Here is a 144179-nt window from a genome sequence, read left to right on the forward strand (position 1 = left end):
CAATGCAGGGTGCAATGCTCTGCACAGCCGATTTTGAGAAAAAAATAAATAATGCAACGCAGCTAACAGCAGCCTGCACAGTACTCCACACGGTTAAATGTGGCCCTAGGACTGTTGGGGTTCTTGAAGCCTACACTCACTCCTAACACTCTCCCTGCCTAACCACCACTTCTGTCCCTAATGCAGGGTGCAATGCTCTGCACAGCCGATTTTGAGAAAAAAAAAAATATATCCACTGCTAACAGCAGCCTGCACACAGGTAGATGTGGCCCTAAGAAGGACCGTTGGGGTTCTTGAAGCCTACACTCACTACAAACACTCTCCCTACAGCAACTCCAATACAACTGGACTTTCCCTCAGCTAACTCACAAGGCATCTGAGGCGAGCCGCGGGAGGGGCCGATTTTTATACTCAGGTGACACCTGATCTCCCCAGCCACTCACAGCAGGGGGGTGGTATAGGGCTTGAACGTCACAGGGGGAAGTTGTAATGCCTTCCCTGTCTTTCAATTCGCCAGAAAAGCGCGCTAACGTCTCAGAGATGAAAGTGAAAGTAACCCGAACACCGCGTGGTACTCGTTACGAGTAACGAGCATCCCGAACACGCTAATATTCGCCCGAGCATCAAGCTCGGACGAGTACGTTCGCTCATCTCTATTTTTTACACTTCTTTTATATATTTTATGTCCCTGTAGGGGACTTGAACCATAATAGCTATGATAATGCATTACAGGCCTTCTATACTGCAATGCCTTATCACTTACAATAGCAATCATAGGCAATGGCAAGCTGGGACATCAGTATCTGGCATCCTGTTGCCATGGCAGCCCATCAGCCCTCTGCTATGTAATCACAGAGGTTGAGTGCTCCCTCCGTGAACCACATACATGCAGCGATCTACATAGATCTAGGCATGTAGAGGGTTAACAGCAGATATCAATGTTCTCATCAATCTCCGGTGTTACAGTGGGAGGCCAGCTATCAGTAACAGCCGGATAACGCTGCAGGATGGCGCGGGATCAGAAGCTGATCCAATGCCATTCACATGATGCAAGTTTACGTCCTGGTGTGTTAAGCACCACGCTGCCATGATGTAAACTTACAACATATAGTATTGAGGGGTTAAACACTATGTCCCTGATATATCAAGGCTTATTGGAACATATTTTAGGTCTCACAACATGACTAGATTTTCATTAGGAAGGCTTGTGGTTAACCCTGTGCGAAGTTGCATTTTTTTCCTTCTTTTTCAACAATTCTTTAGTTGATTTACTTGTTTGCTTTGGGTCATCGTATCGTTGCGCCAATCAATGTCTCTTCAGCCTGAGGTCATGGAAGGCAGCCATAACATTCTTCTGTAAAATGTTTTAATATGTCTTAAGGCCCATTTACACAGGACGAATGTTGGGCAAACGATGCCCGACACTTGTACCTGTGTCTCTGCGCTCCCATGCTCCTGCACAGGAACTAGCAGAGCTGGCTCGCACACGGAGTGGCCAGCAGGGGGGCGGGGCAGTGCAGGAGATTTCTCTCCTCTCACTCCCCTGCACCCCTCCATTGAGATACACAGCGGCCGTTCGCTATGGAACGGGCGCTGTTTAAACTGAACGATGAGCTGATCCTCTATCTTTTATGCTGCATAAAAGATGAGTGATGAAGCTCATTGCTCATCGTGCAGTTTAAACAGCAGCCGTTCCATAGCAAACGGACGCTGTATATCTCAATGGAGAGGGGTGGGGGAACAAGAGGAGAGAAATCTCCTGCACTGCCCCGCCCCCCTGCTGGCCGCTCCCTGTGCGAGCCAGCTCTGCTAGTTCCTGTGCAGGAGCATGGGAGCGCAGAGACACAGGTACAAGTGTCGGGCATCGTTTGCCTGACACTCGTCCAGTGTAAATGGGCTGTTAGAATTCATTGATTCTTAGGTATTCACAAAGCATTTAGGCTCTTGATGCAGCAAAGGGGTCCCAAACCATGACGCCTCCAACATCATTCTTCACAGTTGGGAAGATGGACATTAGTCTTCATTCAGCCTAACATACTATGTTACTTGGTGTTCGTGTGCAGAGTTCTTTTTCCTCAAAACATTTTGTACATTTATGCAGAGTTCCACTTTTGTCTTATCTGTCCATAGAAAATGTTCTAAGAAGCATTGTGGAATATCCAGGTGGTCTTGGGCAATTAAGATCGGCTGCAGTGTTTTATTTGGACAGGAGTATTTTCCTTGTGGTCTTTTTCCATGAACAGCATTCTTGTTCAGTGTTTTTTAATAGTGGACACATAAACAGAAGCTTTTGAAGTCTGTAGAGTCTTCTGTAGGTGTTTTGCTGTTATCCTTGGGTTCTTTCTCACCTCTTTAAGGATTGCCCATTGTGCTCTTGGAGTGATCTTAATGGGACATTCACTCCTAGGGAAAGCAGCAACAGTCCTGAATTCTCTCCATTTGAAGCCTTTTCCAGCTTTATGCATTCCTATAACAATTTTGTAGGTCTCTTGAGAGCTGTTTATATTGAGGAATGGTAAACACTAACCAATCTTTCTTCAGAAGCAGATCTGTCAGTAACCAGACTTTGTGCGTCCTGATTTAAAGGGCAAAGCATCTGTAAATGGGTTCTTTCACACAGCTTTTTTTTTAAGCCACAGTTTTGTGGCCGTTTTTCAACTTTTCTATTAGCCAAAGCTAAATGCAGATTGAGCCAGGAGAAGTACAAGTAATTCCTTTACACTTCGCATATCTTTTGAATCCACTTCTGTCTTTGGCTAAAAAGACTGCATCAAAAACTGGCTGAAGCTTTTTGGCAACAAAAATAATCTGATTGTGCTGGATGAGAGTGTCATTGAAGGTGGTATGTGTGCCTTATTTCTTTCTTTTGTTACAGTTGGCAGGTCCAGGTATTTCTCAGTAGTTAATGGTGATCTACATGCACTGCATTACCAAAGCGTGTATGGGCACGCTAATTTCAACTTAGATAACCATCAGACCACACTGTTTTAGTAATCAATGTAAATATCCAGGTGATTCCAAAGCGTTCATTTAGTTTTTATTGCAACTACATTGTGTAACAAAGTATATATACACGTCCGACTGGGCGCTAAATTGCAGAACGTGGCTTCACCTTTGATAGTTGCCTTTCCTGGGTACGATCAGTGCTCATTTAACCCTAGGACTTAAGCTTGGTTTAGACACAATGATTATCGCTCAGAACATGTCTTTTGAGCGACCTTTGAGCGATAATCGTTGTGTGCTTTTACACCTGACCAATCTTTGGTGCATGATGCGCAGGAGTTTCCATAGACTCCTATGGGAATAGGATAACACTCACCTCCGATCATGTAAATAGGCAATTTCACAGCTAATTAAGCTTGAGAGTTAATAGCTGGAATTCACCCGTTCACACTATTTTTAGTGCAGTATAGCCGTGATCTTTTTACACGCCTATACTGTGCTGAAACCGCACTTGTGTGAACGAGCCGTTAAGGGGATTTTTAATTTGACCCTAGTAATTTGCAATAAGAGGACATTCCAAAAACATGCATTTTGATGTTCCCCTATCACTGAAACCTCTCCAAATTTTCTCGGAAAGTGAGGGGTAAATATTTGCAAGGTGTATAGAAGTGAGGTTCTAACAGTTACTTCTAAGGACTCTGTCACATGAGCGTATGCTACCGCGTATTATGCACGTTAATTTTGCGCACGTAAAACACAGTACCAATCTCAACACTGACTTTCAATTGTTCCTCTAATACACAGTGCTTGAGATGCACGCACAAACAAACACCACGTCATGCACTTTGCGCGTATTACGAGTGCCTACATGTCAAGATACCGCGTTTCCGGTAAAATAAGACACTGTCTTATATTAATTTTTGCCTCAAAACAGGCACAGTGTCTTATTTTCGGGCGTTGTCTTACAATACCTTCCTCACAGCTGGCGTTCGGGTCCCTCGTGTTGGTTTCCCTCGCTGCTGCGGGCTTTTGTGTCCTCCTGCCCACTGGCTTTCGGTGCACTGTCTAATGATTTGTTTTTTTCTATTCATCCGAGAACATTTGCCTGGTACAGTCGCTATCAAAAGAGACTCCACTCCCCCACTCCTGAGCTATGGGAAAAGAGCAAATCGTGCTGATAAGACGCTGCGATCATCCAATCACCACAAGGGAGGATGGGATAACGTCCGGGAGGAGTAATCATTTGAAGGACATTTCACATATTTATTCTCACTGCGCTGATTATTGAACAAAGCACAATTCTTGATGTTTTTTCTAACCCCATGACTAATGATGACGTATTCCTTCTCTGTATTTAGAATTATACTCAGTCAATAAACGCTCAGAGTACGTACGCCTTAAGCAGAGCGAGCTATATACTTGCCGTGGCTCTCTCTCCGTATCTGAGGAGAACTAGAAACCGACTCTTGTGTGGTTCTTGGCCTCCGTGCTGCAGCAGATACGAATTGATTTGGAACCCAAGACTTGAAAGGTTAATGTGACCTAGCGGTCCTTAACAGATCTGCACATGAAATTCCCTATTGCCTGTGTTCTCCATAGCTTGCTCCCCCTCCCCACCCTTTGAACCTCCTGTATCACCCCCAACCCATTTGTGTCAAACCCAATGTACCTCACATTGTAATTATTGAATTGTTTTGCATTTATTCATGCCTGAAAGCGCTGCGGAATAAGTTGGCGCTATACAAATAAAGATTATTATTATTTTTCTTTCTAGTAGAGGGGCTTGAATACCCCGGCTCCAGCAAGCTAATGCTCTGATTGGTTAATCGAGTGCCACATCAGCCAACGAGAGCTGCCGCTCGATTAACTAATCACAGCCATTCATTGAATGACAGCATGTGAAAGAGCCCATAGCGGGAAGCACATTTCAATAACGAGGAGGCTAAAAGAAATAATTTATGCCATTCTGCTTCATGAAAGTTCCCAAAGACCCAGACATGATGTTTTCTACTGATAACTTATGACAAATAGCTAAATAAGCTCTAAAGAGTCTTTTAGTAATGTTATTAAGGACAGAAAATGGGGTGGAGCTGCAATTAGGGAGTTGGGTAATGAAAACCCCTTGGAAGAAATGTGAAATTTACTGGAAATATCACTATCAGAAATTTGTCTTATTTCCACATTAAGCCAATTACTGATTGCAAGATCCAAGATAATAAATGGTAAAACATGAAGCGATAGCTCAGGAATTCTAAGGGATAAGGGACTAAGAGACAACTACACATTTCCATGCAATGATACCAGCTTGAAATTAGCTATAACAAGGTGTTTGCAGTTAATGAGTCTGGAAATTAATTTTCCATAACTAATCAATGTTTAGACAGAGCCAAACATTTCCACTGCCAGGCCTGATCCAAGCCCCCCTTATTTATAGGTTGGTAAATAATGTTTGCCGCAACATGGGAATGTTTTCCTTCCCAGATATAGCTATGAAGGAAAGCTATAGGAATGGGAATAGGGAGGTTTCGGAATAAATATAAGATTTATAGGATATTTCATGTGCATACGATATTTGGCCAAATTTTGTTCAATGTCTTGAAGTAGCAGGGGATAGTTATGCTGAAAAAACGTATGTGAGAGGAAGGATGGTTTTATAACCAAATAAGATAGAATCTGATTTCCGGGGAATTAAAAATTTACCCTTAAAGGCGTTTTGTCATAAAAAAAAAAAAATTCTATACTCACCTATTCCTCCCCAGGCAGAGTCCTTACTGCATCTTCTCCTTGCTGATCTCCAGTCTAATGGGTCACCTCACCGCAAGCCGGACGGATCCTCCCCTTCTTGTTATGAAGCGTGGATTTCTCACATTCTTCTTCCGGCCGGGTCAGTGAAGGTCACGTCCCTGTGACGTAGCGTTCACTGGCTAGGAAGAAATGCTGATCTATTACAGAGACAGCAGGCATGTGCAATCTCTGCAATAGCTCGGCCCTCCCTGCTGGGCTGTGAACTAGTGACATAGCGTACATTGTCAGGCAGGAAGAAGACTGTCTGTGAATGTACGTAACATCAAAGGAAACAGAGGAATCATCCAACTGGAGGGGAGGTCTCATTCACCGTCTGATTGGCTCCAAATTTATTCTGCAGCAGGACAGCAACCCCAAACATACAGACACTGTCATTAAGAGCTATCTTCAATATAAAGGAGACCAAGGAGTCCTGGAAGTGATGATTCGGCTCCTACAGAGCCCTGATCTCAACATCATCCAGCCTGTCTGTGATTACATAAAAAGACAAAAGGATTTGAGTATGTCGACATCCACAGAAGATCTGTAGTTAGTTCTCCAAGATCTTTTGAACAACCTTCCTGACGAGTTCCTTCAAAAATTGATGCTGCTTTGAAGACAAAAGGGGAGGTGACACCAAATATTGATGTGATTTAGATTTCTTTTTTGTTGATTAACTTTGCAATTTGTTAATTGCCAAAAATGAAATACTAAGAGTTCTATTTTTGAAAGAGTTCTTACTTTGCAACATTTTTTCTACACCTGCCTTAAGCTTTTGCCCACTACTGTATATATAAACTACTGAATAGTGTCCATTGCTCTAGCTAACACTAGATGAACAATGATCTCACTCTGAGCCCCAAGTCTACCCCCAGGCTGTGCCTACATAGTTTCTTGTGATGAAAGATATTTAGTATGCTGGTATTTCATTGATTTATGACCCTGTTGTGTTCTCTAATGACAGCTTCTTAAGAGGATGATCTATTATGCAAGGAATAATTAAAGTCAATCTTTTACCATGCGCTTCGTCACTACACCAACACAAAATACTATTAATTTGTCAAATAATGTGCGACTGTTTGAAAAATTTGTTGTGTTTGGTGCTGGAGAAGGAAAAAAAAGACACTGCAAAAGAAGACTTCAATTATGTTCAGGAAAGCTATGCCAACTCAACACTGAAGTGGACTTGCGCAAAAACATAGCGACTTTTTAAAAAGTCACAAATGATAACTGTATCCTAAAAACAGACTCCAAATAAACCTTGTGCACTTTCCCCCACAAAATCAAAACAGCTTGGCATGCCACAAAATAGCTGGCATTGGGAACAACAATATGGAGACTCAAGTAGAAGCTGAAAAAATGAGAAAGGATCAAAGTGTGCGTTAGGGACCAGTTTTGGCGTAGAACCAATCCTAGCGAGGTTAGTAGCTGACCCTTGGTGATCAGAGGCTTCGGTACCAGGCAATCAGAAACAGATCGGTGAGCAGCAATATAGATGGAACACCTTGGCCTTCGCTAGTCAGGGAGATGAGAGGCAACCCTGCCTAAAAATGGGGTAGGCGCCCTGATAAGTACGACCCTGCGGTCTTCCTCTTGGTTCTGACTAAGGCTGATAGGCCACTGAACACACAAAGAAACACAGAACAGGACCAGAAACAGTGCAGGGACAGGCAGGCAAAAGGAGAAGCGTACACGGACAAGGCTGAGGAACAAGCAACGGGATACAAAACAGGAAGCATACAAAGATTGGAGAGCAGCAAACAAATGAACACTGATAAACCACAGGATAAGCACAGATAAGAAGACAGACAAGTCCTATGCTGGTTGTCAGAGGCATACACACAACAACACTGGGGCAAAGAGGGAGTGTTTGGAGCTTAGCGAAATAAAGAGATAATTACCAATGCCCTACAGCTGAGCTAGGAGCAGTGGAGCAGGTAACCATTGAAGTGCTGGAGGGACATATACAGCAGTTCAAGCTACAGGGAAAGCAGGACAACGCCTGCGTGTGTCAGAAGCAGCAGGAGACAGAAAAGCCTGAGCTGCAAACCTAAGGGTGCATTTAGACAACCGTATATCGGCCGCATATTCACACCGGCCGATATATGGCGTTTCTCTCTGCAGAGGGAGAAGGCTGTAAGAATCGGGAGCAGTGCTCTGAGCTCCCGCCCCCTCTCTGCCTCCTCTCCAGCCCCCCTGCACTATTTTCAATGAGTAGAGGCGGGATGGGGGCTGAGCTAATTCCCGGAATTTAGCCCCACCCCCGTCCCACCTCCTCTCATTGCAAATAGTGCAGAGGGGCGGAGAGGGGGTGGAGAGGAGGCAGAAAGGGGGCGGGAGCTCAGAGCACTGCTTCCGGCTCTTCCAGCCTCCTCCCTCTGCAGAGAGAGACGCCGTATATCGGCCGGCGTGAATGTGAAAAAAACAGGTGCAAGTGTCAATTTGTTGTTAAAAAGTTTGAGGAATATGGCGTTTATATAAGACAGCAAAGACACATTTAATAATGCTCCAGTGTGACAAAAACCTGCAACACAGATACATCATCCATTGTATATATATATGTAGTTATCAAACTGTCATAGACAAAGCTCCCCACTTACAGCTTTGTGGGCATCTCTGCGATTATGACACATCTCAGGAATTATTTAAATTTGCACTTCATTGCAGCAATAATTGAGCACTAATTGGCAGTATGGCCTAAGAACTGTATGACAGCATTACTAGAACTGTATGTAGGGGCTTATTCACTGCACTGTTATGGGGCGTGTTGTAGCGTATTAATTTGGGGAAAAAACTGTCGCATTCCTCACTTTAGGGATGAACCTACAAAGTGATTGATGAGTGAAATCTCTTCTCTTTTATGATTGCTGAGTTTAGACTTGGGGACTCTTTATATAAAGGGGTCTTCCTGCTGCTTGCCAGCCATTTAGTATGTAAACCAACCTGTGCATTGTATATAATGTATTTGGAAAGTCTTCAGACCTGTTCATTTTTTAAACATTTTGTTATGTTGTAGCTGTGTGTGAATTAAAAAAGGAATTCAAGTTATTCCCTATCATTCTGCACTCAGTACCCCATACTGACAAAGTGAAAACAGAAAGTCTTTTAACACTAAGGCCCAATGTCCATGGGCGGATTTGATTTGTGGCACACGCGCGGGCGATCTGCAAATCAGGCCGCCCATAGGGATGCATTAGCAAAAACTATTTAAAGACAATGTAAAGCATGCGAATCGCACTCGCAGGAAGAAATCACAAAATGCTCCATTTTTCTCTGGATCTTGTGGGACAGCTTCCATTGAAGTCAATGGAAGCCGTCCGATACGCGCCACAGCCACAGCTATCACTGTGGACGTGCCACGGATCCACGGGAAGCAGGCGATTTGAAAAAAAAAATTGCACTGCACAAGTGTCTAGCACGTCATGCAGAGCGTCTGGACGCATCCACCATGCTGAAGAAAGAAGATATGTCCGGCACAGAGGAGACCCGCGCTGGATCTGGACAGGTAAGAAAATTTATTTTCTGTCCATGTCTGCGAGCACGGCTGGACTCCGCTGTGGGATTCAGCAGATGGAATCCGTGTGTGTAAGTGGACATGAGGCCTTAAAAAAAAAGAAAACTAACATTTTGTATTGACATAAGTATTCAGTACTTCATGGGTATGATGCTACAAGGTTTGCACATCTGGATTTGGGAGTTTGCTGCCATTCTTCTCTGCAGATCCTCTCAAGCTCTGTCAGGTTGGATGGGGACCGTCTGTGGACAGCCATTTTCAGGTCTCTTCAGAGATGTTCAATTGGGTGCAAGTCAAGCAGTGAGGGTTGACCTTCTTGTAGTTTCTCCACACAGGATCTTTGAAGCTCAGCCAGAGTGACCATTGGATTCTTGGTCACCTCTCTTACCAAGGGCCTTCTGCCCTGATTACTTAATTTGGTGGGTCAGCAGCTCTAGGAAGAGTCCGGGTTGTTCCAAACTTCTGCCATATAAATATTATGGAGGCCGCTGGGCTCTTGGGAACTTTTAGTGCAGCCGAATTTTTTGTAGCCTTCTCCAGATCTGTGCCTCCACACCAGGGGTGTAACTATAGAGAATGCAGGGGATGCAGTTGCACCCGGGCCCAGGAGCCTTGGGGGGGGGGGGGCATTTGGCCTCTCTTCTCCATATAGGGAGCCCAGTACTATGAATAAAGCATTATAGTTGGGGGCCCTGTCCCAGATTTTGCATTGGGGCCCAGGAGCTTCAAATTACGCCTCTGCTCCACACAATCCTATCTCTGAGCTCTACAGACAATTCTTTCTTCCTCACAGCTTGGTTTTGCCTTTGATATTCACTGTGAGCTGTGAGACATTATATATAGACAGAGGTGACATCCAATCAACTTAATTTACCACAGGTGACATCAATCAAGTTGTAGAAAAATCTTAACTCCTTAACGCTGCAGGGTGTACATTTACGTCTTGCAGCGTCAGAGTAGACGCCAACTGTTTCTTACAACTGACACCTGGCGACAACAGCTCTGATAAGCCGTTAACCCTTTAAATGCTGCTGTCAATGCTATGACATTACTTCATACTGCAGGAGCGATCAAAGCATCACAAGTTGTTGTCCCCTAGGGGGACTAAAAAAAGAGAAAAAAAAAGATCAATAAAGTTTTACTAATTATTAAAAAAAAGTAATAAAATTTTAAAAAACACCCCTTTTACCATATTTATAAAAGAATCAAACTATTAAAACAAAAATACATATTTGGTATCGCTGCATCCATAAAAGTCTGATTTATCAAAGTAATGCATTATTTACCCTGCACAATGAACGTCGAGAAAAAATAAATAAATAAAGAACGCCCGAAATGGCCAGCCTGTCTCAAAGAAAAAATGCAATAAAAAGTGATCAAAAGTCATATGTATTCAAAAATGGTACCAATGCAAACTACAGGACGTCCCGCTAAAAATTAGCATTTGCACAACTATGTCAACAGAAAAATTAAAAAGTTATTGTGCTGAAAAGATGGTGGCAGAAAATAATTTAAAAAAATGTAATATCTTTGAAAAAAATAAAAGTAGTACGGCAAAAAGAAAACAACAAAAAACTGTATATGTTTGGTATCGCAGTAATCGTACCGACCCATAGAATAAAGTTATCAGGTCATTTTTGTTGCAGTTTGTGTGCCGAAAAAAACAAGATGTGCCAAAAGATGGCGGAATTTCGTTTTTTTTCTTTAAATTTTACTCCACTTAGAATTTGTTAAAAGTTTTTCAGTATATTTTATGGTAAATTAAATAGCACCATTGAAAAATACAACTCGTCCCGCAAAAAACAAGCCCTCATACAGCGACGTCAATGGATATATAAGGGAGTTATGATTCTTTTTTAAAGGGGGAGGAAAAAACGTAAATGGAAAAAAAAGGACGTGTCCTTAACGGGTTAAAGGTGATCAAGAGAAATTGCGAAGCCCCCAGAGCTAAATTTCAAGTGTCATACCAAAGTGTCTGAATACTTATGTCAAGGCAAAATGTTAGGTTTTCATTAAAAAAAAGACAAAGAATTTCAATATTCTGCTTTCATTTAGTCATTATGGAGTGCAGAATGATGGGAAATAGCTTGAATTTCCTTTAAATTTGCACAAGGCCACAATATAACAAAATGTAAAAAAAGAATTTTCAATTTATATATATATGTTGCAGCCGTTAGTTAATACATACACTCATCATCGAAAAAATGTAAAACCTGGAAGGAGTTGTCGGAATGAAATGAAACTTTCTCTGTGTGATTGGAACGTTGATATAAGTAAAGGCCCATTGAGATGTAGCAATTATCGCTTAAAATTCGTTCAAACGACTGAAAATGAGTGATAATCGTTACATGTAAACACGGGCATCTGCACTTTTTGTTTGAACGATGATTTTAAGGTTAACTTAAAATCCATCATTCAGCTACTGAGAGATAAAGCAAACATATTTATCTTTCAATAGATCACACACTGTTATCTCCATAGCAGAACAATGGAATGTGCAGCAGCTATTTAAACAACTGGGCATGTGTTTAAACACACTCTCGGCTCTGCAAACAACTCCTGGAGGTCCTTTTACATACAAATAAAGATGCTAAAGTGTTAATGGTCTATGAAAATACATCGCTAAATCGTTCAGTTGTGTGAAAGATTATCTTTGTGTGTAAAAGGGCCTTAACTGAATAACCCAATAAGAACTAAGCGCTGTGAATTTACGGCACTTGGTCCTGCACTTTAATCCCGGCCGATACTAAAAATACGGTGCAGGATTAAAGCCTCTGCTTCTGCAATTAATCAGAAGCAGGTTCGCTGTCAGCTGTTAGTCACAGTTGATAACCTGAAGGAAAGGTTTTTAAACCCTTCTGCCTTTTCCTTTCCCTAGTACATAGCACTCAATGCACACTATGTACTAAAAAGTAAAAGTGTTTCTTTCTCTTCGCAAGCCCGCGGTGACATGACCACTGGGATCCCCTGATCAGCTCTGCCAGTGAATATGGTCACTACAGGGGGATGTTTTCCCCTGTAACTGAGGCTCCTATGGATGTGGCTCCTATTGTTGCCCCAGCTACAGTGGAAAGGTGTGTAATAAAAAGAAAAACAACATGCGAATGTCCCCCAGAGGTCTTATATAATGTCATGGGGGACATAGATTGTAAAAAAAAAATAATTACATAAATAAGTAAAACAAAATTACAGGATAAAATAAAAATATATACTGGTACATAATTAAGAAAATAACCCAAAGCTGCCGCCAACCAAAACTGTCACCATATGCACCCTGTAATCCAAAACCATACATATTATATATCAAAACGTCCGAAACAAAACGAGGAACCCATTCCCATAGTTTATTTTAGCGCAAATATACTAATTTTTTGGCTCCCCAATAAAACTAAAAAAGTTAGTGAAAAAGATATTTAAAAATAGCCCTATACGTAACGGAAAAGAAAACGCAGCAAAAATCATTTTGGTAGCTGAAGGGAAAAAAATAGGGCAGTTAAACCACCACATAGGTAAAATCCCTAAAAAGGGTCTGGTCCTTAAGGGGTTAAAATATTAGAGCAAAAGTGTAATTTACTATGGAAAACTGAACACTTGTAGGGAGGCTCTAGTACCCTGTTGTACCGCCTCTAGCTTGGATACAAGATGTGATACAGGAGGGCATGGAGCTCTAGTACCCTGTTGTACCACCTCTAGCTTGTATACAAGATGTGATACGGGTGGGTATGGAGGCTCTAGTACCCTGTTGTACCGCCTCTAGCTTGAATGTAAGATGTGATACGGGCGAGCATGGAGGCTCTGCTACCCTGTTGTACCTCCTATAGCTTGGATATAAGATGTGATCCGGGCGGGCATGGAGGCTCTCAAACCCAGTTGTACCCCCTATACCTAGTATGCAAGATGTGATACGGACAGGCATGGAGGCTCTAGTGCCCTGTTGTACCACCTCTAGCTTGGATACAAAATGTGATACAGGCGGACATGGAGGCTCTAGAACCCTGTTGTACCACCTCTAGCTTGTATACAAAATGTCATACGGGCGGACATGGAGGCTCTAGAACCCTGTTGTACCGTCTCTAACTTAAATGTAAGATGTGATACAGGACATGGACCTCCAAGGCTATAGCCATGTCAACCCCCAAGCTCCCGACCTGAGCGCTACTGCTTTCTGCTGCCTTCCCGGAACAATTGGATGTACAGCTCTAGTTTAAGCTGCGAAGCATGCTAGCCGGTTGGGAGCTCAAAGGTAGCCGTGGTTGTAGCCTCAGGGCTGATCATTTGTCAGCTTACCTCGGACCTTGGGAATCAGTGAAGGTGTGTCGCTTTGGGCGTGACCTGTAGCTGAGTCCGGCCAACCCATACTTCCAGTGGAGACATACCGCTGTAACGATGGTGGCACCTGTATCTGGCCAATCAGATGATCCTCTCTACTGGTGATCTGTCAAGGGTGTCCTGAGCCCAGTCGCACTGTGTGCCCTCATGAACTGGTCAGAACGGCCGGTGGGGGACAATTCATCGATACGACCATCCAGCTTCTCACATCCCAATAATGCACCCCTCTCAGACTCTGGTACGGGGTGAAATCTCTTCTCTGCATCGTAGAGGCGTCTAGTGGTCAACAAGCTCCACACAAGCGGAAAAAGAGGTCACTACACACAAGGAGCCTCCGAGAGCCTTTTATAGGCCAAGGGGGAAACCACTTGTAGGGTCTCAGGTGACAAGACCGTTCATCCAATCACCACAACTGTCATCACTTACGTAACTGTCTGCATGCTGAATTCTGCAGCAAAACCACAACTTCTTTTAGGCCGGCTGCACACGGCCGTGACGGGCTCCGCCGCGGAATTCAGCGGCGGAGCCCGTCACGGCGCCCCCCAGAGACACCCAAACTTACCTGTGGATCTGGCGTCCTCTCTCCCGCATGACGCTTCGGCGTGACGCGCCACAGCATCATGTGACACGCCGGCCATGTCGCATGACACGCCCACCGCGTCACATGATGCGGCCGGCCGTGTCATATGACGCGGCGGCGGTAGACGGGGATGCGGTTTCACGCTATCTTCTGCTGTGCTACAGTAGAAGGTAGCGTGACGGACGGCTTCCATTGACTGCAAAGGAAGCCGTCCGCGCGTACACCCGCGGCAAATAGAGCATGCCGCGGGTGAGGTTGGGTGATTTCACGGTGCGGAATTCCGCACCGTGAGCCCTGAGCTATTAGGTTCAACAGAACCTAATAGCTGCGGGCAACGCAGCGGATTTCCGCAGCAAATTACGCGGCGGAAATCCGTCTGTGGGAAGGAGCCTTTAGGGGCGGGATTTTTTTTACAAAGTATGTCTGTGTGTGTATATATATATATATATATATATATATATATATATATATATATATATATAAAATGTGTGTATATGATGCGGCAGTTTGTTAATACGACATACAAAGGTTTTAAGGCGGGGGGGGGGGCACAAAATAAGAGTTTGCTGACTTTTTACCACTTTATAAACGCACTTCAGCATTGCATGTACATATATAAGTATGCATGTGTATTGCTGAGTTTGGTTAGTGCACACACTATATTTTCTCCTGGGGAGGGAGTTTTTGCGGTTTCTGTACACCTTGCGGTAACACACCACTACTCTGCGCTCTATCGCCACCTTAACCGAGAACTTGCACTGATTACCATAGAGTATGACCTTTCCTCACAGTCAGAGATAGAGCGTCTCCGTCAGTGAGGGGATCTTGCGGCGCTGTAAGCCGGCAGCTCTATGACACTGGCGAGTGCGCCTGCGCAGTGAGGTGATCACCGAGGCGTGTCTGTCAGAGACAACAGAGAACAACATGGCGGCCTCCATAATATACAGCCGGCTGTCAGCGGGGCTGAGGAGTCGGGCGCCCCGGGCTGTGCAGGTGACTAACGTGTTAGAGGGACTACGGCCGGACATGAGTGGGGTGACATCTTCCCTGACAGGGTCATGTTACACAACACATAGAAGAGGACGGATGAGGGTGTGAAGTTGGGGCGTCCCTACATAAGGGGCTCCTGCTTGTGTGTGCAGAACGGTTTGCGGGTGATCTGTGTTCTGCGTCAGCGCTGCTGGTGTGAACGGTGGTGTCGCAGCTGTCGGTGACATCCCAGCCGCCCGCTGTCATCTGTATGTCTAGTACTTCGTTCCTGTCGTGTTGTTATTTGTGCTGCGGAGGGATGTATACCGATGACACTGGCGATCCGGTTGTCTGTGATTGGCGCGGTAAGTCACGCAGCTGTAGACCGTCCTGCAGGAGGCGCTGTGTACCGTCATCTGTGCCTCTGCAGGAGTTTTGGTGTTTGCACTCGCATCACACTAATAGCGCAGGTTCAGTTTGTAGCCTCTGCAGGTTCTGTAACACTTGGTGGGGAGAAACAACGCTACGTGCAACGCCGTATGTACAAAATATCTAAAAAATACAAAGTTTTCACTTTTTTCCCCCACAAAATGGCAACGAAGAAAAAAGGTTGTTGAATTAAAGTTTTTCGATCTTTCAGCCATGTAGGATGTGAGGGACCCTTCACCCGGGACGGTATTGGTCCGCGCCGACGTTTCTGCATCACATTATTATCCCTATGGAGCTTGAAATCCGTACCTGTTAAATTTCGTGCGTCTTTACTTCAAAACCGCAGGATTAAACCGCGCAGCGAAAAGCTCGCAGAATTGTTGTTGCGGATTTCAAACTTGCAGCAGATGGAATCCTGCTATTAAAATCTGCTAAAAAATCGCAGAAATTACGGAGGACGCCAAACGTCAGTCAGCCAATCGAGAAGGCAGACGGACCCCATTATAGTCGATGCAGTCCGTCCGGCACCGTTCGGTTCCATCTGGAGATGGAACGATTCAGCCATGGGGATTCCCCTTTACTGCCCCCCCCCCCCCCCAACAGAGCAGGAGAGGGGAATCCCCAGCGCAGATGTTAAACCGCCCGTCCCTGCTTGCTGCAGAGTCTGTTTATGTGCACTTCTCAATGAAGTTACAGTGTTTACCGAGAGTCACCCGACCAATGTGTTTGTACAGAAGAACATGGTTTTTTACGGATGTGCCGACGGCCTACAACACGGTTTGCATCGGTGTATTTAGATGACTTTTTTTAGTATTCACGAACTGATTGCGAGGGAAAAAAAACATGTTTTTATCCATATTTAGAGTGAAATCGCCTATTCAAGTCTTTGGGATCACGTAAAAAACACAGCAAATGCGCAGTTGCACGCGTCTTGATTGTGTTTTTTATGTATGTTGCCAAGAGAAGGTGGGGGTGGGGGGGAATGACAGCAATTAGGTGTGTTAGAGGTTTTTAAAAAAAAATTCTTGTGCATGTTACACACAGCGACTACAGATGTCATGTGACCATGAAACACAGGCGATGAAAACCGGGCGCTTTTCATGGACTGAAATTGCGTTCGCTGTTGTGAAATGCAAACGTGCCTGTAGGGCGGCCTCCGCACGGGCTACAAACCATCGCTCGTGTGAACCCATTGGGAGCCATGGGCCTCACGTTGTAGCGATGTTGTGTAGCCTGTGCAGACGCCAGTTTTCACGCCGAGCCGATATACGGTGTCATTGTCTGCAGGGGGGGGGGGAGGATGGAAGAGCCAGGAGCAGGAACTGAGCTCCCGCCCCTTGCCACTATTTGCAATGGGAGGGGTGGGGTTTAAAAAAAAAATGTAAAAAGTTTTAAAAAAATTGCTTTCTTTTTTCCCCTTCCCTATTTGTGGGCAGTTCTGTTCTGGAATCGCCGTTAGTTCCTATTAGAGGGAGAAAAAATCGCGTCGCCGCTCTCACACTTCCACTTATTATCGCAGTACAAGGTTCCCATTGATTTCATTGGGGCCTCGCAGACCTGCGCTTGATTTAAAAAAACAAAAAAGTGATATATATTTTTTTTCAAGCGTGGTCTGCATTCTTTTGCTGCGATTAATGCACCTCATCACAATGCAAGGAGCCTCACTGCACTGCAAGGAGTGCCATATACCTCCCTGCAGCTTGCAGGGGTTGGGGTTGTGAGCGGCGTAGTACAGTAAGGTGTGCCATATACCTCCCTGCAGCTTGTGATCGGCGTAGTACAGTAAGGTGTGCCGGCCCTTCAGCCGTGGAAAAGGAACCAATCATTAAGTTGGTACGTCAGTGGTCTTCAACCGTCAGCTCTGCGCCAAACCCTGAGGACAGTGTGAGCGGCTGCCCGCTGGGCACACGCTGCTTCTGCCCACCAGCTGAACAGGCGCCGGCGCTCTTGTATACATGGTTGCTGACTGATTAAAAGTCAAGCTTGTAGGAGATCCCTACGCTTCCAGACCGTGCGTGTATGTAGGACCCACACGTCATTTAGGTCAAGCTATCGTGGCTTCTATTACGGCTGCTTTCAGCTACCACAAATGTAGCGGCCGGATAAGCGCTCTGCTGAGTAGCGGGATATAAGGTATACGCCCAGTCATATGTAGTTCCACAATTTTGACCTTTTGTGGATGTTTCCTCGTGAGCCGTATAGTGAACAGTCGCCAACATGGATTTTATTTATCTTTTTCCTTCTGGATAATTTTATGCAAAAATCACAGACAGACAAGTTTTTACGGACGTATTAGGAAACCGTAGAGAATGATAGATTTTAGGGCGGCCGCCGATATGAATTCATCATTTGCTGGGAGCCGTAAAATGATGATTGCAGTCATACTGACCTCTCCAGTACCAGCGGCCTCAAAAATCACCGACGCATCTACTTTTTAATTTTTTCACGGAAACTGAAAAATTCCCTATTTTCCCGGAGTGTGGGCGGTTGGCAAGATAGTGAACACACTGAAGGCGTTCCCAGTGACTATTCCTCTGTTTTATAAAGCCTTTATTACAGTATTTTATAGGACTTGTGATCGGGTATAAGGACTCGGGCGCACTGTGGGCCACCGTCTGTCTCTCCATATGGCGCCATCTAGCGGAGGCGTTCTCTCCCAGGGGGCAGCAGTTCTAGTGGATAGCTGTGACATCCAAATGGATTTGTGAATGTGATTGGGGGGGCACACACGATGGTGTACACCTCTGTGAAACCAGATGCGTAAGGGGTACCCTATAGACCTCTTTGAGCGCCCTATTACTGTTTCATACAACGTGTTGTGCTGCTAACTCTTTCATACCGATGGGCCGTCTTGGCAGTTCGGGGACTACTGAAGGCTCCCAATGCTGCCATTCCTTGATGCCTATCTAGCGCTGCAGTGGCAGATCTTCAAAGCAAACATTATGTATAGTGCATGTGAACAAATGATTGCAAATTCAAGTCCCCTTTAGGGACCAAAAAAAAATAATTATTTTTTTTAATTAACAATACAACATATTACAGGTTAAAAAAAAAATCTGTTTCTCATTGATTTCATAGTCTTAATAATAATAATAATAATAATAATAATAATAATAATAATAATAATAATAATAATAATGCCTGCCATATTTGCTATTGCTGTGGACTTAAAGCCAGGACTCGTAAAGTATAACAATATTTATCCCGCATGGTGAAGGCCTAAAGGGAAAAAAAAATTGCTCTCCTAGCTTCCAAAAAATGTGACTAAAACCATCAAAAAGATGTGCGATTCACAAAGTGCTACTAATAAAAAAAACAAACCAAAAAAACCCTTACCCGAATTGGCGAAAAAAATTTAAAAAGTTACAGATTTCAGAATAAGACGGAAATCTATTTTTAAAGGTGGAGAAACATAAAAAAAAAATATTATCTAGTACATAGAAAATACATTTTAGGGCGCCTTCACACTCGCGCCACGCGAGAGGGAATGAAAAAGCGGAATTATGCAACCCATGCTTTTCAATGGTTTCCTTTATATTTGTAATGTTTTCACTCGTGATGTTGCGAGGGAAAAAAATATTGCGCAATGCCCTTTCCTTCTGCTTTTCGCGTGGGTTTTTTTTTTTGTAATCTCCCATGTTTCCCTATGGAGCCTCCTTTTTAATCTCATCGTAAAGCACAACCTTGCGCTTTTCATGTGATGTGCTTTTAACATTAGAAAGTCCTATTGACTTTCATATAAAAAGATCGCAGCAAAATTGTGTTTTAAAACGTGAGAAGTGATGTTTTTGCAAGAAAAAGCGCTGCTGCTCAAAAAATTATGGGAAAAAAGTTGCGTTGTTTGCTGTGATTTCCTTGCAGCGATATCGCAATAGCCAGTGCGAAGGAGCCCTTAGCATCACCAGAATTATACTGCTCCACAGGACAAAGTTCATGTCATATTTTTTATTTTTTTTTGTTTCATTGTTTTTGAGGGCTTATTCAGATGACCGTGTATCGGCTGGGTATTCACGACGGCTGATATATGCCGTCACTCTCTGCAGGGGGAGGAGGCTGGAAGAGCCAGGAGCAGTGCTCTGAGCTCCCACCCCCTCTCTGCCAACTCTCCACCCCCTCTCCGCCCCTCTGCACTATTTGCAATGAGGAGAGGCGGAGCTAATTCTTGGAATTTAGCTTTGCCCCTGCTCTCATTGCAAATAGTGCTGAGGGGCGGAGAGGAGGCCGTAGGGGCGGGAGCTCAGAGCACTGCTCCTGGCTCTTCCAGGCTCCTCTCCCTGCAGAGAGTGACGGCGTATATCAGCCGGCGTGAATACCCGGCCGATATACGGTCGTCTGAAGCCGCCCTAAAGCTGCCTTTTTTTAAAAATTTTATTTATTTATTTTTTTCTCTTTTTTTTATTAAAAAATTTTTTTTTTTTTTTAGTATATGCTACCATAAACACAAAAAAACAAAAAACTTGTCCTGCAAAAACCAAGCCCTTCTACATGGCTAGGTAAATAAAAAATAAATAAATAATATAAAAATGATGGCTCTTGGAAGGTGGGGAGAAAAAAACCTTCTGGTCCTGAAGGGGTTAAAGGGGTTGTCCCGCGCCGAAACGGGTTTTTGTTTTTTTTCAATAGGCCCCCCGTTTGGCGCGAGACAAACCCAATGCATGTGTGAAAAAAAACAAAAACGTTTAGTACTTACCCGAATCCCCACGCTGCGGCGACTTCTTCCTTACCTTAGCAAGATGGCCGCCGGGATCTTCACCCACGATGCACCGCGGGTCTTCTCCCATGGTGCACCGTGGGCCCTGTGCGGTCCATTGCCGATTCCAGCCTCCTGATTGGCTGGAATCGGCACACGTGACGGGGCGGAGCTACGAGGACCAGCTCTCTGGCACGAGCGGCCCCATTCACCAGGGAGAAGACCGGACTGCGCAAGCGCGTCTAATCGGGCGATTAGACGCTGAAATTAGACGGCACCATGGAGACGAGGACGCTAGCAACGGAACAGGTAAGTGAATAACTTCTGTATGGCACATAATTAATGCACGATGTATATTACAAAGTGCATTAATATGGCCATACAGAAGTGCATAGACCCACTTGCTTTCGCAGGACAACCCCTTTAAGCAGACGTGTCCTTGAATGACCTCTAAGATCAGCTGTGTTGCAAGCACAAGGAGTCTGGAAGTAGCGCTCGGCTGATCTGCTATTACTGCGCTCTCCACGCTCCGGGCTACTAGCTTTCTATAGCCGTACAATCACCTCTAAAAAGACGTCGTTTTGCCGCATGGCTTTCGTACGTTGGTCATGTGATCTGTGCTTGTGGTAACCTTAAATGGGAATTATCAGAATTTCCTGCGACATCTAATCTTATGTACATAAGATACGGGGAAAAAGCCATTCCTGTAGAAGCTTTATGTAGCCGGACGGTGAGAACCTTCATAAACCGCCGGAGGAGGTTAAGCTCCAGCAGGGGATTTCTGTGCCGCTTCCGTCTTTAAACGTATTCATGCGATTAACATGTAGGAATGTTGTCACAATCACCATCTTTCTACTTTCACATTAAGGGGTTGAGTCATTAAATGACTCAACCCCTTTAGGCCTTCTTCACACGGGCAACAAAGTCGTGCTGCTACAAATCGCATGTATGTGAAGCCCATGCTTTTTTATGGGTTCCTTCACACATGAGATGTTTTGTAGCATGCTACAAAACCACACACAAACCTCGCAGGTCCGGCGATATGCCTGTGACATGCGAGGTTTTGTAGCCCATGTTTCACTATGGAGCCTTCCTCTCTGTTGCATCCCACGAAAATGCGGTTTGCATGCGATGCAACTTTGACAGTAGGAAATGCTACTGTCAAAGCTATAATCTAAGCCCTGCCAGAAAAAAAACCCAAAACAAAACACACATACATCACCTCAGACGAGCTGTCAGCCCGGCCACATCTTCTCCCCAGGTCCCGGCACGGATCATCTTCTCTTTTGGCCTGGAATTCAAAAATTCTTGCCTCCTGGAAGCGCTGACTGTGATTGGCTGACACTTAGCCAATCACAGCAAGTGCTTGATGAATGGCAGTGATTGAACCAATAAACACCGTGGTGCCGGAGTGGAGGTCTAGTGCTGCGGCATGTGATGGGTGATGTCACCAGGTGCGAAGCCCCGATGACATCCTGTAAACCTGTCACATAGGCTTCTAATGAAGGAGGCCCAAGACAGGTTTATAGGACCTCTCTGATGAAGTCGCTGCCCAGCCTCCTGTAGGCTGCAGCGGTCACATGGGTAAACACCTTGACCACTGTAGCAAAACCGCTGTTGGTGAGCAACGAGACAGTGGAAAGGTAAAAAAAAAAATAAAAATAAAAAAAAAATATATATATATATATATATATATATATATATATATATATATATATATATATATATATATATATATATATAAATATAAATAAATATAATGCATGCATGCAGGCCGCAGCTGGGCCTCAGTCCCCGCGGTGACCAGAGGGCACCTCAGAAGCGTCGAAGGTGGTTCATTGGGCAGCAGGATGGTCACTCTGTCTTAGGGTCTTCTGCTTGACCTGTGGAATATACTCCAGTGCCATGTCAGTGGGGATTTAGCTCGTGCTCGCAAGGACGCCGGAAAGTGCCTCAAGCCACGTAGCAATCTTTAGAGTACCTGCACTTCTACTACATAGGCCGTCGTCGCCTCTTTCAGGCAGCTGATGACAGTCCTGTATAGCACTATATGTCTCTGGTCTCCTTACTACAGCTGAAGTGGCGCTACGCAGTGAAAGAGCAGGTTCTCTTTAAATCTCCCAATACATTATATAGTATGTTACCATTGAAAAATACGACTCGCCCAGCAAACGGGGAGCCCTCATGTAAATGTCACCTGACGGATAAAAAGGCTTAGAATTTTTTTGAAAGTGGGAATACCAAAACTGCAGACAAATCAATGACCCGCGGTCATAAAAGGGTTAAATTGGGTGTGCTAAACCAGGCAACCCATTTTCAAAAAGTCCATTGTGAGAAACCAGTTTAACAGGTAATGTGCAAACCAGTGACTGTGGCATATTTCCCACGGGGATGGCTTTTGTCTTGAGGTACCATTTACATGAAGCAACTATCATTTAGATCAGTGTTCCCCAACTCCAGTCCTCAGGGACCCCCAACAGGTCATGTTTTCAGGATATCCTATGGTAAGAACCCCTGTGGCAATGTCTGAGGCGCTGACAATAATTACATCACCTGTGCAATACTGAGAAAATCCTGAAAACCTGAACTGTTGGCGGTCCCTGAGGACTGGAGTTGGGGAACACTGCTTTAGATCAGGGGGGTCCAATCCTGAGGTCCAGGATGTCTATGAATCCGGCCCTGCACAAACGGGATCCGTTTTTAGTTTTATTTATTTCTTCATTGATTTGAATGGAGTTTCCCCCAAAAATTCTGTCAGGTTTTCATCTTTAGATTTTTTTTTTTTTTGTGTGTGGCTGGAATAAATGGGATTTATCCAGCCCTAAATTACGTTTTTCCATCTAAAAGCAGCCCAACACTTCAACTGTCTCTTTAGATCTCCAAATCTAGAAGCTTCCTAAAGATGTTGCATCGTACAATGTCACCCTCTATTATACAGGGTATGATCTTTCTGATTTTGAAACCCCAATACTCAGGCTTAATGAAACTCCTACACACACTTTATTTCATTCGAAACAAATTAAAAAAATTTCAAAAACTAACAGTAAGATTCTACTTACTGCCCTCGGGAACCAATCAGAGCGCAGCTTTCATTTTTTCAAGCTGTTGAGGTAAAATGAAAGCTGCGCTGTGATGTGTTGCTATGGGCAGCAAGGACACTTTTACTAATACAATTTTGCTAAATGAGGCCCAAAAAGTTTTATTCTGCCTTAGTCGTCGCGAGGGGGATATGAGACAAAATGTCTGTCATTGAAGACAAGAGCGTTTTGTCTCCCGGATTAGCAGTCTTGTAGATGCTGCGGTTAGAAAACGCAATCCTATGCAGACGGCCGCGATTTGTCCACGCGGAAAACAAATCACGGCATTCTCTATCTTCGAGCCCCGCACAGAAATTCCACTCTCCGGCTCTGCTCTGCACATCAAAGAGCTGAAGCCACAGGAGAGGTGAGTTCTGCGCTGGTCCTTGCAGGGATTCGGGTCTGGTCCGACCCGGCCGTCTGCAGGCAGCCTTAGTGTCTCTCATATAAGTGGCTGTATATTGTTCCTCTGAGCCTCGCACAATCTGGATGGCCTTTCCTTTTTGTGCATCAGCCAACTTTTGTAATCCATGAACAGTTCTAAGTATCATGTCAAGAGGTTCGTTGGGTCAAAAATAGGGACAGTCATTAAGGTCTCTGTCTCCTCTGGCTGTGGCAATTTATCTCTTCTTCAAGACTGTCTATTGGGGTCTCATCTAACAAAAATGATTTAAGTCTGTTTCTGTGGATAAACTTTGGTTCCCCCAAAATTTGGCATCTCAATCTCTTCCCATTTGTCTGCTGGGGAAGAATGTATTGGTGTGGGCAGTCCTACACAAGGCATCAGCATTCTTTCTTTTCTTGCCTGCTCTATATTTGATGGTAAAGTGGAAATTGGCCAGTCTTGAGGCCAAGCTTTGTTCCAGTGCTCATAACTTGGCAGAGTTCAAGTAGGCTAAGGAGTTATTATCAGTATAGGCCACAAAAGAGAAAGCAGCAAGATAGTCTTTACATTTTTTGGTGATTGCACTCCAACTTGAAGGATCTATAGTTTTGGTCTTTTCTCTCTGCTCCCTTGAGTGAGCGGCTTGCAATTGAGATGACCCTTTCTTTATCATGTTGAACTCAGTACTGCTCCTAGTCCTTTTAGGCTGGCGTCCGTATACCGCTGAAAAGGCTTACTATAATCTGCATATCCCGGTATTGTAGGGGAAATGAGTTTGCTTTTGAGTAATTGGAATGCATCTTCCTTATCTTGCTCCCAATTAATATAGACGGCTCTTCTCATCTTTTCTTTGGAGTATTCCCATATCAATTCCTGGAAGAGCTCTGTTATTCTGTCGAATTTTGGGATAAAAGGTCTGTGGTATTCCGTGAATCCAAGGAAACTTCTTACGTTCTTTATTGTTTTGGGTGTTGGCCAATTCTGTACGACATCTGCCTTCTCAAGGTCAGGCTGTACGCCTCCAAGCTGACTGTATGGCCTAAGTAACGCACTTGGGTTTTTAGGAGGTGGTACTTGGATGGCTTAATTTTTAATCCATGTTTGATGAGGATTTCAAACGCTTCAGCTAGATGTTGTAGGGGCTCTTCATATGTTTTGAAGTAGATACTGACGTCATCCAAATAAAGGAGTACTGTCTCAAAATTTGTATGCCCAAAACATCTTTCCATTAGACATGGAACGTGCCAGGGGCATTAAATAGTCCAAAGGGCATGCTATTGAGCTTGAATAGTGCCATAGGGGTCTTCAAGCCAGTTTTCTATCTGTCTTCCTGGGCCATTGGCACTTGCCAGTATCCACTTGTCAAGTTCAGGGTAGAGAAGTATGCTGCAAAGCCTAAGGCTGTCAATGACTCTTCTATTCTTGGCAATGGGTAAGCATCCGTGTGTAATATTATTAAACTTACGGTAGTCTACACAGAACTTGATGTTTCCGTTCTTTTTTTTTTTTTTTTACTAGCTCTAAAGGTGCTGCCTATGGGCTATGACTCTTGGATCACTTTAGCCTCCTTCATTTCTTTTATCAGCCTTTTGGGTGGTTGATACATGACTGATGGAATTGGAATTGCCCTTTCTTTTATTGGTGGATGAGAACCAGTCGGTATGGCGTGGCATACATCTTTGGCTCTCCCGAAGTCTAGTAGATGCTTGCTGAAGACGTTATGAAATTTTTGAGCCACTCGTACTACTACTTTAACCTTTTAGGTAGGAGTGTCAGCATCTTCAACTCGTAATTCTGATTTCCAAGAGGCATTAGGTTCATTATTGGGCCTTTTTGAATTCTGTGTGGCTTGTAGAACTTCTACACTGGATGGGGTAAGAACATCTTCAGGTTAGCCGCAGTTAAGGCTCATGCCCACAGCCGTCGTGGAATTCCGCTGCGAGAGTAACGCGGTGGTAAACAAAGCGCGCCCACAGAAAAACGCATGTTTTTCCGCGGTCTCCATTAATCTAATAATGGAGACCTCCCGTGGCATAAGTCCGCGGGAAATAGAACATGTCACGATTTATTTCCCACGGCGGAATCCACGGTAAAATTCCGCGTGTCAGCAAGATTCAAAAGAACCTAATTGCTGCGGATCTACGCTGCGGGAACTGCAGTAAAAATCCATTTGTGGGCATTAGCCCTAAACCTCTGCTTGCCTGGGATACATCTTATTGCGGCCAGGTAATGGCAAAGCCTTTTTTAGAATCCATTTATGGGCCATTATAAAAATAGAATGGGCAAACGACTTGGCAGCGCTGCTCAATGCTGTGAGTAGCTACTTTCAGCGATCAAACCGGGGGAGGTAAGTAGAGTTAAGCGAACATACTCTGCCGAGCTTGATGCTCGTTCGCGTATTCGCTTACTCGATTGTCCTCGTTACTCAGAGAGAGAGAACCAAGAAAAAATGCTCGAGTCTCCCATTGTAGTCAATGGGGTTCGTTACTTGAGTAGAGCTCTCGAATTTTACGAAAAGCTCGACTCGAATAACGCGGACCCGAGCATTTGGGTGCTCGCTCATCTCTAGAGGTAAGTATAACACTTACATACCCGAACTCAAAGGGTTACCTACTTGCAGCCCATAAGCTTAGCTGATAGGACTAAAAGTAGATAACATAGTCTTTTTAAATGATTCTAATCGAAAACATGCTTGATCTAAAAGAGTAAAGTTAACATTTAATTCCCACGCTGCTGCTGATGGCCGCATGATCTTGCAGATCTGATGGGCAAGTTTGTGCTTCTATTGATAACCATAGCCGGGTCGAATCGCGTCCGCAAGTCGGTACCTGTTACGTGGGAACGCACCCTTAGGTGGATGTGAATGGAGTCTCGTGAAACGATTTTGAAGGTTTTTAGAGCGTATTGAAGATTTTCGAATTAAAGGTGGGGAAAACTAATAGTATAGAATAATGTGCAAAAAGATGCGATAGAAAACAAGGAATAATTAGCAAAATTTTAAGCCACAACATGACTCCCAGGATTCCATGTATTTCAAGAACTTGGTCAAAAAGCTGGCTTCTCAAAGTCAACTCCTCCGGGCCGGGCTCATACGAGCATGTGGTAAAGGGCTGCGTTTATAATGCACCGTTTTACCGCAGTACTGATATTGGCACCGCCTGATGGCTAGTGACTCTTCACTGGTGGCTTTCTGTCTTCAGCCTCTAGTCTGGGGTGTGGTCGTTGACTGGGATTACCAGAAGCTGGCCTGACCTACAGACTTGTGAGTAGAGTCGTTGGACAAACAAGGCGGTTATTAATATTCCCTATGTAAGATGATCCCCGGCACCATTCTTCTTGGCTATAATTGGCTTCGGCTCGTCCTCCGCTGCCCTTACAACTGTCCTTGCTGGAAAAAAAAGTTCTTGGAGTGTCTTAAGCAATTTGATCTGCTTTGATTCTTCTCGACGTACTTGTGAATACGCAGGATGAACATTTCCTGAGAGCTTTCTGCTCCTATACACTTTGACGGACTCTGAAAACAATTGTTCTAGATTTTTGTTTTATTTTCTTCCTGCTATTTAAAGCCCAACTCCATTGAGATGACGAGTTTTTGCGAAACCTTTACTGCTATATTGTATGTAGAGATGAGTGAGCACGCCCGGTAAAGGCAGATACTCGAGCGAGCATCGCTCTTAAGTATCTGCATACTCGTCCAAGCAAATGCGGGGTGGGAGCGGGTGGGGTGGGGGGAGGTGTGGAGAGTGAGATCTGTCTCTCTCCCCGCCCCCCCCCCCGCATTTGCTCGAACGAGTGTGCTCATACTCGAAGAGCGATGTACCGCTCGAGTATCTGCCTTTACCGAGTGTGCTCGCTCATCTCTAACTGTAAACCTCTGATCTCTGCTGTTAACCCTTTACATGTTGCAGTCTATGTGACTGTAGCATGTAAAGGGCTGCCATCATCGGACCCCCGGAATGTGATCAGGGGGTCCTGATGAGTCACTGTGGAAGTCCCTTAAAGGGACAAAAAAAAAGTTAAAAAAAGGTAAAGAAAAAAAAAAAAAAAGGTAAAAAATCATTAAAAAAACAAAACAAAAAGCACTTCTCTCTTTAGGGTGCCTTCACACGAACGGAATTTCCAGCTCGTTATTTTAGGCACATTATCTGCCCCAGACCGCAGCCAATATACTCCTATGAGGATCCGCAGTTGTCCCCAGATGGACGGATTTGTATCGCGTTTTTTCATGCGCGTGAAAAAAATCTGCGACCTGTTCTAATTTGGGTCGGATTCTGCCCGTGAAGCCTCCAATACAAGTGAATGGGTGCGTTTTTTCACGCAGTACATCCGCAGTGCAGCTGCGGATGGAGTCACTGGTTGCTATGACTACAGGAAATAGGCATGGTAGGAGACGTCCCAACACACAGCACAGAGCTTCACAGGCAAATTTGTAGAGAGAGATAGGTAGTATTTCTTGCCAATGCAGGATGTAAGAATGCAAAATCTGTAGTAATGAATTCCTCTTGTGAATTTTTTTGCAGTGACTGAAATAAAGTCACGCTGGAGAAGCGCCTGAAAAAAGTTACATGGATCAACCATGCCCACAAAGGCCGCCTGCAGACGAGCGGGTCGGATCCGGCAGCGAGAATTCTCGCCGTGGGCCCCGACCCGAGAGCCTGCAGAGACGAGCGCGTACTCACCCGCGCCTGGTGGCCCTGGCTCTTTCCTGTGCCGGCTGCCGCGCAGCCGGCGCATGCGCAGACCGGAGCCGGCGGCCGGGTGAGTGCGAGCCCCGCACAAAAATAGGACATGCCGCGGTTTGTTTGCCACGCGAGATTTCGCGCGGCCAAACCACGGCCGTCTGCATAGGAGTGCGTATTGTAATGCACTCCTATGCAAACTTTCAGTGGCGGAAATCCCGCGGGAAATCCCGCCGCGGGATTTCCGCCCGTGTGCAGGCGGCCTTTGACATCTGCTCACCGGGTGAAAGCATGTTGCCAGAATAATTTAACGCTGCTCGCACAAGCAAGAGGGACAAAACGGAGTCTGGGTGTTGGTTTTTAAGCTGTTTTCCAAGGAATGGGCAGTTCTCTAGGGGTTGGGTTTACAATAAGGGGTGTCTGCTGGTTTTTCTGCGCGTTTTTTTCCGCAACACATCCATGTTACTTTGTATAAAATCACACATGTGGGATCCCTGCGTCGTAATGACCCAGAGGAGGATAAATAAAACATCGTAACTCCTTTATTTATCCATCGACGTCGCTGTATGAGGGCTTGTTTTTTGCGGGACGAGTTGTATTTTTCATTGGTGCTATTTAAAGTACCATTTAATATACTGAAAAACTTTTACAACATTCTATGTGGAGTAAAATGAAAAAAAAAAAGACATTCCGCCGTCAGTGTGTTTTGTTTCTATGGCGCACAAACTGCAACATAAATGACCTGATAACTTTATTCTATGGGTCGGTACGATTATTACAATACCAAACTTGTCTTTTTTTTTGTTTTTTTTTTGCAGTAGTACTTGTATTTTTTTTTTTTTTTTGAAGACCTTTTAATTTTTTAAAATTATTTTCTGCTGCATCTTCTGCGCGCAATAATTTTCTTTATTTTTCCGTCGACATACTTCAGCAAGGGCTCATTTTTTGTGAGATGTACTGTAGTTTGTTAGTGCCAATCCGGCATTTTTTCTGTGAACCAGGGTGACTAAGAAAGTGCATTTGTGGCGTTCTTTATTTATTTTTTTTCAGACTACGTTCACCGTATGGGGTAAATAATGCACTACTTTGATAGCCTGGACTTTTACGGACGCGTCGATACCAAATATGTACTTTTCTTTTATGATTTAGATTTTTTTATTATAGATTCGGCAAAAGGAGGCTGATTTAAACTTTTATTACTTTTTTTCAAAGTGTGAAAAAGTTATGAAAAAAAAAACTATTACAATTTGGTATTGGCGTAATCGTACCGGCCTGTAGAATTTCTTTAATACATTATTTATACTGCTCAGAGAATGCAGTGAAAAATAAAAATAAAAAACATGCCAGAATTACAGATTGTTAATCTTGCCACTAGAAAAAAATGGAATAAAAAGCGATCAAAATTTTACATGTGCCTAAAAATTAGATAAATGAAGACTAAAGTACATCCCGCAAAAAACAAGCCCTTCTAGAGCTCTAGCATTGGAAAAATAACATTAATATGGCTCTTGGAATGTGGCGACACAAAAGCAAACCTTTAAGAAAAAAAAAAAGTTTGAAATGTACAAAAATAGCAAAACCTAAAAACTGTATAGACTTGGTATCGCCGGAATCATGATGACTCAGAGAATAACGTTATCACATTATTTATTCTGCATACTGAACGCCGTGAAAATTAAATCCAAAAAACAAATGGCAGAGTTTTTTTTTTCCCCCCAATCTCCTTACTAATTTTTTTACAAAAGTTATGCAATACATTATATATACCCAAAAATTATGCCATCAAAAAGTACAACTTGTCCCGCAAAAACAAGCCCTTATATGGCCGTGTCAATGGAAAAATGAAAAGGTTATGGCTCTTGGAACGCAACTGGGAAATTAGTTGAAATTAAATGATTAGACCATTTAAAAAACCTGCCGTGGTGGGTCTGAGAGGGGGGTAAGAAACCCGGCACTCAAGGGGTTAATTCACCAGTACAGTGTTTCAGTCCAAATGACTCTTCTCGCTCATCGCTGCTGTTGTTGCCACTTTGGTGGGAAAAAGGCGAAATGAAAGAGCAAGCATTGTTCGAGGGGTCATTTGGACTAAACATTGCATTGTTGAGTTCGGGCTTCTTCACAAGAGCGTGCGCTTCAGTGCAGCGTATTAGGTTATTTTGCGTGTATTGGTGCATTGTCATGCTTTTTTTTTAAACGCACACAGGGCATGTTCATTTGTGCACAGCCGTGTAACGCAACCTGTTAGTCTGTGTGCTCTTTTTTTTTTTTCTTTTCCCCCCATGGAATTGTGTGTTTTAACGAATTGGAAATGAGCTTGCAGAAAAAACGGAAATTGTGTGATATCAATGGGTTCTTGTTACTGCATATTGCGAGCACAAATTTTGCGTGCGCAGTTCCGCCCGTATGAAGAAACCCTTAAATAGGAAGTGAAATTTTGGAAGTTCTGCCTCTATTTTCTGCTTTTTGCTTTATTGAAGGAACTATATCTAGGAATTCGAAATCCGCTGCCAGGTTGCTGATGCCTTATTCATCTCCGTGGCCGGGGTGACTGTTTTATGTTTAGGGCTTATTTAGATGATCGTATATCGGCTCGGTTCTCACGCCGAGCCGATATATGGTGTCCTTGTCCTTGTCTGCGGGGGAGGATGGAGGAGCCAGGAGCAGGAACTGAGCTCTTGGCACTATTTGCAAGGGGAGGGGCTGAGCTAAGCGCCGGGAATTAGCTCCGCCCCGTCTCGCCTCCCCCCTCCTATTGCAAATGGTGGCAAGGGGCGGAGAGGGGGCGGGAGCTCAGTTCCTGCTCCTGGCTCTTCCATTCCCCCCCCCCCCTTCCTGCAGACAAGTAAACCGTATATCGACTCGGCGTGAAAACCGAACCGATATACGGTCATCTAAATAAGCCCTTAATCTGTTTATTGGGGAGTTTTTGTTTTTTTTTAAACAAAAAATTATAATTGAGAAAGCGCTTGCGAGATGAATATGAAGAGTCCATTAACCCCTTAAGGACACGGCCTATTTTGGGCTTAAGGACTAGGGATGAGCGAGTATACTTGCTAAGGCACTACTCGCTCGAGTAATGTGCCTTAGCCGAGTATCTCCCTGCTCGTCCCTAAAGATTCGGGGGCCGCCGCAGCTGACAGGTGAGCTGCGGCGGGGAGCAGGGGAGAGCGGGCGGGAGAGAGGGATCTCCCTTCTGTTCCTCCCTGCTCTCCCCCGCAGCTCCCCGCCCCGCAGCGGCACCCGAATCTTTCGGGACGAGCGGGGAGATACTCGGCTAAGGCACATTGCTCGAGCGAGTAGTGCCTTAGCGAGTATACTCGCTCATCCCCATTAAGGACGCAACGATTTTTGGCGGATTTTCGTCTCCATTTTTCGAAAGACATAACTTTTTAATTTTTCCGTCGACGCGGCCTTATAAGGGCTTGTTTTTTGCGTGGCGAACTATAGTTTTTATCGACGTTATTTTTGGGTGTATAGACTATATTGTAAAACTTGTATTAGTTACGATAGCAAAACGTACCTTTTTTTTTTTTTTTTTCTGAATCGCTGAATTGAAAGTCCTGTAACTTTTTTTCTTTTTTTATGTACGCAGCACTGTGAGAGCTTATTTTTTGCGCGACGAGCTGTAGTTTTTATTGGTACCATTTTGGGGTACATACAGCTTTTTTGATAACTTTTATAAGCATTTTGCCTCAGTTTCTTTAGTGCTTTTTTCCCCTGCACAGTCAAAAGCATGTGCAGCTTATTGTACGTGTCGTTATGGATGCGACCATACCAAATATGTGGGGTTTAAATTTTTTTTAACCTTTTTTTTTTTTTTTTTAATGCTAATATGAGAAAAAGCATTAAAAAAGGGGTGTTTTTTTTTTTAAAAACCTTTTTTTCTTTTTTATTCATTTTTTTTATACACACAATTTGTGTCCCTCTGGGGCACTTACAGTATGGCACTGATGATCGCTGTGATAAGACATGGCAGGGCTACTTATTTATTATATTTTATTACTTATACAGCAATCACAGGCTATGGCAATACAGGACGCCAGTGTCTGGTGTCCTGTTGCCATAGCAACCAGCCGGGCTCTCTGCGATTATATCGCGAGAGCCCGGTGACGTCACAGAGGGAGCGTGCTCCCTCTGTGAACCCCTCCCATGCCGTAATCTACATCGCGGCAGGGAAGGGGTTAACAGCGGGGGCGCCTCTCTGATGCACCCCCGCTGTTGCAGCCGGAGACTGGCTACGACTGACAGCTGGCTCCCGCTGCGGGATAGCGCGAGATCATAAGTGATCTCGCGCTATCCCCAGGACGTAAGTTTACGCCCTGTTGCGGGAAGGGGTTAAGGACTTAACGTTAAACTGAGACGTCCATATAGAATCCATGTCGTGATTTAGGCCACTATCCTACATGTGCTTGTAAAAATGCTGCGTTTACTGTCTTTTCAGCTGCGTTGACAACGTTTTTACAGTGTTTGCGTTTTCAGCACAGTTATAAATGCAGCCAAGCAAACTGATAATGCCAGAACTGGTTCCTCTGCCCATATGAGTGGAGGGGTGGTCAGGTGTGCGCACTACTGCTCCATTCGTGTCTACTGGACTGCTGAGGATGACCAAGTAGAGCTGCTCCAGTCATATGGGGACGCTTGGGATCCCTGTTCTCGTGATTGGTGGCGGTCCCTTCCGACTAGACGGATTACAACCTGGTTGGACAAATGCGTTATTGTTTCTATTGCAGTAAGGGATATTTTGGATGTGCTACATCATATGTAAAATGTTGGAAAGACCAACAGAAACCTAATTAAACCCAAATTTTGTAGTTTCTTTATAAAGTAGTTTATTTACTGTATTGCACAAAGTGTGCTGGATTACGGTTTCTCCAGCAGGCTTTTGGGGTATTTTGTCGCTTCCAAATTGAGTATCGTGTGCACACATCATCGAACCAGAATCAGACACCAATGTTGGTCTAAAACTGGGAGAGTCTCTAACATGTGTAGAGGCTCAGGCTTTTTATTATAACACATGACAACCGCCCTTCAATGGGCGTGCAACAGATTACATCAGTAACATATAAGATTCTCATTTGTCGGTTCATATAGAATCCCCCACCTCTCTGCCCACCTCTCTGCCCACCCTCTCTCACGTCCGCCATAGTATGGACTTTGTATTCTTTAGCTGAAGTCATCTCCGTGTAGTGATGACTCATTGTTTACCTAGCTTCAGGATGAGGAGTGGAAGGGGGCTAGACAAACACTCAGTATTAAACACAGGATATAAGGATATACACAGAGACTATGGCCCTTAACTCTTAGAAGCTGGTTGTGCAACTTGTGTAACTTCTATGTACTTAACTAACATTAGATCAGACATCCATTGTCTAGCAAATACTATGATTAGATTGTGTGTGTGTCCTTTAAACTCCTGAGCTAAAAGTCATTACAATAGCAAAATACATTTGGGTTATATTAAACGATAGACATTTTATAAATAATCATCATGTCTATCACAATCCCCCCTTAAAATGTCTATCCTCTAATTTTCTATCTAATTTTCACAGTTTTCTGCGCATGAGCCTATAACTGGAGCGCGTTGAAGGTTCGTTTTAGGGTCTTCAAGGGGGTGTAGGACTTGTCCACTCCTTCTGGGGATGCATCCAGCAAACTCATGGTGGGAGCGGCTTTTCCAGCATCAGTTTCACAGGTCTCTCTGACACAGGGAATAACACAGCAGACTAGAACAGAAAAGGTAACCATCAGTTCACATACAACAGCGACGCCCGTCTGTGCCAGGATCCTTTACCACCCGCTCATCCATGGCGAGTGCTGGTCCCAAAAGTTAGCTCTTTTTAGTTAGTGCGGTCAGCTTCTTAATAGCAACTGCGTCTTTACCCGCGGGTCACGTGTCGTCTAGGATGTAGGTACAACAAGTCTCCCCTATCACCTTACAGACACTCCCCTTTTTAGCTAAAGTCATATCTAAGGTCACTCTATTTAAAAAAAAGTCATAGTCGAGGTAGGTCCTATTGGTCGACTAGTCCCTATAAGGCGTCTCCAGTATAATTTATAAACCACTACTAATTATAATAAACATAATTAATCCAGTCAACGTTTATTTACCATAATGATCAGGAAAATGGACTTGAATCTAGTTTTAACTTGGTCTCTAATTTTTAAAACTTGTCAGGTCCCCCCCCTTGGCTATCCTATGACGTCAATGTACACGTGTAGATCAAAACTACCACCAGGGGTCTCTCTTCTCGCTCTAGCATAATGTTACAATACTAGTAGCGTGCACAGGTACGCACGGCGTGGGACTCCCTAATCTTCACCCACACCAATGTCCCTCCTGGAGATAGTCCTAATGGTGAACACGTCCAAGTCGCCTCACCCTTGCGTCAGGGCTTTCCCACTGCCCGTAAGTCCCTACTCCTAGGAGGGGGGGGATCCCTACCTTACCTCAGAGGGAGGCCATGGATTCCCTGGGCTCATTTCCGGGCATCCATACCCTCTATCTGTACAAGTTAACACCCCACAGGGTGTGCCCTCGCCGGAACCTAAGGTCTTCTGCACTATCCCTAGGCAAATGGGAATTCCACTGACAATCCATCTTAGGAGATCGGGGCAGGCACAGTACTAGTACATTTCTCCTTTTTCTTTGGTAGCGTATGTGTTTGGCATTATCGGAACTGGCTCTTCATCTTTTTCAAACAAGGGAAACGTTGGTGTCTGACAGGATGTGGAGGAGCATAAGGGCTTTACTAAGGCACACTCCCCTGTCCAATTACCCTCCAGGCGGGTCCTCTACCTCATGTCTCCACAAAGCCAGTAAACGTCTCCTAAGGACTGGACCTGATTCTGCATCTATTCCCCTCCTATCATACTGTAGGAGGAGCAATACCCGTTGGTGAGTTCCCCAAAAATCTCCCTCCACCCTGCCTATTTGCCTGGCAGGTGTAGTTTCCAGGGTAGTCAGTAATACTCTCTCCGGTGCAAAACACTTAAGTAGTTATAGAGTATTCCTTCTTCCATTTCTCACGGACGGTGTAATTAGCGGAAATGTTCGTGAAGAGACTAATAAACCACTCTTCAGCATCTACAGGGAGATTTAGGGGGACCATCCCCGAGTGTGGTCGGGCACTACCGCACACGCAACAGTTAGACTTGTTGCTCCTGTTAGCATTGTACCTCATCAACTCCAACCAGAGATTCTGGTCAGAGTAGCCAGTCGCTACTGTCAAGGTGTCCTCAAAGGTAGGGTCGGCTATGATCATCATGTTCGTCAAGGTCTTTATCTTACGGCGGAGGGGGTTAATTATGGGCACGGGACTAAGTGAAGGCTTCCATTCGGCTGCATCTACCATACCCCTTATTTTAAACTTCCCTAGGGGATCTATCCTCCCGTACCGGTATGTCCCCAGACTATAAGTCTCCCCATCCCCCGGGCTTGGATCTCCCATGGTTAATGTAAAAACCGCATTAAAACCAAGCAACATACTAAGTTCAGCCTTCCAATACCTGCTGTCCTTATTATTCTCAAGGAGGGTTATACGACTAATTAGGGATTTCCCGCTCCTATTTTTCTTATTTAAGGCACTTCGCGGTTTATAGGACTAGTCTGTTCCTGCGTTCCATCCCACTAATCCCCAATAACGGCAGTCTTCTCCCCAGACGTTATCAGTGGCGCAAACATATTGTATTCCCCGGGTATATAAGTCATATAACCAGCTGGACTGAGCTAAATCTGGCCTGCGGTGGGATCTTGCGCCTAGACACGGGACCACAGTACAATAGTCGAAGGAATATGCAGCTACTTGAGCATTGGACGAGTTATACTAGAAGGTAACCATACCCCCATATTCTTCCGACTAAGGATTCCAGTTGCCACCCTCCTCTCTCACTAGCCCTAACCAGAGTAACGTCTTTGGCACAACTAAGACTGGTCTCCCGGATCTGAAGCTTTCTTACAGTATGAAGCATGGATCCATGTAAGTCTTTCGGCTAGTTTCACAGCTGTGGCAGTAGTCAGAAGCACCTGGTAGGGGCCATCAAACCGGGGCTCAGGAGGGTGCTTCCTGGGGAACTTCTTGACGCACACCCAATCCCCAGGCTGCAAGATATGTGTCCCAGTGTCTGCCTCTGAGTCTGGAAGAGAACACCTGTGCATAGGCTTTGGTTAGTTCTTTAACAACGGAAATCACATACTCAGTCAACACATCAGATTGTAATTGTAACTACTGAGGATAGTAACGACCTAGCCTTGGAGCTAGCCCAAACAATCTCGTAGGGAGATAATGTATAATCCCCCCTGGGTTCATATCTATCACTGTATAAGGCTATTGGATGACAGTCTTTCCAAAGTGGCGTCATTTTTAAGTATCTTACTTTTTAGTGTGCCACTACGTCTCTCCACCTTTCCACTACTCTAAAGATGGTAGAGTATGTAAAAGGCCTGGGATACACCCAGAGCAGACATGACATGTTACATTCACCTGCGAAGTTTATACCTCTGTCTGACTCTGAATCACCTCTGGTACCCCATATTCACAGTTTACCTCTTTCATGAGCTTCTTTGCGGTTACCTACTTGTTTACCTTGGTAACAGGGTCGGCCTCCAACCTGCAAAGACATCAACAACAAGCACGTATTCATACTTCCCAACAAGTGGGAGCTGAACGTAGTCAATTTGCAATCCCTGAAATGGGTAGAGTGGTCCCGGCAAGTGTGGTGTGGCAAATTTACTTCTGCCCTGACTTACCCATGGCATAGATCATGCTAAACTGGACAAATGATGCAGCAGCTACAGAGAACCTAGAGGTCACCCAACCTCTTTCAAGCGTCGTTGTCATTACTGCTTTACTAGGTGGGTCTTTCCGTCCATCAGCTGGGCCATCATGGGATACAGGAACTGTGGTGGGCAAGTGCTGTTGACTGTTCACCACACGCTGTCCTGTTTCTGCTGCTCCCATATTAGTCCATTTATTCTTTTCTTCCTTGCTGGCTTGTAACTGTAAAAGTCTTTTAGCATATCAAAGTCCAAATTTTTGTCAATGTCCAAAGTTTTTTTACCACTGACTCATGCTGTCAGTATCTTTTCTTCTTTCTTCCACGGCTTGAGGGCCGCTGCCTTTGCTATGCTGTCAGCGAGGGTGTCGTCTCTCGCCTCTCCAGTGTAGGAATCGGTGCGAACTCTCAACTTTGTCAGGTAGAAGTAGGGCCTCCATGCGACTCTGTACCGCTGCACCATTCTCAATTGGTTGTCCTGCTAAGGTAAAAAACTGTCTGGCCTTCCATATTGGGCCGTAATCATGAGCTATGCCAAATGCATACCAGGAGTCAGTGTAAAGGATTGCCGGTCTTACCTCTCGCCACTCTACACGCCTCAGTGAGGGCCTTCCATTCCGCTTATTGTACTGTGACATGCGGAGGCAGAGCTTCTGCTTCTAGGACATCTTGTTGTGTGACCACTGCATATCCGATGTGGAGTCATCAATCCTCACCCTGGTACCATCTGCAAAAAGCTCAACATATGCATTATCAACAGGGGTTCTGGTAACTGTTTGCATATCTGCAGTTTCTTACTGAATTAGTACTAAATAATCGTGCTGATGTTCTATTTCACATGGCTCGGAATCTTGTAGCACAAAATCATTTATTTATTTTTCAAACCCAATAGCTGATCTACAACACCTAGATCATCTATGACCCAGATCACCTATGCCTCCCCCCTTTTGAACCGCAATACTCAATGGAAAAAGAGTCATTGCGTTCAAACTAGTAAACCAAGAGGCACAAAAACAAGCACTTTGTAGGTGAAGGTGACATTGTATGCAGCGAAGTCTGAGCGAAAATCTCCTTAAAAAAAAAATTTTTTTCTTTCAGGTCGCAGTTAGCATTTTTTAACACAAGGGGTCGCCACACGATTCAAATTTTACGTCACCCAGTGTAATAGTATTTCAGGGTATGGCCAGCGTTTAGCTTTTACTCTCCTGTCGGAATATAATTATAGCTTCAGTGTAGACTGACACTAGAATATACAAAAGACTTAAAGAAAAAACTAAAGAATACGGATGAATTAACATCCTACTCTGGGCAATTCAGTCCCTCTTTCTTCACATAAAAAGTAAAATTCCTTCACCAAATTGCATGAAAAAGTTTGCTGGGTGACTATAGGGAAATTATTCCATCTGTAGGAGCCTTCCATAACATCATCTGTCTGAGCATCCATTGGAGAAGCGGGCAGTGGAAAACAGAGCCCCTGGGAACATGAGAGAGCGTCCCCTGTCATGTATTCCCAGCCTCTGCCCCCCATGCATCAACTCCAATCTTCCATGCACTATAAACCAGCTTAGTCATCTACTATGTCCCAAGCTGCATCTCCACAAAGGTTTGTTTCCCTGAACTTATCACACATCCAAAGTGGCCACATCTTGGAGCGTAACAAAGTCTGGTCAAACAAAACCTTACTTCAGACAATCATGATGTTAGCACTGGATACAGTGGCATTGGGAAATATAGGCTTCCCAAATGCAGCAAAATGGCCGCCAGAGGCAGAAAGGGGCGGGGCTACAAATCTCCCAAGTGAGGCAAAATGGCTGCCGGAGGAACGGGCGGGGCCAGGGGCAGCAGCACTTCCAGGTGAGGCAAGATGGCTGCTGGAGGAGGAAGGGGCGGGGCCAGGTCCTGTCCCGGATGGGGAGGGACCGGAAGTAACATCACACACCCTGAAAGTGAGCACATGGGGGGAAGTAACTTCAGGGTGGGGGCAGGCCTCACTACATTTACTGCAGAGTCACACTATGTTGTATTGTAAACATTGCAAGCACGGCCGCCATTACAGGGAGGGGCCGCAGTCAACACAAAGACATTACATTGTTCATAAGCAATACACATACCCCCCCTACATGCTTTCCCCTCTTCAATCTCTTAACTACATTATACCTCCTTCTAGCAATCTAAAAACACATTTCTTTCTGCTAGGCTTCCTGCTCATCTTCTGAAAACTTTCTACAATCTATCTTATCTGTCTATAACCTGGCATTTCTTTCTGCAACTTTTCCTGATCCTTTCCCATTGTTCAGTAACCAAATCACAAGCTCTATGACCTTTGTCCTTGCTCACTTTGCTCAACTCTATGCTACCTGCTTATTCTATTCTATTCAAAGTTTCTGCACACAGTACTGTTTCTTTTGTAAAATCTGCTTTCTTCAAATCCTTCCCATATAACCCTTCTTTCCCACTCAGATTACAATACGCATTAATTCTATAAAACACAGGGAAAGACAAAGTAAACAGAAAGGGTTAATTGAGAAGTGCTCTTAGTGGCTTAACTTCAGTCCACTCTCTTACCAGCACCCCTCCCCCAATAATCAACACTGCACATTCTTTCTATAATAGCAGACAGACGGGATTACTGGAGAATACCCACAACGGCTCAAGGTATATATATATATCCACCTTTATATCAACCCAAGGTATATATCTCATCTACCTTTTTTAACAACCCACCGTCTAGTAATCCCCAAGAGCACTCCTTGTACACGATCTAGACAGGACATTTAGCTATACACAGAGACTGACGATTATTTTCAATGACCAAAACTTCAACAATATTCTGGAGAAATCAGCCGTCACAAAGCACGGCTATACTTCACAGTATATACCTTTCCACATATGAGAACATAACACGCTCAATCATAAAGGTAAGTATACGTATCATAAATCTTCCTAACCTCACACTAGTTTTACCTAGGAGCACGTGTCACTGGCGTGTTCCCTCAGACTTAAACAGCCGAGTCCGCCCTCCCGACACATTAACCCTCACAGAATTTGTCTCTTGGTCTTGCATACACAATTTTTAACCGTCTCAGACATAATATACACAGCATACAAAATACCCCTTGAGCAGGTTAAAACGGTGGTCTTTTTTCCGAGTAAGAAAGAACTATATTACCTGCCTTTCATTGATTTATCACTCTGGATCAGGAACAGGCAGAAAAGCAGTCAGAACCCAGATCACATCGGTAGATTTACATAAAGCAATCTTACCGTGTTCTGTAGATTTTCGGGCCCCTGAGTTCTGCGTGCCGTCTGCCGATCTCTGTATTTTTCCAGAATGAAAGAAATCAAAATCTCTTAACTCGGTCCACCCAGGAGACGCCAATTGTGCTGGATTACGGTTTCTCCAGCAGGCTTTTGGGGTATTTTGTCGCTTCCAAATTGAGTATCGTGTGCACACATCATCGAACCAGAATCAGACACCAATGTTGGTCTAAAACTGGGAGAGTCTCTAACATGTGTAGAGGCTCAGGCTTTTTATTATAACACATGACAACCGCCCTTCAATGGGCGTGCAACAGATTACATCAGTAACATATAAGATTCTCATTTGTCGGTTCATATAGAATCCCCCACCTCTCTGCCCACCTCTCTGCCCACCCTCTCTCACGTCCGCCATAGTATGGACTTTGTATTCTTTAGCTGAAGTCATCTCCGTGTAGTGATGACTCATTGTTTACCTAGCTTCAGGATGAGGAGTGGAAGGGGGCTAGACAAACACTCAGTATTAAACACAGGATATAAGGATATACACAGAGACTATGGCCCTTAACTCTTAGAAGCTGGTTGTGCAACTTGTGTAACTTCTATGTACTTAACTAACATTAGATCAGACATCCATTGTCTAGCAAATACTATGATTAGATTGTGTGTGTGTCCTTTAAACTCCTGAGCTAAAAGTCATTACAATAGCAAAATACATTTGGGTTATATTAAACGATAGACATTTTATAAATAATCATCATGTCTATCACAAAAGCCTGTCATATTAGGCAATGTTCACATCTGCTTTGTGGCTTCTTATTTTTATATTTGAATCAGCAACACTGTTCTTAACAGACCCCATTGATTGCAAGTAGAGATGAGCGAGCATTGTCCTTAGCGAGTACCTGCCCGCTCGGAAGAAAAGATTCGGCGTGGGTGAGCGGTGAGTTGCACGAGTGAGCACGGGGGGGGGGGGGGGGGGGGGGGAGAGATCTCCCCTCTGTTCCCCTCGCTCTCCACCCGAATCTTCTCTTCCGAGCGGGCAGCTACTCGCTAAGGACAAGGCTCGCTCAAGTAATTGTCCTTAGTGAGTACGCTCGCTCATCTCTAATTGCAAGCTTTTTTCACCTTGGCAACTCTGTGTGCTGATCGTAAAATCACACCCAAAAAACCCCAGCAAATATCCAACATTTACGGAGTCCCACACATTGTGTGTCCTATTGTTCATGTGAAAATAGATGAGAATAGGATCTGCATTAGAGATGAGCGAACGTACTCGGATAAGCACTACTCGTCCGAGTAATGTGCTTTATTCGAGTACCTCCCCGCTCGTCCTGAAAGATTCGGGGAGCGCCGCTGCTGACAGGTGAGTTGCGGCGGGGAGCAGGGGAGAGCGGGCGGGAGAGAAGGAGAGAGAGATCTCCCCTCCGTTCCTCCCCGCTCTCCCCTGCAGCTCCCCGCTCCGCAGCGCGTCCCGAATCTTTCAGGACGAGCGGGGAGGTACTCGGATAAGGCACATTACTCGGACGAGTAGTGCTTATCCGAGTACGTTCGCTCATCTCTAATCTGCATTTTTTATCATTCTGTGTGAAAAATGGTATTTCTGTATAGCCTCTGCCTATAATGGGTTGTGTGCTGTGTAAATCTAGTCTATTGTAGACTTGGATAGGGCATGAACTGAAACTACGCTTGTGTGAATAGGCCCTTATAATGGGGGTTCTTTTGGTTCTGCTGAGGTGTCTGTGTCCTGGGGGGAGAAGTAATACCATTCTCCTCAAAAACTATGATATATAAAACGAAGGATTGTAATGAAGCTTTTGACGCATAAGTGACCTTAGCGAAGTGGACCACCTATGGTAAATAAATGGTCAACTAACACTCCTCTCTCCCGACTCCCTGCGGTGTCCAGCGCCGTCTCGCTGAGGCAACTTTCTAGCATAATGCTTACGGGCTGCAGCAGCCTTTGCACAGGTCATCACAGGCTACTGCAGCCAATGACAGAGCTCAGTGATTGCGCAGATATGGGTTAAAAGGGATTGGTCAGAGTGGTTTCTATATTCATAAAGCTTAATAGCCCCAGATTCCTCAAAACCAGAAAAAGCTGTCAGAAAAATGCAACATTCTTGGAGTTATTGCACAATGTCTTTACTAGTCCTTGCAATAGGCAAAGCAGAACTTTGCAACATTGTTTGGAAACTGTTCACCACAAGTGCAGGAAGGAATGTCCGTGTCTTCTATGTGCTCATCAAATGCAATACATTTGTGGGGTCCTCCTTTTTAGTGTGTGTATATGTGTGTGTATATATATATATATATATATATTTTTTTTTTTTTTCCTTTCTATATTAAATGCTGCTTTTTATGTATTGGTAATGTTATGTCATAGGCATAAAAGAAAGTGTCAGGTGTGAAACATCATGATACACTGGAAGATCTAGCACCCCGTTGCGATCTCCTTAGTGCCGTTGCTAGAGCTTTTATGTGCAATGACTGTATACTGCTCACTCAGGACACATCGTACGGTTGCCCCAGGACAGCAGCTGGGCTAGAATATGGCAAACTTGAGGGTTTTCACAGATTTATTTCCCCTTTCAATGATGTGTTCTTCGAAACCGCTTTTCACATCTTGATTTTGCTAGGAATCTTGAATCTACTTCTTCTCTTCCTTCAGGTTCTCGGCGGATTCCCCGGTGTGTTCAGCTCCCATGGAGTACAAGCACAACAACACAGGAACTTGTCGCTGCACGAGTATCTTAGCATGGGACTTCTTAAAGATGCGGGCATCGCCACACCAAAGGGTTTCGTAGCACAGACGCCGGAAGAAGCTTATACAGTAGCTAAAGAGATCGGTACGACTATTGGTGTTTTTGGTTTACGTTTTTACAAGATAACTCGGGTTTAACAAGCAGTCCTTCAGTTCCAATATGTCAAAGTGTGAGACTGTGGGCTTATCGGTCACTGAGCAAAATTGGTGTCAGCACTTAAACTGTAACATTTTTTTAAACCTTTTTTTGGCAGTGCAATTAACCCCTTAATGACATGGCCTATTTTGGCGTTGAGGACCAAGCGATTTTTTGGTATTTTTCCATCTCCATTTTTCAAAAGCCATAACTTTTTTATTTTTCCGTGGACGCGGCCGTGTAAGGGCTTGTTTTTTGCGTGGCGATCTGTAGTTTTTATCGGTGCCACTTTTGGGTATATAGACAATATCGTAAATTTTTTTTTTTTTTTTTTTTAATGATAACAGGGAGAGAAAACGCATCAATTCTGCCATAGATTTTTTTTTTTTTTACAGCGTTAATCATGCAGCATAAATGACACACTAAAATTTTTCTGCGGGTCGGTATGGTAACAACGATACCAAAATTGTAATATTTTTTTTAGGTTTTTACACTTTTTTGCAATAAAACCCCCTTTTTTTGGAAATCTTTTTTTTTTTCTCTATAGCTGCATTCAAAGTCCTGTAACTTTTTTATTTTTCTATGTACGGAGCTCTATGAGGGCTTATTTTTTGCAAGACGAGCTGTAGTTTTTATTGGTACCATTTTGGGAAATGTACGGCTTTTTTGATCACTTTTATTGCATTTTTTGTGAGGCAAAATGCTAAATATTAGCATTTTGCCTCTGTTTTTTAGCGGTTTTTTTTACGCTTTTTGTCGTACAAAATAAAAAGCGTGTTCAACTTTTTGTACACGTCGTTACGGACGCGTCAATACCCAATATGTGGGGTTTTAGTTTTTTTTCCCTTTTTTTATGCTAATATTAGAAAAAGCATAAAAAAGGGGTTTTTTACATTTTTTTTTTTACATTTTTATTTTTTTTACACTTTTCTTTTCTTTTTTTTAATACTATTTGAGTCCCTCTGAGGGACTTACATCACTGTGCCTATGATCGCTGTCATAAGGCATGGCAGAGCTACTGCTCTGCCATGCCTTATCGCTTGTACAGCGATAATAGGCACAGGCAATACAGGACGCCAGTGTCTGGCGTCCTGTTGCCATGGTGACAGGCCGGGCTCTCGCGATAACATCGCGAGTTCCGGCCGGAGACACACAGGGATCGCGATCCCTCTGTGAACTCTTTCCCTGCCGCGATCTACTTAGATCGCGGCAGGGAAGGGGTTAACAGCGGCGGGCGCATCTCCGATGCCCCCCCGCTGTTGGAGCGGGACGCCGGCTGTGACTGACAGCCGGCTCCCGCTGCGGGATAGCGCGGGATCACATGTGATCCCGTGCTATCTCCAGGACGTACCAGGTACGTCATGTTGCGGGAAGTACCAGGCTGCCATGACGTACCAGGTACGTCCAGGAGCGGGAAGGGGTTAAAGGGGTTTCCCAGGCAGTCCTGGAATACACTGGGATCAGAGCGGAAGACGCTGCTCTGACTCCTGTGTAGTGGCCGGCGCTAGGAATTGCAAGAGCAACTCCTATATATTTCAATGAGAGCTGTTCATGCAATTACGAGCCTCGGCCACTGCACAGGTTGGAACAGCGGCATCTGCTCCAAACCCCAGTGTATCCCAGAACTGACATTGGGCACTGCCTCGAAAACACCTAAAATGCCATTGGCTTTATATAAAAAAATAAACATTTATTCACATTGTAGAATAAATAGGCTGCACTCACCGAAATAAAATCTCCAGCAATTCTTGATTTTATTCCTGCAGCTTTTGTATCAGGATACCAAATAAAGTACGCCGTAACGTACAGATGACTGATTTTGTTTCGGTGAGTGCCGCCTATTCATTCTACAATGTGGATAATTGAAGAGTTCTATCTCTGTGGCTGAGCACCATCCTTTATCACACAGACCCACAGACAGAATTTTATTCACTATTGAGTGCCATCTGCCTTTCTTTCATTTTGGATTTACTTTTTCATCATAAATACAAAATTAAGCAACTTTCTAAACTTTTTTTTTTTTAACTCGTTTTATTGAAAACATTGTATTTTGTACATCAACTGAATAAAAAAACTTTTGGTTACATCATTAGCTCATTACATTCCTAACAAGTGTTTTAGTACATTCTATTGACATATTCCTTTGTTACATTTTCCCCTGGTAATATAGTTTCTTTGTGGTGTCGGCGGAGGGTGTGTTCCTTTGTTGGCTCTACTAAGTGTTTCTAGGCGTCACTGTTCTCAGCAAGTTATGGAACTGGTTCTGTGTGTACACCGTACTTGATGACCCACACCATCTTTCCCACACTTTATCGAATTTTTCAGGGCATTTTCTATTTTTATATACCATTTTTTCATATGGCAGAACGGCGTTGATAATGCTCTGCCACTTTGTGAGTGTCGGGGGGCGCCTGTCCATCCAGCGTAAGGCTATTACCTTCCGGGCGTAAAATAGAACCTTTGTAAGAAATATTTTGTCATGGTACTGCCATTGTTCTTCGTCTAAGATCCCCAACAGGCATACCGCAGGGTCGTGTGGTACTGGTATTCCCAATATTTGTGTTAGAAACTCTATGATCTCTCTCCAGTATGTCTGAATATCTACGCAATTCCATATTAAATGGTTAAAGTTTGCATTGGGCATTCCACATCGGTGACAGCGGTTGGTGGTTATCCGATTCATTTTATGAAGTCTGCTCGGTGTTAGATAACACTGATGTAAGATATATAGTTGTGTTAGTTTGTTGTTTGCCGCCGGTGATACTGTGGTGTATATGGACATGGCCGTTTCCCAATCCTCACTAGTGAGGGTGGGAATAAGTTCTCTCCATCTCTGCATTACTGTCATTGGTATGTCGGGAATTTTAGCGTGCAGTAGATGGGTATACAGCACTGAAATCAGACCTTTGGGTCCTTGTGTTCGCAGTATACCTATTAATGGATACTGAGAAAATATTTGTCTAGGTCCTGGAAACTGTGCGGTCAGTGCATGTCGGAGTTGCAAGTATCTAAAAAATCCCGCCCTTGGGATCTGGTACAGCTCTTGCATTTGTTCAAAGGAAACCAGCGTTTGGTCCCTATAAACATGCTCTAGTGTGGTGACTCCTGAGTTTATCCAGAATTGTTTACCTGGCAGATTCATCAAGTGTGGTAATGCCCTGTTGTCCCACAGGGGAGTCTCCAAGGGGGTGTTCTCTTGTCTTGTTAGTGATTTGCATATCTGCCACACGTTCACTGCCAGTCTGTGGACCGGCAGCATTTGTTTGGTTACCAATCTTGGTTTTTCCAGGAGAATCCACAACGAAGTCTCCTCGAGGAAGTACATGAGATGGTGCTCGGAGTTAGGGAGAGGCGCACCCGACAGCCAATGACGGAGATACCTGACCTGTCCCGCCAAATAATATAGTTTAAAATCTGGTAACGCCATACCTGCAATTTCTTTAGGGCGTTGTAGGGTATCCAGTCGTAGTTTGGCTCTAGAGTTTCCCCATATGAATGACGTTATTAATGAGTTAGTTTTTTTAAAGAATTTCTGTGGTATAGTTGTTTCTGTATGCTCTAGGCAATATAGGTATTTAGGGAGTATTATCATTTTTATGAGGTTTATTCTGCCTGCTACAGATAGTGGTAGGGTGCTCCAGCTTTTCAACTTTTGCTGCAGAGTTGTCAGTAGGGGAGCAATATTTAACTCGAGGCTCTGGGTGTGTTCTCTGGTGATATGTATACCAAGATACTTAAATCTGGGAGTGATTTGTAAGTTACAAAATACATCCCCCGTCTGCCATCCCTCTGATCTTAGGGGCATGAAAGCGGATTTTTGCCAGTTAATGCATAGGCCTGAAAAAATTCCAAACCTGTCTATTAGAGATATGGCCAGTGGTAGGGTATTTCTAGGATCTGACATATACAATATTATGTCGTCCGCATACAAGCCTATTCTATCCTCTCTGGGTCCGATCTGAACGCCTTTGTATGAGTTGTGTTGTCGAATTCTCAGGGCTAGGGGTTCGATTGCAATTGCAAATAAAAGGGGGGAAAGTGGGCATCCCTGTCGTGTCCCCCTGTGTAGTGGGAAGGAAGTGGAGACCAGGCCGTTTACCGTTACCCTAGCGGTCGGGGCTTTATACAGGATAGAAACCCATTTTATAAACGTTTCTCCAAACCCGAATTTACGCAGCACCTCTATCAGGTACTGCCACTCGACGGAGTCGAACGCTTTAGCCGCGTCTAGTGAGGCCAGGGCCCAGTCTGATCTCCATCTCCACCCCACCTGTGTGATTACCTGTGTTCTTCTGATATTGTCCGATGTCGATTTACCCGGGATAAAGCCGGATTGGTCCGGGTGTATAATTTTCCCTATTATTTGGTTTAGTCGGGTCGCTAGTATTTTAGTAAGGATTTTATAGTCCGTGTTTAATAGAGAGATCGGCCTATACGAGCCGCACTCCTCTGGGTTTTTGTCTGGTTTAAGTATGAGGACTATGTTGGCCTCTAGCATCGACTCTGGGAGGTGACACTTATCAAGGATGTATTTGTATAGGGTAAACAAGTGTGGGATTATTTCTTTTTTGTACTGTTGGTAGATTTCCACTGGTAGCCCGTCCACTCCCGAGGTTTTGTTTTTAGCCATCTCATTTATTGCTTCTTCAACCTCTTCCACTGTAATGGGAGAGTCAAGTAGGGACTTATAATCGTCTTGTATTTCTGGAAATATTATGTCATTTAAGTAGGTCTCTAGTTCTGCCGGTGTGTAATTTACCCTTGATTGGTATAAGTCATTGTAGAATTGCTGAAATCTATCTAGGATTTCTTTCGGGTCTGTAAGCATTACTTCCTCGGTTGATTTAACTCGCAGTATGGTTGGGGGGGCGGTTTCCTGTCTCGCCATATAAGCAAGTAGTTTACTGGATTGGTTTCCTTGTTCAAAAAAGGACTGTCGGGTAAAGAAAAGATTCCTCTGGGCTTTCTCTTTCAGGTATAGTAAGTAGTCTCTGCCTGTCTGAAGCCATTTATCTCTTTTAGTGTCTATAGGGTCAGCTATAAAATCTCTTTCTAGTTGTTGGCATTGCTCTGCTAAAAGTTCACCCTCCCGCGCCGTGGCTCTTTTGACAAATGAAATTGAGGACCTTAAACAGCCTCTAAGGTATGATTTAAATGCCTCCCATACTAGATTTGTATCTCCATGCGTCTCATGTGCCTCATAGTATATTTGGATCTGGTCCGGTATGCGGTCATTAGGTCCAAATAATGAAAGCCAGAATGGGTGCACCCTTGGTCTCTTGATTGTGATTGGGCCTGGGTTTTTAAGGGTCATACGTATTGGCGAGTGGTCTGAGATACCTCGAGGTAGGAACTCTATTGAGTCTATTTTAGGGAATAGTGAAGGGGATCCGAATATATAGTCTATTCGACTGAGAGCGTGGTTGTGGGCTGCATGGCAGGTATACTCTTTTTGCTGCGGATGAAATGTTCGCTATAGGTCTAGCCAACCCGTTACCGAGATAATAGAGGCCAGGCGAGTCTTGTTCGCATCTCCCTCCCCCCGAGCACCACCCCCAAATCTATCCAAGGTGGGATCCATCACCATGTTCATATCCTCCATACAGACGACTGTTGCGTCTGGAGAGAATGATGCAAATTGAATGCCGTCTGCTAGGATGGTTGTTGTCGCCGGTGGCGGGTTATAGCAACATAGTAGGACATATGGGTCATTGTTGATTTTAGCTGTTACAAAAATATATCTGCCCTCTGTGTCTCTCCTAATCTGTTCCACCTCCCATCTAAGTGTTCTTCTTATTAGTAGAGACACCCCCCTGGAGTATGATGTGTGGTATACATGCGCGGACCATTGTACCCATGGCTTCAGCAAGACTTTTGTGGTTTCAGGTGTAAGGTGGGTCTCCTGCAAGCACAGGACATGTGGTCGCCAGGAGCGCAGCAACGTATTTATCGCCGCTCGCTTCCTGGCAGACCCCATGCCCCTGACGTTCCAGGATACAAAGACTATCTCCGCCATGGGCTAAGAGATGCAATAATATGGGATACAATTTCCCATGTTATTCTGCCCGTCAGGCGACCCCCCCCCCCCCCCCCTGACACTCCATTACATTTTTATCATATATCATGTAACAGTACTTCAGCACATTCTCAATATCATCATAGAGCACTTGATGCATACAACTTAAAAACATTTTGATAAACTACTATCAACTGTAACTCTCAATCAACTTGTAATTAAACAGATTTTAAGATTATCTTCTCTGTCACATACATATTCGTGGCAACCTGTATTTAGGGGGTACCTACATAGTATAGCTTACTACAAGACTATACTTGTGGTATTGTTGTGTTGTTAAATCAGTTGTGTGGACCGGCATTGGTTTGGCTGTCATTTTCTGGGTGGGTCCCCTTGAGGATGCTATTCTGGGTCAGGGGACCCTCAGGATATCCTCAGGATGAAGGTTTTTGCCGGTAAGTGGAGGAGCGCTCCTCACATGCGACCGGTCAGTTCAGCTGCTTGGCCACGCCCCGCAACTTTCTAAACTTCAATGAAAATGTCGTACTATTTTGCATTTTCATATGACTGACTGCTTTTTCTCATATAGACTTTTACTGCACTCTGTTCCTGGCTGTGTTTGCTCCTTCTCCATCTTCTCATTTCACTCCCCTTTCCGTCCATTTAAACATAGCAGCAGGGAGACGAAGGAGGATGTGCAGAAAAGCATCCAAGTCTTCAGGGAGGGCAGATCACACAAACTAAACTGTATCCATGATGATAAGTAAAGCATGTGGTAGGGTAGGGGGAATCTCATATAATGGGTCCGATTTATGGAAACTAGAAATAATTCTGTTGCTCATTTCAACCAATCACAGGTCAGCTTTCATTTTGTAAGGGCACGAAGTATTAAAAGCTGTGCTGTGATTGGTTGCTATTAAAAACTCCTGAAACGAGCTTGACTAAAGTTGTCCCCCCCCCCCTCTTTATAAATTTATTAAAGGCTTTTTTTTTTTTTTTTTTGCATGTAATCAAATTTGTCTTTTCTTTACTCCATCATTTTCCTGAGTATAAAAAGAATGACCCAAGAACAGCATACATATAAAGTCTTATAGTACGTTAAAAACGGCATTAATGTTGGAGCATTGTTGAAGGGCCCTTTTAGATGGGATGATTGCCAGGCGCTTAAGCACCTGACAGTTATCCTGGCGATTATCGCTCCTGTGCTTTCAGACCAGGGTGAATTGCTCAGTGAATGGAGGCAGAGTGGGCTGGAGATCGCTTCTGGCTGCCTACCTCCCTTCGTAGTAAACAGGCAGTTGTTCATAGATAAACTAGTAATTAGGAAATTATAGTATCAGTGTTTCTGGTGGCACAATGCGCCACACAGCTCTGCCACATGCACGTCACACACACAGCTCTGCCACATGCACGTCACACACACAGCTCTGCCACATGCACGTCACACACACAGCTCTGCCACATGCACGTCACACACACAGCTCTGCCACATGCACGTCACACACACAGCTCTGCCACATGCACGTCACACACACAGCTCTGCCACATGCACGTCACACACACAGCTCTGCCACATGCACGTCACACACACACAGTTCTGCTACGTAGCTTTCTCATATGAGCTGCATGTGTTTTAAGAACTTCAGCTGGTGGCTGAGGTGACATCGTTGCTTGTCATTGTGACAGGTAAGCTGCAATAGCTGTACTGCGTTGTTGAACACTCTGTGGTGACATGTTTGCACGACAGCGACGGTTTGTTCCAACACTGGACAATGATTGGCGATTTAGATGAAGGCTGGACTGGTGTTGGCGGCATTAGCACTTGAGATGACATGATATAACGTTCTGGAGATGTGAAGATAGTGGTGAAGGACATGCACAAATTGGACGGACAAGTGGTCGTTAGTAGTTTGACGGCCTGTTTACACGGGCCGATCGTTGTTTGTTTTTTTTCCACAGGCCTCTTTCACACTGGCTACAAAATCGCAAGATTTTGTAGAGATGTGACATCGCTACAAAATGCAGGTATGTGAAGCCCATGGTTTCCAGTGGGTTTTTTCACATGAGATGTTTTGTAACCTGATAGAACCCATTGGAAACCCTGGGCTTCACATACATGCGTTTTATAGTGATGTCACATCGCTACAAAATCTTGCGATTTTGTAGCCCATATGAAAGAGGCCTAAAGTGAACGAATGATAAGCAACCCAATATTGTTTGTCATTCAGTCGCTGGCAGTGTTTACATGGAATGATTACTTCAGTTTTGCACGATCTAGCGAGAAACTAAACAATAACCGTTCCACTTACTATTCGTCTCGTTGAGCACGTTGCTGAAGTCTTGGACGCATCTCGTCACCTTCCTTTGTCTTTGCTGCAGGCTGACTACGTTCCAGACCTAAAGATGTTTAATATGGACTTTGGAAAAGGAAAGCTTGTGTAGCTCAATCATTTATACTCGTTCATTGCTGCTAATCTTTTTAAGGAGATTGTGCATGTTTAAAGGGAAACTGTCACCATCTTTTTCAGCTACCTCTGACAGTAGCATAAGGTAGTGACAAGCACGCTAATTACTGTTGTATCTGTGCAGTCGTTTGGGAGAAACTTGCATTTTATTAGTAGCAGCCAGCCACACAGAACTAGTCAAACTACTAACGATTACTTAGTATGTGAGTGCTTCTCATGCTCCGCCTCCTGGTGATATCAAAGGTCCTACAGTGTATATAAAACACAGAGCCTGACCAACATAAGAACAGCACAGTTAGAGTTCTTGGAAGGGGAGGACAAACATAACAAAATGAGAATACAACTAAATTATCTCAGACACAACTCAGCGGTCCTGACAGAAGACACTGACCTACCAACACCACAGAGATCCAGTGAGCTAAAGGACCCGTGATGATGCTGCTGTGGGGGGAGCCCAGGCTGTGGGGGGAGCCCAGGCTGTGTTTGTCTTGTGTGGGGATTACGATGGATGTAGCAGAGCTGTGTGTGATGTGTGTGTGTGTGTGTGTGTGTGTGTCAAGATGTAGTAAAGCTGTGTATGTCATGTGCTGTTGTGTAGGGTCAGGATGAATGTAGTAGAGCAGTGTGTATGATGTGTTAGGATCATAATGGATGTATCCTATAGCAGAGCTGTGTGTGTAATGTGTGGGAATCGGGATGGATGTAGTAGAGCTGTGTATGAGATGTGTGGGGATCGTAATGGATATACCATGTAGCACAGCTGTGTGACGCATTGCACCACCAGAAACACTGGTATTATAATTTCTAATAATTATTAGTCCTGCATATTCATAAGCTTCAGCTAGCCCCACCCGCCTCACCCTACAGTCACTGAGTGACAGCTATCTCACTATGCACAGTAATAGGCAGAGAGCAGTCAATCAGTGACTGAAGGGTGGGTTGGGTGAAGCTAGACTACAGCTTATTAATAGTAAGGACTACTTCCTGTAATCCTACTAATAAAATGTCAGTTTCTCCCAAACTACCACAAAGATACAACAGCAGACACATCACTGTAATAATGTGCCTGTCACTATTTTATGCTGCCCTCAGAGAGGTTTTTCAAAAGGTGGTGACAGTCTCTTTAACCCCCTTAGTGACGACCCCATTGACCTTTTACGACCTGGCTTTGTGGGCTTTTATCCTCAGGGACGTTAAAAAAATGCAACCCCCTGAGGATTAAAGCAGCGGGGCCGGTGGGCGCGACAACTCCCTGCTGACGGCTACTGGAGGTAGCCGAGAACCTAGGGCTGTCATGGGCCGCAGGGATCCCACCTCAGTAATGCGATCGGCGAGATCCAATGGATCCATGAAGCACTCATTCTTATTGGCTCAGCCGCAGCGCTGGTGAACCAGTCACTGCAGTGCTCATTAAACCAATACCATTGCATTTAATGGCTATGATTGGTTTATCGAGCGCTGCAGTGATTGGCTAAGCCCCTCCGTTCGAGAACCAGAGTCAGCGCTTTCTGGGGGCGGGATTTATGAACCCCCTCTGACCGGAAAATGGTGAATAAAGGCTACAAACAAGTGTGGCAGAACTGCCGGAGGAGAAGTGCGGCGGAGAGGACAGTGCCAATTAGGTAATGTATTTTTTGTTTTTAAATGTAGCTAGGGCTTATTTTTGGGGTATGGTTTATATTCCAAGCCCCTTGAAAATCTCGGCAAAAGGGCGCTAAAAAAATCGCAATATCGTTGTGAGAAAACACAGCACATATGGATTTGTCATCATTAGGTTCATGCTACCTGAACCATGGCAGTAGGAACCCAGGACCGGGAAGACTGCTGCACCTGTGGGTGTTTTATTCTGCACTGTTTCAAAATGAATACACTTTGTAGTTTGACTTGGAGCTGAGCACGGAGTCACGAAGGTGGGCCGCACCGGCCTCCCTCTGCCTGCTTCATAATGACCTCTCCCTGCCTGTGTATTGGGAGAGAACTGCCCGTTTTCATGCAGCTGGCAGGAAGAGAAGTTGGTCCGGCCTTCCCCGAGTCAAACTGCAAAGTATAATTCTTCCAAAATAACGCAGCGTTTCAGATTAAAACACCCATGGGGCTATAGGCTTACCTGTCCCAGGGTTATGCTGTCCGCGCCTCGGACAGCATGAACCTGATGATTGCATCTCTTGAAAGGAATTGTGGTAAAATCCGCAGGATAGGTGAAAGATGGCTGATTATTGAGAGAACCCAGGAATTGCATATTTATCAACAATGCTGTGGATAGGTGATAAATGTCCACTCTGTCACCATTCCTTTAACATGTCGTAGGTGGTCGCCCACAGGTATTACCTTTTTTAAGAAGTGTTTATGAAAACGCGACCTTTTGGAGTTTAACTGCTTAAGGGCTTATTTAGACGACCATATATCGGCTCGGTTTTCACGCTGAGCCGATATACGGTGTCCTTGTCTGCAGGGGGGGGGGGGGAGATGGAAGAGCCAGGAGCAGGAACTGAGCTCCTGCCCCTTCCCCGCCCCTCGTTACTATTTGCAATGGTAGGCGCGGGACGGGGGCGGAGCTATGCGCCGGTACTTAGCTCCGACCCCGTCTCGCCCCCTCCTATTGCAAGTAGTGGAGAGGGGTGGAGAGAGGGGCGGGAGCTCAGTTCCTGCTACTGGCTCTTCCATCCTCTCCCCCTGCAGACAAGGACACCGTATATCGGCTCGGCGTGAAAACCGAGCCGATATACAGTCGTCTGAAATAGCCCTAAGGACCAGACACTTTTTAGGGATTTTACCCATGTGGTGGTTTAACTGCCCTATATTTTTTTCTTTAGCTACCAAAATTACTTTGCTGCGTTTTTTCCCCTCAGTGACATATAGGGCTATATTTTTAATATCTTTCTCACTGCCTTTTTTTTCCCCCTTTTTTTTTTGTTTGTTTTATTGGAGGTAAAAAGCTAAAAAAATGATTTTTTTTAACATGTATAGTTGTTTCTTTTTAACTAGTATATTTACGCTGAAATAAAATATGGAAATAGATTCCTCTATTTGTTTCGGATGTTTTGATATATAAGATGTATGGTTTGAGGTTACAGGGCGCATACGGTGATGGTTTTGGTTGGCTTTGGGTTATTTTGTTTTTTATGTATATATTTTTATTTTATTCTGTAATTTTGTTTCACTTATGTACGTAATTATTTTTTTGACCTTCCATGTCCCCCATGACGTCATACAAGACTTCATATGTTTGTTTTTTTATTTGTCACTTTTCCATTGTAGCTGGGGCATCCATAGGAGCCACGGTTACAGGGAAAACATCCCCTGTAGTGACAATAGCCACTGGCAAAGCTGATCAGGGTCTGTGGAGACCTTGTAGCTCTGCTGTAGCAGGGAATCCCGTCAGGCACATGACTGCCAGCTCGTGTAGTGGAAGTTATCCTTCAACTTTCACTTTTTAGTACATAGCACTCATTGAGTGCTGTGTACTCAGGAAAGGAGAAGGCAGGAAGGGTTAAAAACCCCTCCTGCCTTCTCCTCCGGCTTATCCGCTTTGAATAACAGCTGACAACCCCACATGCTTCTTATTTATTGTAGAAGCAGAAGCTTTAAACCTCCCCACCGTAATTTTACTATCGGCTGGGTTTAAAGCCCAGGACCAAGCGCCGTAAATTTACTGTGCTTGGTCCTTAATGGGTTAAATACAATGGTTGGTTTTGTTTCTTTTGCACTTTTTCTTGCTTGTGTTTTTTATTGGTTTCTATTTAGGGTTCCTACGCTTCTTAGCTTGTCGCTCCTATAGTAACCTTCTATAGTGTTTTATGTGCTTTTAGTGCAACGTGAGAAGCCTTCCACTCTGGAAAAACGCCACTGCAGTCTTTGCACTTAAGGAGTGGATCCAAAGAAATGGGAAACACAGAGGAGGGGCTTCCCCCTCCCTTCTGGCTTCACTTCTGATTCGGCTTAATAAATAAATAAAACTTCAGTGGTATTTTTTCCAACAACATAATGTGGACCAACCCTGGAGCATGCTGGGAGTGTTGTATACCTGCCCAGGAAGTACATGTATGGCACAGGGTTTAAGCTCGTGTTCTTTCAATCAAACAGGTCTGGTTGTCAGATGTCCGACACTGCCAGGAACTGAGGAAGAAGACAAAAGCGGTTTTAACGACTGTTGCCTTCTCCTTTTACAAGCTATATAGCACTTGCGTAGCAGACCCCTGACCAGCTCCGACAGGGACTACCGTTATACAAGGGGGCATGTTTTTCCATCCTGTCTGGGTTCTCTACTTACAGTACAAAAGTGTGAAATAATAATAAAAAAAAGTCTTAAATGACGTCATTGGGACATAGATGTTTGCGAAAAAAAAGTTACAAAAATAAGTAAGAAGAAAGAATTAAAAGAAGAAAATGGATGTACAGATGGTCCCCTACTTGCGAACGTTCGAGTTACGAACTTCGCTACATACAAACATAATTGTCCAGTAGTACGATGTAATGCTATACTGTGCAGCGATTGGACAGGCATTCTATCAAGCCATGCCATGATCTTATTGCGGGGGTGGTTGGGGTGGATGGGAGGGGGGGGGGGGGGGCAGTTTAACACTTGCTACGAGCAATACATTACGACATGAAAGGTTTAACATCTCCGATGAGCGCCGCAGCTTATTGGAGCTGTTGCAGGCGGTTGTCAGCTGTAAGAAACAGCCTGCACCTGCATTGTATGGAGTGGAATCTCCCTTGGACATACGAACAAATGCACTTACGAACAGCTTCCTGGAGCGGAATGTGTTCATAAGTAGGGGACTTCCTGTATAAGAAAAAAACAAACAAAAAAAGCGACCTACCGCCGATGGTAAACTAAATTGTCGCCATATCCACCCTGTAATTTGAGACTATGCAAATATATCAAAACTTCCCAAACAACACTGCGAACCCATCTCTGCACTTTTATTTTAACCTAAACATAATACAAAGAACTATGAATTTAAAACCTTTTACTTTTTGTACATATTACTTCTAGTAAAATAAAAAAATGGGAAACAAATTATGTAAAAAAGGGATTTAAAAATGGCAAAAATAATTTTGGTGGGCCAGGAAAAAAAAAATAGGGCTATAAAACCCACCACATGGGTAAAGTGTATGTAATCCATAAGGACCGAAACACCCTGGTCTTAGGGGTTATCTGGGATCTCAATATTAATAACTTGTCATAAAATAATAGACCATCAATATCAGATCGGTGGGGAACTTACTCTTGTTTTACCTGCTCATCACTTGTTTGCAGGCAGAGCTCGGGCGAGTACTGGGAGTACACCCGCTGCCGGATACCTAGTAGTGGCCATGCTGAGGGTTGCAGCTTTGTATTAATTTGAAAATTTACCCCATCTGGACTTAAAGGAGATGTCCCAAGGCAGCAAGTGGGTCTATACACTTCTGTATGGCCATAATAATGCACTTTGTAATGTACATTGTGCATTAATTATGAGCCATACAGAAGTTATAAAAAGTTTTATACTTACCTGCTCCGTTGCTAGCGTCCTCGTCTCCATGGTGCCGACTAATTTTCGCCCTCCGATGGCCAAATTAGCCGCGCTTGCGCAGTCCGGGTCTTCTGCTTTCTTCTATGGAGCCGCTCGTGCCAGAGAGCGGCTCCGTGTAGCTCCGCCCCGTCACGTGCCGATTCCAGCCAATCAGGAGGCTGGAATCGGCAGTGGACCGCACAGAAGCCCTGCGGTCCACGAAGGTAGAAGATCCCGGCGGCCATCTTCAGCGGTAAGTATTGAAGTCACCGGACCGCCGGGATTCAGGTAAGCGCTGTGCGGGTGGTTTTTTTAACCCCTGCATCGGGGTTGTCTCGCGCCGAACGGGGGGGTGGTTTAAAAAAAAAAAAAACCCGTTTCGGCGCGGGACATCTCCTTTAAGTTCAACTTTCCAGCGTAGTCACAAGAAGCCATAACAGGAGATCCTTAATACACTCATATGAAGGCCGCTTTGGAGTAGGTCAGCCCGATCACAGAGTAATAGGCTCAGACTCACAGCTACGTAGATCCCTATGATGCTGGGAGTTCGGTCCAGTAGTCCCATGACTGGGACACTAGTCCATAATACGAGCACAAACCTGCACCTGTAATAGGCCCGTGGGAAAGCAGACTTTTTCTCCATTAACCAATTCAGCTTTATTGGAAGCGGTGTGTGTGCACAGGGAACGTCAAGTTGATGGCAAATATTGCACAAAATGCAATGTGTGATAAAGCAATTAACAAGGAAACGGCTGCTTGCATTTAATCCGGTATTACAATTCAGGTACCTTTTACATGGGTAAACTGTCAGATGTGTACGCGCCCAACCGTGTCCAAGTCGCTATCGCTCCAAATCAGTGAATGGAGGCGGAGCATGCTAGAGATCTCCTCCGGTGGCCCACCTCCATTCACAGTAAACCCGCAGTCGTTTATAGATGAGCGACTGCTACACGGGCCGATAATTACTTGGTTTTTAGGTAAGCTAAAAACAAAGTGGTAAGTGAGTGACTTGCCAAAAATGGGTGTTTCTAGCACAATAAAGGAGAGTGCTGTCACTGCATTCAGTCGGCGCAAGATGTCATCATGGCTCGTCCCCGGGACTCGATGCTCGGCTCTAAGCCAAGCTTCAAAGTGTATTTATGCCGAAATGCTGCTGCATCTCAGAATAAAACCGTCACAAGGGTAATGGGTATCTCTGCTAGGGTCAGAATACCCGTGTTTCAGACAGCATGAATCTAATGATAGAACGGAGACGGCAGGGAATTGAATGACCTAAATTGAGGGGGATCTTCCATCCCAGAGGATTGTAGCTATCTATCACAGATTGTTAGAACCATGAAGACGATGCTCCCACAAATTTACTACTATTTCTTATGTGGTAATGCATTGTGCATAGCCAGTCTTAGACTGAGGAAAAGGCCAAGCCAGCCATTGGTGGACTACCGCCAGTGTATAGAAAATGGCTCTTCCATCAAAAAGGTATTGGAGTAACAAGAACCCATTTAATCATTCAGCAAGTTAAAAAACCTGTTCCCAAAAACCTTTTGGGCAGAACCAGATGAGGTGAAAGAAGGTTCCAGGTGTGAGGTGACAGGGGAAATCTATTCAACCCAGTGATAGAATAGTCGGTGTGAAAGTGGCCTTGGGCGTCATGTCCATAGGCAAGAGAACAGTACTTACCTGTCTGGACCCTCTGTGTGGCTGTGCAGGTCCCTCCATCTTCTCCACTGTGGATGTGGACAGGTGCGCCGTTGAGTTTTTTTTTTTTTTGTTTTTTTTAAAAATCTCCTGCTTCCCTGTTGGATTCGCGGCACGTCCGCAGTGTCAGCTGCGGGTGTGCCGCGAATTGGACAGCTTCCAAGGACTACAGTGGAAGCTGTCCGTGCAGGACCCGCCGAAAAATGGAGCATGCTGCAAATTTTTTTGGGGGGGGGTTTCTTTGCTGTGTGTGGGGTCCGCAAATGGAAAAAAATGACATCCGCAAGTATTTAATTATGTGCGGATGCCCAATGCTTCTCCATAGGTCGATTGAACTGCAGATTGCACGTGCGGGTGACATGTACAGATTCCGCAGTTCAATTATGCCTGTGGACAGGAGGCCGTAGAGTTTTGCACCACCTGCATAGCCATAGGGTGGGCAACACTATTTAGGAAAATGTGATCAGCATGTGCACTTCAGCTGAGTAACGCCTGTGAACGAGCCAATCGGTGGGTGCGGAGGTCCTGAAGTGTATGTACGGATTGTTGGTTTAGTGGAGCCGTTCTGTGATGCAGTACGACCCATGTAGTATACTGCTCTCTAGCTGTACATACTTACCTCTCTACCTGTGCCAGGACAAGCTGCTGGTTGGGACACCAGATGGTGGTGGCTTTATTTTCCTATTGCTTGTTTTTATTTAAACGTAATCATTTTTTTAAATTACAATTTTGGATTGACATTTTTGAGGTTTGGCGCCAATTACTATTTTCACATAGTTATGGTCTCAAAATTATTTTTCTGCTTATAATGATTGTCCTGGAACAAATTAAAGGGGTTCTCCAGTTAGACAATTGATGATCAATACTCAAGGCCATTGTACATAGTGCGATTATCGTGCAAACCACTTGTTAGATCGATGCAAAGTTGTGCAGTGTATACGCATGCAGTGAAAGAATGATCAGCGATTCCTTCCCCGCACACTGATCGGAGTTTTCATGCAGACTATAAAATAATTGCTGTTCTGCCGCTTCATTTGCTAGTTCATCTAGGAACTACTGCCCATTTACTGTGAATGGAGGCGGGTGGGTCAGAAGATCTCTGGCCTGATCCACCTCTATTCACTGAACGATGAAGGCTCCTGCACAGGAGCAATCCTTACTGGGACAGCTGTGGGGCACTTCAGTGTCTGATAGTCCAGTGTAAAAGGGGCTTTAGAACAAGCCATCAATAGTAGATTGATGTTCCACTACCCGGGACTCCCGCTGATGAGTTGTTGACCGGACCAGGGTGTGCATTCATGCAGCTTTCGCTGCAGTGGCCGGGCTCGGTATTATAGGCATAGTTTCCATTCACTTCACTGCAAACTTTAGTTACAATACCAAGTCTGGCCACTGCAGTGTGAATGGAGCTGTCTGCTTCCTGCTGAAATCCGCTCAGTGTACAAGTGCACTGGTCCAATGAACACCTCATCAGTGGAGTTCCTGGGCTGCAGACCTCCACTGATCTACTATTGATGATCTGTCTTGTGGATAAGCCATGAATGCTTTACAACTGGACAACCACTTCAATATTGTAACTTCCGGGTGTCCTGGATTCTAAAAGTTTCTGCATAACTACTGGTCATGTCTTTACGAGACTGATCTGATAATTGTATTATAACAATTGTTCTCTGATTTCTACCTGAAGGTTCCAAGGATTTGGTGGTTAAAGCCCAAGTCTTGGCTGGTGGAAGAGGAAAAGGTTCATTTGAAGGTGGCCTGAAAGGAGGCGTGAAGATTGTCTATTCGTGAGTTTATAGTTTATTACCTTTTGGATATAGGCCGTATACATCTCCATATCTAATATCCTGCTAAATAAATAAAAACCTTCATCTGACAAAAAACCCCAAAACGATTAGTACAGTCACCTTTAAAATAGGTTAGCCCATTGTGGATAGGCAATACATGTATGATCTCTGGGGGTCCGACCGCTAGGCCCCACTCTGATCACGCAAATTGTGGATCCTGAATCCTTCATTAGAAGGAAGGAAAGCCCTGATGTCCTATTAAATATCTACGGGGCTGACTGAAGCAGCCAATAGCTCAATCTGTCCCACAGACTGTGAATTGAGCGGTAGCGCATTGGCTTCAGGACAGACGTTCCCTTCTCCACACATCGCTGTGTTGTGTACGTGGAACCATAATGGACCAGGTATATCAGCCTGATTGTATATGTGTAGATGATCCCACCTGAGCGAGCATGTAGTAGGTTAGCTTTCTCAGTTGTAATATACTGTATTTGTATGTACAACCGATTCCGCCTTGGACTAGTACTCACCTGAGAAGGGGAAGCGTCGCTGCATTACCAATCCATGCCCTGGCTTCTCACCCACCGCATGCTTTGCTTTTGGTTTCATCTAGTAATTATAACCGTGTCTCTGTAGTAAGACAACTAATGTAGTCTATCAGTCTATGAACACAAAACGTGTCCTGGAACGCACCAGAGCAAGGTCTGTGGAGCTATTGGGCCAGCAAAGAATACTTTGAGATTTCAGCTCTGAAGCCTGCGCACAGCTCTCAGCATTTGCAGGAAACTATAACTTACAAATGTTTGTTGTTCTAGTGGAAGGACAGTGATGGGGATAACTGTTAGGTGTGGGCATCTGACTGCCTCTTACATAAGGAGGGGGGGGGGGGGGAAACTTGTTGGACTTCCAAGGTGGACGCTATCCTGCAGGGAAATTTCATGAAAGCGAGGATTCCCCTCAATTTCTTTTCCCCATTGGAGACTTGGTAGTTAATCACTTCTTCCTGTTGACTGGAGAACCCCAAAACTAGCAATGGAACGGCACTACTAAACTTGGTAAATGCCCAAACCGCTTTATTAACGGCAACTGTGAATGCCTGGAATCGTTCGTTCAGTGTGAACGCATCAGAGGATGATCAAATACTACTTTTAAGGATTCTCTCTCGTGTTGGAAACTCTTTCTACTTGTGGACTGGTTCTTCTTAATGGTTCGGTGATCCTCATCTATTTTTGTTCTTTGCCTATCTTTTTGAAGTCGCCCCCACCTGGAGTTCTATCCCCAACGAACTGGCTGTAACTCGGGACCAGCACCAGATAACCCTTAACTTGAATTGAACGAAGTTGTAATACTGGGTCTGGAATAGCTTTGTTTTTGGAAGAAGGCAGCCATGTTAAATATAAAATAGTATTTAACCCCTTCGTGACCAGCCTATTTTGTGCCTTAAGGACCAAGTGATTTTTAAAAAAAAATTTTTCTTCTTCTTCTTCTTCTTCTTCTTTTTCATTGTCGTGTTGCAAGAGCCAAAACTTGTTGGCATAGCCACGTGAGGGCTTTTTTTTTTTTTTTTGGAAGACTTGTATATTTTAATGGCAGCACTCTGGGGTACATGTGGCTTGTATAATGTTTATTACATTTTTTTGGGGGTGGAGATGGAAAAAACATAAAAAAATTCCACTATTGTTTTGGGGTTTTGTTTTTACAGCGTTCACCATTTGGTAAAAACAGCATAGTTTCTTAACTGAATCTGCACGATTACTGCGATACCAAGCTCATATATATATTTTTTTAATTGGTACTTTTAAACAATAAAAACCTCTTTTTAAAGAAAAGCAATTGAATCTAAGTTGCCTCTATCTAAGCTCCATAGCATTTTTATTTTTGTGGCAATGGAGGTCTTGTTTTTATTGGTACCATTTTGAGGTACATTTTTTTTAAAAACTTTTTTTTATCGTTTTTGGCGTTTATTGTGCATGAAAAATAAAATTTATTTTCTTTGTCTGCATCGTTACAAATGGTGGTAATATGTATTTTAGATTTTCTTTAAAAAAATTATTTGTTTTTGTCAATTTTAAAAATTTCATGACTGGGATTTTATTTATATATTTTTAAATTGTATTTTTTTTCTTTCATTTCAACTTGGAACTTTTTTTTTATTTTTTAAAATCTCTTACTGGGAAATGAAGATGCAATCATTTGTTCACTTGGATAGTACACTACATTACTTAAGTAATTCATTCTGCTAAGCTTATGACCTGAGCCTATTAGACTCTGTGGGAGGCGGGGCCTATTAGGCTGAGTTTCATAGCAGACATAGAGGTCTTTGTCAGGCTTCTGCTTGCCATAGTAACCCATTGGTACTTTGCAACGCCCTACGGGGTGCTAATGAGTGGTAAAGCCCTTTCGCTGGTGTCCTCTGCTTACATGCTGCAGTTGCTATTGATTGTAGCACGTAAGGGCAGGATCTGCAGTTTCTCCATTCCTGTTAGAGCAGGACCCTGGCTGTCAGTGGTCAGCAAACCACTACCTTTAAAAAGATGTACATGCAGGATTAAAGCCCATTTATGAGGTTAGTACAAAGGCAATTTGCGTTCATGAAGGGGTTAAGGTGAGTTTTTGGGATCGTATTGGTATCGTGAATTCTAAATTGAGTCCGGCTTGTTCGCTCTGAAGCAAGCATGGTAAAACTAGCCCGTGAAAATGAATTTTTCCCCAATCCCTCTAGTACAGTGTTTCAATTTCCAAAGCCTGTTTTCACCTATTTCTATATATGGGCTGAATGTGTCGCAGATGCACCATCTGTAAAGGTGCCGGCGCTGGGGAGGTTCATGTACTTATCCGTCTGAATTGGGGCATTGAAGCTGAATAGCCGTGTCACGGTCCTGGAACTTGCAATACTTGTCTGCTTTTTGTTCTTTACTTTTATCCTGTACTTTCTATTCTTTCTTTTTAGTCCAGAAGAAGCCAAAGCCATTTCCTCACAGATGATTGGAAAGAAGCTGTTTACGAAACAGACAGGAGAAAAGGGCAGGATATGTAATCATGTGTTCATCTGTGAGCGCAGATATCCCAGGAGGGAATATTATTTTGCAATTGCCATGGAAAGGTCATTTCAAGTGAGTGCCTGCATTTTTTTTTTTTTTCTAAAAAGTTTATACGCTATAAGGAATGCGCCTTTTGACCAACTTCTTGCTCAGAAAAGTTAAAAATAAGCAGCCTGTCCGGAAACCAGAAAGATCCCATTGTAGTACATGGGGTGAGTTCCACTGCATTGAAGACTGATCCATTCAAGACAAGATTCCATCATAAGACTGATCCATTTGACCAGGGGTGCAGTTTTCCTGCTCCCCAAATGGAGAAGGAAAACGGAACCCCTGAGTGTCGCTGAGCCTAGACTGTGGTCGGCTTCTGCTTGCCTCTTCCATATATACAGTACTGTGCAAAAAGTTTTTGTGGTAAAAAAGTTGTAAATTAAGAACACTTTTTAAAAATAGTGTTAATAATTATAATAAACCGCATCAATCCTTTTAGGTACACTTGCACAAAGTCAGAGATTTTGTAGGATTATAGTATGATCGACCAGTCATCATTTACAAATGTAAGTAGAAACACAGTCATTAACTGAAATAGAAACAGCTGTGTAGGGGTCTTGAAACTGGGGGACAAACAGCCAAACTCTGCTACACAGGTGAGGTTGTGGAAGACAGTTTAATGTCATAGCTCACACGCCATGGCAAGACTGTGCACAGCGACAAGACACAAGATGGTTATATGGCAAGGTCTCACCCAGGCAGAGTTCTGAAAAAGCACAAAGAAACGGGCAATGTTGAAGACTGGAAATGCAGTTGTTGGTACCGGAAACTTGATAGTGGGATTTTCAAAGTCATCGCAATTTTTAAAAATATTTTTTTGAAATTATTTCACAATTTTTAGACTTTTTTTTTGCGAGTCAGCGAACCTCTGACCATCTTGCTTCTGAGAGACCCTGCTTCTCTAATATGTTTTATACACAATGGAAAATTGGCCCTCCCAGCTTTTCATTGGTACCACTTTTCCAACCTTTTGTTAACCCTGTCCCAACTTTTTTTTTTTTTTTTGTAAATGTGTTGCTGCCATCAATTTCTAAAATTAGTTTTTTAATGATATGGAAAAATGTCTCACATTCGACTTCTGATATGTGTTCTATTGTGAATAAAATATAGCTATGAGGTTTCCAAATCATCGCATTCCTTCATTACATGTACTTTGAAACTGGGGTTTTATTTAGCTACAGCTGAACGCAGTTTTTTTTTCGCCGGAGGGCTGGAGAGCAGTACAATAATGAGCCTATGCAGGCAACAAATGTGGAGGCTGCTTGCAATACGACCAGGGAGGCGTCTGATTGGCTCCAGATTTATTCTGCAGCGGACAACAACCTCAAACATCCAGCCAATGTCATTAAGAACGATCTTCAGGGATTTTGTAGGATTATAGTATGATCAACCAGTAAAGGAGTCCTGTAAGTGAAGATTCAGCCCCACAGAGCTCTGATCTAAACATCGTCCAGTCTGTCTGGGATTACATGAAGAGACAGAAGGATTTGCGCGAGCTACATCCACAGAAGATCTGTGCTTAGTTCTCCAAGATGTCTGGAACAACCTCCCCGCTGAGTTCCTTCAAAAACTGCGTGCAAGTGTTCCTAGAAGAATTGATGCTGTTGTGAAGGTTACGGTCGATCACACCAAATACTGATGGGATTTAGATTTCTCTTTTTGTTCATTCACTTAGTTTATTTTGTCAATTAGCAAAATGCTAACCTTTCTATTTATGAAGGCCGTCTCACTTTGCTCCTTTTACGGCACCTTTTCTGCCTAAATCTTTTGCACAGTTCTGTATAACGCAATAATGATTTTGTACCATGGGAACTAACATAATGCTACTTACTTTTAATACTTGCATTTGTGTTTTGACTTTGAAACTGTTTTAGTTGTTCGTTCATGCTGTATCGTCTGGAATGTTTTTTGAGTTGAAAGAACCAGTAATTCCCAACCAGGATTCTGTGTCGTTTAGTTAGGGCTTCCCAAGAAGGTAGTAACTAGATTGGTCACTTTTACACTAGGCCTAGCACATTGATCTCCGCCAGTCTAAAGATGCTTGATATATCTTGGCCGGTATATAAAACTCTGAAATGTGTATACCATGAGTGCACAAACTTTTTTTTTTTTTTAAAGCGTGACGGCCACATTGTCATATTCAGTTACTCATAAGGGCCACAATGACTTAAAGCAACTGTCCGGGCCTAGAGAAACAAAGATGGACGATCCGTTTCTCTTGATGCACACTGTGAATAGTATGCAAGGGTTGTCTAACACGGGGTCCCCAACTCCAGTCCTCAGGGACCACCAACAGGTCATGTTTTCAGGATATCCAATGGTGAGAACACCTGTGGCAGTGTCTGAGGCATCTACAATAATTACATCACCTGAGCAATACTGAGGAAATCCAGAAAACAGGACCTGTTGGCGGTCCCTGAGGACTGGAGTTGGGGAACACTGGTCTAAGACTCTGCATGCAGATGTGACTCGCCAGCGGTGCTCAAAGCAGGTGTAGTGTTAGACTAATGCACAGTGTGCAGCAGGTAGTCAGAAGCTGGGGTGGCCATCTTTGTTTCTCCAGAGTGGCTTTAAAGAGTACCTGCCCTTTCAAACTGGAGCGCTTGTGCTCCATTGGCCATTTTGGGCTCCTATCGGCAGCTGATGATGGCCCCATATAGCGCTGTATAAGCAGGTACTCCTTTTTTTTTTTTTTTCTTAAGGTGTGTTACCATCTTAGACATATATGGTATTTCAAAGGTATAGGCTCTAAATGTTTGATAAATACAGATTTTACTTTTGGGACTATTGAGCGAGTGGTGGTTACCTTTTTTCCCAACCAGTGCGCTATAGAGTAAGAGACCGCGCAAGCATGTAGCTCTCTTCATTGAGGATTATGGATGTTATGGTTTAGGCCCATTTACACCAGCCGATGATCGCTAATTGGCGATTTGTTTTAGTGATAATTGGTGCGCGTAAATGTGCGCCCATCGTGCGCTTTTTGGGCACTGCTAGCTGATCATTAAAGGGGTTGTCCCGCGCCGAAACGTTTTTTTTTTTTTTTTTCAAACCCCCCCCACCCCCCCCCCCCCGTTCGGCGCGAGACAACCCCGATGCAGGGACTTAAAAAAAAACCCGCACAGCGCTTACCTGAATCCCCGCGCTCCGGTGACTTCTTACTTACCGGTTGAAGATGGCCGCCGGGATCTTCTCCCTCGGTGGACCGCAGGGCTTCTGTGCGGTCCATTGCCGATTCCAGCCTCCTGATTGGCTGGAATCGGCACGTGACGGGGCGGAGCTACACGGCGCCGACATCCTGCACGAGCGGCCCCATTGAGAAACGAAGAAGACCCGGACTGCGCAAGCGCGTCTAATTTGGCCATTAGACGCCGAAAATTAGACGGGCTCCATGGAAACGAGGACGCTAGCAACGGAGCAGGTAAGTGAAAAACTTCTTATAACTTCTGTATGGCTCATAATTAATGCACAATGTACATTACAAAGTGCATTAATATGGCCATACAGAAGTGTATAGACCCACTTGCTGCCACGGGACAACCCCTTTAAATTCAAGCTAACCTAAAAATTGTCCTTCACTCTTATCAGCAGTTCTCCATGGTGTGTGCTGATAGCATTGTTTCCCCCTGAAGAACAAAGGATCTGAGCGCAGATAATAGTTTGGGGCTATTAACTGCATTCAGGGAAGGCTTCATTTGCACACTTAATTGGTATTTAAGTAGCTGAGTAGCTACTTAATACTTTATGCAAAATGATCGCTCAAAGCTGTCACTCAGACTGTCTTTTGAGCGATCATCGGCCCGTGTAAAGCAGCCTTGACAGTCTAGAATCTCATAAAACTCATAAATTATAGTGAAGAGCCACATGCATAAACTGCCACAACTAATTGTGTCCTTTCTGCAGTGGCAGATGGGTCTTCTGATATTTCAGGGATGCGGAGATGGCTCCCCGCAGAGTAATTAGTCCTTTCCTATCCCTGCCCCTGAGCTATGTGTCACTCCACAACCCTCAGACATGGAGGCTACATGTGAGCAAACACCAGGCCTTAGTAAGCATTTACTGTATGAAGAACGTAGGGACCGTACAGAATAGTACTGGGGGGCCACAAGTTTTGTGCAATGCTGATTTATACTAGGCTTGCTTAAGGGAGGAATATTAGGAGTTCCCTCTCAGCGGACACATTCTTAAGGTTGGGTATTACTGTTATAGACTGTCTAAATGCATTGATGTCCCTTTAGGCTACCTACACATGGGCGAGCGTGATATCAAGTTCCGGAAATAAAAACTCCCATCACTTCAGTAAAGTAGCGATCCTCCGCTGTGGATCTGAGGATCGGCAAGTTGTTTTCAGTGGGAAACCTCTCATCACACTCGTGTACGATTAGCGCGCCGTGCGATTTGTAACTTACGGTCCCATTAAAAACAATGGGCGATGCATTCCGAAGATAAAACATGCATTGATTTATTTATTTATTTTTTCCTCTCTTGCATCGCGTTTCGGGGAAAGCGTCACTCATGTATATATGACTCTGTTCAAAATCATTGGGTTTATAGTCATGCGAGATTTGAGCGTCTCGCAACGCACAAATCTCGCGTGCGTTTCTCAGCCGTGTGAAACCGGCCTTACCCAGCACTTACGTTAATACACCTTTAGTTACTAAAAGTGAAAAGAGGACAGATATTCCAATATGCAAGTTCAACTAAGCTGAACCTGGATGTTAATGGGGAGAGTTTGTTAATTGGTGGCCGAAAAGTTTTGATCATCCATGAACCTACGGTTATGGACAACTTCACTACTTTTAGTCCTTTTTATATACAGTAGAGACTGTTCAGTGAGCTTTTTTTTGGGGGGGGGGCTTCATTTAGATCGGCATTTTATTGTTTGAGGTGCACACCTCTTACTAAATTTGCTGTATTCTTCACCAGTCTGTGCGCCAAAGTGTGAAGTCTTTGACTATGAAATGGCGCAGATTTGCACTATAGTTACTTTTTGCTTTTGGTATAAATTATAGTAAATCCCTAAGGCCATGGGAGACCACACCCTTTCACTAATCTCTTTTATGGCAGTAGTAATGATTGGAGCACGAAGTAGTAATAGTAAAAGTTGGCGTAAGTCACTACATGAATTCCCCCCCCCCCCCCCCATGGAGCCAACTAATGAACAAAATGCTGTGCACGACTATATGAGATTGTAATCCCTAACATGCCAAGTACGTGTGCCTTGAAGTATGTGTGACGCTGAAGAGGTTCCCCAGAGCAGAGCCAGTATTTCATCTCTTCATCTCTCCTTAGAAGAAGCCTGCAGTGATTTATCACGCTGTCAGATGTTTAGCAGCCGCTATTAATGCGCCCTGGAGAACAGATACCTCCCATTTATTTCCAGCAATCGCATCACAACAGACATTTTAGAGAATTCCCCATTGGATCTGCGCTCATTGCCTTTTAAATGCTAACTTGTTTTTAATCAAAGCTGGGATCAAAATATGTTGGAGGTTTTATTAAAATTGATAGAAAAATTAGTTCTTCAAATTGAATGCCATGGTACCTACTGTTCACGGGGGCCCTGGAGGTCTATGGCTTACCCCTTTGGTTTCCCACTTCATTGGCCGCCTAGGACGGTCTGTCTATCATTGTCAGAAGTTTAGGTGAAAGCTGACTTTCCTGGCAATGTTACGGGCCTTGGCACTTGTTTAAAGGGACCCTAGCACATAAACTATAAGTAAGGGTGCTTTTAGGACAGGGAACGTGGAGTCCAGGGTTGTAGGTTTTATATTTGCCCAACTCTTTGTTTTCTTGCTGTAACCCTTGGAAGTCGGCACTCAGTCTGTGAACTTGTCTCTTTCTTCAGTCGGTGCACGTGCGCTCCTATAGAAAAGTGGATATCCATGTGCATAGCCTGAAGAAGGGCGACATAACCATAGACAGATTGCCGATTTCCAGAGGTGATGCAGAAGGAACCGAGAGCCAGATAAGTATAAGTAGTATAACCCGTACTCCACGTTCCCTATCCTATGACCACCGTAACTTAAGTTATGGTGCCTCTCGAATTTTGACAAGCTCCCTTTTCAAATGGAAAGATCACTTCATCTCTTCCAATCATTGGGACACCAATGAGGGAGAGGACTTGTAAGGCTATTCAGATATGGCCACAGATCTTGTTTGCTCCAGACGTTAGTGGAATTTCCAGATGTGAACACCAACTGTAATCACCTACTAGTCCAACCTTTTGAGGAAACTATTTCAGTGGCTCCTAAGTGGGGAGACTTCCCCGCAGGAGTTCTTGGACTGGCGACTCATGGTGATCCCTAAGGATAGTAAAGATCACCTGTCTCCAAAAAACTACAGGGCCATCTCACTACTGAGACTATGTAGACTATAAGATCTTCACATCCATCCTAGCAACCCGACTGAACCACCTACTGTATTTCCACCTTGGTCCACAGGGATCAGGTCAGATTTATACCTGCGAGACAAGCCCTGGACAATATAAGGACAATATAACATTATAGACTGTCTCCACAACAAAGTCCCAGATGACCCTTCTGGCACTGGACGTAGAAAAGGCCTTTGATACACTATCATAGGGTTATTTATTTTCGATCTTGAGGCACATTGGGATCCAGGTGCCCTTTTCTCTCCGCCCTTTTGACGCTCTACTCCACACCCTCTATGTTTCTTAACTAGAACTACCCCCATACAAATTGGTAGCGGCACCAGACACGGATGCCATCTCTCTCTCCGGCTCTATTTGCTTTGGTTATTGAGCCACTGGCAGAGGCAATCCGCTCCAACCCCAACATAAAGGGGATTTGGATGTGGGATCGTGAGTATAACGTGAGTCTGTTTGCTGATGATCTCTTGCTGACCCTCTCCCAGCCCTTAACATCCCAACTAAATCTGATGGCCATACTAGAGATCTGGGCTAATCACTCGGGCCTCCGAGTAAATGTTAAGAAATTTTGAAATATCCCATATTAACAACCCAGAACCTTTTAATAAAATTGATAAATATCAATTTCCAGTTTCAGCATAAACACTGTATCTCATATCTAGGCATTAATTTGACTACCTCAATACACTCCTTCTACAAATGGAACTGCCTGGCCATACTTTAAGAGATTATGATCTGTGCTACTAAAATGGGACAGATCCCCCCCCCCCCCCCCATCTTTCCTGGGTGGGCAGAAGTAATGCAATAAAAATGATACCACTACCTTGTATCTTGTACCTCTTCAGATGCCTGTCAATAACTATCCCCTGCCCACTCTATGCCATTTCCTGTGTCGCATATACAGGTTTATCTGGGCCAACAAGAGCAAGGATAAACGTACAGTAATGCATTACTATAAATGTTTTAGGAAGGCTGTCCATGCCCAATTTAGTCCAATATTATAAAGCCGCCCAAATAACTCAATGGGCATTATATTCTAGTGATCTAAAAGGCCCTCTATGGGTCCACCTAGAGAAAAAGCGTATTGACCCGCACAGTACACTATATTCTTGTACTACGGAACCTCTCCCCCCAGGAATACAACGATTGAGCCCACTGTCATGCTATTCTCTTACTGTGGAGAAGAAGCACTCGATTTAAGTACAACCTATCTCCCAGGATCTCTCCCATCCTAGCAATACTCCCCAATGGCGCTCAGAGACCTGGTGACTGATCATATGACTGTGACATCACAGGTCCTGTAAGCACACAGCTGCTGTCCAGCTCTGCTGGTTTAGGACCTGGGACCAACTCCAATCCCTTTCACTATATCATATTAGTAAGTGGCAAAAGAAACACTGGTACTATTTATACCCAGGACTGTAACAAGGGGGCGCCCTATACGCCTAGAGGCAAGAAGGTTTCTACTCCAACATAGTAAGAGCAATCAGACTATGGAACTTTCTGCCGGAGGACGTTGTGATGGAAATTCACTATAAGAGGGACCTGGATGTTTTGAAATCAATGGAGCAGTGCCTTCCATTACACTTCCTTCCCCTTTTTAATGTAGTTTTTATTTAAAAGCTTTCCAGAACAATGGGTAAATATAGCTATTCTGCATGACAAATGATCAAGGAAGTATCGTGCCATCAAACTGGACCACAAGGTGGCAGCAGTGTACCACATAAGCAGGACAAACACCGTGCATCCGCTGATGTATGATCTGTCTTGTCTGTATCAAGCACACCTACCTTTCATGTGGAATGTATGTAACTGACAGTCTTTAAAGTCTGCTTGACCTCACTTGCCTTCTGCTATCTCTGGCAATAGTTTTTCAAAAATAAAAAAACCTGAAAAACCTCTCCTATGCATTCAGTGTTCATTTCATTTAGTTACACGTTTTGCGAACAGAGTACTTGGGCTTTGTTGCTGAGGATTGTGGATGATGCGTGCGCGGCTGTTATTAAAGATAGCGATCAGAACTGTCAGCTGCTCGCATCACTTCTGAGTGGACAGAAGAGAATGATGGATTACCGTGATGAAAGAGCCTTTTCCAAACTTTAGCCGTAGAGTTCGAAGCTTACAATACTCTAGAATGTAGCCTTGTACTAAACTTCGGCTCTTTCCGTAGGCACTGGGTGGGTGGCTGATGGCCATGACAGCAGCAACTATGGCATCTGTGCTTTTACACAGGGGAGATAATCTGTCCAGATAATGTAGGTGGAGCGCGAGATCTCATCCAGCCACCCCTATTCACTGCTAATGGGCAGTCGCTCAGAGATTCAGTGACTCCTGTTTAAACGGATCGAGAAGCCGCCCACTAGCTCTGTTTCAATGAGTCGGAGCGACTTCTTGCTCAGCCTTCTGTCGGGGCTGTGTGTACATGGCCTGATTAATCACCTCTAACTGCTCATTTGAGCTATTAGTCTGATCAATATTGGCCTGTGTAAAAGTGGTTTCATACCACTTCAGCCTGTGTTTGAGTATGGTGAGTGTAGGCAAGTGTTGTTGCTCCCTAAGGTATCCGCTAGGGCTGGGCGGTTTAGCCGAAAATTGAAATCTCTTAATTTTTTTCTTTTTTCACTTTCTTTTTTTTTTTTTTTTTTTTATTTTAATGGTTTTTTTTTTTTTTTTGGGTCCTTTTAAGCTACACAGGATTAAAATGCCAAAACACCTTTTTATGAATACATAAAGAAATCACATACACAACAATTCTTTAATAAATAGTGGTTATCAGAATTCAGTGGGACAATTCTGATAATCAGTACTTAGCAAGGAATTACTGTATATGCGATTTCCTTATGTAAAAGAATGGGGTGCGAATGTGGTTATATACACATGAAAGATGTGTTCCGCACAGTGCAGTCATCCCAGCCCCCCATGTAGAATGCCCACCCCCATTACAGTCGCCATGTACTGTCCTTTTCTCTTTATTCCAGCCCCCCATGTACTTTGAATGCTATTACAGTCTCCATATACTGTCTATCCCTTCATCCCAGCCTCCATGTACTATGAACACACCCTATTACAGTCTCCATATAATGTCTATCCCTTCATCCCAGCCCCCCATGTAATAGGAGCACACCCTATTAGTGTCCATATAATGTCTATCCCTTCATCCCAAGCCCCCATGTATTATGCACTCCCCCTATTACAGTCTCCATATAATGTCTATCCCTTCATCCCAGGCCCCCATGTAATAGGAGCACACCCTATTAGCCTCCATATACTGTCTACCCCTTAATCCCAGCCCCCCATGTACTATGAACACACCCTATTACAGTCTCCATATTATGTCAATCCCTTCATCCCAGTCCCCCGTGTATTAAGAACACACCCTATTACAGTCTCCATATACTGTCGTCTACACCTTCATAATACTGTTCACTCCCCCTCCTCACCGCTCCAATGGACTTTCCTCCACCCAGTCATCAGAGTCCCACTTCCTGGCGTCCTTCACACCCCCACAGCCCGATACTGGCCTGAACCATATGGGGGAGGGCTAATTTTGACTTCATGATTCTGATGAAATTTAGAATTGTACCTCCCTCTAAGTGCCGATTACTCAAATTAATTTAATTAATTGCATAGCCCTAGTGATCATGCACTTTAAATTTCTCCTGAGCTCCCCATATGCATGCACACTTGACTCGGCCAACGGCATGTCCTCTCAGTAGGGACGAAGTCCGTGGCTGCCAGACACCTTTTGAAAGCGTCTCGCCTTCATTGAGAACAAAAGATCAGGCATATTGAAACTCGGCAGGCTCCTTCTGAGATCTGTCTGGAGGAAGTGAGAACCCCTATATACACAATAAACGGTCGGGCGGTCGGTTTGGCCGACCTTTATCTAGTGTGTATGGCCATCTTTAGCTCTAGAAAGCCAGTGAACTGTTCTTGTCCTGCTGTTGCTCAGAGTGACTCTTTGGAAATCGAAGCAGTGTGTTACAGCCAAGGATAGACTAACTTTAATTGCTGACCCAGCAGTGAGCTTGTGGGGTCCACTACTTCACAGCTGACTTGTTGCCCTTTGAACAGGGCAGCTCTGGCACAGCCGATACTTGACAGATTGTCACAATCTAGTGACCGTGCCATAGAGTCACTGAGCTCTTCCCGCAGCCCTAGACTAATCCCACTTGTAGCTAGGACCTAACATGAAAAGGCTAGCCCAATGATAAGGCTGTCGGTTCTCAAGAGCTCAACCATTGCATTGCTATTGAAGTACTAAAAGGGGGGGGGGGCTGTATACGAATCGACAAGCAGATCTGGAAGGGTCTACTTGTGTCTGTCACCAATTTAGATACCTCGGGTAAAACCTACATTTTCACTGGGAATTCACAGAATAGAGGATGTAAGATTCCGAAGCTTGCTTTTAAATGTACTTTACATATGCATAAGGTTTTTAGGACTTTGTACAAAGCCGAGCAATGATTGTAGGTTTTATGAACTTTGTAGCAAAGGGTATAAATTGGTTACTGTTTCTACATTTTTAACATGAGGATATATGAGCCAATAGATGGAGATGCTAATTGTTTTGGGTTGGGTGTTGATCCAACATGTTGGACATCGGTAGCCTTGTATTTTAGGTAATAAGAGAATACTTCTACAGACTAATGTGTTTTTGTACCATTCCAATGTAATGCTCCCTTTTCTTTCCTCAGGGCCCGGTCTTGGTTGGAAGTGCTCAAGGTGGGGTTAACATTGAAGATGTTGCTGCTGAAAATCCTGATGCTATTGTGAAAGAGCCCATTGATATTGTGCAGGGCATCCAGAAGGAACAAGCCGTCAGGGTAAATTACTTTGCTCTAGGATTGTTAAAGAGCAGCTTCTTATAGGACAAACAGCAGGTTTCATAGACGTTCCGTCTGGGTTAGACTATTATTAAAGAGTATCTTCACCTTTTTCCCATTTTTATTTATTTTTTCCCTCTTTTTATTGTTCCTGTGCATCCAAGATGGAAAATAAAGCAACTTTTGTAAATGGTCTTTATTAAAAATATTCTACCAAATCGGTGTTTATAGGAGATTTAGACACTATGGGCAAGAAGTGGGGGTGGTAGGGGGGACATAAAAGCAGAATTCAGGAGTTCTAAAAAGTTGCAACTTTTTGCAAGTCCTACTTATGCAAAAATGAGCATTTTTGTTCTGCTTTTTATGTTGCCTTTGCCACTTTTGTAAAAAATTGGGAGGAGACAGGGATGGCCGCTGCCCATCAAATTCTCTGTGATTTATGCTACGAACTGGTGGAAATCATAGCGGAAGTCTATGGCAGGTTTACACGGGCCACTAGTCACTTGGTTTTTAGCTCTGCCCTGTAGACAGCCTTGTGTACACGGGACGATTATCGCCTGAACTTGTTCCCCCGAGACTTTAGGCCATAATCGCCCCATATAAAGTACCCTTTACTAGCAATTCGGGGACAGATAGATGGGAAACTTGACTGCAGGCTCAGACTACAGAATTTACTTAAAGTTTATTAAGGAGGTATGTGTAGGAGCTGTAGACACTAAATGGGTAGATTTGCAAATAATGTTCATTTGTTCGTTTTTGATACACTGGAGCAATAAATCGGCTCTGAGTGGCGATACCCTTTAATGATCTTCTTCATGTATACTTGTGGACCTACCTACATATAAACGTTTGTAAAACAATCTGTAGGTGAATTGGAAGTCCATATTTTATTACTGAAATACTCATGCTTGGTGGTTCACATAAGAAAAATGTTTAGAAATTGTAATCGCGCCAATATTTGTAAGAAAGAAACCTAAAATTCTGTTACAAATTAGGAGAACCATCCATGATTTGTTAAATGTGGAGATGGCTTCACAGCTATAGTGGCTTAAAGGGAAGTTATGTACTTTATGCTGTTCTGACTGCTGATTTCAACCACCTGTTGCTTATATAATAAAGTTCAGCGGTCTTTAAGAACTTACTGCTTGTTTCTGCAGCCCCCCGGATGACGACGAGCCCAGCTTATTCCATCAGTGATTGTACACTGAGAAAACTGCCAATGTAATGGCTAGAAGGCTGTCCATGGGGGTGGATGGACGGGGCTGTCCATGGGGGTGGATGGACGGGGCTGTCCATGGGGGTGGATGGACGGGGCTGTCCATGGGGGTGGATGGACGGGGCTGTCCATGGGGGTGGATGGACGGGGCTGTCCATGGGGGTGGATGGACGGGGCTGTCCATGGGGGTGGATGGACGGGGCTGTCCATGGGGGTGGATGGACGGGGCTGTCCATGGGGGTGGATGGACGGGGCTGTCCATGGGGGTGGATGGACGGGGCTGTCCATGGGGGTGGATGGACGGGGCTGTCCATGGGGGTGGATGGACGGGGCTGTCCATGGGGGTGGATGGACGGGGCTGTCCATGGGGGTGGATGGACGGGGCTGTCCATGGGGGTGGATGGACGGGGCTGTCCATGGGGGTGGATGGACGGGGCTGTCCATGGGGGTGGATGGACGGGGCTGTCGCTGGGGGGTGGATGGACGGGGCTGTCGCTGGGGGGTGGATGGACGGGGCTGTCGCTGGGGGGTGGATGGACGGGGCTGTCGCTGGGGGGTGGATGGACGGGGCTGTCGCTGGGGGGTGGATGGACGGGGCTGTCGCTGGGGGGTGGATGGACGGGGCTGTCGCTGGGGGGTGGATGGACGGGGCTGTCGCTGGGGGGTGGATGGACGGGGCTGTCGCTGGGGGGTGGATGGACAGGACTCATTTCATGCTGAGAGCTGCAGAAACAAGCTGGAAATTGTGAAAACCCCTTGCACATTACCCCATAAGTAATAGACCGCTGAAATAAGCATATCTGTCACTACTTTATACTGCACTGTGAGGGTAGCATGAAGGCTATTGACAGGTTCTCTATAAACAGGTGGTCCAGGGCTGGAAAAAAGGGTCTGCTCCTCTTCTATTTCAGAAATGTCATGTCTGTCTATGGGTAGTATGTGGTGTTGCAGTTCAACTCTCTTCACTTGCTTCGTGATGAGCTGCAGTACCAGTTGCAACCTATAGGCAGACTGAAAACGGCAGACTTCGCCTTTTTTCCCCCCTCTTCTCCCCTAGTTCTTGACAAACCCATTTTAAGGTACAATTCGACGATGATGAGAAACGTATGTACTTTTCCACTAAGTATGCATCCAGTATGCTAGATGATTAAAGTAATTTTACTCCTGTTACACAAGAGAAAATGTTATATTCTTCTATAAGCCGGGAAACGTTTGGATGTGCTTTAATGTAAAACTCCTGAAGATGATGTATTAAAACAATGAGTTGTGCTTCTACAAGGAGTCTATATATTCTGCCATTGTGAAACTTTAATCATTGTGAGCCATTTCCATCGTAACAGTACGGAGAGTAGAGGTATGAAGAGGAGTGTGGCTTTCCATAGGAATTTAGCAGATTAATTGGGTGCAGTTATTACTATTTATTTATTTATTTTTTTTTGTTTAGCTTGCTCAGAAAATGGGCTTCCCAGAAAACCTTGTGGACGAGGCGGCGGAGTGCATGATCATCCTGTATAATCTGTTCATGAAATACGATGCCACAATGATTGAAATCAATCCCATGGTAGAAGATGCATCCGGAATAGGTAAGCAGCGCTGTCGTAAAGGGACAAGACTGCATGCATTCTCCTCCAGCTCTGAGATGCAGAAGAGTTTGTGCACTTTGCTACTTTTCTAACCATTTTTTTTCTGGGTGAAGAGGATTGTTTTACACAAGATTCCTATTGTGTTGTGGATATTTAGGATGATAAGGAAAAATGACATACAGTTCTCTATCCCTGCGCTTCTTATCCTGGTGGGTTGTTTCTGACTTTCGCTGTGCAAAACCTACAATCCTTGTGCATGGCTGTGTCACACATGGTAAATGGAGTCAATGAAAGTAAATGGACTTTCATTGATCCATTCCTATTACCGTGTAAACACTGTGTAGATGCGCGCGACAAAAAGATCGCAGCATGTTCTATTTCTCAGCATATCACGCAGCGTGAGCGCCGTACTTTTGTATGCAATGTTGTCCTTGTGCAATAAATATGTAACCCCCACTATGAAACAGAACACGTATTTAAAAAAAAAAAAACGAAACACATTTCACATGACCGCATGACAGTCATGCATAGTACACTCGTTGCTATTCACGGCCTCTGCCGACATCACACAGGCCGCTAATACCCGCCGCATTTTACGCTTACTGTCATGTGAATGAGGCCTTACGAAAACGTACTTCTGTTCCCCTCGTCTGTCTCTAGTACTGGTGCTACTGTGCATGGAGAAGCTGTTCTATGCTGCAGATGGCTTCTCCCATTCACAGCGCACCCACTCCCCACCGGACCTCATGCACCGGCTCTGTGTCTCAGTGCACTGAGTGGTGATATACTGTACTGTAATACCTGATACACGGAGAGCATCTGATGGTGCATCCGGTCAAGTGGGAAGCACTTATAAGAAGCCACATCGTCAATGTTAATTCCACCTTGAGCACTTCCGATTTAAGACCGGGCCCTAAGGAAAGAAAAGCGAGAATTAAAATGGATACCACAAAATTAAAAAACCTACATTAGTTTGTAGAAATTTTTTTTTATTACCTATAATACACGCTACAGATGTCCAGCGTGTTGCTTTTAGCACCCAACACCAAATGGTTAGCTTCTAAATGTGCTCGCCTCTGGCTGGTGTTTGTGTTAAAAAAATGAAAAAACAAATACAGCGGCCAATGTCGCTATATACATTGCTGATACATTCATAGAAACTAGCATCACTGAACGGCTTTGAAAAGCTTCAGTTACAGTCATTTTGATGCAGATTTCCAGTCCAGATGGCGCACCAAAAGTCCATAACAAAGTACGGTAAACTACAAAGCACATGCATTGGGTCCTACAAAACCCTATGCACATGCGGATCGAATGTGAAAGCAAGCTTGTACCCCAAGGTGTGTGAATGGGTGAAAGACACAATCAGACCCATTCAAATGTACTTGTGGACTTGTATGCACAATCCCTATAAAGTATCAATGGTTCAGCTTTGGAGAACCGACAACTATATTATTGGACTAACCTTTTCAAGTTAGCGCCTTGATTTAAGTGGGATCAGTCTAGGACTGTGCAAAGAGCTCAGTGACTTTCATGGCCCTGTCACCGGATTGTTAGTCTGTCAATTATCTGCCCCATTCAAAGAGCAACAAGTCCGTTGTAAAGCCGTAGACTGCACAAGCTCTTTGCTGAGTAAGCAAATTGTCTGTCCTTGGTTGTAACGGCCTCCTCTGATTTCCAGATTGTCTCCTGCAGCAGCACAAGAACAGTTCACTGGATTTCTAAGGCTAATGTTGGCCAAACCAGCCAACCACCTAATGTGTATATGGGTGTTCCCACTTTGTCCAGACAGATTCCAGGAGAAAGAGGGGTCGGCCATTTTGAATTTCAACACTCCCAATCTTTGTTCCCAATAAAGATAAGCCAATGCCCAACGTGTCTGGCAGCAACTTGCTCCCCTCTCCCTAATTAGAGCATGTGCATACTTAGCCGACTCAAATGCGCATGTGTTTGGGGAGCTCTGGAAGAATAGCTGCTGGTCACAAGAGCAATTTAAAGTGTATGAACACTAGGGCTGGGCAATTGAATTAATTTGATTAATCGCCATTTTGCTCAGATCAGCTCTGCCCCGTGCGTGGCTAATATCTGGATGGGAGGAGTAGAGTTTGCAGAATGCCAGAGAGTGGGCTATGTTGACTGGGGGGGAGGAAAGCAAATAGGTAGTGGGGGAGAGAGAACTGTATATTGAGGCTGTCATGGAGGGAGAAAAGGACAAAAAATGGAGACTATGATGGGGTGTCTGCATAGCACATGGGGTAATGGTGATTGCGCAAATTTTCAATCCATAGATTTCAAGACTAAAGGTCCATTTACACGTAACGATTTGCTCAAAATTTGTTCAAACGATCGAAAGTGAGCGATGGGTTTGCTTTTAAAGATGAGCATTTAAACCTAACAATTATTGCTAGAAATGGATGTGGCGTCTGGGCATTTCAGCCGTTCAGTGTGTCGATTGGTAGCGTTTTACATGTAAAGATAAGTGGACAACAGTTTGATGGGAGGGGTGTGCATTAGTGAAGGAAAAGAGTCAGCAAGTGTGGATTGGCCTTTGAAAGTAGGTCTAATTGGGTGGGTTTTCATAAGTTGAGTGCAAAAAAAAAAAGGTTTTGTGAATTGACATTTGACAGAATCTCTACGTGTCAAGTTTGTAATCACTGAGAAAAAACAAACAAAAAACAATGGTTAGTGTAGGAGTTCCCTGCTTCGGCATTGAGAAAAAAAAACAGTAGGTGGTAGGTCTATGCCAAAAAAAAAGGCGTTTTGGGAATTGACCTTGTAAAAGAATCTCTGGGTGTCAAGTTCATGCTTTTTTTTTTCTCCCCGTCATAGTAAAATCTGCTGGCGCCCAAAGATAAACCCTCGATGCAGATGCCGTGACCTTTGCATGCAAAGTAAAAGATGGCGACTGTATTTTTGATCCTCTTTGTAGCTGCTGCGGTGTACGTCGGCCAATTTACCAGCCAGTGGTTGAGCACTAGGAGGGCATGTAAAAAGAGTTGCTTTGTTCGCCCGACAGCCAATTGCTCTGCCTTTTTAGACTCAAGAAAGCACGCCCCGCCAAACGATAACCCCTCCCCACGAATCGCTGGACGGTTGTCGTTTAAACCAAGTGAAAAGCGAACTGCCAAACAACGGATTTTATGCGGACTAAAAGTCAACGCTGAACGAATATTGAACAAAAAATGCACGACAGCCCGCGTTTACACATAACGATGATCGCTCACTTTCTGCTGTTTTACATGAAACAATTAAAATTCGTTCAAAGGGCCTTCGTGTAGAAAGTTTAAGTTATCTGTTATTGATGTTACCCAGCAGAAAGAATGCATTCGGGGCAAGGAAACCCCATCCTCAGCTTAGCTGGGAGGAACATTAGCAAGATGGCCATTAACGAGACATAAGGTCCCAAATATGGATTAACTGAGAAAAGGGAGAAGGGAAGATGCAGGAAAAAAAAAAATCTTGTTACAAAAATTGGCAAATACATGAAATACAACAAATTACTAAAAAAGAAATAGCTGCTGATATAACAGATTCTCTGGGGCAGAATGTAGCATGTGCTGTGAATGTATACAGACCGTGTATTTGGTCTCGTGGGGAGCAGATGCATTGTGAAGGGGAGAAGCCATTTGCAGCATAGAACGGCTTCTCCATACATAAGTGCCAAGGGGATGGACAGAGGAAAGGAGGAAGAAGAGCTATACTGAACACCAACGCTGGAGACAGATGTTAGGCTTAACCCCTTGAGTGGCACGCCTGGAAAATTTCCGGGACGAGCTCCACTGCTCATAGCAACATAGCCCGGAAGATTTCCGGGCTATGTATCACTATGGGAGCTGCAGAGCACAATGCCACAAGCTGTAACATTGTGCTCTGCCTGCACAGACCCACAGAGAACAAAGCAAGGGCTTTGAAAAACCAGCAGAAGATATTGCCGATATGTCGGCAATCTCCTGCTTTGTTTACAGGTTGCCATAGAGACCATCGGCATGTCAGAAGCAAGCCGATGGTCTCTGTGGCAGGGAGAGCTGGTTGTTAGCTGTCAGAGGACAGCTAGGTACTAGCTCTTACAGCAGAGATCAGAGAAAACCTCTGGTCTCTGCTGTGTTAACCCCTTACATGCTGCAGTCTATGTGACTGCAGCATGTAAAGGGCTGTCACTGCAGCATGTAAAGGGCTGTCACCATCGGACCCCCGGAATGTGATCAGGGGTCCTGATGGGTCCCTGTGGAAGTCCCCTAAAGGGACAAAAAAAAATACAATCACACATGTGGTATCCATGCGTCGTAATGACCCAGAGAAGGAAGTTAATGCATTATTTAACCCCTTAATGACATGGCCCCTTTTTTTTCTTTTTTTACTCCCCCCTGTTTAAAAAATCACAACTTGTCCCGCAGAAAACAAGCCCTCATATGGCCGTGTCAATGGAAAAATGAAAAAGTTATGGCTCTTGAGACGCAACTGCAAAATTAGTTGAAATTCAATGATTATACTATTTTAAAAAACCTGCCCTGGTGGGCACGACAGGGTGGTAGGAAACCCGCCACTCAAGGGGTTAAAAGGAAGTATTAGGTTTCGAAGACTGAATAAAGTGTATAAAGCACGTTTCAATAATAAAGTCTTGTAATGTGAACAGTTGTGCCTGCTGGTCAAAATGTAGGTATCCAAAGTCACTAACCTCCTTGAGGGAACTGGTTCCTTGAATTGCTAATCTGTTGCAAAAAGTTTGGAAGTTCCCCTGGCTTCCTCAATACTTAGTGTGGACAGCAACCCTAACCCAAAGCAGAAAGGCGAAATTCCATCTGTATCTTACCTTCAACCCCAAGCAAGTGTTTTTCACTGAAAAGTGTCTTTGTATAAAATTCCAACTTTTAAAGGATTTGACCATTATAATCCAAGAAACCATTACCCATAATGCTTTTAGAAGGTCAGAGGTGAAGTACCAAATGGAAAAGGACAGATAGGTGGAACAAACCAGGTTGGTGCCCGGAGCAAGAAGGGTGGAGTACGAATGGAGGTGCTGCCAACCAGGTTGGACGCCTCACCCTGATGGGAGGACGTAAAATAGGATGTAGAAAAACTGGATAAAAGACCCTGGTGCATTGCGCAGCTTTCTAATGACGCTTTAGGCAGATCAGTAAAGTTAAGTTGTCTTCTATAAAATGGCAGCAATAAAATGCGTTTTGAGGTAGAGATCATCTTCATCAGTTAAGCTGGAGTATTAGCTAGGAACAATTTTGGAAATGGATTTAAAAAAAAAAGGGAACCGAATGGCAGAACGGGAGTAAACAAAGACAAAAATCGGTTAGTAGCATGAAATAAATCTATATAAAAAGCATAGCAACCCTGGGTTCAGATCCTACTACTGGATCCATAACCTCCATCGTGACCATCCATGCTCGCTTCCTTAGGCCCCTCTCACATGCGTGTACATGCTGCATTTTTAGTAGGGCAGAGCTGCCAATGATGTCTTCACTTTCAGTTTCACTCCCGGTGCCATAGAACGCTATGTTCAAAAATGCGGTAAAAAGCACGGCACACAGCGGCGTTCTGCGTTTTTTGACAGCATTGAACACGATCCCTATTGATTTCAATGGGTGACACATTAAGCTTAAAAGAATCACAAAGAATGACAGGCTTCTTTATGATCCCAAACTACATGAATTTTACCATTTACTGAAATTCATAGACCTTAACAACCCTCCAGGAAGACCCTTTATATCCTGTAGTAATTCATCACATGTGATTTATCACATTACAAGGATGTCCTCCTTCAGAAATATGTCAACTTTAAAATTGTACCTTAAAGATGCCCCCTACCTTCATATCAATGCAGGTTGTTTTTTCTAGAGCGGTTAGGTAGCACATTCATCTAGGTACCTACTGATATTACAGGGGTTGACATGTGGGCCTGTGGGAGGGTTTGGATATCGTCTTGTGTTTTACCCCATGTAGACTTAAAATCTACATCGTAGTCCATTTTGCAGTGAATACTTTTTCTGCAGAGTATGCGTTACGTTTCTTGAAATCTTATCCACACCTCTGATGCTGACAAGATGGCGCTCAAAACTGATGTTTATTATAAGAAATGGCGCACAAGATTTCCAATTACGCAAACTACGGCAATAATAACAATTTGCTTTTGCAGAAGAACCTCTATACTTTAAAACATTAAGTATCGACAATGGCGTTTGTCCTGACAGTCTACACATTTGTGCTGTTCCTACAAAAATGCCTCCAAATATATGAAAACGGTCAAAATTACAACACAAATCCTTGTCAGTCAGCGCTTAAGGACTGGAGAGCCGACTTCTTGGTCATCTGTGTTGGAACAGCCTTGCGATTTGCTTCCACGACTTGAAGCAACAGTTGTTTTTCTTCGGCATTAGTAAAAAGTCTGAAAATTCACGGTTTTTGAGCCCAACCTTGTGGTAGACATAAGAACATAAAGGTTTGTTAATTGGAAAACAATTAGAGGGGGTCTTGCTTTGTAGTTAAAAGTTGGTTTTTTGGGTCACTCTAGGGAACATACTGGAACGATGGTTTCACACAAGTTTTTGTAGCTTTTTTTTTTTTTGAGCCAAAGCCAGAAGTGGATAGAAAAGAATGAGAAACATATGTATTATTCTGCTTCCTGCTGGATCCACTTTTGACTTTAGTCTAAAAACTGTCACAAAAACCTGTGTGAAATCACCCTAAAGGCTAGATATACCGTAATCCGTTTTTGTTCTAATGCATTTTAAGTATACCCATTATAGTCTCATTCTGTAGTCCTATTTCCTTCAATCGATGTCTCGATTATTCCTAAATCCCCGAATGTATGTTGATTGCTGAAAACAGATAAGTGCGACTGCAGGACCAGACTAGGCAAGCTTTGTTTGTTACTATGGAAACGGGTAGATCACGAAAGGTGTAGAAACAATACAACATTTTTAAATTAAGACCGATTTCAAAGTTGCATCACACTTCAATTTACCTATATTCGTTGGACATTAAAAAGGAATTTATTGCAATGGTGTACATAGCCATTAAATGAAGTAATTAAATAAAATGACATCATATAAAGAAGGAAAAAGGCATATTAGTGTAAAAGTTGCCTACAATTGTTGTAATTTTTAGCTAGCTAATCCATAAAATCATCTTCCCCCTCCCTTCTCAGCCCCCGGTGACGGATCTCAGTGCTGTAGAGTTGGCTGCTTACTTCAAAAAGAAAATTGACGACATCCGGGAGGAAATAACCTCCCAATCCCAGACTAGCCCTGGTCCTAGTCTTGTCAGCACTGCATTTAGCTCCTGCTCACTCTCTGTACTCAGACCAACGGCAGATTGTGTCTCCAGATTGCTTTCGTCTGCTTGCCCACCACCTACGCTAGCGACCTTCTTCCCTCACACCACCTCCAATTCCTCTCCCCGATGGTCATCTCCCACCTCACCACTATATTCTATGTTTCTCCGACCTCTGACATCTTCTCTTCCTCATTCAAACATGCTATCATATCCCCACTGCTAAAGAAACCAACTCCTGACTCGACCGATGCTGCCAACTACCAACCCATCTCCAACCTCCCCTTCATCTCCAAACTACTAGAATACCTGGTTTACTCTCGCCTTATAAGCTACCTCTTAGAAAACTCTCTTCTTGACCCCCTACAGTCCGACTTCTGCCCCCTACACTTGACAGAAACTGCCCTGACTAAAGTGTCAAACGACCTCCTGACGGCCAAATCAAGGGGGAACTACTCCCTACTGATCCTCATCAATCCCTCTGCAGCATTTGACACTGTTGACCACAAACTCCTCTTCAGTGTGCTTCACTTCATTAGACTAAAGGACACTGCTCTCTCCTGTTTCTCCTCCTACCTATCTGACCGCGCATTTAGTGTCTTTTTTTTGCTGGTTCTACCTCCCCTCCTCCTTCTCTTGCTGTTGGGGTCCTCCAGGACTCTGTTCTTGGACCCTCCTGTTCTCCATCTACACAGCTCCCATTGGACAGATCATCAGGAGATTTGGCTTTCAGTACCATCTCTATGCTGATGACACCTAGTTATGCAGAACACCACAGACTGACTGTTTGCTGTCTAACACTATGTCCTCTCTCTACATAAAACTGAACCTCTCAAAAACTGACCGCCTCCTGTTTCCGCCCTCTACTAACCAACCTCATCCTGACATCTCCATCTTAGTGTGTGGCACCACCATAACTCCCAGCATGCTCGCTGCCTTGGGGTTATATTCGACTCCGATCCCTCCTTCACCCCCTATATCCAATCTCACGCATTAACATGTGAGCTGCACCTCAAAAACATCCAAGAATCCGCTCTTTTCTTACCGTGGACACGCTAAAACCACCCACTGTTGCCCTCATCCACTCTCGGCTTGATTGTTGCAAAACTCTGCTGATTTGGCCTTTCCCGCACCAGACTCTACCCTCTCCAATCCATCCTGATTGCGGTAGCCAGGCTCATCTTCATGTCCAGCGGTTACTCGGATGCTTCTGCTCTGTGCCACTTACTGCACTGGCTGCCCGTCAAATACAGAATTCAATTTAAACTCCCCAGCCTCCTCCACAAAGCTCTCCTCAGCACCGCGCCGCTCTACATTGCTTCCCTCATCTCAATTCACCACCCAGCCCACGCACTCCGCTCTGCTAACGAAATCGGACTAAGTGCGCCTTTAATTCGAACCTCTCATTCCCGCCTCCAAGACTTCTCCAGAGCAGCACCGGTCCTCTGGAATGCGGGCAATCACTGACACACTAAACTTTAGGTGTGCTCTAAAACCGCCCCACTTCAGAGAACCAAACCAAACCCCTCTGTGCTCTGCCTGATAACATGCTCCCTGTCTTACTGACTGCAAATAGTGTGGTCTTTTTGGCCTGCACTTCAGACCCGCACTATGATGAAATTTATAATTCCCCTATTGCAGAAGTAGTTTTGTTTTTAGATCCTTTGCAGATATTGCGGAGAAAAGGAAGCTGCTAAACATTTAAATTGCTGGATAATCCAGATTGCGCCATTTTGTTCATCCATGCTCTCTTGGTTAGGGCTCCTTCACGCGGATGTATTTTTCAGCAGTTTTTTGTAAGCCAAAACCAGTAGCTGGTCAAAAATACGGAGGAAATGCAAATCTTTATATTATACTTTCTCTGTATGTTCCACTTCTGGTTTTGGCTCACAAAATACTGATGAAAAACATGCCCGTGGGAAGGAGCCCTTTAAGGGGTCCTGTTCGTAAAAAAGAAAAAAAAAAAATTCTATGCTTTCCTATTCCTCTTGAAAACAATGGGCGATGCAAGGCGTTCTGAGGGAACACCCAAAAATGGGACATGTGTATAACCCCATTCAAAAGAATGGGGTTCGCATATGTGCAAGATTTGTGTGTCTCGCAACTATGGATGGGTATTAGTGGTGTGGTGGGGAATTACTGCTTAAAACAAGTTCTTCAGTGTCCTCACTGCAAATTCGTAAACGCCACCGCATGAGATTTTTTTTTTTATTGGTTGTGTCATGTGTGAAAGAATTGCGCATTTTGGCGTTTAGCACTCTATTTTCTATTGACTTGGCTAAGTGCCGCACATCAAACTGGTGAGTGATTTTGAGGATATTTTTCTTGCATCGGTTTTCTGATGAGCACATGGCAATCAGTGGCAACTTCATGAATGTCAACACTCTGTACAATCAAGTAATTCACGTTGCGTTGAACTTCTCGCTTCACCGCCCAGCCATATTATCAAACTATTCAAGTCTTTTATAAGCTGTATTGTTGGTTGTTACAAAATCTTAACCCGTTAGTGACCACCCTATAGTGTTAACGGACGTTTATGGAGGGGGAGCGCGCGGCTATTTCCCTCCATACACCGCGGGGGTCGGCTGTTTGTTACAGCTGACACTTGCAGGCAACAGCTCTGATGAGATGCGCGACTCATTGGGGCTGTTAACACTTTAAATGCCGCTGTCAATTCTGAGACTTGACTAAGGTGGGACTTGAGAGGGGGCGCAGCTAGAGAGATTATCATAGTCATCCCTCTCTAGTCAAGTGAGGGGGCGGGGCTAGCGGGCTTGCCTGTTGCTCCGCCCCCTCTCCCTCCACTCTATGGGTGATTCCTAGCCTGCTTCGCGATCTACTCATATTGATTTCAATGGGGCTGTCGCTGGCCCCATTGAAAGCAGTGGACGATATCGCAGATTTTTCTTAGCGCTGCGAGGCTTGAATGAAGACATTGCGAATGAGAATGAAACCATTAAAAATCATTGGTTTCATAATCGTGCGTTTTCACTCGATCTCACATCGCAGGAAAGTCTATCGCCAGTGGGTAAGAGCCCTAAGAAAAGCAGTTTTCCGAGTGCTGCTGATGTGTTTTTTTTTGTTTTTTTTTAACATACTGCGTCTATTTTTTTATGTATTTTGTGAAAAACCCGGGACTGTCAGATACACACCAAGATACTTTTCACTTAGTTTGGCTATTGATTACCAATGCAAGAAAGAACAATAAAAAGTTCCAGAGAGAGGTAATCCTTTTGGTATTGATGATTTAATTTGCATATAGAGCTCAAGTTGTGTTTGTTCAGTTATAGAACTTGGATAACCGGATATGTCCTTGCCTGTATGTGCTAAAGGAAAGACTTCGAATATTGGGATTAAAACAAGACCATGAGACTCCTCTTATGTATTAATTGCTTTGAAGGAGCTTCATCCTAGAAAAAAGTATAATTGTTGCTGGTGAGATGTAGCGGCTGAAATGTGGTTTTTGCTCTTAATTAATTGAAGTTGAGGTTTGTATAACTTGTTGTTCCTTGATAAAGTAGTGAGTGATGGATAACCGTGTGGTTCTCAGTTGAACAATGAGGCCCCGTGTCCACGAGCAGAGAATCATTGCGATTCTCCGCTCGCGGACGGTAATTTGTAGAATTGCCCCGATTCCCCGCGGTCAGCATGTCAGATCTGTCAGATAAGCTGACCTGCGGACAACCATCTGCCGTATAAGATACAGATACTACACTTTAAAGCACTCTGTAATATGAAGAACATCCTGTTGAACTAGTAAATGTAGGCAACGTAATGCACCTAAATGGTCGTAGTGGTATTTAAAGGCAGATTAGCCATCCAACCCATTGGGAAAGTTCCCGCTGGGCTGGTCAGCTCCTGGGGTCAGTGGAGGGGCAAAAATGTTTTGAAGTTTTTCTATTGGTAGAATGTATCCAAATAAAAATAAGCTATTCCCACTTGGTGCGCCGCTCCTCCTGCAGCCGGCTCAGTCCCGCTGAGTTCCGGATAAAGCAGTCATGTGACAAGCATCACAAGGTGGCTCTAATATTGAATCCAGCGGGTGAACAGTGCGAGCGTGGACTGCAGATCCCTGGAGAGGAAGGAGCGGCACAGCAGGCGAGTATAAAAAAGTTATATAGTATACACGAAGGGCTTTAATACTGAGGTGGAGCTGGACCTATAAGGGGCATTGCTTCAGAAGGGTTGTTAATTCAGAGAGTATTCGGATTGCAAGATGAAAATTGGGAAGGATTTTTTCCTCCTTAAATGAGGAAAATTGGCTTCTACCTCATTTGGGGTTTTTGCCTTCCTCCTGGATCAACATTGGGGAAGTAGTTGGCTGAACAGGATGGACATAAGTCTTTTTTTTCAGCCTGACATACTATGTTACTATAATGGGGGGATGGGGCCTATGAGGGGCACTGTTACTGAAGTGGGGGGCCTATGAGTGGCATTATTACTGAATCGGGGCCTTTTTACTGTGTTCAGAGCACTAAAAGTGGCACTTATTGTGTGGGGCCTAGAGGGAGCAAAAAAAAAAGGAGATGCTATTATTGTATGGGCCACCGTGGGTGGCATAATTATTTTCTGGGGCACTATGGGTGTGGATATTATGTAGAGGTTTGGAAAACGAAGTCAGGTGGCTGGAAAAAGATGCCGGTGTCAAAGTCCACAGAGACAGGTTGAGACCGGAAGAAGTTGTCATGGCGGTATGGAGAAGAAAAGGGAAAGACGAGCAACTCCAGTCAGCAAGTTACTCCTTATCCTGTGGATAAGGAAAAAACTTATGATTGTGGTACAACCTCTTTAAGGCGGCTTTCACACCTCCATTCAGTGTTTCCGCTTGCTCTGTTTTTGGATGAGAAAGGCTTCCGTTTGCTTCCATTCTGTCAGCCTTCCTTTTTTGCCCAGCTTCACACGGCCGTGACGGGCTCCGCCGCGGAGCCCGTCACGGTGCCCCCCCCCCCCCAGACACCCCAATACTTACCTCTGGAACTGGAGTCCCACGTCCCGCATGACGCTTTGGCGCGCATGCACAATAGAGCGCGTGACGCACCGCAGCGTCATGTGACACGCTGGCCGCGTCATATGACACGCCTACAGCATCACATGACGCGGCTGACGGTGGGCGGGGAAGCGGTTTCACGCTAATCTTCTGCTGTGCTACAGCGGAAGATAGCGTGACGGACGGCTTCCATTGACTGCAATGGAAGCCGTTCGTGTGTACACCCGCGGCAAATAGAGCATGCCGCGGGTGAGTCCAGGTGATTTTTATGGCGCGGAATTCTGCACCGTAAGCACTGAGCTATTAGGTTCAATAGAACCTAATAGCTGCGGGCAACGCAGCGGATTTCCGCCTTGTATTACGCGGCGGAAATCCGTTCGTGGGAAGGAGGCCTTGGGGATGGAAAAATGATCCTTTTTATATTTCTCTCCTACACCCGAACGTCTTTTTTTAAAATTTTTGTTAGTAAGAGAAACAACATTATCTTACGAATATGATCCATTTTAATGGCTAACGACGTGTTTACATTTTAAAATCCCAGCCTTCCTATTGTGCGGGAAATAATCCCAATATTTGCTATCGTGTTTTTGTACGTCTCCGCCCCCCCCCCCCCCCCCGCATTGGTTGTACCTTGCTGTTCTGATGCCGAGTGGCTCGCCTGCTGCATGAGTGTCTCTGACTCATCCTTTGTTGCGGAGCACAGTGGACTGCAGAAATTGATAATTGAACCATTTCATGTCATGAAAGAAGTCTTATTTTGCAGAGATTGAATGCGGTTCACTGTTGCAGCTTGTTCTGGCATCTATACGATGTTATACTTTGCAAATAAAGTCTATTTAACATTACATACATAAAATCTCGTAAATCCGGCATAAGAAATAGCAAGAGTGTCACTATAGCTGTAAAATGGATTTATATCCCCAGGACTTGACCATGTTTTATTGTGTTACATCATTTTATTACATTTAACTGAACTTTTTGGCTTTGACCTTTTTCCATTGCTCAAAGCCAAAACAAAGACCTCTACAGCGATCTACGTCCAATGAATTATATACCATAACGAATTGCTTAGCTCTTTCCCGTTGACGGTATAACATATCAAAATCCTTATTGGGACAGCACTTAGCACATCAATACCAGAAAAGTTATTGAATATCCCTTGGAATCCTCGTCACCTTGAGCTTCTGACCCTTTGACCAGAAAGCCCGTTCTTCCATTACCCTTGTTCAGGTACCTCCACCTGTAGAATGTGGTCCTCCCCCAAAATGTGCCTTTTTAAAAAATTTTGAGCATCTCTTGTAAATATATTTGAAGTAGATCTCAGTAGCCTTAAGTGCATGTTTAACCACTTACTGACATAATTAATTTTAGCCTTGACCCCATAGTGACTAAGCCTGTTTGCGCCTTAATGACCAGGCCAAATTTTGGAAATCTCACGTGTCACTTTAGCAAAGAATAACTCTGTAAAGGTTTTGCATATCCAAATAAGTCTGACGGTGTTTTCGCAACGTGTTGTACTTCATTTAGGATAGACTGGTAGCAATTTTGTATATTGATTTAAAAGCCGGCAAAATTGGGAAAATTTTGAAAATTCTTTTTTTTTTCTTCACATTTTTAACTGCAATATTTCAAATATGAGCAAACATACTATACATGTTTTTGGTAAGATATATATTTCCATATGTTGACTTAATTCAGGAAGCACGTTTAAAAAACTTTTAGTGTTTTTTTTTTTTTTTAGATGTACAAATTTAAAATTATTAGAATTTTGGAGGAATTTTTTATTTTTTTTTACTACACCAAATCATGGTTGCAAAGGCTCATAGGAGACTCCCATAAGTAACCCCATTCTAAAAAATACAACCATTAACATATTCACTGAGGGGGGGTTCATGAGTATTTTGACTCCATATTTCATGAATGAATCTAAGAAAAAGCAGAAGGGGAAAAAAAATTAGATTTTCATTTTTTTTGCAATTGCGTCATTTTAAAAACAGTTTTGTTTTTGTTGTGCAGCACACCTAGGAATGACTTGCACCCCAAAATTAATACGTTTGTGCTGTATTCATAAACGTACTGCCACGTCTGTACGGCACGCGATGTATACGTAACCTGAAAACACTACGCTACTGTGTTAAAACAGGCTGAACTAGATGGACATTGTCTTCATTCAGCCTAACATACTATGTAATATGTAACTGTTAATGTGAGCAGAATTGTATAATCCAATGCATTTGATTGAGCTGCGTATTACCGTGGGTCAAATGCATGCGGAATCCACAATTCCTATCCAGTCGTGTGGACCTATGACCGGGGACCACAGCACGAGGCCTTCGGTCACTGCTGCAGGCTCTTGGCTACCTTTGGTAGTCAACAGCAAGGAGATTTTAACTTTCCTGGGACCTCCCAAGCTTCTGCGCTTGTGTTCGCCATTTTGCTGATGGGCGCATGCACAGAAACAGAGGAAGATCCATGAATAAAAATCACGTCGGGGAAACCTCGCCGGATGCCTTTAGGTAAGTGAATTCACCTCCCCTCATTAATCTGTTCCGTGAGGAGGGGGTGAAACGTTTTAACTTTAAAAAAAAACGTTTTATATGATCGCTGTTCTCCATTGAATAACTGCAATTGCACATGACCAGGAACTGCATACTGCAAACTGGCCACTAGGGGGTTAAGAGCCAATAAATTGTTTCTCATTTTGTTTTCCAGCAGTCATATCATTTTATTTTTTTTTGTCAGTGTAGCTGTAGGACAGCTTGTGTTTTGCAGTACAAGTTTTTGTTTTCATGGGAACCAGTTTCGGGCACATAAGATGTAATTTAATAACCTTTTCATTTTTTGGGGGGAGGGGGGTGCAATGGAAAAAGCACTTTCCCTTTGCGATTTTATTTTATATTTATTTTATATCTTTTTGGGAGATTCCCCCGTGGTCTAAATATTATGTTAACTATATTCTACAGGTCACTACAATTATGACAAGAGCAAATTTATAGAGCTTTTATTCCGTTTTACTACTGCACAATATAAACACTACTTATCCAAAGACCATGTGTGGCGCCACATTCCATACCCAGAGCATTTTTATTTTTCTGTTGTCAGAGCTTTTAGAGGCCTTTTTTTGTGGGACAAGTTGTAGTTATTTGTACCGTTTTGTGGTATACATGATTTTAAGTATTTTTAAATTCTTGCATTGGGGAAGCATGATGAAGAAAAAAAAACTGCTTTTTTCGTCTTTTTTTTTATTTTTATTTGTTGTGCTGCATAAATTATTTTATATTACGGGTTATGTGGCAATACCAATTATATTTAGTTTTTTTCCGTTTTTTTACATTCTCAATATTTAAAGAGTTTTCTAAGGAGAACACGTTTAAAAAAAAAAAAATAAATCCTGTACAAACATTTATATACTACAGTTAGCATCTGTGGGGTTAACCAGTGTAGAGGAGTGATTGGATGAGCAAAGTCCTCATTATTTCACTCCTTTTCTGGGAAAACCACATCTATGACAATCGGAGAGTAAAAATTCTCTCTAAAAATGGGAGGGGGCATAACATGAACAAAAATTGCCCCGTACAGGAGAATCACAGATCTTCTTTTCTACCTGCTTCTCCCCTCATTTCCCCTTCTTTGTCCTCTGCACATAGACTGGAAAGACCCCTTCAAATTCAGTATTCTCACACCACATTAGCTGTAGCTCCGGTTCGGTAAGGGCTACGCTGCCTATATGCTCTTGGTGTCATTTCAAAGTCAAGAATCATAGCTTTAAAATTACACCAAAAGACGACTGCTCGCGTGGTCTGCGGAATGCTGCTGGACAGACAGATGAGGGATGCTGTGCCCAGCTGGATTGGGTCGTCAGAGGGGGAACTGGGTAGACCCCTTTCTGCAGAGCTTTGGGACAAATCCTATGCATTGACTTTTAAGATCTCTATATCGTAGAATGGTAGCATTGGAAGGAACCTCCAGGGCCATCAGGTCCAACACCCTGCTCAGTGCAGGATATCAAGTAGGCTGCCAGAGCTCAATTCTAAAATAGTATTGCAGTGGTATAAGACTCCTTCAAAATTACACAAATTATTTCCATTTATTTCAGATCAGTGCTGGACACACTTCTCTTTCACGGGCATGATGTTACATATGTGGTGGGAGTGCCAACTCATAGCCCTACTATGGCTGGATATTGTTAGTCTTCATTAAGCCCTAAGTGGTTCCCCATCTGTTGCCACTTCGAAGCTTGCACTCTTATCCATGTTCCCAGGTCTGGTCTCCAAGTCTAAGAAAGGCTTGTTGAGATTTTTTATAACTGCTATGCGCCAGGTTATTCCCAGATCCTGAAAACAGAGCATTGCAATCTCAAGAATAGTTTGGGTGGAGGCCATGGATCACCTGAAATATATGGATGAACTTAGATTCTAAGTTCTAGATGAGGAATGTCTTAGTTTTAATTGGCTTGGAGTCCGAGATTCTCCTTCTTTCCAAAGACGGTTGGAGAATTAAGCCCCTAAAACAGTATGATCAGACTTGATTCGTGGGGCAGGCCCATGAGGCACTTTATCTTTGCCTCCCTTATTTTTCTCATTCATTCTTTATTTCCTACTTCCTCCTTCCTCCCAACCTAGCCCCCCCCCCTTTTTTTTCTACTACCCTAGTTTTAGGGCTAGCCTTATGTTGTGACTGGGAGTTGTCACACGGGTTCGAATGATTCTCTGAGTAATAACCCCCACTAGAGAATGGGTACTTCAGGAAAGCGGGACCTATTTAAGTGCGATGGCCTCCTAGGGTGGTGTTTCCTGCTCACGAGGGTTGGGTTTTTTTTTTTGTTCTTTTTGTTTCATTATGGTTTATTGAAGGAATTTAACCTACAAACATGCAGTTTGATGCTTTTGTAGATGACCGTATAGCAGAACACTTTCTCTTACAACATCATAATTGAACATATGTAATCTGGTTTGACCTGTACTTGTTTACCCAGCTTTCTTGACTTCTCCTGTCCTGACCTCGGCTTGTACCTTGACCACAATTTCCTGATTACTGCCTGTCCTTACCCTCTGCCTCTCACTCTGTTTGTGCATTATCTCTGCCTGCCCTGACTTCTGCTTGTTTTTCTACCGTATATACTCAAGTATTAGCCGACCTGAGTATAAGCCGAGTCAATACGTTTTACCACGAAAAACTTGTAAAACTCATTGACTCGGGTATAAGCCTTTTTATACTCGAGTATATACTAGGTAAAGAAAAAATGCAATACTCACCTCCCAGCCGGCGTTTGTGTCTGCAATGCTCTTCCCGGCGGTGCGGCAAGCTGCTTGAGAATTTTCCCCGCTGTCATCTCCCTGCTCGGCTTTGAATTCCCCCACCGTCAGCGCTGTGTATGTAAGCGCTGTGATGGGATCGAGCGCCAGCCAATCACAGCCGGCACTCAATAAACCAATCACAGCCATTCAGTGATGTAATCTACTTAATAGCTGTGAATGATCGAGCATTGGCTGTGATTGGCTGGCGCTCAATCCAATCACAGCGCTTACCTACACAGCGCTGATGGCAGGGGAATTCAAAGCTAAGCAGGGAGATGACAGCAGGGAGAATTCTCAAGCAGCTTGCCGCACTGCCGGGGAGACCATCACGCCGGGGACACAAGACGCAGGCTGGGAGGTGAGTATTGTGGGTTTTTTGTTGTTGTTTTTTTTTTTTTTTACCTCACTCGAGTATAAGCTGAGGGGGGCTTCTTCAGCATTAAAAAATGTGCTGAAAAACTAGGCTTATACTCGAGTAAATATAGTACATCTCTATATCTCACTATGGTGCCTCTGACCTGGCTCTGTTATCTGCACTGTACTGAGACTACTCTTGGGCTAACGGCCGGGGGGCCCCTGCAGCAAAGACCACATTCTTCAAAACGGGGTTAAAGGGTCGGAAACATATAAAACAACGTAAAGCAGTCCAGAAATCTATTCTGTTTTTAAGATCTATCCTGTTGTCAGCAATAGTCTCTTCCTTCACTGCTGCACCCTTTAGACTTTCTTGTAAAGCCCTTTACTCTTGGTGTACGAATCCTTTTTACCTGTTGTGATGTTCCATCATACCAAATGCTGACAGAGGGCTTCCTGAGGGCAGTTCGTGCTCTTGAAGTCATGTCACCTTTCCGTAGCACTGCATACAGATGGCTTAAAAAGTCATCATGCTTCATTGAGAACCGCTTGCATCAGGTCTATTCATAGCGCACGCTATTGGACTCGTTAGTACTACTGAGGTACTCGGATCTGTCACCTGAAAGATGAAAACTTTAATTATTCTCCAAATCCTATTACGCCTATTACTGCAGACCTGCTATTTTAGGGCTTGAATTCTGCCATTATACTTGTCACTGGTTTTAAATAATCTTTCCATCTCCCAAAGTAATTTTTGCTCTGAAAATAGACTAGATGTTCGTATGTGTGGTGCGTGTCGATGCATACGGCTAAATTATCACACAGCAGTTCTGGGTAATACGCCGGAGCACCTTTTATATTTAGTACTCCTGGTAAAGTTCAGATTGGATTGGATTATCCTTAAAGGGGTTAAACCAGAATTACAAGTTATCCGCTATCCACTGGATAGAAGATAACTTGCTGATTAGTGGGGGTCTCACTGTTGAGACCCCCCACCTATTCTGAGAACGGGACTTCTTGCCTATCTCCCTGCTCTTGATACTGCAGGAATACTTTTACCACCAGCAGTGACCTCACGTTAAATGGATTGTGGTCTGTGTTTCATTTATTTTGACTGGGTTGATGGAAATGCCCAAGTGCTTGCCACTTGATCATCTTCAGTAGTTAAGCGGCAGCACACTTGCCCAAGTGTTGCTTCACTCACTCCTTTACTACAGGGGGTGTAATAATCACATAGTGAGGACGACAGAGAACACAGGACCTCCATTCTTGGGAACGGTGGGGGTCTCAGCAGTAAGACGCCCGTTGATCAAGGTGCCACACTTTTTAAGAGGTTATCCCATGAATCATTTTGATACCCAAGATCCTGTAATGAGTTATTTTAAAGTAAATAATTTTTAATAGTTTTTTTTTCTAGTTTTCTGCTTCCCCTCTTGATTCTGCTGCTAATCTGTGCTGCTGGGAGTGGGTTCTGGGCAGTATCTGTTTCTTTACCTCTGGCAGCTAGCAGTATAGTCCCGTTTTATCCTAGAGAAGGAGACTTTTCCATTAACCTTTCTACAGAGGCTCTGCTCCTTCCTGACAAGTAGAGAAGAAAGCGTTATCTGTTGGCTGCTCAGCAGTGAACAGACAATCACTAGGCAGGGACCTGGCTGCGGGGACAGTGACTGAGCATGTGTGTCCACCAGCACTCAGGTGGACGTGCACACTGCTATGTGCCTTGAACACCAAGGGTCATACTAAGTAAATGTAAACTCTTCATGGGATAGTTTTCTTGATCTGTATTTTTCACAGCATGTAAATGGCAAACATTGTTTATTTTAATGATCTCTACAGAGGATATATTTAATGGTGGGCCAACCCCCTTTAAAGCTATATATTGCATATGTGCACTTTCTTGTAAGGGTGCTTCCAGAGTTTTCTGCTATATAAAAACCAAAAACAAACCAACTGTTTTTCACGCAGTTCTTGAGCCGAAAGTTGATTTAAAAGCGATGGGTAATATAAAAGTTGGATTTATAGGGGTATGTTCACACGGTGAAATTCTCTCTGACCGTGATTATTGGTGCGAATCCGCACATATTTTCCCTGTCAATGCGAAAAATCCAGATGCAAAATTTCATTGTGGAAATTAGAGTTTCCATGTTGGAAGTCTGCACGCATAGCCAATTGACAGGGCAAATTCTGTGATTTTTCTTTTTTTTTTTTTTTTTTAAAATGCTTTAAAAAAAAAAAAAAGGCAGAATTTGATGCAGAAAATTGTGCCGCGTGAACATACCTTAAAGGGGTTCTGACACAAATAATTTTTTTATGCTTTAGCAGCCATTGTTCCCTGGTCTGCCTATTGGATCCAGGGAACCCATGGGTTAATGGCTGCTAAAGCATAAAAATCTTATACTTACCTTGTCTCCTGTTGTTGTTGACATCGGGGGGTCATCTCCCGGCAGCATATTAGCACTTTCTGCTTAGGTTAAGCAGCCTGACTAGAGCCACCTGATTGGTGCATGCTGTGCAGTCACGTGGTGCCGAAGAGCCAATCAGGTGGCTCTAATCAGCAGCGCTGCTTAACCTAAGCGTAAACTACAAATATGCCTCCCGGCAGGCAGTCTTCTTCCTCCAGCAGCCGCACCGCTCCGGGATCGCGCGCATGCGCAGTGGAGAGGTGCCCTCTGACAGGAGTCAGGACGGGCCGCGTCTCCACTGCGCATGCTCAGCACTCCGGAGTTCAGCCAGGACGAACGGGCCGCCCACAGCAAGCACTGCTTGTGACGTGCTTGCTGTGGCGGTCCGTCCGTTGACCTCGGAAGTGCCTGACGGACGGACCAGAGCAGGAAGCGGTCTTTTTGACCGCTCCTGCTCTGCTTTAAAGGCACAGAGGAAGATGCCGGCTGGAGGGGACATGCCTGGCGATCGGGCCAGGCCAGGCAAGGTGAGTACAATTTTTTTTTTTTCATGTCAGAACCCCTTTAATTCTTCCTACTGGAACCACTTTTGACTTTGGCTTAAAAGAATACATCAAAAACTGCAGTTTTTTTCCCCCCAAAAAAATTAGTTTGTGGAATCACCCTAAAATGGTCTTTACAGAGGCCGGGCTTTCAGTTATTTTAATATCTTATTATATTGTCTTTTATGTTTGTGAAATATTCGGTACTTTTTTGGTGTAATATCCATCATCTTTTTCTGTAGTGATGTGCATGGACGCGAAAATTAACTTTGACCCCAATGCTGCCTATAGACAAAAGGCAATTTTCGATCTGCGAGACTGGTCCCAAGAAGATGAGCGAGACCAACAAGCTGCGAAAGCGGACCTCAACTACATCGGCCTAGATGGCAATATTGGATGTCTTGGTAAGTCACTGTGCTGCTATTGTGTGGTGTATGTAGTATTTTACTGGATTTACTCCAAAAATAGGTTAAGGGTAAATTTTGAAATATAGTGAAATTCCTTTCTTTGGGTTATCCATAGGCAGGATAATGTTTCTTGACGTTGCTTCTGATCTCCTTTCTCTCAACTAATTTCAAATTGTACTTCCTTCTTTGCTTCCTAATAAGATTCAGGAGGGAAGAGTATTTATTTATACCCTTTTAAGATATATAAAAGTTTCAATCATGTCTCCCCTTTCCCATCTTTCCTCCAGGCTATACAAGTTAAGTTCTTGAAGTCTTTACTGATGTGTTTTGTTCTTGAGACCTTTCACTAATTTTGTAGCCCATATTTGGACTTGTTCTTTGTTGCTAATTTCTTTCTATAGACGAGGTCTCCAGAACTGAACATCATATTCTTGATTCGGTCTTTCCAGAGCTCTACACAATGAGATCACAATCTCCCGCTTTCTACTGGTTGTACCTCTAGCTATGCATCTGAGCATCCTACTTGTTTCCCTGCTGCCTGATCGCACTGTTGACTCATTTTGAAGCTGTCCAAAATCAGGACTTCTAATTCCTTCTCTTCTGAAGTCCTGGATAACCTAAAACAGCCAATAGGATAGTCAGTCCAAGAATTTCTTTTACATTTCGAAAACCTTGAACTGTAGTTTTCACTGTTTTGACCATTTCACTAGTAAGGGCTCCTGCATATGGGCAGATTTGATTCACGGAATCCAACCAGTGGCTGCCCCTGGATTCTGCAGCAAATACTGCCCATAGCCTCCTATGGAGAAACGCTGCTTCCTGCACATGAACGGAAATTTCTGCTCGAGCATGCTCAATTCTGTTCGGTTTTCCACCTGGACGGCTTCCATGGAAGTCAATGGAAGCTGTCCATCCCGTGGCCCTTCCGCACTCATCATTGCAGAAAGGTCGCTGGATCCGCGTCATCCCTAGCGATGGTATAATCTGTACTGCGCATGTGCATCGGCCAGCACTTCTCCAGTACAGATAAAGAAGAATCCAGACAGGTAAGTAGGGTAACCGGCCGGGCACAGGGTTGGATCCCAATGTGGGATTCCGCATGCCGGATCCGACCATGTCGTATCAACCCGATTGCACACTTTTGTGAGTATATTCGGAATGTTTGGCATTGCCTTTAAATCTGTGCATCTCTAAGGCTGGGTTCACACAGGGCGGATTTGCCGCGCCGGAGATCTCGCGGTTTTTGCTGCGGCCAAACTGCGAGATTTCCGACGGGAATCCGCCCTGTGTGAACCCAGCCTAAAGCTTCATATAAATCTGTTTTCTCCAAATGCCCCTTTAATAATTGAAAACTAACATCCTGCGTCTCGTCCGATTCACATCCTCTGAAGTGTTCCACTTGTGAGGCTAAGACGTATGCCATAGGATTAGGCATGGCCAGTCTCCCTTCCTCTTTGCATTTACAGAGTGTCTCCATTTTTATACGAGCACTTTTATTTTTTCTTCTTCTCCATATTAGGTCTCTGAATAGGCAGTTAACCTTATAGAAAAAGCGTTCAAACCTTTATTCGCTGCGAATTATGCAATCAGTATAGCAACTGTGGCATCCAGACCATTGTAATTAGGCTTGCTCTCCCTACTACGAGAGGGAAAGTTTTCACCATACCTCTAATTTTTGCTTGAATCTAATTATTTAGTTGATCCAGATTTAGTGTAGTCTGTGATGGTTCTAGATATGGTCACACCAGGGGTGTAACTATAGGGGATGCAGTTGCACCCGGGCCCAGTAGGCTTAGGGGACTCGTAAGGCCCCTCTTCACCCTTTAAGGGAGCCCAGTATTATGACTAAAGCATTATAGTTGGGGGTCCTGTTGCAGATATTGCAATGGGGCCCAGAAGCTTCAAGTTACGCCTCTGGTTCACACCCACGAATTTAAACTCTGACACACAGGCCATCAGAGCCAGTTCAATACTGATTGTCCACTGGTAATATTACTGACTTATTCCAGTTGATCCCTAGGCCGGAGTAAAGCCCATACTTGCTGATCGTGCATATACACCAGTGATTTCCCAGCATTCTCAAGAAATAGCAATATATCATTGACATTGAACGCTATTCTCTCTTCACTATTGCCACATTTGAATCCTACTATTTCTGAATGCTGTCTTATTCTGCTTGTAAGGGGCTTGATTACAATTGCAAACAACTGGGACTAGTCCACATCTATTAGCTTTTTTTATGTGAAACTGTATCAAAGGCTTTACTAAAATCCAGATAGGCGATATCCACAACATCACCTTCATCCAACACTTTCGTGACCGTCAAAGAAATTGGTGAGATTAGTTTGACATAATGTGCCTTCAGTAATGCTGCTTGCCTCACCTGTGATGTTATGCACTGAATAAAGAAGCAATCTTTTAACGGATGCTGCCTGGATAACTTCTATTTTCTCATCTGCTGTTTAAGGCCCAACAGACAGGTTGTTAGTTTATAAGTGGTTGACTATCCTCTCTTCCAGGAAAGTTTTCATTAGTTTACCTACAAAAGATGTCAGTCTCACTGGTCTGTAGTTTCCAGCTTCTTCTCTAATACCCTTCTTATGGATGAGTACAGCACTGGGTGTTCCGAAGTATTCAGGAATATCATCTATTAGAGGGGATTGGTTAAACAAATCAGTTAGAGGTGCAGCAATGTTACGAACTCTAGGGTGGATGCCATCTGGACCAATCACCTTATTCAACTTTAAATACTCGAGTTCACCTACAAATCGGCTTCCCAAAACTCCTCTTTTAATACTTTGGTTGTAATAAAGGATTGCTCAGTCTGTTCTTATGTCAAACCATAAGCATTGGTGTTCACTGGACCCCAAATTCTCTTTTAACTTAAGCTCTGACACCCAATTCTCATTTTTAAATAATAACTCTAGAATGTTATCTCTTCTGGTCGATAATGTGATAAGCCATTTTAGAGGGGCTCTTTAAAGTTCTTCTAATTAATTCCTGCTTCTAAATAAGTGCACTTGAGCTCAGACATGTTGAAGTCACCCTTACAATATCTCCCTTTATTGCCATTTGAGTAAATTCATTAAAGGGGTTCTGCTATAAGAGAAAATAAAATCTATTCTTGCCTATTCCTCCCCCGTCAGTCTTCTTACCGCAACTACTTCTCCTCGAAGATCTTCTCCTGTCTCCTGCAGTCCCTCCGGGTCACCTCACCTCCGCCCAGCTGATTCTTCTTCTTCTTCCGGCGACGAAGCGTACACTCACAGGCAGTCTCCTTCCTGTAGGGCAATGTACACTACATAACTAGTGACATGGCATTCACAGCCTAGCAGGGAGTAACAAGCTATTGCCAAGACTGCGCATGTCCGCTGTCTCTCTGCAATAGTATATGAACACTCGTGTTGAGACAATGCGCATGCGCAGTCTGTGATACAAGGTCACTAGAGACATAACCTAGACGTATCTACAGGAAGCAGAATGCCGAGAATGGACACTCCATAACAAGAGGATGAGGATTGGGGAGGTGACCCGGAGGACTGGAGAGGATGCGGTAAGAAGACTGCTAAGGGAGCAATAGGGTAAGTATTGACCATTTATATATATATATATATATATATATATATATATATATATATATATATATATATATATATATATATATATATATATATATATATATATATATATAATGACCGCAGTTCTCTTTTTAGTTTACCAGCAAACCCAGAGAATTTCTAGCTCTGTGTGTATTTTGAATTACGACTAGCCTTGACTAGAGATGAGCGAGCGTACTCGGAAAAGCACTACTCGCTCGAGTAATTTGCTTTATCCGAGTATCGCTGTGCTCGTCCCTGAAGATTCGGGTGCCGGCACGGAGCGGGGAGCTGCAGGGGAGAGCGGGGAGGAACGGAGGGGAGATCTCTCTCTCCCTCTCTCCCACCCGCTCCCCGCTGCGACTCACCTGTCAGCCGCAGCGGCACCCGAATCTTCAGACCTGAGCACAGCGATACTCGGATAAAGCAAATTACTCGAGCGAGTAGTGCTTTTCCGAGTACGCTCGCTCATCTCTAGCCTTGACATAAATAGCTACTCCACGGAAACCTCTCTTTACTTAATTTCCTGTACAATGTGTATCCTGGTACGGCTATTTCCCTGTCTTTACAATTTTTGAACCATCTCTCTCTTATGGAAACCAGGTCTAAATTGTTCCTGGATTTAATAGCTGTTAGCTCAGTGTTTGTTTCCTTAGCTATGGGTGTTAGTAAGTGTAAGGATGACATTACTTTTGGTTTTATTCTTAGCACCTATATCAATTCTATCTGCAATATCGGTCACGATGTTTTTGAAGTAACCAAAACACATCTTCATCCTAACTGGCAAGGGCAGAAATTATATTTCTTTCATCTAGTTTAAATGTCAAAAATATCTTTGAATTCCTCATAAAAACTTTTTCTATCTTTTATTTGAAGGATGCAAACCATCCCTCTAGAACAACTTTTTCTAAGGCCACTTTCTCACACGTGCTTTTTACTGCGATAACCCCAGGGTTTTGAATGCCACGGTAATCGCGGTATAACCCTTCCATTGATTTCAACGGGACTCACAGACGTGCTTGAACGTGGCGCTAAAAAGCGCCAGAATTTTCAAGCGCTGGCTGCTCTATTTTGCCGCGATTTTGCACTTTTTACACACCTAATCACCCATCACAATGATGGGGTGCGTTTTAAATACCATTGTCAGACGCAGCGAAAACAGCCGTGAAATCGCGTAAAAACGGCGCGATCAAAATAGTGGCGTTTTGCCGACGCTGTGTGTGGGAGTGGCCTTAGACCATTTACTAACATATCTAAAGTTTTTAGCAGTACAAGTACCGTATGTCGTAGCCAGCATGAAAACTCTGAGATATGAAGTGCTTTGTGCATCTGATTACAGAGCGGCAAAACTTCTGAAAATGTAGCAGAACCTTCTTTTTGTCTGAAAACGAAATTATTTCGAGACAAATCATTGGTTCTGAGATGCACCATAAAATCAAAAAAGTAATTATCCCTGATTGCAGCAGTGACTACATGTCTCTGATCTCTATTGACTGAACCTCTTCAACACATCTAAACTCTTTCCTAAATCGACAGCTGTAATGGTTGAATCAGCAGCAAGAACACGCCAAACTATATTGGCTCGCTTAGTGCCCTTAGTGATTAACCCTTTCCAATCCACTGTCTGACCTCTGAAGACATCATGATTTAAGGCTGTACAGCTCTGATGTTGGAAGACGTCCGTTGGGGTTCTCTTACTGTATATTGCCAGCCTCTCTGCTGTCAGAGCCTATCCAACATGTCACCTTATGCAGTACTGGCTTTAGCCAGCATATAGCGCTGTTGTATAACAGCAGAAAAAGAGTAAGCCCCCTAGGAAAACCAGGATGCAAATTGGATTGAAAAGGGTTAAAAGAGGAACTATACGTTTTAGATCAGTGGTCCACTTTAATCATTGTATCATGGATTTTCAAAAAGCTATATAAGTTTCCTTATATAGCTCCCTTTACTAATGGACTATTCTTGGTTGAAGTGAAAGAAATCCCCTGCCGCAGGAAGGCCGGGTCAAGACGCAGCGGATGTTCTATTTGCAGAGGGGATTTTTGCCCTATAGATCCGCAGCTAATTACAGCACCAGTGGATGGAGATTTCAAAAGCTGCGTCCCCATCAATCACAAACCTTCCTCACAGAAATTGAGGAAAATGTTCCAGCTTTTCACATAGGATTTCACTCTATGCAATGTAAATGGTGAAATGCGCAGGGAATCAATGCAAAAGTCGAAATAAAATCCCCAAGTAACGCATGGGATCTGCTACAGATTTTTTGCATATTTGCTTCAGATTGTCATGGAAATCTTCTACTGAGGCCGGTGTTTTAGGGCTGAGAATCTCGTGCGAGTTTTGTGCGTTGCGTGACTCACAGAACTGGCGCGAATATGAACCGCATTCTTTTGAATAGTCCTACACATGAGCGATGTTTGTTTTCCCTCACTGCGTGACATTTCTATTTTTTTCCTTGGAATGTATCGCTCATTGACTTGAATGGGACCTTAAATACATTGAATGGCTTTCGCGTGCCGTGCGATGTGCATGCCAGTACGAAGCGAGGTTTCCCATTGAAATCAATGACAAATTCTTCCGATCCGCTATCACACGTGAAGCTCAAATTTCATAGAAGGGATGTGATGCGGTATTTTTTCGCGAGTAAAAAACGTAGGCTGACTAGCACAATATCGGGCTGAGTTTCTGGGCCAAATATCACAGTAGCCTAAGGCCTCATGTCTATGGGGAAAATCAGGCCCGCTGTGGATTCTCTATGCAGAATCCCGCAGCGGGTCCCTCCTTTCCCGCAGACATGAGGATAAAAAGATGATTAAACTTACCTGTCCAGACGCTGCGGATCTTCCCTCCGTCGCGGCCGGATCTTCTTTCTTCGACCCGGCGGATGTGCTCGGCACGCCAGCAGCATGCGACGGGCACTCCATTTTTTTTTTTGAACCCCTGCTCTCCTGCGCTACCGTGCCGGAGAGCAGAATTTCAGGTACGGGTGTTCCGCGGATTCGGACGGCTTCCATAGGCTCCAACAGAAGCCTGCGGGAGCCATCCCCGTGGGAGACCCGCACAAAAAATGGAGCATGCCGCGGGTGTTTTCCCGCAGACGCAATCCACGCCTGAAGGGGAAAATGACATCCGCAGGTATTTAACTACCTGCGGGTGTCCAATGCATCCCTATGGGGCGCGGATCATGCTGCGGATTTTAAATAACAATTTAGCAGTGGACATGAGGCCTAAGAGTTCCTTAATTCTCAAAACATTTTGAGAAGCGATTTCAGATATTAAGGGGCATGTCAAAATTAGAAAGGTCTTTTTTCCCCTTTTCCTCACTTTTTTGTTTTATTTATTGCCCCAGCTCAGACATGCTTGGGGTTATATATTCATCTTCTACTCAAATTCTCAGTTTGTGTGATTCTGAAACATGCACCTACCACAAAAACTATTTTGAGGGGTTGCAAACAAAATCTCTTGTCGCATTAACTGATGATGATCACACAGCTCCTGCCCCACAGTTATAGAGGGGACCACAGCTCAGCCTCCCGACCGTATATTTATGGTCTGTAGCTTATTTAGGTGAGTATAGAATGTAATGATAAACTGTCCCTCCTGCAGGCAAAAATGGTATTACCTCAACTAATGCTGTGCTGATGCATCATGGGATAGATGAGAAACTGAAAGTAAAATATCTCAGCCTCAAGTTGGTGCCTAATAAGCATCAGACAGGGGGCTGCACTGGCTGGAATATACAGAGGAGACCTCCAGAGTGTGACAGGCAAGTGAATAAGGCAATACAAGAAACTGTAGGTTTGGCAAGCAACAGCTCCTTAACCATTAGGCAGTAGTTATGCATATTCCTTGTAGCAGTATTCGTGTACATTGCCCTGATTTTGTAGTATTCCCCTCGCTGTGCAAGTACTGAATGAAAAGTTTGAAATCTCTCCCTGTGATCTATTTGGGAAACCAAGCATCTGAGAACAAGGCTTGCCAATTGTGATTCTGCCTCTATATGTTACAGTGAATGGTGCTGGCTTGGCCATGGCAACAATGGATATCATAAAACTTCACGGTGGAACTCCAGCAAATTTCTTGGATGTAGGTGGAGGCGCTACTGTCCACCAAGTAACTGAAGCCTTCAGACTAATCACGTCTGATAAAAAGGTAGCGGTCACTTTTTCCTTTTGCACTTTATCCCACTAGTAAAACCTAATTTTCCTTTTCTCTTACAGGTGTAGCTGTCCTTAATTATGGTAACTTCATTTACAGCTATTCAATGTTGAATAGCTGTGATTGGCTGATGCCACGTGGCGTCAGCCAATCACAGCCATTCAATGATGTCATTGAATGGTTGTGATTGGCTGACGGTGCGTGAGTTAACCAATCTCAGCATTAGCTTTCTGGAGGTGGGGATTTCAAGCCCCGCATCCAGAAAGCAATGCTCTGTCGGGGACCAGGAGGGAGCAACAGCCTGCAGCAGTGCCGCAGAACGCTGGGGCAGGTGAGTAATGTTTTTTTTTTTTGACAGTTTTTTTTTTTTGTATAAGCGGCGTATAAGACGACCCCCGACTGCAGAGCAGATTTTTCGGGGTTAAAAGGTTGTCTTATACGCCGAAATATACGGTACATTATAGTTGAGTTATCATAGCGCTTTAATGTCAGGTCAGTGTTGGCTACCTATAAACATCTGTCTGTTATCCTGGTCAATCTGTATGGAATACTCAGTTTTGATACATTTTGCATTGTTGATGTTACTTTAAAAAAAATGCATGTTTTTTTTTTTTTTTTTAATTTCGGGGAAATCCATTATTGTATCTCTGATCTCTGCTGTGAATAATCCAGTTCTGTAGCTTACCAGGCTGCGTATTCTGCATTTTTCTTTTGGCCTCCAGGTTACATGTCCACAACTCTGACGATGCTCTGTGCCCTGCAGTTAATAGGGCAGATTTTTGACAACTACCAAAAAAATACTCTTGCTCACAGTAACCAATCATAGTGCAGCTTTCATTTTTAATAGCAATATACAAAATTAAACCTTTACAGTGATTTCTTGCTATATGGGTAAGTTGGTTTTTTTTGTGTGTTTTTTTTTTCTTTTTTCTTTTTTAGCAATTGTGCTGAATCTGCTCCACTAACTGCAGGACACAGCATTGTCAGAGTGCTGGTCATGTGACCTGGAGGCTGGAAGAATAGTGCAGAATACACACCCATGGAGGGGACGGTCTAAAGAATTAGATGATTGTTAGCAGAGGTCAGTTATACACTTTCCTAAAATAAAAATTTAAAAATTCGGAAAAATCAAGCGATTGAAGTTTTTTTTTTTTTTGTTTTTTTTTAACATCCTTCAAATTTACGCTAATTAGACCTTGAAGCAATTTTCTGAATACAAAATAGTTCTGGATGTGCAGCACAGTGGGATGTATAGTGTTGAGCCTGACCTAAGTTTATGTGGTCGTGTAACACATTTGTTTCACCCTGCAGATTATTTCATGCATTGCATTTTTGTTAAATCTCTTACCACATCTGCTGCTTTTTTCTCTGGATTTCATATTTTGTACTTCTACTCTTTTAGTATTGAAGTCTACTGTAACACTGTAAATATATTTTTTTCGTATTCAGGTACTGGCTATCCTAGTGAATATTTTTGGTGGAATCATGAGATGTGACGTTATTGCACAAGGCATCATAATGGCTGTAAAGGATCTGGAACTAAGGATACCAATTGTGGTCCGCTTACAAGGTGACTAATTGGTTATTTTTCATGTAGTTTTAACTAGATACTATATGTGTCAACTTTCAAGATTTTGCCCCTTGTCCGCCTCCAAGGTCATGCCCACAATGCACCGCTCTTACAGGAAGTGTGAAATGTTCTAAATCAGAGGGTCTTTTATGTAGCTCAATGTAATTTTAAGGAACTCGCCAAAAAAGCTGACCAATATTGGGGTTTTTTCGTGTGTATATCTTAAACTTGACTGCATATATCCATATACCCTGGTGCACTTTGATGGCTATATACAAATTTGAAACTCTGCCCGATATCACGCTCGCCAACATGCGATGTCCCCGCAGATGTGACACATTTTTGTATATAAAACCACCTCGCATCCCTTCAGATGGACATTACTGGATCTCCCAACCTTAATGCTGTTGTTTTCCTACAATCATCCCACGGATCCCAAGTGAAATAGAAGCGATCTAAAGTATTAAGACTAGCGGTCAAGTATGCCATGTTACGGACCTCGCTAATTTGGTGAATAAAATATGTAGAAGTAGGGGAAGGCTGCTTCCAATGAAGGGCGATCAAACATTTGGCTGCAGTAACAAAAGTAGGAACATCGCAGAATGGTATTTATTGGTTTTTCTGGGTTGAATGTTAAGAAGGTAATTCAAGGAACAAAGGGGTCGGAAATAAGAGACTGAACCGAAGACCAAAAAGGTCTAAGAAGATAAGTCCCAGTAGATATGAAATGAGGTCCTCGAATTCACTGGCATTTCGAAAACTGATCAGTAATGGAAGGAGAGAATTTGTGGAGGACAGCTGGGGTATAATACTAATGTAATAGCATTTTATATTGGTTCCTTCTATACAAGCTACAGAGAGAAGCCTAACCTGAGTTGCGCCATATAATTTGCTAAGTAGCCAATGAACGCTCCCTCTGGAGATACTGTTCCCACCTAAGCATATAGCCATTCTTGTCTTCGTACACGGGGGGCAAAACAAAAAGTAGCTGATAAGTGTTTGATATCAATTCTTTCAAAGCAGGAAAAGAGAATTGGATATTTGGACCTTGCCATTACTATAAAATAAACACAATTAGCTGTATAAGTGCTAATCAGAGCTTTTCTATTTCTGTCCACTTACTGTAAGCATGAAGGGTAATCCAAGATGGAAGTTGGCGTCAATGCGCAGAATAGTAATAGTTAATATGAGGGAGAGATCAGCTTCCCTGAGATACTGGTGCAGTCCTAGCAGAGCTATGAATACGATGATGGCTACCTGTCAAGACAAAAAAAACAGATTGAATGCGATGTAGCATTGGTGTAACTATAGGGGGTGCAGGGAATGCAGTTGCACCCGGGCCCAGGAGCCTTAGGGGGCCCATAAGGCCTCTCTTCTTCATATAGGGAGCCCCGTACTATGAATAAAGCATTATAGTTGGGGGGCCCTGTTACAGGTTTTGCATTGGGGCCCAGGAGTTTCACGTTACAGCTCTTGGATGTAGGGTACAGACCTTTTGCAGTTAGGTAAAAGGTAGCTGCACTTTCACTTCAAAGCACTCCCGCATAGATATTTATTTTGTGTGATGTCTGCAAGAACACAAGACCGCTGAGGATGCTGGGGTTTGATGTTCCACCAGTCGGTGCCCCTAATCATATGACCTTTATTCTGCAGGCTTGTGCTTGTCTGCACAATAGACAGATGTGTAAAGGAGATGATTAGATGATGTAGAATCAGAGCAAAGAGGGTATAGTTGGAAGATAAAATAGGAACATCAATGCAGAATGGCAAAATGAGGAGTTCTGTGCATGGAGATAAGTCACCAATAACATTTATGAACATGTACAAGAATATGGGGCTATTTTTGGAAATTGCTAATAATAGAATTGGCAACAAAAAATCCAACAGCCGCCTATTCTCCTTTTCTAATTGGATGTTCTCTTTCCTCATGCAGTGAAATCTCTGTTCCTATTCCTGTCAGGTTTCTGTTTCTTTTGAACAGTCTGAACTGTGGATCCTGCTAGTCTGATGTCACCTTCAAGATTCATGGCATTGATGGCAATTGGAACTCCACGTCAATTGGCATTGCGCATTACTTTGAGCATAGTGATTGCAGAGGAAGCCGCTACTTTTAAGATTTAAAGATTCTTTGCTTTAAAACGAGACCAAAATTGGGTTTCTAGCCGAGTTCTAACCAATGTTAATGCAGGTTGAAGAAGCAGCTGCATAAACTTAGGGGTTAGGGACATCAAAACATGTGCTGGTAGGCTGCAGGGAGAGGAGAAAGTTCTGCGTAATCTTTTCTGTCCCTGTATGACTTCAGATGACCCCACGGGAGGGGTAACACGGACTCTTGGTCATGTTATTAGGCCCTTATCAGTTAAAAATCATACATTACTTGCTCTCTGATTGTCACGATATCTGGGAACGAGGAGGTCTTCTTGTTTTTCTTTCCAGAAAAGGAATGATTTAGATGAGAACTTGCTTCTTTAATTACGTCTCTGCACCTAATTAGGCTGTTTTTTTGACTCCACGACTCAATCATTTAAGGGTACTTTTACATGGGATGATGCCGACAGCTCGTCCCAGCGATAAGCCTTCCCGTGCTTTTACACAGGATGAGCAAAACTGACAGAATGGAGGCGGAGCAGGACTTGAATCGTTCTCGCCCATCCTCCTCCATTCATAGTAAATAGGCAGTCGTTCCCTTATGAACGATCCGCCTTTCAGTTTTCTGCATGCAGAAAATGCCCGACGAACGAGAAGTGGCAGACTTCTCATTCGTCGTTCAGTCGGGGCACACATTTACACTGAAAAATTGATTCAGATTCTCGCTGGATCGCAGGAATCGAAACGATAATCTTTCTGTTTAAAGGCCCCTTAAGCCCTTGGATGCTGCAGTCAATGCTGACCACGGTACTCAAGTAGTCCAGCAAAAATACAAGCCCTCTTACAGCTAAGTTCATGGGAAGACAAATTCTCAATAAAATATTTATTGTGTGAAAGTAGGAAAAAAAAATGTTGGTGTCACATTTAACGTATCTACACTGGATGAGGAATGCTGCAAAAATCTCAAAACTGTGTAGAAATTTTTTTTCTTTTTTAAATTAAAGCCTCACCTATTAAGAAATAAAATATTGAAATCTCCTGGCTCCCGGCTCCAATGGATAACAGCGATCATGTAAAGTAAGAAAAAGATTAAAAAAAAGAAAACAGTGTGAGGGGGGGAGTTAAAGCTTCATCTCCCCTCAGAGATCATACCCGTGAAGGAGGATTAAATTACGTACCAAAGGCCTGCGGATTTATCTGCGGACCTTACCCCCGCTTCTGCGTACACTCCGTCGCTAAAGTGGCGGATGCATGCGCAAAAGCAGCTGTTTGACTGGGTAATTTAAAATCTTCCTGCTCTTGGCTACCAAACGTAGCCAAGAAACCGGAGATTTCACGGGGGGCCACGGAACGTGGTCCATAGTCCGTGATCGTCGCTATGCAATGGATAGCGGCGATCATGTAAAAGTAAAAAAAAATAAATTTCACCTCCTGTCACAGATCCGGGTAGGTGAAAGTACATAAGGCCTCCGGTGATGTCCCCCTTATATTTATCCGCGGACCTTTTCCCAACTTCGGCGCATGCGCTCTTCGGCAAGATGGTGGAAGTAAGCACAGAAGCTGGGGAGGGCCCGGGAAATTTAAAATCTTCTGGCTACTAAAGGTAGCTGAGATCCTGGAGCAGTGACCAAGGGCTGCGGTTATCGATCTCCAGTCATGTGATCAGCATTATCCAACGGATAATGGCGATCACTTAAAGTGTGATACACCTTTTAGTTTCGGCCCTACTGTGCATATGAATATTATTAGGGCCACTGAGTGTTTCTGAACACGGGGAAAACGGAGGTATTCGTTTTGGGGTGAAAGTCTTCATTCATATGTGTGCTGTACAAAAAAAAAAGTTTTTAAAATGACGTAATTGCCAAAAAATGAGAATTATAATTTTTTCCGCTTACATTGCTTAGATTCATTCAAAAACACTGGTGTCAAAAAATGCAGTACACCCCTAGAGGAATTAATTAAGCGGTCTAGTTTTCAAAATGGGGTCATTTATAGGGTTTCTATATCGTTTTGGCCGCTCAAAGGCAGTGTGCAAAGGGGCCTAAAACACCTTCAAGCAAAATGTCTGTTCTGAAAGCCAGCGGCTGCTCCTTTTGGTTTGAGCCCCGTTGTTTTCTTCAGATATAATAATAGGGCCACAATGGGCATGTTTCTGAACACGGGACAAATGGGGGTGTCCATTTTGGGGTGTAAATCCTCCTTTTCATGTCCACTATAGATTAAAAAAAAAAAATTTTAAATGGCATATTTGCAAAAATATGAAATTTTATTTTTTTCCGCTAAATTGCATTAACTCCTGAAAAAAATGGGGGGGGGGGGTCAAATACTCATGACCCCCCCTCAGTGACTACATTAAGGAGTGTAGTTTTAAAATGGGGTCATTTGGGGGGGTATCTATCATTCTGACACCTATGAGCCTTTGCAATCTTGGCTTGGTGTAGGAAAGCAAAGTGTTTCTCAAAATGTTGATATGTAATGTTAAATGTGTACGTCTCCTAAATGATTTAAAAAGAAAAAGTTTTTCAAATGTGCATCCAGAATAAAGTAAACAGATGGAAATATATATATTAGCAACAATTAGTACAGTATGTTTGCACATATTTGAGATATTACAGTTGGAAAGCTGCATTGAAATGGTTTACAAAATGTTCCCAATTTTGTCGCTTTTAATAAATATACACAATTTCTATTGGTTTTTTGTACCACCTAGATGAAGAACAGCATGTGGTGAAAAAACAATGTCAGAATCACTTGGATATGCAAAACCTTTACGGAGTTATTCTATGTTAAAGTAATGCATGTCAGATTTCCAAAATTTGGAAATCGCTACGGTGCAAACGGGTTTGGTCACTAAGGGGTTAAACACACTTAAGAAACCCAAGTTACATTCCAACTATCTTGACTTGTGCCGTTGTAAAACTTACAAGAAGTTTGGTATTGTTTTTTTGTTCTTTTTGGGAGGGCCTTTGCAATGTTAGTGTCTCTGTTAACAGATTTGCTCTTTGTAAAATTTCAAAACTAAAAACTGAACTTTCCTCCTCCAGGATTTTTTTTATTTTTCCTCACTAAGCGGTTTCTCTCTTCTTTCCTCAGGTACTAGAGTCGATGATGCTAAAGCACTGATAACAGCCAGCGGTCTGAAAATTCTTGCATGTGATGATCTGGATGAAGCTGCGAAAATGGTAATTGTTAAGTCTCTGCCATTGACAGCTCTCGGAAAAGGAGCTTTAGATATTTTGTCCTCTGAACCTGGCTTATCCGATTAAAGATTCTGAAAGATCTCATCCTGTGATCAGAGCGCACAATGAGACTCCGATCCCTGTTGGCCCAGATACTTGAAGTTGTTGTTCCAACCTGAATGATGAGCAATAGTAAGGGTCCTTTTCCACGGAGCGAGATATCATTCGCATGAGTGAGTAATGGTACAGTTCACTCGTTCAGCCGGTTTATACAGGCAGATGTATTGTTTTAATTTCCTTCACTCAGTCATTCGTTCAGCATACCAGTGACTATAAATGACTGACCGATCGCTGTTTACACGCAATAAGTTGTTAACGAGCATACGATTACTTTGATACTTGCATAGAATGAACGATCAGTGAAGGAATTACTGTTCGTGGTTCAATCATTGGCCATATTAACACTGAAGATTATCGTTCAAATTCGCATGAACCAACGGTTTTTGTTTTTTTTTTAACAAGAATCGTTCCGTGTTTAAAGCGCCTTAAGTTATTGCGCAATACAAAAATAACATGTTATGCAATTTGGCTACAACCTCACACGGTGGATTTTGGGGCGGATGTCTAAGCATGTGGATTTTGACATGTAACACTCATATTTTGATTCAGATTTCTCTCCCTTCATTTGAGGAGGTAAATTCCTTCGCTTAAAATCCGCCGCTCATGTCAATTCCACTGTGCAGTTTCAGGGGTTTTTGTTTTTTATTAGTTTTTTTGGTTTTTTTTACATATTCTGTGGATTAGAATTGTTAAAATTTCACCCACATGACTTGTACTGTAAATGCTGTGGAGATTCCACAATATTTATGCTACATGTAAATCTACTCTAAGGTCTCTCTCACACAAGCGATTTTCTACAGCGTTTTAAGTGGGCGTTATTAACCCTTTCCAATCCAATTTTGGATTCAGGGTTACCTAAAAGGCTTTCTCTTTTTGCTGTTATACAACAGCGCCATCTGCTGGCTAAAGGCTGTGGAGCTCCGGCATCACTATCGCGCACGTGCACAGTTGAGCGCAGCGATTCTGCCCACAAACGGAGCAGATGATCTGTGTATGTGCATCAATGATGTCGGGCAGCACTACAAATTCTCACGACGCTCTAAGAGGGGTGGACTTGCGGGTAAAGCTTGCTGAGAGGAGTGATGGTCCAGACCGTTCTTCCTAACTTGCATGCCGCATGGAAAGAGCAGTTCGATCGGCAGGCAGAGCTGTCTTTTGGCAAGCTTTGCTTGTAAGCTCGCCTCTATCAGGCAGCACTGCAAATTCTCGCGACACGCTGATGCATGTATGAATCGATCTGCTGTCGCATTTGTGGGCAGTATCAACGTGCTTCACAAGAATTTGCGGCGCTGCCTGAGAAGGGATGGGTGGGTTTATGGTCAAAGCTTGCTGAGAAGAGAGACATTCTGGCCCACTCCTAATTTACATGCCGCACAGGAACATTTTAATCAGCTATTACCCAGGTATGGCTTTGTAAAAGGACATGGGACAATAAGTTTTCAAAACTGGGACAAGCGATTATTCTAGCGCCGGACTTAGTTTACAGTCTTAATAAAGACTGACAGGTTCCCTTCAAACTTCTGTTTTTTGGTCATTCAAGATGGCTGACCTTCAGACCACCTGATCCCCACAGTGCATTGCTAGTGCAAAACAGCCGATACATTATACGTGTTTTCTGGCTGGCACTGCTCACGTGAGCTGACAGCTGGCCTCCCACGGTAACAGCAGAGATAGGTGAAAACACAGAATCGCCACTGTTAACCCCTAACATACCATGTTCAATGTAGATCATTGCATGTAGAGGGTTCACAGAGGGAACCGTCGGCCCTCTGCTATGTAATTGTGATAGGCTGGTGGGTTGTCATGTCAGCCAGACACTGATGTCCAGGCCTGCCATGGCCATTGCTATTTTCCATACCACATTATTCACCAAAACTTCATTTATACTTCACATGATATCATCCATGGTTGCAGGTATTGAAAAAAAAAAGGCCAATTTCTGATGAAACTCTACCATTAAATCATGCATCCCATTACTCCCTTCCCATTTGAAGTTTTTTGGGCCGAATCCAAAATGGAAAGGGAGTGCCAAAAAAGATTTCCCCCACCCATCCATCTAAGTGTTCTACACGGTTTCCTACTTATATTCCTTTTCATACAGAAGCTATATTCTGGGTGGCCCAGACCTTTGAATCACCCATCCTATTCGGCTTACAGATCCGCTTTAAAAATGAAGGTACATGTGCAAAGCCAAGGATAAGGAAACCGATCCTTAAGATTCATTAACTATAGAATACATAATGCTTTGTATTATACTTATGGGTACTTTGTAAAACCTCCAGTCCTTATTATTGGTCTGTTCAGCTTTGGAAGTTGCATAACACTTTGCATGCATTATAATACATTCATTCCTTTATCCTCTCTAGGTTGTAAAGCTTTCAGAAATTGTAACATTGGCGAAACAAGCTCAAGTGGACGTGAAGTTCCAGCTACCAATCTAATGCTGCACCAGTGTATTGTTGGTTTGGAAGCTTGTGGTTTTCTCCTTCTCTTGTCAAAGTTTTAATTATAGGCTTAAAATGACTTAAAAATGGTTGCTATTTACCAAGATGCTGCTTCAGAAATAAACATTACTTCACGTCTATAGTGACAGTATTCTTCCATTCTGAATTACCCATCACAGCCTACCTACTATAGAGAATTACTGAAGCTATAGCTGACGTACAAGATGTTTCTCCATAAGAGTATTCTGTATCCTGTAACAGTCTACTGTATATGGTATGTGAATGCCCTACAGGATTATTGGATAAGTCCTCTTGCATTGCATCCGGAGACTGTCTTTCCTTGATTTTCTATCTTGCTTCTTGTGAGATATAATTGAACATCTTCTACTTTAGCTACAGTTTTGCTTAAAGCCATTACTATACAAAGTGCTGAATGTAGACACAAATGTACTCTTAGATGGTAAAATGGTTATTACTTTTTACCATCAATTCATCATACCATGCAGAACCATCAGTTACCTCCATAGATAAATTACTACTTAAAGTAGTTGTACACTTGTAAGCAATTGATAGCGCACCCACAAAATAGGTCAGTAGTAGATCGGTGACAGAGAGCTCCTTTCCTAGTGCAGTGATCAGACTTGGTATTGCAGGCTAAGTTCCTGCTCACTTCAGTCTGAACTTTGCCTGTAATATCAAGCCTGGCCAGTGCAGTAAGATCGGAGCTGTCTACTTCCGTTCAGTGCACATGCACACCGCCACAGAGAACAGCTGGGAGTCCCAGACTGCAGACACCCGCTGATCTACTATTCATGGCCTATCCTAAACAGAGGCAATCAACAGTTTACAACTGGGCAGCACATTAAAGTCTGATGGTGTTTTCTGTTGGTGTTGGTAATCTGATGCAGAAGCTATACAGATCTGTACCATTTAGTACACCAACACCTAGAAACTAGTGTCATTTGAACTGATATGTAAATATCATAGGGCCTTCATCACCAATGTCTTTGTTGATGGATCGGATTGATCTATAATATGGTTTCTCAGGTTTCCTTCGGGCTTTTAATGTTTTAGGGCAAGAACAGCACTGCAGACTATGCCATTGTCCTTAAGAACATTAGAACTACCGACAGATCAGAATTACTCCAAATGCATCAATTTCAATAGACTTTAGTAAACTGCAGTGCCAGCAAAGTAATAGTTTTCCCTAATGTCCATTGGTAAGGTAAAGAAGTGCTTGAGGCAGACTATTTACTGTATCGCAGGTCATTGTAGAGCTTCACGTGTTTATTTTAGTACAGCAATGGCAGCTAAATAGATATTTAGGGCCTGTCAGCACTTGGATTTGTTTTTGGTGTTTTGGATTGTTTCTTCAGTTATTCACCTTTTACTCTAAGTTCCTGCTACTCTTGTAAAAAGTGGTGAGACTGATCCTTACAAGTTCCTTTTATGTCACGGAAATACTCTGTATACAAGTAGAGCAAAGTAGGGTTACCCAGATTTTCTGCAAGTCCTGAAACCACTGAACGTTAGGATCCATAGTTCACTGTGTGCAGCTTGTGTTTTATATGCTCTTTACTGCTATGTTCTTCCAGGCACCCCATGTATATACACATGTATAAAAGGATTTCAAAATCGGTTCTGAAACCTATTTAACAAAGGTGAAAGATATTACATTTTGACAGAATTGAATATCAACCAATAAAACTGTAAACTTTGAAAGCTTTTTTTTCTGTTGTGTCTAAGTGACCAGAAAGTCTTGAATGTGGCTACTGATGTTAAAGGGGTGTTATGGGATAAAGCATATTCCAGAAGATTTCACTGATTTGCTCCAGATTGGTTATAATGAGAAGCTTCATGCATGAATATATGGATTTGAACTCACGGATGCTCCCTGTCAGCCCCCATACCCTTCTGGTTTATTGAAATAAGTACAATACAGTTATACTGAATATGACGCACCAATTACATGCATACCCCTCCCAACATCATAACTCATGATTTTCCCAGTATGTAATTATGATGATTAACATATGTTTACGCCCCAGGTGTATGTTGCTATGTGAACACGTTATTCCTATATACCCACGTAGCATAGACTTTATTAATATTCCAATCTGGACCAAGGAATCCAAGGGAGGAGATAAGGAGCAGCCCCCCCTTATGAGCGGTGGGCATCGCAGGTCTTTCTCATAAGAAACACATCTCAGGACTTAACACTGTCTACAGAACTGTGTGTAGGAGTGTGTTGGAGATACTGCAAAATCACACAGTGTACAGTATTGAACCAGTTAACCATTTCACTGCTAGCTATTTTCCATGAAGGTGGATATATGAAATTATATATATATATAATTTTTTTTTTTTTGCATAGGCTGATTTAGGAAACACATTTATATTTTTATATTATTACTACAACAGGGGTATTCTGGAATTTTCAATTGATAACCTATTCTCTGACTAGGTAATCAGTTGGGATAGGTCATCAGTAGTTGATCAACGGTGATCTGCCGCTCGGGATCCTTGTCCATTGGCTTGATCGTCTAGCTTCAGGGCCAGTGCAGCGGAACGAACGTTGTCATCAGTGGTCAGGGTAAGAAATAAAAGTGTCTGCTTCTCTCCCACTGCAATCAATGGGAGTGCCACACTTCTATTTCATTCCTGACTCCTCTTTATGATCAGCCATATTGTGTGAAACATTGGTAAAATGAAAACTAACACTGCATGACAATTTTGTTTGGATACAAAAGTGTGTCGGACTTTCCTTTATTAATTAGCTACTCACTGGGTTTTTATGATAAAACAAAAATGCCAAAAACTGCATACGTTTATCCAGCCATTTGTTTTAGCAGTCGAAGATTTAGTTTCTTATGAAATGTGTCTGAATAGTTTCCTTTACTATATGATCTCTTTCTGTTTCCTGATCCGTTGGCTGTCTGTGAGAGGGAACAGAGGCTGCAATTACATGGGCGATATTCCCGTAGGAGTTCTGTCGGATTGCAATATGGGCAGACCTTGCACAGGAAAATAACCCATTGAATACAAGACACTGACAAAGTGGCCTAATTTTGGGTGATTCTTGTTCAAGAATTGCCAGTTTATCTCCCATGAGTGTGAATAAGTGTGATGCATTTTTTTAGCACTTTACTATAATACAAGTCACATGTTAACTCAAAAACACTTCAAAATTGCTGGAAAACTGGTCAGATGTTCAATGACTATCGCCCATGTAAATGCAATCATCTATTCCTTCTGACAATTTGATACAATGTATCAGTCTAGCGATCTTTACTACTTAATTGATTTTTTTTCTTCTCCCTATTATGACAAAACTAATAATTTTTGAAGCACAGCATTCAAGGTACCTGGTATACGGGTCAATATGCACCTGAATAATCGTTCAAACGAGCAAAGACAGGTGACTGTCAGATCATGTGCCCACGGCCCCCAACAGGGCACTGAGCGAAAAGTTGCTAATTGTCCACAGTCGTTCCGTTTCAGCGCAGTGAAATGGCGCGACTACTGAGCAGCCTGTGTGAACGGATCTTTGAAGGATTCCTGTTTACTGTGAATGAAGGAGGACTTCCGTAAGATCTGACTCTCTCTCCACCTCCATTCTCTGACAGACTATCGCTCCAATGTAAAAGCAAGATGATAGTCTCTGGGATGGCCTTTGGGCACTTAAAGGGGTTGTCCCGCGCCGATGCAGGGGTTAAAAAAGAACACCGCACAGCGCTTACCTGAATCCCCGCGCTCCGGTGACTTCTTACTTACCTGCTGAAGATGGCCGCCGGGATCTTCTCCCTCGGTGGACCGCAGGGCTTCTGTGCGGTCCATTGCCGATTCCAGCCTCCTGATTGGCTGGAATCGGCACGTGACGGGGCGGAGCTACACGGAGCCCCATTGAGAAAAGGAGAAGAACCGGACTGCGCAAGCGCGTCTAATTTGGCCATTAGACGCTGAAAATTAGACGGGCACCATGGAGACGAGGACGCTAGCAACGGAACAGGTAAGTGAATAACTTTTGATAACTTCTGTATGGCTCATAATTAATGCACAATGTACATTACAAAGTGCATTAATATGGCCATACAGAAGTGTATAGACCCACTTTATTTCGCGGGACAACCCCTTTAAGTCATACTTTGTAAAGATACATTTCAGACTTTTTCTTTTCTAAACTTTCTAAATGTTCAGTTTTCTCTTCCAGGCTTATGGTAAAATAGGTTATCATACCGCTTTTCAGGGCAGTGACCAAGACTCTGGTAAGATGGACTTTTACAATGGATATTTTTTTAGCCTTCACTTACACTTTTGTAGCACCTTATTATACAAGTCTTTACAAGGGAAAAGTCAGGCAGGCCAAGCAGATTAGTATAGATGTAAGAGTTCAGGACTTTTGAGAAAAATAGAACCTCTCTTTGCTCTGTACTGTATGGTGATAACAGGAACAACTTCCAAGGCCCTTAGATGCCGGATCTAAGGCAAACCTGAGAAAATGTCAGAGTGCAATTCTTTCTTCTTAGATTTTACTTATCAGTTTCTAACAAAAGGCTAAAGACAGAAGGTATTCCCCAGGGATGCAGCACACAGAATGCTTCTTTTTTTTCATAAAAGGCAATAAACGTTTCCCGTAAACCCCGTTAGAAAATTCTAGTGCAAAAATCTAAAAGAATAAAGACTATTTTATAGCTGCTACTAGAGGAGATGGGTTCTTCTGAGTTGTGGTTTCTCTTTTTGAGTTTGCGGTGTATCGCCAATGCATTATGACACATAACTGCTGTGGATATCAAATCAACACAGTGGGAATCAAATTTCATCAATCTATTCCATAGTTAGTCCAAAAGGAAGGAAAAAGTTAGCACTACTTTATATTGCAGCCTCTTCTATAGGGTTAGAAGCCTGTATAAACAATGGCGCTCTGCGTTATCACAGACCCAAACATCTCCAATAAAAAGGAGTATAAGATGCACACTATATATAAGCACTCAGTGCTAATAAAAAGCGTAGACACTTTGCGTGTACACACACTTCTTCAGACTTTGCACTGTTACAGCTATTCGCACTTGTCTGTCTCTACCCTTAAGATATACGGAATAAAGAAACCACAAGTTATCAGTGTGTGTCCGGAACTTGGATTCTTAAGGCCCATTTACATGGGCAGATGATCGCTCAAAGATCACTCAAACTGTCGTTTGAGTGACAGGTTTGAGCGATCATTTTGCATAAACTTTTAAGTAGCTACTCAGCTACTTAAAAGCAATTAAATGTGCAAATAAAGTCTTAGCTGAAAGCAGTTAATAGCCCCAGTGTTTTTATCTGCATTCAGACCCTTTGTTCTCCAGCGGGAAACAATGCTATCAGCACTCCCCGTGAAGAACTGCTGATAAGGCTGAAGGACGATTTTTAGGTTGGACTGCATTTAACGATCAGCTAGCAGTGTCTGAACAGTGCACGATGGGCGCACATTTGGACGCAACGATCATCGCTAAAAGTTTTCCGTTTAGCTTTTTTTTTTTTTTTTTTAAGATCGCTCCGTGTAAATGGGCCTTTATCCCATAGTTAATTTGCACTTCAAATTCCAGATTCAATTGTTGCCAGAATGCTGAGCCCAAATCACTGCCAGTATCCAAACAAAGGATGTATTTACACAATATTTTCACGCAAGTTTTGTGCATTGTGAGACGCACAAAACTTGCACAAAAATAGACCCCATTAATTTCAGTGGGTCTATTTGCATGGCTGTTTTTTCTTTTGCAGCAATGCTACAAGACAAAGATTCACATGTCCTGTTTCAAGTGATTCTTGGACAAAAGTATATGCAAATATTGGGTGTCTGTTTTGGGTGTGACTTGCATCACACAGCAGAATCTAAGGCGCCACTCGCTATCTGCCATGTAAATATAAAATACAAGCGCAGGTATAGACACCCCATCCCTCATCATGCAGACAGCCAAATTTGCAGTATGGAGGAGCATTGTGCTGATGCAGAATACTGATGAACTACTACTCACACACCTAAACGCCCATTTACACAACGAATATCGCTCAAAAGCCATCTTTTGAGCGATAATCGTTGTCTAAATGTACCTATCTTTCAGTTTTCTGCCGAACGACTGTTTTCAGTTCTGAAAACAATCGTTCCGCAGAACAGCTGCTAAGCAGGACTGCATGCTGTTCTTTCTGCAGAGAGCTTCTTACAGCTGATAACATTGTTTCAGCTGTTCTCAGCTGTCAGCCCCACTTGCAGATCAAAGCGAAAGTCATCAGGAAACAGCAGGAGGTCCTGATTAAAACTCCTGCTGGCTCACACTCTGCTACTTGATACCAATAGGCATTCCTACCAAGTAGTAGTTTATGCAAAATGATCGCTCTAAAGCCGTCTCTTGACAGATCATGTTTCATTGTAAATGCACGCTAACACATATTGAAGAAGAGGTGGAGTTGCTAAATATTCTACTTGCAATACAAAGGGTGCCAGGCCAACTGATAACGTGTACAATGCAGGCTTACAACCTATTAATGATACAGAAATACATCTCTGCCAACACAGTGGCTTTAAAGAGGACAACGATAGCCAGTGCAAGAAAAAGTAAGTGAACTTTTAAAATTACCTGAATATTTGCATTGATTAATATAATGGGGCATGATTGTCTATATTTGTGACTAGAAGCACAAAAAACAATCTAAAAGGCCTTTTTTGTGTCCCAGTTAGCCGGTACAAACATTCATTTGTACGATCATTAGACCATGTAAAAGAAACAATCAGCTGACAAGCAAGCCATTACTCATTGTTGTGGCTTTTTTTAAGCAAGCATAAACCTTTTTGTTGGTTGGCTGCACATCTCTGCTGGTGATCAAGCAGCCGCCCAATGCTTGAAAAAGATTAGCGTTTATCATTGAAAATTTGACAGTTTCCTTGCAAATTGCACCCCAAAACTGTCAAACTTGTTTTGTGCCACATTTGTTATGTGTTTTAGAAATCCTTTGCAATGTCTGACAAAGGGGTGTTCCTTTGTAGAAAAGGGGTTATGGCCTGAATGTGACACTATGCGTCAAAATTTATTGACAAAAAGGTGAAATAAAGATAGTCTTAAAATTGGACAGATTTATCAATTAGTAGAGCCACTGTGATAAATCTGGCACATTTTAAGACTGTTTGACCTGTCTATTAGACAGCATTAATAAATTAGTCCCGCTGTGCTCAAGTCCTGACCATATTCTCTCTGAACTCCGGAGCACAGTAGGGGCTAGGAAGAGGCGGATACAACTTTAAATGAAACCATAATATAATCTAGACTGGTGCTGCTCCTTTAAGTGAAATAAAATGCCAATGTTAAGTACATATAGAAGTGGATGATGTAAGAAGTTACTTTTCAAGCAAAGTATTCATCAGCTCTTCTGCTTGCTAGTAGTAACCATCTTTCAAACTGGGAATTCCTTCAAATACAGTATGCTGAGTAAAGGAATAGAAAACTCACAGCCACCACTGGTGCAGTATATGTTTATTATACTCGTATGTCTTTATTATACTCATAAAATAGCAAGTGCTGTGAAATACTGTACAGAACTGTGTGTCTCCCTGCCAGCTGCCCGACATGAGTTTCGCTACTGCATGAGCTGTTTCCAGGACCTATTTTGACACACTGCATCTTCATTTCTACATATTTGCATCACTCAAAAAAAAAAAAAAAAAAAAAAAAGAAAAAACAAAACAAAAACGTAAATTTACGTTTAGATGATCAGTGTGTGTTACTATGTGCCTTCGCTTATTATCCAATAAAAAGGATTCATTTAAAAGCTGCAGCTAAAGTATTGAGTGAAAAAGATCCATGATTATCTGTCAGGGATGAAACACACCTATTACAGGATGATCACGGGGTACAAAATAGCCAATGATATCATGTATTACGAGCTCAATAGACAAAATCTACCCATTCGTAAAAATAAAATATTTGAGAGCGCTCACACCTCCAAGCATGTTCTCCAAGAGCGCCAACCATAGTTCAGCAGTTTGATTCTCTTAGGAGCCTCTTGAAAATTGAAACAAGTTGAGCATGATTTACTCTGTCAAATGAGCTAATGGAGTCAACCATAACCATTATTTTCTCACAGGCCCCGTGACATGTAGCGCAAAAACAATGCATTCTACATACGCTCCAGTCCATTTACTAGTGCTATTATGAGCATCACACAAGTCTGATAATACACATGTATGAATGCAGATTTAAAAACATCGTAAATTCATGGCAAAAAATCCCTCGTTTCGGTAAAATACAGATTAATTCATAAATTAGAGATGAGCGAACGTACTCGTTCGAGTATTAGCGTGTTCGAGATGCTCGTTACTAGAGGCGAGCACCATGCGATGTTCGAGTTACTTTCACTTTCATCTCTGAGACGTTAGCGCGCTTTTCTGGCCAATAGAAAGACAGGGAAGGCATTACAACTTCCCCCTGCGACGTTCAAGCCCTATACCACCCCCCTGCTGTGAGTGGCTGGGGAGATCAGGTGTCACCCGAGTATATAAATTGGCCCCTCCCGCGGCTCGCCACAGATGCATTCTGACATAGTTCAGGGAAAGTGCTGCTGATGGTGGAGCTGCTATAGGGAGAGTGTTAGGAGTTATTTTAGGCTTCAAGAACACCAACGGTCCTTCTTAGGGCCACATGTGACCGTGTGCAGTACTGTTGAGGCTGCTTTTTGCAGTGTTGCACATTTTTTTTTTGTATATCGGCCGTGCAGAGCATTGCGTCCGCAGTCTGCAGTAATTTTACATAGTATAGGGCCAGTAGTGCTGAGGCAGGGACAGTGAAAAAGGTGAAAGACATATACTGTCTATATAGGCAGTGGGCTTTTCCAAAAAAATTTGGGAAAAAACATTCTATTTGGGCTGCCTGTGACCGTCCTGAGTGTACTGCGTCTCTGCTGGGGGTAGTAGTCCTAATTAATACGCAGCCAGCTAAGTGTTACAGCAGGCTTGTGCAAAATTCTTTCCTGGCTCTGCTGTGCGTTCAGTAAGCGAAGTCAGCCTCCAACCACAGGCCAATAAGCGGCACATTTAATTACAGCGTTCTGTTTCTGCACTACTGGTAATACACCATGCTGAGGGGTAGGGGTAGGGGTAGGCCTAGAGGACGTGGACGCGGGCGAGGACGCGGAGGCCCAAGTCAGGGTGTGGGCACAGGCCGAGCTCCTGATCAAGGTGTATCGCAGCCGACTACTGCGGGATTAGGAGAGAGGCACGTTTCTGGCGTCCCCACATTCATCTCACAATTAATGGGTCCACGCAGTAGACCTTTATTAGAAAATGAGCAGTGTGAGCAGGTCCTGTCGTGGATGGCAGAAAGTGCATCCAGCAATCTATCGACCACCCAGAGTTCTGCGCCGTCCACTGCTGCAACTCTGAATCCTCTGGCTGCTGCTCCTCCTTCCTCCCAGCCTCCTCACTCCATTACAATGACACATTCTGAGGAGCAGGCAGACTCCCAGGAACTGTTCTCGGGCCCCTGGCCAGAATGGGCAGCAATGGTTCCGAATTCTCTCCCACTGGAGGAGTTTGTCGTGACCGATGCCCAACCTTTGGAAAGTTCCCGGGGTCCGGGGGATGAGGCTGGGGACTTCCGGCAACTGTCTCAAGAGCTTTCAGTGGGTGAGGAGGACAATGACCATGAGACACAGTTGTCTATCACTCAGGTAGTAGTAATTGGAGTAAGTCCGAGGGAGGAGCGCACAGAGGATTCGGAGGAAGAGCAGCAGGACGATGAGGTGACTGACCCCACCTGGTTTGCTACGTCTACTGAGGACAGGTCTTCAGAGGGGGAGGCAAGTGCAGCAGCAGGGCAGGTTGGCAGAGGCAGTGCGGTGGCCAGGGGTAGAGGCAGGGCCAGACCGAATAATCCACCAACTGTTTCCCAAAGCGCCCCCTCGTGCCATGCCACCCTGCAGAGGCCGAGGTGCTCAAAGGTCTGGCAGTTTTTCACTGAGAGTGCATACGACCGACGAACAGTGGTGTGCAACCTGTGTCGCGCCAAGATCAGCCGGGGAGCCACCACCACCAGCCTCACCACCACCAGCATGCGCAGACATATGATGGCCAAGCACCCCACAAGGTGGGACGAAGGCCGTTCACCGCCTCCGGTTTGCACCGCTGCCTCTCCCCCTGTGCCCCAACCTGCCACTGAGATCCAACCCCTCTCTCAGGACACAGGCACTACCGTCTCCTGGCCTGCACCCACACCCTCACCTCCGCTATCCTTGGCCCCATCCACCAATGTCTCTCAGCGCACCGTCCAGCCGTCGCTAGCGCAAGTGTTGGAGCGCAAGTACGCCGCCACGCACCCGCACGCTCAAGAGTTAAACGTGCACATAGCCAAATTTATCAGCCTGGAGATGCTGCCGTATAGGGTTGTGGAAACGGAGGCTTTCAAAGGTATGATGGCGGTGGCGGCCCTGCGTTACTCAGTTCCCAGTTGCCACTACTTTTCCTGATGTGCCGTCCCAGCCCTGCACGACCACGTCTCCCGCAACATTGTATGCGCCATCACCAACGCAGTTACTGCCAAGGTCCACTTAACAACGGATACGTGGACAAGCACAGGCGGGCAGGGCCACTATATCTCCCTGACGGCACATTGGGTGAATTTAGTGGAGGCTGGGACAGAGTCAGAGCCTGGGACCGCTCACGTCCTACCCACCCCCAGAATTGCGGGCCCCAGCTCGGTGGTGGTATCTTCGGCGGTGTATGCTTCCTCCACTAAACCACCCTCCTCCTCCTCAAGAATCGCAGGGGCAGAATTTGTCTCAATAATCAAATCGAAACCCTTCACAGTATAAGACAACTAAAATATAACTTTTATTTAAGAATATTTATAAAACAATTAGGGCTAAGACAAACCAGACATACATAGAGACAGAGAACAGAGATGGTCAGCGTGGGTAGATAAAAAGGTAGTAGTACCCAAACTAAACTTGTAGATACTTGAGACTAGGTGGTCGCTAGTATGATACGAGATGATCTTAGATTGTGACAGTAACAATCATTGATACGTAAGCTACACATACATGTGGAGTATAGATTACTTAAGATAGTGTCACAGGATAAATTCATTCAGTAGTCAACAAAGCTCAAGCTCCAAAATTAGAGGTATGTGGTTTATGTGGCTAGGTGCGATACCAAGCAACAATTCATAAGCCACTCACCACATAGGTAAAATTACCCTCAAAGAGCGTGGTGTTGACAATAATTCGAATGACAGCAGAGGCTGACTAAATTCAAAAGTCAGCAGCGCTGGACTTCAGTATTGAAGATGTAAAAAGAAAAATCCAAGGATCTCATATATTTAAGAAGCGACCCACACCAATATCTAGATGATAAGAGTAACGCCAAAAGTAGATGAAGATCTCAAATTTTAGGTATTTTTTAGAAACTCAAGGACCCGTCTAACTGGGGAGGTAATGGTGTCTCCTCAGTTTTCTGGGGGTATCATAACCTTATAACCACTTGAGAAGGAGAGTAGTCCTCTCAGATGGATTAATTGACGCTCAACGCGTTTCCCTACCAGGGTAGATAGTAGTTCATCAGGAGCGGTTAAATGAGTTTTTAGTCAATTAGAGTTGACAGTATCATCAAAGATATTTTGCCATACTGATATCTTTTGGCAAAAAGAGAGAATATAGTCTCAAAAAGTGCCACAGTGGTAATCTGAGACACAACAGAGTTAGGTAGCCTCTGTCAGCTATCGTTGGTGTGATAGTATAAAAGAGCTCACAGGTAGAATGTAGAACACAGGTTCAGAAAGGATAATATAACCTTAGTATATATTGTCCATGGACTAGTGAGAGATAGTAGATGACAGAATGAATGAAAATTGGCATCAGGGATATCAATTGAGATGATAATTGATTCCCAAGCTCTATGTAGAGGTAGAGTAGTTTTCAGATCAAGACCTATTACTGCCTAGATAAATTAAGTGACAGTCATCCTCTAAAGGGAATAAATCCCAGCCATTATTAGAGCAACTAGATCCCATTCATTCAAAGTTAGTCAAACATGAACAGCATAATAGCGGGCGCAGAACGATATCTTTGCTACCCAGCTAGGAGAGCTAACTATCACACACATCCATTCAAAATAAAAAAATGGTAGAGCCTAGAACTCTGATGGTGAGTTCAGGCAATCTGTTTGAAAGCCCAGTGTGCTGCTGCTAATATACCCAGAAAGTCCTCCCAGAAGGGGGTTGGTATAAGTGGTTGGCCAATCATAGGTTATAGTAGGTGGGGCTAGATAGCCCCAGTTCATTAATGGAAAAAAATAAAAATAAAAAAAAAATAAAACTTTATCGCATCCGCTATTCTAACATTTACTGATAGTATCGGTGAAGGGGAAAGGAGTGAGATCTTACCGCATAGACTGATGATCCATATGGATCATTTTAGGTCTGAGATTAGTCGTAGTAGAATCGCCGTGGTGTAGTGTAATCGCGCATGCGCGCGCGGCGCTGTGACGTCATCGCGTTCATCATGTGACCGGCGTCATGACGTGGGATAAACTTCATATAACGGAGAGTATACGTTGCCATAGCACCGGCGATCATGTGATGAGGGATAAATTGAGAGGGTTAACAGAGTACACTGTTAATCGCGCTTATGCGCGTTACGTCATGACGTCATCACGTTATATCATGTGATCAGCGTCATGACGTTCAAGATATCGCTGGATACCGCTTATTACAACGGGGAAAATGCATCACCCCGGTAACGGTGGTCATATAATAGGATGACATAGTAACATCACATGATCGGATAACTCCATAAGTAAAACATGTTAGAAGTAGATCCAAGTTACAGGAATCAGCGCCGAACTGAAGGTAAAGACTACTTGATGTTTCTTATAGAGGTTTTGGGAAGATGATTCCTTTGGCTCAAGATGGAATGAAACGTATAAGTACCTCAATATAAACTTGTTAATTAAAAGAGATGTTATAACAGAGGTATAAGGCTAATCTTGATCAGACAAAAGACATACACAAATTCTTATGTTATGCCATATGATTGATAAACCGGACCTAAAGCAGTAGTACGGTAATTACGATACATATCATGTCAGATAAACGCGGATGGTAAATATAGGTAGGCCAATTCTAGTTAGTCCATAAGAGGACGCAGCAGTGATCATTAATGAAAAGATGATATGATAATCTCATAATAGAGTAAATGGTTGTAGATATCGATTGTAGACTCCGAAGTAATGAGAAAATCAAAAGGAATTTTATAGAAAGCAATTAAAGCAGAGATTCTCGTTTAAACCGTTGGGGTTGATTGTGTTCAAACGGTAAATCCAAGCAGCCTCTTTGCATAACAATTTTTTATCTATATCGCCACGTCGACCATGAGTCCTTAAGATTTCAATACCCTGAAACTTCAATAGTTTTGTATCGCCATTGTGGAAATTCCACATATGGTCAGCTAGAGGGGTTGACTCGTGACGTCTAATGTTACCCAGATGATCAAGTATTCTACGCCGGAATTGTCGAATCGTCTTGCCCACATAATTCATGGGGCAAGAACATGTAGCTAGGTATACTATATTTTGCGTCCTGCAATTTATGAAGTCTCTACATGAATAAACCGTATCAGTAGAAGATGATTTAAAGGTGTTACCACGTAGAATAAATGGGCAGGCGAGACAGCCATGGCATGCAAAGGTACCCTGAGGTCTGCTGGAACCAAGCCAAGTAATTTGGGACTCACTAGGAGGGAGATGGCTTTTTACCAGGTGATCCTTTAAGTTATGGCCTCGGCGGAATGTTAAGGAAGGTTTGTCGGGAAGATGGTCTTGGAGGTCTCTGTCGCGTTTGAGGATATCCCAATAATATTCAAGGATATTCCTTACTTGCACTGAGCACGTATCATATGTACCAATGATCCTAGCCTTGTTGTCAGATTGGCGTATTTTGGGTTGGAGAAGATCAGTTCTTCTTTGTGTTGAGGCAAAACGGAATGCTTCATTGATAATATGCTCGGGATATTTGCGATTTTTGAAACGATTGTATAATTTCGTACTTTCCAACTCGAAACTGAGATCATCTGAACAATTCCGCCGAAGGCGGAGGAACTGGCCTTTAGGTATACCACGTTTAAGTGGTATAGGGTGAAAGCTATCCCAAGTGAGTAAGCTATTTGTAGCCGTGGATTTACGATATAAGGAAGAGGTTATTTGACCCAATGGGTCTTTCTTGATCTGAAGGTCAAGAAAAGACAATGTGGTGGTATGGATTTCTGAAGTAATCCGAAGATTTAGATCGTTGTGATTAAGATTCTCAATAAAAGACTCAAGGGACGACCGACTGCCATTCCAGAACAGTAACACATCGTCTATATATCGTATCCATAATAAGATGTTATCTAATTCAAGAATGTTGTCACTGTTGAAGATTAACCGTTCCTCCCACCAGCCCAGGTACAGGTTGGCGTACGATGGGGCACAAGGAGTCCCCATCGCAGTGCCCCTGAGCTGGTGGAAGTACTTGGCTTCAAACAGGAAAAAATTGTGGCATAAGATGAATTCCAGAAATTCCAGGACACATTTGTTATGTGTGTCGAACAAAGGACCTCTTTGTTTGAGAAAGAATTCTGTTGCTTTAAGGCCTCCTTGATGTGGGATAGAACTATACAAAGATTCAGTGTCCAAGGAGGCCATAATCGTGTCAGGATTGACTGTGAGGCCTTCCAGAATACGTAAAACGTCCATCGTATCCTGGACAAAAGAACGTAAAGATGATACAAAGGGTCTTAGAATTCTGTCGACGTATGTGCTGAGGTTCTGGGTTAGATTGTCAACTCCAGAGACAATCGGTCGTCCCCTGAGTGGGCTAAGGCCCTTATGCACTTTTGGAAGTGCATAAAAAGTAGCAGTGGTTGGTTTTTTGGAATACAAAAATTGGTATTCAGTGTGATCAATAACCTTCAGATCAAGGGCTTTTTGTAACATTTTTTGTAAATCCCGTAAGAAATCAACTGTTGGGTCATGTGATAGAATACCGTAGGTGGTAGTATCATTCAGTAAACGTTGACACATGTCTACATATTGTACTCGATCCATCACGACGATATTCCCGCCTTTATCGGCAGCTTTTATAATGATTGCTTTATTGCTTTCAAGTTTTTTAAGGGCAAAAGATTCTCCTTTAGTAAGATTAGAGCGATTATATTTTGGAGGATTCAATGCTTTTAATTCTTTAAGAACCAATTTTTCAAATATGTCTATTTCTGGGCTACATAAGGATGGTGGATTAGCACGACTTGTTGGTTTCAAATTTGTGAAGGGCCCAATTCCAGCTGGTCTCTGGTTTTCGTCCTCTAGATCTTGTAGGGTTTGAATGGCTGGATGGTCGCTAAAGTCAAGGCCCAATTCCCTCATTTCCTCTTTCTCCTTAATGATAAAGTGTTTCCTCCAACGTAATTTTCGCGTGAAGAGGGAGATGTCCTTCGTCCACACGAACGGATCATAACGGGTCGTGGGGACGAAGGACAGCCCCCTCTCCAGCAATTCCGTCTCTTGTTTATTGAGACGGTACCCTGACAGATTAACAATTTGCAATCTGTCCTCAATTTGTGGACTATGCGAATTGAGTGAGTCCAGATTGGGAGTACTCATTGGAACGGTAGCGATAGGGATATCTGATGGAGGTGAAAGACGGTAAGTTTCAGTATTACTTATTGTCATGTTTGACCTGTTGGATCCCGTCTCCCTCGTAAAAAATAGTGGGAAATTGGAGGTTCAGAGAAGTTACTCTCCACTGGTCTTCTCCCTTTCCCCCTACCCCTATTGCGAGAGGTAAATCGGTTACGATTCCTTCGCTGAAAGGGACGGCTGGAGGATGTGTAGTCGCTTTCTGATAATTCCTGTTCGGAGGAACTTAAGTCAGTTTCCGAGCGGGAGTTACGTTCGGTGTAGGCGCGATTCTCCTTAAAATCAAGGAGATCACGACCAAATTGAAGATGCTTTCTTTCTTTAATCTGATTCGTGAATTTCTCAATATTAGAATGAAGGATTTTTTCTTTATTTGAGAATTCTGGATCAGACGAAAAGCGTTTAGTAGACTCTATTTGGTCCTCCAACCGTTTTTGATTAAGGGCTAGGGTGGATTTTTCTTCCTCCAATAGGAGGTTGATAAGACGTAGTGACGATTGAGTGGACTCCAATTCCCACTTTTTGAGGAAATCGGGATTTTGTAGCCTTTTAGGTGGTCTTATTGGATTACGTAGGCCTCTTGGAACAATTTGGTTCTCTGCGTATTTTTGAAGGCCCTGAACCTCCCACCAGTTACGCACGTATTCTCTGTAGTGGGAGGTTAGGTCCTTAAAGCATTTTTGTATAGAGATATCACTCGATTGTACCCTATATTCTCCTTCGGAGAATACTGAACCGGCATCGGATAACCATTGTGTCGAATTTAAGTCTTTAGATAAGAAGCCTGCCATAAAGAGGAACTAAAGAATCGCAGGGGCAGAATTTGTCTCAATAATCAAATCGAAACCCTTCACAGTATAAGACAACTAAAATATAACTTTTATTTAAGAATATTTATAAAACAATTAGGGCTAAGACAAACCAGACATACATAGAGACAGAGAACAGAGATGGTCAGCGTGGGTAGATAAAAAGGTAGTAGTACCCAAACTAAACTTGTAGATACTTGAGACTAGGTGGTCGCTAGTATGATACGAGATGATCTTCGATTGTGACAGTAACAATCATTGATACGTAAGCTACACATACATGTGGAGTATAGATTACTTAAGATAGTGTCACAGGATAAATTCATTCAGTAGTCAACAAAGCTCAAACTCCAAAATTAGAGGTATGTGGTTTATGTGGCTAGGTGCGATACCAAGCAACAATTCATAAGCCACTCACCACATAGGTAAAATTACCCTCAAAGAGCGTGGTGTTGACAATAATTCGAATGACAGCAGAGGCTGACTAAATTCAAAAGTCAGCAGCGCTGGACTTCAGTATTGAAGATGTAAAAAGAAAAATCCAAGGATCTCATATATTTAAGAAGCGACCCACACCAATATCTAGATGATAAGAGTAACGCCAAAAGTAGATGAAGATCTCAAATTTTAGGTATTTTTTAGAAACTCAAGGACCCGTCTAACTGGGGAGGTAATGGTGTCTCCTCAGTTTTCTGGGGGTATCATAACCTTATAACCACTTGAGAAGGAGAGTAGTCCTCTCAGATGGATTAATTGACGCTCAACGCGTTTCCCTACCAGGGTAGATAGTAGTTCATCAGGAGCGGTTAAATGAGTTTTTAGTCAATTAGAGTTGACAGTATCATCAAAGATATTTTGCCATACTGATATCTTTTGGCAAAAAGAGAGAATATAGTCTCAAAAAGTGCCACAGTGGTAATCTGAGACACAACAGAGTTAGGTAGCCTCTGTCAGCTATCGTTGGTGTGATAGTATAAAAGAGCTCACAGGTAGAATGTAGAACCCACCTGGTTTGCTACGTCTACTGAGGACAGGTCTTCAGAGGGGGAGGCAAGTGCAGCAGCAGGGCAGGTTGGCAGAGGCAGTGCGGTGGCCAGGGGTAGAGGCAGGGCCAGACCGAATAATCCACCAACTGTTTCCCAAAGCGCCCCCTCGTGCCATGCCACCCTGCAGAGGCCGAGGTGCTCAAAGGTCTGGCAGTTTTTCACTGAGAGTGCAGACGACCGACGAACAGTGGTGTGCAACCTTTGTCGCGCCAAGATCAGCCGGGGAGCCACCACCACCAGCCTCACCACCACCAGCATGCGCAGACATATGATGGCCAAGCACCCCACAAGGTGGGACGAAGGCCGTTCACCGCCTCTGGTTTGCACCGCTGCCTCTCCCCCTGTGCCCCAACCTGCCACTGAGATCCAACCCCCCTCTCAGGACACAGGCACTACCGTCTCCTGGCCTGCACCCACACCCTCACCTCCGCTATCCTTGGCCCCATCCACCAATGTCTCTCAGCGCACCGTCCAGCCGTCGCTAGCGCAAGTGTTGGAGCGCAAGTACGCCGCCACGCACCCGCACGCTCAAGAGTTAAACGTGCACATAGCCAAATTTATCAGCCTGGAGATGCTGCCGTATAGGGTTGTGGAAACGGAGGCTTTCAAAGGTATGATGGCGGTGGCGGCCCTGCGTTACTCAGTTCCCAGTTGCCACTACTTTTCCTGATGTGCCGTCCCAGCCCTGCACGACCACGTCTCCCGCAACATTGTATGCGCCATCACCAACGCAGTTACTGCCAAGGTCCACTTAACAACGGATACGTGGACAAGCACAGGCGGGCAGGGCCACTATATCTCCCTGACGGCACATTGGGTGAATTTAGTGGAGGCTGGGACAGAGTCAGAGCCTGGGACCGCTCACGTCCTACCCACCCCCAGAATTGCGGGCCCCAGCTCGGTGGTGGTATCTTCGGCGGTGTATGCTTCCTCCACTAAACCACCCTCCTCCTCCTCCTACGCAACCTCTGTCTCGCAATCAAGATGTGTCAGCAGCAGCACGTCGCCAGCAGTCGGTGTCGCGCGGCACGGCAGCACAGCGGTGGGCAAGCGTCAGCAGGCCGTGCTGAAACTACTCAGCTTAGGAGAGAAGAGGCACACGGCCCACGACCTGCTGCAGGGTCTGACAGAGCAGACCGACCGCTGGCTTGCGCCGCTGAGCCTCCAACCGGGCATGGTCGTGTGTGACAACGGCCGTAACCTGGTGGCGGCTCTGCAGCTCAGCAGCCTCACGCACGTGCCATGCCTGGCCCACGTCTTTAATTTGGTGGTTCAGCGCTTTCTGAAAAGCTACCCACGCTTGTCAGACCTGCTCGGAAAGGTGCGCCGGCTCTGCGCACATTTCCGCAAGTCCCACACGGACGCTGCCACCCTGCAACATCGGTTTCATCTGCCAGTGCACCGACTGCTGTGCGACGTGCCCACACGGTGGAACTCTACGCTCCACATGTTGGCCAGGCTCTATGAGCAGCGTAGAGCTATAGTGGAATACCAACTCCAACATGGGCGGCGCAGTGGGAGTCAGCCTCCTCAATTCTTTTCAGAAGAGTGGGCCTGGTTGGCAGACATCTGCCAGGTCCTTGGAAACTTTGAGGAGTCTACCCAGATGGTGAGCGGCGATGCTGCAATCATTAGCGTCACCATTCCTCTGCTATGCCTCTTGAGAAGTTCCCTGCAAAGCATAAAGGCAGACGCTTTGCGCTTGGAAACGGAGGCGGGGGAAGACAGTATGTCGCTGGATAGTCAGAGCACCCTCCTGTCTATATCTCAGCGCGTTCAGGAGGAGGAGGAGGAGGAGGGGGAAGAGACAGCTTGGCCCACTGCTGAGGGTACCCATGCTGCTTGCCTGTCATCCTTTCAGCGTGTATGGCCTGAGGAGGAGGAGGAGGAGGATCCTGAAAGTGATCTTCCTAGTGAGGACAGCCATGTGTTGCGTACAGGTACCCTGGCACACATGGCTGACTTCATGTTAGGATGCCTTTCTCGTGACCCTCGCGTTACACGCATTCTGGCCACTACAGATTACTGGGTGTACACACTGCTCGACCCACGGTATAAGGAGAACCTTTCCACTCTCATACCCGAAGAGGAAAGGGGTTCGAGAGTGATGCTATACCACAGGACCTTGGCGGACAAACTGATGGTAAAATTCCCATCCGACAGCGCTAGTGGCCGAAGGCGCAGTTCCGAGGGCCAGGTAGCAGGGGAGGCGCGTAGATCAGGCAGCATGTACAGCACAGGCAGGGGAACACTCTCTAAGGCCTTTGACAGCTTTCTGGCTCCCCAGCAAGACTGTGTCACCGCTCCCCAGTCAAGGCTGAGTCGGCGGGAGCACTGTAAAAGGATGGTGAGGGAGTACGTAGCCGATCGCACGACCGTCCTCGGTGACGCCTCTGCCCCCTACAACTACTGGGTGTCGAAGCTGGACACGTGGCCTGAACTCGCGCTGTATGCCCTGGAGGTGCTTGCTTGTCCTGCGGCTAGAGTCTTGTCAGAGAGGGTGTTTAGTGCGGCTGGGGGAATTATCACGGATAAGCGTACCCGCCTGTCAACCGACAGTGCCGACAGGCTTACACTCATCAAGATCAACAAAGCCTGGATTTCCCCAGACTTCTCTTCTCCACCAGCGGACAGCAGCGATACCTAAACAATACGTAGGCTGCACCCGCGGATGGAAGCATCGTTCTCTATCACCATCAAAAACGGGGACCTTTTAGCTTCATCAATCTGTGTATTCTATTCATCTTCCTGGTCCTCCTCCTGAAACCTCACGTAATCACGCCGAACGGGCAATTTTTCTTAGGCCCACAAGGCTCAGTCATATAATTTTTGTAAACAATTTTTATACGTTTCAATGCTCATTAAAGCGTTGAAACTTGCACCTGAACCAATTTTTATTTTAACTGGGCTGCCTCCAGGCCCAGTTACAAATTAAGCCACATTAACCAAAGCGATTAATGGGTTTCACCTGCCCTCTTGGTTGGGCATGGGCAATTTTTCTGAGGTACATTAGTACTGATGGTACACCAATTTTTTTGGGCCCTCGCCTACAGTGTAATCCAATTAATTTTTTGCCCACCTGCATTAAAGCTGACGTTACATCATCTGTGCTGGGCACTGCAATGGGATATATTTATGTACCGCCAGTGGCTTCCTGGGACCCACCCATGCTGTCGGTCCACATGGACTTCCCATTAGGGAGATGTACATGCCTGTGTATACTTATAGAAAACTCGAGCCTGACTGGGGCATGCAGTTTGGGCCAAAGCCCACCTGCATTAAACATGACATTACCTCAGCTGTGATGGGCACTGCAATGGGATACATTTATGTACCGCCAGTGGGTTCCAGGGAGCCACCCATGCTGTCGGTCCACACGGACCTCACATTAGGGAGTTGTACCTGCCTGTGTCTATGTATTAAAAACCCCGGTCTGACTGGGGTATGCAGTGTGGGCCGAAGCCCACCTGTCTTTTATCTGTCGTTACCTCAGCTGTGCAGGGCAATGCAATGGGTTATATTTATGTACCGCCGGTGGCTTCCTGGCACCCACCCATGCTGTCGGTCCACACGGAGTTGTAACTGCATGTGTCCACTTCTAAAGAACCCCAGTCTGACTGGGGCATGCAGTGTGGGCCGAAGCCCAACTGCATTAAACATGACATTACCTCAGCTGTGATGGGCACTGCAATGGGATATATTTATGTACCGCCGGTGGGTTCCAGGGAGCCACCCATACTGTGTGTCCACAGGGACTTCACATTAGGGATTTGTACCTGCCAGTGTCTATGTATTAAAAACCCCGGTCAGACTGGGGCATGCAGTGTGGGCCGAAGACCACCTGCATTTAATCGGACGTTACCTCAGCTGTGATGGGCACTGCAATGGGATATATTTAGGTACCGCCGGTGGCTTCCTGGCACCCACCCATGCTGTCGGTCCACACGGAGTTGTAACTGCATGTGCCCAATTCTAAAGAACCCCAGTCTGACTGGGGCATGCAGTGTGGGCCGAAGCCCACCTGCATTTAACATGACATTACCTCAGCTGTGATGGGCAATGCAATGGGATATATTTATGTACCGCCGGTGGCTTCATGGCACCCACCCATGCTGTCGGTCCACACGGAGTTGTAACTGCATGTGTCCACTTCTAAAGAACCCCAGTCTGACTGGGGCATGCAGTGTGGGCCGAAGCCCACCTGCATTTAACATGACATTACCTCAGCTGTGATGGGCACTGCAATGGGATACATTTATGTACAGCCGGTGGGTTCCAGGGAGCCACCCATGCTGTGGGTGCACACGGAATTCCCATTGCGGAGTTGTACCTGCCTGTGACTATTTATAAAAAAACGCGGTCTGACTGGGGCATGCAGACACCTTGACAGAATGAATAGTGTGTGGCACATAGGTTCCCCATTGCTATGCCCACGTGTGCAGCTCCTGATGGAGGTGGCACAGGATTGGATTTCTCATTGCTTCTGTACAGCATTGTGGGCTGAAGGCTGCGCAGGGACACTTTGGTGTGTGCTGTGGACACTGGGTTGTGCGGGGGGGTTGGGCAGCATGTAACCCAGGAGAAGTGGCAGCGGAGTGTCATGCAGGCAGTGATTGTGCTTTGGTGGAGGTTGTGTGGTGCTTAGCTAAGGTATGCATTGCTAATGAGGGCTTTTCAGAAGTAAAAATTGTTGGGGGGGGGGGCACTCTTGCCGCTATTGTGGCTTAATAGTGGGACCTGTGAACTTGAGATGCAGCCCAACATGTAGCCCCTCGCCTGCCCTATCCGTTGCTGTGTCGTTCCCATCACTTTCTTGAATTGCCCAGATTTTCACAAATGGAAAACTTAGCAAGCATCAGCGTTATACAAAAATGCTCGGGTCGTCCATTGACTTCAATGGGGTTTGTTATTCGAAACAAACCCTCGAGCATCGCGAAATTTTCGTCCCGAGTAACGAGCACCCGAGCATTTTGGTGCTCGCTCATCTCTATTCAAGTATGTCCTATAGACCTCCAGTCACATAATGAAAAGGCACCAACTATAATATCCTTTTGTCAAGAGATACTAACTTGGAGGTTACATATCTCCTTCGCCTGTCAATGATACATTTATTTTTGCTGCTAGATCGCCAGACTGTGATGGTCTATAACAAATTCCTCTTTCCTTATAGGGGTAGACACTTTTAAAGGTGTTGTACCAGTTATAGTTGTTTTGCTGCAGAAAGCAGACTGCTCCCTACATTGTGCAATGGCCCAGCTTGGTACCGCAGGCTGAGACGTATTGAAGTGAATGGGACTCGGTTTGCAGTACCAATCTGGGCCTCTGTGCAATGTATGGCACTGTCTGCTTCCTGCGCTAAAACATCTAGAAGTAAGACAATCATTTAAGTTGTAATCGCAGAAAGGTTTGCTGAATAGTGACCAACAATTGTAGTAACAATCCATCTCCCTATAGACCATCTACTTTGTGTGAACGAACACAGTTATACTGTACATACTTTGTTGATCAGTGCCCATTAAAACTGTCTGAGAATTGGCCAGTGTAAAGGCACCCTAATGAGAGAAAAATGGTGGTACTGTTCATGTTTCTTATTGAATATGTTGAGTAAACATCCACAGTCCTGAGGGGAAAAGTAAATGAATCCTTCTGTTAGGGATTTTTACAAGAGCTAATTGACAAAATGTGTTTCAATTAAAGATATGAGTTTGTAAATGTGAATGTAACTGGTGCTTTTCCTATTAACTAAAGGCACACAAAGCCTGGTTATGGAAGAATTTGGTCTTAACCCTATCATAATGCAAAGAACTTTCAGAAGACCTCAGAAGATGTGTTATAGAGATACATGAAGCTGAAAAAGACTGCAAAGGCATTGTTAAAGACTTGTGTATAGACCAATCCACTGTTAGTTAAATTATCCACAAATGGAGAAATATTCAGGACCATTGCTACTCTCCCTACGAATATTGGGTGTGGATTTAAGATCAATTTGAGAGCACAACTAGCAATCCTCTTAAAGGTGAGAAAGATCCGAAGGGTAATGGCAAAAGACCCACAGAAGACTTTACAAACTACAAAATCCTCTGCCTATGTGTCCGCTGTTAGAAAGGTATTGAACAAGAATGCTGTTCACAGAGGTTTGACCACGTCACGTGACGCTGCTGGCGCGTCATGCACTGTACTGTGCATGTGCGGCAGCATGGGATGCGGGACCTTGGGCAGCGGATCCGGAGGAGAGTATGGGGTCTCTGGGGCGGCGCCGTGACGAATTCCGCTTGCGGAGCACGTCACGGCTTTGGGCACTAGGCCTTAAACAATCGCATTCAGGCTGCATTATAATAAAAATATCTTTTCCTTTTAAGGTCTGAACTACATGTAACGCTGCCGATTGATTTTAACTATTGAATGACAATTGTAGTCCTCAAGAACACAACTCTATGCATATCTTCATCAAGTGATATTGTTGGGGAAGGTGTGCATATTGTTATTTGGGGAGAGTGGGAGGGGTAGTAACACCGCACATTATAGGGGCATCTGAGATTGGCACTATAGGGGAATCTAATGGTGGAGCCCTTTAGGGGCATATAGGGCAGCCAGGCACTATGGGAGCATACAAAAGTAGACGTGGGTGTCTGTGGCAGGCACTATGGGGGCATTGAAGGTCTTGAGGCCAGGGTTCTTCAAGGGCATCTGTGACATGCTATTACTAAAGGGGCCACCAAGGAGTGCACTATTACTACTGCAGTCACAGAGGGGGCACTGTTACTACCAGACCCATTTACAGGGCGTAACATTCGTATAGCGGCCACTGTAATAACAGAGTTAAACTTATGTCATGATAAGCTATGTGCCTAGCCATGCCCCTTGACTCCATTCCCTTTTTGGGTAGGGTGCTCCATTGTAAAAGAAACATTTTCCCAGGGATGCCCCAAGGCTAAAAAGGTTGGGAAGCACTGCCCTAGGCAGTCACTCACCCTCATCCAGGCCCTGCTCCATAGCTAACAATCATTTGCACCTTAAAAAGTGTATATGTGTAGCCCAGTCCTAAAGGTGTACAGCTCTCACACAAATGCTAATTGAGTGATAGCAGTTTTTTGTTTTTGCAATTGAGTGATCAGGCACAAGCAGCGAAACATTGGTTTGAGGGACAGAAAATGGTGTAGAGGGACCTAGATCATCACTTCAGGTACACACTTTTATAGCGAAGACTGTAGAAATAGCATGAAAAGGGATCAATACCTGTTTACAAAGGTTTGGGAGTAAATCTTCAGTGTGATTCTATTGAGACCCCTATAATGAAGGTGCAATATACAGAGTATAATTAGGATAGTAATTGAAATGCAAATGAATGACTCTGTCCTACTTTCTTTATGCCAAATCATGTAAAAGTGTCCAGAGGCAGCCGTCGATCCGCGTTCTAACCCGATCTGTTCTATGACTTAAACGGACGTTAAGAGTCTGTATTTAAATATCAACATGATAATTCATATTATAGGCTTGATCATAACAAATGCTGTCCCTAATCTATACACCGATGAGCTGTTAAACGAAATCACATGCAATAAACAAGCCTGTCTCTTATTCTGCACAAGGAAATCAGAGGTCCATTATCTGATGTACTGTAACGTAGCAACCAAAGCTCTTTCTGTCTCTCATCTACAGAGTAACTGCTCGGTACATAAACATGCCAATTAGCCAGTATTTCAAGGGTGGCAATACTTGGCTTTGTGTAGCACTTTTCCAGTCTATTGAGAAATATGTATCATCATAACTTCTTAATATAAGCTACTGTGGCAATAATATATTACAGGTGTTTACTTAAGCAATGTTCGTCCCTATAGAGACCAATGCTTTAAAAAGTAATTTCATGGAGATTTATGATTTATCATTATGCACAAACAAAAACAAGCTGACAAAGCTGATCATTAAGTTTCAAAGCACACAAAATATTAATAATCTGGCCTGGAGACATAGTTCTAAAGAACTTAAAAGAGACCGATGTGTTCTATGAAAAGATATCAAAGTGATGCGTCTCTATGGAGTCCATTATTGGGGGTAATTTAGAAAAGATAAACTAAGTAGCAAATTGTGAAGAAAAACAAAGTTTGAAAAGAAGAAATGCAAACATGCAAAACTAAAACTTATCTGAATCCATAGATCAGCACACGCCAACACTAAGAAAAATCACCAGTACTGTGGAAGGGTTTATTATTGGAACATCAATATTTATTCTCCTCGGAGAAATAGGGGATAGAGCAGTATTGCAGATCGTTTTTTAGTTGCTTTACTTGTGTCCTTTGGGTAATTGTCTTGTTGCATTACCAAACATCTCTTCAGCCTGAGGTTATGGACGGCTGCTCTTACATTTTTCTGTAAAATGTTTGAAACACCCTATTATTTATCATTCTCTCAAATCATCACAAAGTATCCAGACACCGCAAAGCAGCTCTGAACTATGATGCTCCCTCCACCATACCTCACAGCTGGGATGAGGATTTGGTGTTGGTGTGCAGTGTTCTTTTTCTTCCAAACATAGAATTGTATATTTGTGCTAAAAAGTCCCACTTTTGTCTCACTTGTCCATAAAATATATTTTCCAATAAGCATTTTCCAACAGGTAATTTTAGCACTTAAAGGGGTTGTCCCACGGCAGCAAGTGGGTCTATACACTTCTGTATGGCCATATTAATGCACTTTGTAATGTACATTGTGCATTAATTATGAGCCATACAGAAGTTATAAAAAGTTTTATACTTACCTGCTCCGTTGCTAGCGTCCTCGTTCCCATGGTGCCGACTAATTTTCGCCCTCCGATGGCCAAATTAGCCGCGCTTGCGCAGTCCGGGTCTTCTGCTCTCTTCAATGGAGCCGCTCGTGCAGAATGCCGGCTCCGTGTAGCTCCGCCCCGTCACGTGCCGATTCCAGCCAATCAGGAGGCTGGAATCGGCAATGGACCGCACAGAAGAGCTGCGGTCCACGGAGGGAGCAGACCCCGGCGGCCATCTTCAGCAGGTAAGTATGAAGACGCCGGACCGCCGGGATTCAGGTAAGCACTCTCCGTTTCGGCGCGGGACAACCCCTTTAACCCTTTCCAATCCATCTATTTTTTCTCATCCATTCTTCCCAGCTCCAAATGAATTGGAGCTGGGGAGAATGGATGAGAAAAAATAAATTTTCCCTGTACCCTCCTGAACTGACAGAGTTCAGGAGGGTGCAGGTGCTCACCGCACTGTGGAGGGACCTGCTTACCTGTCCGGTGTCTTCCGCATTCTCCCTTCTGCCTCGGTGATCATGTGACCGCTGGGGTCAGGTGGCACCCAGCGGTCACATGAGCGCCGGGCCGGGAGGCAGAAGGGAGAATGCGGAAGACGCCGGACAGGTAAGCAGGTCCCCCCACGGTGCAGGCTCCCGGCTCAGCATTCATGTGACTGCTGGGGGTCAGGTAGCACCGGCGGTCACATGATCGCCGGGCAAAATCTCCTCCATTACATAGCGCTAATTGAGAGCTATGTAATGTGTAAAGGAGAAGGCAAAAAAAGGTTCAAAACCCTTTCTGCCTTCTTCTCGAGGGTCCTTGTTGAGGATCAGTGCAGCAGTGTATCTGCACCCGATGTGTCTGACGATCAGGTGCAGATGCACTCCTGCACTGCAGTGTCGGGCCTGCCCCGACATCGGAGCTGTGGAGGGAAATTATGATGTCGGGGCAGGGCCGACATTGGATTGGAAAGGGTTAAGATAGGTTTAATTTGGTAAGCTGTAGCTACCTTTGTGGTCTTTTTTCCATGAACACTATTCCTGTTCAGTGTTATTCTAATAGTGGACACATGAGCAGAGCTTTTGGCAGTTAGTAGAATCTTCAGTCGGTCTTTTGCAGTTAGTAGAATCTATGGAGTCAATTGCTTTTTTCCACTTCAACCTCAGTTTTTTAAAGGATTTTAAATATTTTTTAAACCTTTCACAGGAACTTGTGACCATTAAGCACAAGAGCATTATTCGGGCCAGGGACTGATGTTGGGTGACGAGTTCTGTCATGCAGGCATCATTGTAATTTGCTGCAACGGTGTTCAATATGGCTGCCCTATGAACTCTGTATAGACGTCTGCATTCAATTCAACACAAAGGTCACTTGTTTTATACCACTTCAATCTTCAGTTGTCATTGACCATCGAGAACTGTGATCGGGTTTCTTCTGGAGGCAGTTTGAAACTTTTAGATGGACGTTTGAGCTAGGCACTTGAACACTTGGCGTTTCAGTTCTGTTAGTACTCGTTATTTTGAAGCTAAGCTGTATTTTGAAGGCGCACCTTTAACAAGGCTGATATCTGACAAGCTG

At 43.9% G+C, this 144179-nt stretch overlaps 1 protein-coding gene across 1 annotated transcript; it reads left to right on the plus strand.

Annotated features, from left to right (window-relative positions):
- The first annotated feature begins 15019 nt into the window (after window positions 1–15019).
- On the plus strand, window positions 15020–118022 carry SUCLA2 (succinate-CoA ligase ADP-forming subunit beta). The gene is made up of 11 exons (XM_066586107.1): window positions 15020–15143; window positions 43081–43258; window positions 60674–60773; window positions 63724–63886; window positions 74948–75076; window positions 77737–77875; window positions 98981–99142; window positions 106751–106893; window positions 108349–108469; window positions 113651–113739; window positions 116223–118022. The coding sequence occupies exons 1-11, from the start codon at window positions 15075–15077 to the stop codon at window positions 116295–116297; spliced, it is 1368 nt and encodes a 455-aa protein (XP_066442204.1). The 5' UTR covers window positions 15020–15074; the 3' UTR covers window positions 116298–118022.
- Window positions 118023–144179: the final 26157 nt, after the last annotated feature.

Source organism: Eleutherodactylus coqui, chromosome 1 (genome assembly GCF_035609145.1).
Source record: "Eleutherodactylus coqui strain aEleCoq1 chromosome 1, aEleCoq1.hap1, whole genome shotgun sequence".
Lineage (NCBI taxonomy): Eukaryota > Metazoa > Chordata > Amphibia > Anura > Eleutherodactylidae > Eleutherodactylus > Eleutherodactylus coqui.

What these genes read in the sequence shown, in the direction of transcription:
- SUCLA2 (XM_066586107.1), top strand. Translation starts at nt 15,075, where the DNA reads ATGGCGGCCTCCATAATATACAGCCGGCTGTCAGCGGGGCTGAGGAGT. An exon ending in AGAAGATGCATCCGGAATAG is followed by an intron (nt 77,876 to 98,980) that starts GTAAGCAGCGCT and finishes CTTTTTCTGTAG; the next exon opens with TGATGTGCATGGACGCGAAA. An exon ending in TGGATGAAGCTGCGAAAATG is followed by an intron (nt 113,740 to 116,222) that starts GTAATTGTTAAG and finishes TATCCTCTCTAG; the next exon opens with GTTGTAAAGCTTTCAGAAAT.